Below are 144,179 nucleotides of genomic sequence, written 5' to 3'. Positions count from 1 at the left end.
GGTGATTTCAGCTACACCAAAACCAACAGTTGCAGATGAAGCAAGAGCGCAAAGAGCAATTACGACCAAGCACCTGAGTTTGAATTTCACGATCAGCTCTCTTCTCCTGATAGTTTCATCTTGCAATTATTTTTATACTTCGGTTATCTTTTAGGTCGTTATCACTGAGGATATGTCATAGTCATTCTGTTTACAACGCAGTCAAGTTGTACAAATGCACGCCAAGAAGGCACTTCTAACCAATTAACCTTTTTATTCATGCAACCCTCATACAATCATATGAAATATGTGCCTAAAGAATATATAAATTTGAAAATTGTCTACTTCTGGCGGCCTAGCAGGCATGTTGCTTAGAAATATACTAGCTGCACCAGTGACTGGTGGATTCAAAAATCGTTCTTGTTTTTTACCGAGCAACTGTTACCCTAACAAGTACTTCATTGTTGAATAACAGTTGAAATCTTTTCTGCCAACATTTCTTTTACCAACACCGAACAAAATATGGGTCCTTGTTTTGTTTGAATTTGGTAATTTACCAGCTTGAAATTGAAAAATCGCGGGTACACATGGATCAACATCAAGAACAAACCGACTGGTAAACTCGGTTAAAACCGACCGCACATATTTTTTTATTGCGTTTTTATTTCTTCAAGCTGATTTTCACCAAGATCGACCATTACTTCATGGCATGATATTATTATCCAAAGACGACCACAGGCACTGTTACCCTATCAGGTTTCCACAGGGGCATCAACTAATCTCAATCGACCACCCGCGCACAGTGTAGTTCCAGACTGAATATACGATAACATACGTGATTCTTTCGATAGTGGAGGGCTCAGCACAGATATCCATAATGATAGTGCTGACATATCGAAGATACCAAGATCACATCCTGTTCGCCAAATTGCACTGTTGGCGTTGTTCCTACAAACTAATGTGACCGTGTGTTTAACTCAAAAAACATAATCTTGCGAACATCTATGAAAACCCAGTTATGCAACTGAAGGGAATTTCATAATGTTTTACCATGTACGGAAGTCTTCATGAACTTGAAGAAATCGTTTTGTCAAAGTCGTTAGTGGCAGCTGTGTGTAAATTATTATTCATTTGAATATACTCTGCACTCGGTAGATTTAACCTACACGCATTCCCAAATGCAAGTACTACATGTTGCGTACATGTATGCCATAATTTCCTTTGGTGCCGAGATTTGTGCAACGTTTGTTGAAATCATTAAATTTACGTCCGGATTGATAAACAATTGTACAATGATAAGGTGTGAACTACTCGACAAGCAGTGACCACGCTCATTTTCTTTACAGATAATCGCTATTAGTGAAAGTTTTTGTGGTTGCTATTAATGTTGTGCAAGTGTATGTAATCAAGTATGTCAACATCTGTGGGATGAAACAATTTACGTGTTATTAAGATGCATGATTTAGCGGTAAGGGACAACGAGGCATACCCTTTTATATTCGGATTGTTTCTTCTCATATCGATGACATGCACTGCTATTCCGCTACGCAGTGCGTACTCAATATACATATATTGGTCACTATCAATCAGTCAATTTTACTCGATTTAAGAAAAGCCTTATTCTAATCCTTACCACAATAAATGTATTGGTGGCTTAGTTTACCAGTCATATCTAACAACAGTGTAATACAATTGGCATGGGACAGGACATGTTTAACAAAGTGTCCTATATTTGTTGCATAGTCGATGGAAGCAGAGCTTCCGAATGGAACGCAATAAGCATTCAAATTCCGTATTGATTAAGTAGGGTACTTTCATTTTTAGCTGCATTTCAGTAAACCTCACAATAATTGTACTAGATTTTGGCATAATCGTACGCTCTGGATTTTGGTTGATTCCACTGAGATAAAATTCACGATCGTCAAGCCGATTGTGGATGCTAAATACGTGCATGCAATATATGCAAGGAAATGTATTACCATTGTATTTGCTGCGTCTGTAAAGATACTAGAGTAGTAGTATAGGGGGCCACTATAGCCTCAATGTGAATTAGCATTACAGAACCCCCCTGGGCCACTATAGCCTCAATGGAAATTTAACATGGAGAAAAACCCTGGGCCACTATAGCCTCAAGGGAAATTGAACATGGAGAAAAACTCATGGGCCATTCTAGCCTCAAGGGAAATTGAACATGGAGAAAAAACCCTGGGCCACTCTAGCCTCAAGGGAAATTGAACATGGAGAAAAAACCCTGGGCCACTCTAGCGACAAGGGGAATTGAACATGGGAATAGAGTGTGGGTCTGTCTAGGGACTAGGGGAATTTAACATATGGAAATTGAACATGGTGGGTCTGTATAGCGTCAAGGGGAATTGAACATGGTGGGATTGTCTAGGGACAATGATGGTAGAGGGTCAAACACAACAGAGACAGAGACATACATGCACTAGTACAAGCGTGAGATTTATATATAAAGCATTACCAAGACCTGAAATCTTGCTGGGGTGTTCAAAAATTTGCATAATTGTAATGATGCTATAAATAGCTATAATCAAGGAAATGCTCAACGACAAAATGGATGTGACTAAAAGTAACGCTAAAATGACGAAATTGTCCCAGAATTTAAAGGAAAATAAACATATCCCCGAAAATTAGGTTACAATGGTTTAGAATAAAATGGATAAAACTACTTACAATATCAACATGTGACGATCAAGGATAAACACCAATGTATCTATTTATAGCTATAATCAGCTAAAATTCCTATGAAATCTCACTATCTATTTATACTACAACCTGTGGGTTATTCCTTTGGAAAATCTCACTATCTTTTTATAGCCTCAGCTTGAGTGACGTTCCTGTTTATGAACTCTAGTATATATGTATAGCTACAACCTGTGGAAATCCCCAAGTCCATATTTATAGTTTCGAAATTTCCAGCGTCAGTGAGGTCACTGTACTGAACATTAGGGGATAAATGTCAACAGTGTTGCAAGTGGCTGACCTGAATACACGCTACTGCAGGTAGGTAGGCAGAGTGTATTTGATAGGGATAAAGGGAGTTTTATACGGACAAACAGAGACCGATATACACACACACAAACACACAAACACACACACACACACACACAACGTACGCGCGCAGACACACACACACACACACAAACACACAAACACACACACACACACAACGTACGCGCGCAGACATACTCACACACAAACACACAACGTACGCGCGCAGACATACTCACACACACACACACACACACACACACACACACACACACACAGACACACACACAGAGGGAAGAGGAAAAAACAAAGCCCAAATATACTATCAACACAGAAGGGAGATAATACAAACCCCAAATAAACTATCCACACAAACGTACGCGAACGCATACAAATCCCAAATATACTATCAACACAGAAGGGAGATAATACAAACCCCAAACAAACTATCCACACAAACGTACGCGAACGCATACAAACCCCAAATATACTATCCACACAACGTCGCTAACGCATACAAACCCAAAATATGCTATCCACACTCAGGAGGAAGAAGAAAAAAACAACCAAATATACGATCTACACAACGTACGCGAACACACACACAAACACACAAACACACACACACACACACACAACGTACGCGCGCAGACAAACTCACACACACACACACAAACACACAACGTACGCGCGCAGACATACTCTCTCTCACACAAACACACACACAGAGGGAAGAGGAAAAAACAAACCCCAAATATACTATCAACACAGAAGGGAGATAATACAAACCACAAATAAACTATTCACACAAATGTACGCGAACGCATACAAACCCCAAATATAATATCAACACAGGAGGGAGATAATACCAACCCCAAACAAACTATCCACATAAACGTACGCGAATGCATACAAACCCCAAATATACTATCCACATAACGTCGCTAACGCATACAAACCCCAAATATCCTATCGACACTCGGGAGGAAGAAGAAAAAAACAACCAAATATACGATCTACACAACGTACGCGAACACACACACATACACACACACACACACACACACACACACACAGAGGGAAGAGGAAAAAAACAAACCCCAAATATACTATGAACACAGAAGGGAGATAATACAAGCCCGAAATAAACTATCCACACAAACGTACACGAACGCATACAAACCCCAAATATACTATCAACACAGAAGGGAGATAATACAAACCCAAAAAAAACTATCGACACAAACGTACGCAAACGCATACAAACCCCAAATATACTATCCACACAACGTCGCTAACGCATACAAACCCCAAATATGCTATCCACACTCGGGAGAAAGAAGAAATAAACAACCAAATATACGATCTACACAACGTACGCGAACACACACACACAAACACATACACACACAGAGGGAAGAGGAAAAAACAAGCCCCAAATATACTATCAACACAGAAGGGAGATAATACAAACCCCAAATAAACTATCCACACAAACGTACGCGAAGGCATACAAACCCCAAATATACTATCCACACAACGTAGCTAACGCATACAAACCGCAAATATACTATCCACACTCGGGAGGAAGAAGAAAAGAACAACCAAATATGCGATCTACACAACGTACGCGAACACACACACACACACACACACACACACACACACACACACACACACACACACACGCACACCACAGAGGGAAGAAGAACAAACCTCTGATAATATACATTTTGAAAAGTGTTGTGTGACACGGATCGCCATTGTCGCTTGGTGTCTGCTTTCTTGTTCGAAAAGAGATCGTTTCTTCTTGACTATAAAAATTTATTTTGACTAAGTTTTACGCACTACTTGAACTCACACATTTACGTTGTAGGTGTAAGCCGTCGTTCTCAGTTTTCTGGAAGTTCGTTTTTGCGTTTCTCAGATGTGATACTATTTTTTATGGACCGAACGAAATTTCTTTTGGCGTGAATCAGGACTCGTGGTTTTGTGGCATAATTGGAGAGCATTGATTAAAGCTTAGTTATGTCGTCTTCGAAATCGCTGACACGGATTTGAACTAAAACTTCAGGTTTTGTGTGAGGCGATACGGTACATCATTGCTTTTAACTTCCTCAATGAAATCGTTTCATCTTATTGCAAAATTACATTTGACTAGGTTTCATACGCAGCAGGTCCATGTATATAAGGAGAGTGTCTTAGCGTCAGAGTATTCATTCCGCTCTCAAACGATCAAGAAGATGGAAGAGTCAGCACAGATCGACCTGCTGGTCAAATATTTGCTAAAAGTCATACGAAAGCATAATTCACATGCGAAAGTGGCAACAAAACTTACTCTTTTGGTCGTTGATTTGATGAGAGTCATACAAAAGTGTGTAAGTGCTAATGAAGTTTGCTATATCTGCAAAGGTAAATGGGTATTTGTCTCCAGAATACCTGCTTCGTCTAAGAAAGAGAGACAAAAGTCAAGATACCTAATATCGTTGTCAGGAGAAAGGACACTGGAATTCAGAGTGCCCTACGAAAAAAGAGAAGAAACAAAAACAAGACGAAACAGAGAAGAGGGATTCAGAAGAAGAAGAAATTGAAGATGATGAAGAACTTGTGCCAGTAAAAACATGGAAATGGAAAAATTGACAATGTGAGCCGATGCGTTGGCCCTGATGTGAAATTTCATACTACCTTCTAAAAGAGAATAGACCAGAAAGAAAACGTAAGTGTCTATTGGTCTTGACATTGTATAATAAGGATGGCGTGTTTTGTTTTTACTCACACTTTATGAAATTGTGCTCTTTCACCTCTCTCTATCCCTCTGGATCATGTTTTAGTTAGAATTGAAATGGAAGGATGTTTTCCTTCACGCACGCTCTTTAGGCATGCAAGTCCGTAAACAATAGTCAGTCTGTTCGTCCATCATTTTGTGTCTTGATGTTTCCTAAATCACACACTGATGCCATAAAATAACGGGTTAAATGGGTTTTGTAGTGTTGGGAGTGGGGGTGGGTGGGGTTTAGGTGTTTGGCAGAGTTGGTCATTGCAGGTGAGGGCTTAGGTGCTTTCAAAAAACTTTTTCTTCTTCACTCTGTGTTGACGGAATATACTGGGTTATTTTCTTTACTCTCTGTTGATAGTATATATATAAAGGGTTATTTCTTCACTGCGTGTGGATAGTGTATAATGGTTTTCTTCTTCTTCCCTCTGTGGTGTGCGTGTGTGCGTGTGTGTGTGTGTGTGTGTGTGTTCGCGTACGTTGTGTAGATCGCATATTTGGTTGTTTTTTTCTTCTTCCTCCCGAGTGTGGATAGTATATTTGCGGTTTGTATGCGTTAGCTACGTTGTGTGGATAGTATATTTGGGGTTTGTATGCCTTCGCGTACGTTTGTGTGGATAGTTTATTTGGGGTTTGTATTATCTCCCTTCTGTGTTGATAGTATATTTGGGGTTTGTTTTTTCCTCTTCCCTCTGTGTGTGTGTGTGTTTGTGTGTGTGTTCGCGTACGTTGTGTAGATCGTATATTTGGTTGTTTATTTCTTCTTCCTCCCGAGTGTGGATAGCATATTTGGGGTTTGTATGCGTTAGCGACGTTGTGTGGATAGTATATTTGGGGTTTGTATGCGTTCGCGTACGTTTGTGTCGATAGTTTATTTGGGGTTTGTATTATCTCCCTTCTGTGTTGATAGTATATTTGGGGTTTGTATGCGTTTGTGTACGTTTGTGTGGATAGTTTATTTCGGGCTTGTATTATCTCCCTTCTGTGTTGATAGTATATTTGGGGTTTGTTTTTTCCTCTTCCCTCTGTGTGTGTGTGTGTTTGTGTGTGTGTGTTCGCGTACGTTGTGTAGATCGCATATTTGGTTGTTTATTTCTTCTTTCTCCCGAGTGTGGATAGCATATTTGGGGTTTGTATGCGTTAGCGACGTTGTGTGGATAGTATATTTGGGGTTTGTATGCATTCGCGTAGGTTTATGTGGATAGTTTATTTGGCGTTTGTATTATCTCCCTTCTGTGCTGATAGTATGTTTGGGGTTTGTATGCGTTCGCGGACGTTTGTGTGGATAATTTATTTGGGGATTGTATTATCTTCCTTCTGTGTTGATAGTATATTTGGGGTTTGTTTTTTCCTCTTCCCTCTGTGTGTGTGTGTGTGTATGTGTGTGTGTTCGCGTACGTTGTGTAGATCGTATATTTCGTTGTTTTTTTCTTCTTCCTCCCGAGTGTCGATAGGATATTTGGGGTTTGTATGCGTTAGCGACGTTGTGTGGATAGTATATTTGGGGTTTGTATGCATTCGCGTAGGTTTATGTGGATAGTTTATTTGGCGTTTGTATTATCTCCCTTCTGTGCTGATAGTATGTTTGGGGTTTGTATGCGTTCGCGGACGTTTGTGTGAATAGTTTATTTGGGGTTTGTATTATCTCCCTTCGGTGTTGATAGCATATTTGGGGTTTGTATGCGTTCGCGTACGTTTGTGTGGATAGTTTATTTGGGGTTTGCATTATCTCCCTTCTGTGTTGATAGTATATTTGGGGTTTGTTTTTTCCTCTTCCCTCTGTGTGTGTGTGCGTGTGTGTGTGTGTGTGTGTGTGTGTATGTGTGTGTTCGCGTACGTTGTGTAGATCGTATATTTGGTTGTTTTCTTCTTCTTCCTCCCGAGTGTCGATAGGATATTTGGGGCTTCTATGCGTTAGCGACGTTGTGTGGATAGTATATTTGGGGTTTGTTTTTTCCTCTTCCCTCTGTGTTTGTGTGTGTGTGTGTGTGTGTGTGTGTGTGTGTGTGTGCTGGCGTACGTTGTGTAGATCGTATATTTGGTTGCTTTTTTCTTCTTCCTCCCGAGTGTCGATAGGATATTTGGGGTTTGTATGCGTTAGCGACGTTGTGTGGATAGTATATTTGGGGTTTGTATGCGTTCGCGTACGTTTATGTGGATAGTTTATTTGGGGTTTGTATTATCTCCCTTCTGTGTTGATAGTATATTTGGGGTTTGTTTTTTCCTCTTCCCTCTGTGTGTGTGCGTTTGTGTGTGTGTGTTCGCGTACGTTGTGTAGATCGTATATTTGGTTGTTTATTTCTTCTTTCTCCCGAGTGTGGATAGCATATTTGGGGTTTGTATGCGTTAGCGACGTTGTGTGGATAGTATATTTGGGGTTTGTATGCGTTTGCGTACGTTTGTGTGGATAGTTTATTTGAGGTTTGTATTATCTCCCTTCTGTGTTGATAGTATAATTGGGGTTTGTATGCGTTCGCGTACGTTTGTGTGGATAGTTTATTTGGGGTTTGCATTACCTCCCTTCTGTGTTGATAGTATATTTGGGGTTTGTTTTTTCCTCTTCCCTCTGTGTTTGTGTGTGTGTGTGTGTGTGTGTGTGTATGTGTGTGTGTTCGCGTACGTTGTGTAGATCGTATATTTGGTTGTTTTTTTCTTCTTCCTCCCGAGTGTCGATAGGATATTTGGGGTTTGTATGCGTTAGCGACGTTGTGTGGATAGTATATTTGGGGTTTGTGTGCGTTCGCGTACGTTTGTGTGGATAGTTTGTTTGGCGTTTGTATTATCTCCCTTCTGTGTTGATAGTATATTTTGGGTTTGTATGCGTTCGCGTACGTTTGTGTGGATAATTTATTTGGGGATTGTATTATCTTCCTTCTGTGTTGATAGTATATTTGGGGTTTGTTTTTTCCTCTTCCCTCTGTGTGTGTGTGTGTGTGTATGTGTGTGTGTTCACGTACGTTGTGTAGATCGTATATTTGGTTGTTTTTTTCTTCTTCCTCCCGAGTGTCGATAGGATATTTGGGGTTTGTATGCGTTAGCGACGTTGTGTGGATAGTATATTTGGGGTTTGTATGCATTCGCGTAGGTTTATGTGGATAGTTTATTTGCCGTTTGTATTATCTCCCTTCTGTGCTGATAGTATGTTTGGGGTTTGTATGCGTTCGCGGACGTTTGTGTGAATAGTTTATTTGGGGTTTGTATTATCTCCCTTCGGTGTTGATAGCATATTTAGGGTTTGTATGCGTTCGCGTACGTTTGTGTGGATAGTTTATTTGGGGTTTGCATTATCTCCCTTCTGTATTGATAGTATATTTGGGGTTTGTTTTTTCCTCTTCCCTCTGTGTGTGTGTGTGTGTGTGTGTGTGTTCGCGTACGTTGTGTAGATCGTATATTTGGTTGTTTTCTTCTTCTTCCTCCCGAGTGTCGATAGGATATTTGGGGTTTGTATGCGTTAGCGACGTTGTGTGGATAGTATATTTGGGGTTTGTAAGCGTTCGTGTACGTTTGTGTGGATAGTTTGTTTGGAGTTTGTATTATCTCCCTTCTGTGTTGATAGTATATTTGGGGTTTGTATGCGTTCGCGTACGTTTGTGTGGATAGTTTATTTGGGGATTGTATTATCTCCCTTCTGTGTTGATAGTATATTTGGGGTTTGTTTTTTCATCTTCCCTCTGTGTGTGTGTGTGTGTGTGTGTGTGTGTGTGTGTGTGTGTGTGTGTTCGCGTACGTTGTGTAGATCGTATATTTGGTTGTTTTTTTCTTCTTCCTCCCGAGTGTCGATAGGATATTTGGGGTTTGTATGCATTCGCGTAGGTTTATGTGGATAGTTTGTTTGGCGTTTGTATTATCTCCCTTCTGTGCTGATAGTATATTTGGGGTTTGTATGCGTTCGCGGACGTTTGTGTGAATAGTTTATTTCGGGTTTGTATTATCTCCCTTCTGTGTTGATAGTATATTTGGGGTTTGTTGTTTCCTCTTCCCTCTGTGTGTGTGTGTGTGTGTATGTGTGTGTGTTCGAGTACGTTGTGTAGATCGTATATTTGGTTGTTTTTTTCTTCTTCCTTCCAAGTGTAGATAGGATATTTGGGGTTTGTTTGCGTTAGCGACGTTGTGTGGATAGTATATTTGGGGTTTGTATGCGTTTGCGTACGTTTGTGTGGATAGTTTGTTTGGGGTTTGTATTATCTCCCTTCTGTGTTGATAGTATGTTTGGGGTTTGTTTTTTCCTCTTCCCTCTGTGTGTGTGTGTGTGTGTGTGTGTGTGTGAGTATGTCTGCGCGCGTACGCTGTGTGTGTGTGTGTGTGTGTGTGTGTGTGTGTGTGTGTGTGTGTGTGTTTGTGTGTTTTGTGTGTGTGTTCGCGTACGTTGTGTAGATCGTATATTTGGTTGGTTTTGTCTTCTTCCTCCCGAGTGTCGATAGCATATTTGGGGTTTGTATGCGTTAGCGACGTTGTGTGGATAGTATATTTGGGGTTTGTATGCGTTCGCGTACGTTTGTGTGGATAGTTTGTTTGGGGTTTGTATTATCTCCCTTCTGTGTTGATAGTATGTTTGGGCTTTGTTTTATCCTCTTCCCTCTGTGTGTGTGTGTGTGTGTGTGTGTGTGTGTGTGTGTGTGTGTGTGTGTGTGAGTATGTCTGCGCGCGTGTGTTGTGTGTTCGTGTGTGTGTGTGATTATGTCTGCGCGCGTACGTTGTTTGTGTGTGTGTTTGTGTGTTTGTGTGTGTGTGTGTGTATGTCTGCGCGCGTAATTTGTGTGTATGTGTGTGTGTTTGTGTGTTTGTGTGTGTGTGTCTATTGGTCTCTGTTTGTCCGTATAAAACTCCCTTTATCCCTATCAAATACACTCTACCTACCTAACTGCAGTAGCGTGTATTCAGGTCAGCCACTTGCAACACTGTTGACATTTATCCCCTAATGTTCAGTACAGTGACCTCACTGACGCTGGAAATTTCGAGACTATAAATATGGACTTGGGGATTTCCACAGGTTGTAGCTATACATATATACTAGAGTTCATAAACAGGAACGTCACTCAAGCTGAGGCTATAAAAAGATAGTGGGATTTTCCAAAGGAATAACCCACAAGTTGTAGTATAAATAGATAGTGAGATTTCATAGGAATTTTAGCTGATTATAGCTATAAATAGATACATTGGTGTTTATCCTTGATCGTCACATGTTGATATTGTAAGTAGTTTTATCCATTTTATTCTAAACCATTGTAACCTAATTTTCGGGGATATGTTTATTTTCCTTTAAATTCTGGGACAATTTTGTCATTTTAGCGTTACTTTTAGTCACATCCATTTTGTCGTTGAGCATTTCCTTGATTATAGCTATTTATAGCATCATTACAATTATGCAAATTTTTGAACACCCCAGCAAGATTTCAGGTCTTGGTAATGCTTTATATATAAATCTCACGCTTGTACTAGTGCATGTATGTCTCTGTCTCTGTTGTGTTTGACCCTCTACCATCATTGTCCCTAGATAATCCCACCATGTTCAATTCCCCTTGACGCTATACAGACCCACCATGTTTAATTTCCATATGTTAAATTCCCCTAGTCCCTAGACAGACCCACACTCTATTCCCATGTTCAATTCCCCTTGTCGCTAGAGTGGCCCAGGGTTTTTTCTCCATGTTCAATTTCCCTTGAGGCTAGAGTGGACCAGGATTTTTTCTCCATGTTCAATTTCCCTTGAGGCTATAGTGGCCCAGGGTTTTTCTCCATGTTAAATTTCCATTGTGGCTATAGTGGCCCAGGGGGTTCTGTAATGCTAATTCCCATTGAGGCTATAGTGGCCCCCCTATACTACTTACTAGGCATTATTATGTAACCATACGTCCTGAACTAAACGAAGCAACACTATATCTGCCTGGCTTGCATACTTTGTGGGTAGCACAAGCAGACATAAGCTTTATCCTAACTGAACACATTACCAGCAATACTTTGTTTAAGTGTTTCGAACTTTTTGAGTGTGTCCAATGTAATCTACAACTGAAAAGCTTTACTACCAAACTTGAGTTTACCCAAGTGTACCTGGTATTCACGCGGCAGATCATGGTTATTACTAGTGGGATATGACGCGGATACAATCGCCTACTCAATTCATCTATCTCCATCGCTTTTTACATTTACCACTGACCGTGGCGGAACATAATTTGGTGTTGATTTTGCAACTGCATACTTGAAACGGTTGGTATGGGGAAATATGCACTTCAACCTGTGCACATGTCATATTTTGTAATGTCTAAGCAAATCATTTAAATTCCTTTGCTAGTGATAGCCTTGTATTTGCAGTGTGGCATTGTATGAGCACCGCTCTAAGTCCACGGTGTTGTGACTTTGATTCCATCCCTGCCACGATTAATTGGCACAATTAAATGCTCACTAAAAGCAATATCAGCATAAATGACTAATGTAACAGCGCGCTTTTAGGGTTTAACGCCATCTTCAGCACAATATATGCTATATATGGCGGCCATTATAAATGGTGGAGGAAGAGCCCTGGAAAACCCCAGAAAGAACCACCGACCCATGAGAAGCTACTGGCAAGCTTTCTGACATAGCCACATTGGTCGAACTGAGACTCAAACCCATTGCCGATACGCTATTTACTTAAGACAGCTTTATTCGGTAATCCGAAGTATTCTGATAAAATTAATACTCAAATATTTATGGCTGTGTAAACGTTCATAACATTATCAAGACGATGTCCAAGTTAACACACAGGTCGCAACCGCACAAACGTATTCCTTCTATTTTAATATGAAATAAGTTTGAAACAATTACATATATGCTAGAAATTATCAACTATACTTTTATATTTATATATGATGTATCTACTAAAAATCGGATGACAATTATTGATTGTTAAAACTTGTCTCATAGGCAAAGAGAGTTTTGAAATAGCTTCCGGCTTTTTAATGAATGCCCGTATATAGTTTATCGATAAAATGATACATATAGACGTTTATCGATACAATGATACATATATACGTTTATCGATACAATGATACATATAGACGTTTTCTTCAATAAATATTATTCAGGCAAATCATTGAAACTATATGTAATATTAGTCAAGTGATTAACAACTTAGCCAGCTACTGCAGGAAAGCTATAATATGAATGTGATGTTCATAAAACTAGAAGATCTTTTGTTTGGCTCCTAATTTTGCTTGGTTTTTTTAATGATTGACACACTTTTATATGAACTTTCGTTTTTGAAAGATTTATAATTTAAAACAAACGCATATTTACGATATCATTTATTTCTTTCTCTCGTATTAAATACAGTCTATGCATGTATACAAAGATGACATCATGACCCCATTTAATACTCAGTTGGATCTAATTCCACGTTCTTTGTATGGCAAATGATGATCACTTATATGAAATAAGGACTCATTGAAGGATAACCGTCAATCGTTTATATCATTACAAATCTTAATTGTGTCCCACGGAACTTGCCTGGTGTATGTGTGTGTGTGTGTGTGTGTGTGCATGTGTGTGTGTGTGTGTGTGTGTTTTAAATATTTAACGTAGCTTTAACAATTTTTCAACTTCACTGGAATATTCCGTTTACTGTGTTCGTTTTTAAAAACGAGATATTACTTACTTTTTTGCTTAAGTGTTTCATATTCCCTAAATAATTACACATGGATATCGGTAGTTCATACATGATCAATACTTGTGACCGTGAGCCTTGGCGAGCTTGTTTTGTAACATTTAAAAGATTTTCTCTAAGTCGACTACCTGGTTATAACAGTTATTGATTGTCTTTCATAAACATTGACGCGGGGTAACGCGATAACCCTCGTTATCTTTACTGATCACTGTCATCTCACCTCTGACCCCTAGGGTTCAATTATCGCTCTCTGCTGATGTGGGTATGAGACAAAGATTACTAGTATCTTCCCATGGGTCGGCGGCTCTTACACTTCCTAGACCAGTTATATGCCGCCATGTATAGCCTATCTTGCGCTGAAAAAATGGCGTTCCCCTTTACAATCGATTCACTTTATTAAGGAGTGATATCTAAGCACAGTGGGTTATGAATTGGCCATGCAATTATACATATACACGTATCGTTTGTCGAAAATTGGTATTTTAATTCCGCCACACATTATCAGTTTAATATGAAGAAACAAAATGCTTGTTTGGAAGGCCGTAGTTTCATTTTGTTTTTTAAAATATCGTTCGGGAGAAAAGCAGCACCCGTTCTGAAAGGTATTTATATTGTTGTTTTAAACAAGTGTTTCATATGTGGCTATTTTTGCATAATACGGTTGTCGTGATTTCAAAGCAGTGCTTAAAATTTGAAAAGTGCGAACTTAAATCATTCAGATCGAAAGGAATTGGTTATTATTTCACAGTCAGGCTTTACACTCACGACATGACGACAATATATAGATGTTGTCCTGCACACCTGGTGAAATCTATAACACGTGTGTTTCTATCAACTGCATTTTAATAGAAATTTGATCACACTTACAATATGAAATAAGATGTAATATGTTAATGGAGGACTTTTGTAACAAGAGGAATAAAGCACGAATTATGAGCTATTTGACATTTTGTAAGGAGAAGTCAAGGTCATCGCGCATGCTTATTCAATTTTTCACCAGATTTACAGTAAAGAGGGGCCCCGATTGGCCGATTGGACTAAAGTGCTCTCCGTTACGGATCACTGCCATCTCACCTCTGTCTGCGTGGGTTCGAGTCTAGGATTCGGCGAATATGGGTATGTAAGAAAGCTTGCCAGTAGCTTCTCGTGGGTCGGTGGTTCTTCCCGGGGTTTACCCGGGTTCTTCCTCCACCATCATTACTGGCGCCATGCATAGCATATCGTGGGCAGAAGAATGGCGTTAAACCCTACAACAACAACAACTACAGTAAAGACGTTATATTTGTACCTTTCGTACCGTCGTCCCTTTTTAAAAGTTAAGTGAGCTTGAATAATTAAGATTAAAAGGAATTGGTTATTGTTTCATAATCAGTCTTTGCACTCACGACATGACAACGACATAGAGACGTTGTCATGCACATCTGGTGAAATCTTAGGAAAATTCAAATACTTTTAATGTGTGGTTATAATGTAACTGGGATTACGTCAGCATACGTATTCTTAGAAGCACCATCCTATGCCACGTGTCTTTCTATCAACTGCATTTTAATAGAAATTTGATCACACTTAAAATATGAGATTAGTAGTAATGTGTAAATGCACGATGTTTGTGACAGCGGAATAAAGCATGAATTACGATCTTTTTTACCTTTTTCATGAAAAGTCATGGTCATCACACATGCTTATTCATTTTCCCACCAGATCTAGGGAAAATTATGGTATTGTTGTACCTTTAGTACAGTCTTCTTTTAAAACTCAAGACGAATTGATAGTAACTTTCTTTTCCAGCTTTGGAAAAATGTTCCCTACCTTCTATATTTCACACTTTTGTTTATAAAAGTGATGCTAAATTAACACACACAGATGTTGATGAGCGATTAGAAGATATGACATTTATCCTATATTCTCAAATGTCAACAACGGTTACATCAACAAAGCTGAATGGTAATACTCATGGTTTGTAAAACCTCTCGTGTACCTAGTTCGATGCCTTTGGCTGCTACGTGTATGTCAGGTGATGCTTATCCATGATTGGTGATCCGCGATTTGGTCCGGATATTTCACTTTTCATCGCTACTGATCTACATAGAAGATGAAAACATTAGAGCCTCAACTTTCACGTTAACCCTCTCCTCCGATCTTCTCTACAACACACCATACCATCTCCCTCTATACATCACTTGTATCATCAAACCTTTCTGATTTGTATGGCATTATATATATATATATATATATATATATATATATATATATATATATATATATATATATATATATATATATATTAATGTACTGTAGCGGTGCAAGTTTGTTTTGCTTACCCTACAAACAATGATTCCGCTCAAAATAAATCACCACACACCCGCCCTTTGGTCGAAAAATGCCCATCTCTAGTTGTTTTTTTTTCTTCCTGCGAGCCTTAATTGGACATTTTCCTCTCATCGATATTCCCCATTTCACCCGCAGCACGACACATAACGATTCCTAGCTGGACGAGACATGTATATGGCCATATGTTGCGGCGTGACGGGTGATTACGCTTCTTTACTATTATTTGAACTAATGTTTAATTATGTGACCATTCATTATATTGCTTTTCCAGGGTGATTTAGTATGCATGTTTGCGACTTTAAATCACTTTGGTTTATAGGTCATTAACGTTAAAATAAAGAGACCTCGTGATCCAAATGACTCACACGCATAAAAAAGCATGACAAAAAGCACATAACGTTTCTTTTAGCTTCAAACCATTATTCGGAGATAAGTAGGACAAACAGTTTTCATTCTCTTTTCAGCAAGATGTCTTTTCGCTTTATGAATATAATTTGATTAGTTTGCAGCCCATTTACTAATATTTGTGTTAGTATGTATCCAACATTACACAAACCATAAAAAAGGTTACCTTTCTTCAGTCTGATCTGAAACTAAATAAATGTCAACAAATACGAGCATTGTCAGAAGTTTGACTTAGTGACAGTAATAGTGACATCAGGAAGTCTTTATAAAATAAAATGTTATTTATAATGACGAATACAATATCGAGTTTACTCTCGCCCTGCGATTATAAATGAAAAGAGAATTTTGATAACAAATTTTTTTTTGTGATTTTTAGATATAGCACTTGTCACGTAAAGTTTATGCTACGCGACTGACCACGCATATCCCATTATCGTATATTGATAATTATTAGAAGAAACACAATTCGTATCGATAGGAAATGTTTACAAAAATAAGAAACAATTAAGTTCAGTCCATAATTTTTGTATTCACAAAAAGCTAAAAGATAAAAGGTACATATACATATGCATGGGTACACATTTTCCAGGCGATTAACAGCTATCTATATAGAAAATGACCTAAGCATGATTTTGTTTCTAATGAAGTAAAACAATTATACAAGTTTGGGAATGCGAACCATATTTATGCGTATTCTTTGGAGATATTTATATTCATACAGGTAAGAAGAAGATGTTCTAGGTAACAAATGAAACTATCCTTAAATAGTCCTGTCTTTTACATGCTTATTTACATCGCGTAGAAACATTTAGATTTCATATCAGCTTATTGTTCTGCATTAGGTAAAGTTTTCATTGAAATAAATATATGTATAATTATCAACCTCTTTAAACTGGCTGAAACTCCGACACATGAGAACAATACAAATAAATATGCTGCTAGTAGGGGCATGAAATGTGTTGAAGTACCCAATATAGCACAGCTATATTGATGGAATTGATCATTTTATTACAACATAATAGTAATAATAATAATAATAATAATAATAATAATAATAGTAATAATAATAATCATGATCAAGATAATAATTATAATTGTAATAATAATAATAATAATAATTCCCTACCTGTACACCTAACAGCTAATACACAACAATTATTGATTTTAAAACTGACTGATATATACTGTTATACGATATATGTACAAAAATGGTTAATTCTATTTTATATCAATATATAAATATTAAAATATGTTCATTACAAGTAAATATAATTATAAAATATACCCAACATGTATTATATGACAGATTTCATCTTCAAGAACTATTTTGTATGACGTAAGAATGCATGGCTATCGCAACACTATGGGAGCAAAAGTATGTTTTAAGTAGTGATGGACAGGCTGGAAACTGCTTGACCTGGTCGGGTTCCTCCAGTCCCATTTTGTCCGATTTCCAGACACCTATGTTTTTGTTGAGCATACAGTTTTCTTTATTTTGTTTCTTATTTCTGCCTGGTGGCGCACTGGAACATGGCCCAACAAGATCAACTTTACAGTAGCGCCAAACCAGGGTTTGGATGGTCGGGCCCGGCACCAGTCCATTCCTAGTTTTAAGCATATGCTTATTCACGTGTCACGGATTATTTTTTAGATGTAAAGAGGGGCATACGTGCCCCATCATCAAAATGTCAGTTGGCGCAAAGTCTCGGATAAACTTCTGACGTCATCTTTGATAATTTTGGTATATCTGACATCATTCGGTGGGATACTTACATAGGATATTATTTGGGACTCCTGATTGCGGGCTCATTATTTACAGATTTAGAGATATAAAGCTCCAGGCTTCGGACTTCTTACTACAGGGCTACTTTATATTGTATGAGGTCAGAGGGTCTGAAGCTCCATGTATTAAATTTGAGGTCCTTTAAAGGATTTCAGGCAAGTCTTAGTGTAAGGTCTGAACTAAAAGTATGAAGTAAGATATCCCACTGGGACTTTCGTATCGGTCTGAAGTCAGATATCCCACCGGGACTTTCGTATCGGTCTGAAGTCAAACGTCGACATCAGATATCGGAAGTACGAAGCATAATACCATTCATCAGAAAAACACCAGGGGTTCCTGAAAAACGCCATGACATTTTAAGAATTTCAGAAGAAAATACTTTTAAGTGCTCTGGTTACTCTTTATTATCAAATACCGCCTTTCTCCCTTGTATGTTTTTCCTTTTGAGAAGGCGGTGACATCCTGCAAGGCATGACCTTAAATGGATATAAACACTTGATGCACTTTGTACTCACTAACGCCTTAGAAAACCTCACAATTGCTCATATGCAAGATTAAATTAAAATATGTTTCTAACTATGTAAAAACAGTATTGAGATGTTGGCTAATATAGATTGTTATTAGCGTGTTTCCCGCTAAACGAAGCAATTGATTACGTTGAGACTGTTTGATCAGTCGACGATATTTCGAGCAAAATTGTTTGAACGTTACTTTACCCCAAATATATTCCTGTTTAGGAGTGAAAACAGCTCCGGTTAAACAGAAATTAAGACAAATTGCAAGCATTTTTTTTTAATAGAAACAACTTTTATCTCACTTAAAGTAAATAATATTTTATTAAACCTATTTGCGCACGTAGTGGTTTAATATGTCTCGGAAGGACGCACTATTCTTATGTCTCGTGACTCTAGATATATACCATTTTGACACGCTTTGTAACTGAGGCCCAGTTACGTTTTGGCCGGAACAATGACATTAAAAGATCACAAGGAAGTCAGCAAAATGACCAACCAATTATTAAAGCAAAGTTTATTCAGGGTGAGGGCAGGTCTAAACACCGCCTTAGTGTATTACGACCCAATTATTCTTTGCTGCAAGATTTATTTCATTCTTTTCAGAAAAAGTAGAATCATGTTAGATTTATTGCCAACTAGTGTCTTTCATTGGCTGACAATTGTTTTGAACATACTGTACTCCCGAGACTGTAACCAGGAATCAACTTCCACCATGACTGAAATGATAGGATCTCCATGCTTTATTCACCTGACGATGGGAAATTACAAAACAGTTACTGTAGTTCAGGAATTGGGGGAGAATGTGATTTTTAACGTAGCATTAGCAGTGTTTCAGTCATATCGCAACGATGTTGGCAATGTGGCAGTTTACAGTGATGTCTAGCACTGGGGCATCATGCCGCAGACATGTGGGCATGATGCCCCTCCCAGTTACATTTATCCTGACACCTGGCCGACCAATCCTAACACTAACCTCTTAATGCTGAACGCCAAGCGAGACAGCCGTTAGGACCATTTTTGGTATGACTCGGCTAGGGATCGAACCCACGACCTCCCGCATCCGATGCGGATGTCTAACCACTAGATCACCGGAGCGTAGAATGGGGGGGGGGGTACAAACTAAGTTCTGTTATTTTGCGCACGAGGTCACTGTCTTGGCACTCGGAAGACGGACACTTCCTGTCTGTGATATGCTTGCCAATTTTGGCCGAATACCAGGAGACCGTCTTGTTCCGATATTAGGATAGTCACATTTCAATGTGACATAATGGCAAGCTGAGAATCAATTCAGAAATTCGTGCTATTATAAAGAGGATAAGAAGAGGGGCGTGACATAAACTGATCCTGACGTCGACATTACCGAAGAAAGGCGATGCATCAATTGTGTTGTTTGAAAACCGGGACATTTCACTTTTGAAAACGTATACCTTTCCGCGACTAATTTTATGAGTCTCATTTCTAATACACGGATAGATTAGCCCCAGGCGTAGGGTTGTCTAATGTATACAGTACATGTACACGTACATCATTTAAATGCATTTTACTTAATTTCAACACAAGTACACACATGCAGATAACTCAGGTATCAGCATTTTGGTGAGTTAGTTAGGGAAAAAAGACAAAATTAATTTTAAAAAAATAAACAAACAAGGAATTTAATGCAGATATCGATTTTGCACTTTTTAAGTTATTGCTTCGAGAGGAAAATATTTGTATAGCAATGTCAAAGTGTTAGAAATTTTCTGTATCTGTGTGAACAACCAAGATGCAGCTTTGGCTAATTATGTTCTTGCATCCGTGAATATATAATACCGTGTGGTAATATAAACGTCTGTCTGCATTCTCGTAGAAGTAACATATTCTGTAAAATCCGTGCGGAAGTTGAAGTGAGTCAAATATTAAGAACAGAAATGGTATTACTACTTCTTGAAAAACGCCTTGAAACGACCCAAAGTTAATGTAAAGGACATTCAGAACAACAAGTAATTTAAAGAACAAAGAATACATACAATCCCCTTTGTAAGAAAGCATATTTGGAAGAAATGAATGCGTCTGCCTTTTGTATGACGATAATAGATGTGAAAGCGACTTTAATTGTGAATTTATAAATTTCAAAATTTGAAATGTGTAATGCGAGAAATTAAAACGTATATACACTCTTTGAGGCCTACGTTTTCATGCAAGTATACAACATGAGTACATCATCTGTTTTCATCTTTTTTCTTCTCTGTATGTATGTATGGATGGATGGATGGATGGATGGATGGATGTAGGTATTTATGTATAACGGCTTGTTGGGCATGCCTAATTACAAGAAAGAAAGTAAACTTTTGTGTTGCCTTTATTAGGTATGTTACTTCCTTGGTTTTTAATCACCCTCAATGAATTCAGGTGTATATAACTGGAATGGGGGTAGGGGATAGTTCATCTATAAAAACAAAGTGATTATTCTTACCTTTAAATGCTTATATTCCCATGATTTTGCAAGAATTAACATGAAAAATGGCAGCACACAGTACGTTCAGCTTTTGTAGACTCTCAGCTATCAACTAGTATCAATAGATCATGTGAAGGTATGTGTTTGAGAGCACCTGTATCGATATTTTTCTGCAAGGGACTCTTTTGTTGCGTTGCCTCTTTGTATGAACAAGGCCTTTGTGTTCTAAGCTTGAGTTGTATCCATGAATTTATGTTCCATCGCTATTATGTCACTTTCGCAATGACAAGACTTTCTAGTATTGTATAGCCTGTTTTCTGTTTGCACCTGTATATTTTGACATTGAATGCATATGCAGGAGTGACGACAATTGATATCTCGCTTCAACAAGGACGTGCATAAACATTTGATCAATGCATGTGGAGCGACGTAATAAGTGCAAAGAGCCAACATCCTCTGAATTGTAATAGAAAGTAGAATTATTAGGGAAGGCATTTCGAAAGAACTGAACAGAACAAATGCAACACATCTGTATTTATAAAATTACCCTTAGGGACCTATTGAGGTATGGTAACTACCAGATTATTGATGGATGTACTATAATCTTACGGACCGTATATATATATATATATATATATATATATATATATATATATATATATATATATATATATATATATATATGTGTGTGTGTGTGTGTGTGTGTGTGTGTGTGTGTGTGTGTGTGATTACGTGTGTGTATGTATGTATGTATTTTGTGTGTGTGCGTGCGTGCCTATATCCGTGCGTGCGACATTCGGCAATAATCGTCATGCTCAATATTTAGGTAGTGATTCTTTTCATTGTGACTGATGAGTTTGCTATCGTTTCGTTCTGAAGCGAGCAAGTGGTATTTTTTGAAGATGCATTCTTGATTCAGATATTTTGTATCACGTGCCTTTAAATAACAATCAATTAACAAAATCATTAAAAACGCCAATGAAACAGTAGTAAATTAGACTAAAATGGAGTGGAATGGTCCTTATGATTCGTTATGCAATGTGGAAGCAAACATATTTTATAAATTAAGCTAAAAGGAACAAAGCGGAGTCTTCAGAAGGATATTAAAGAGGCAACGCGTAAAGCAACATTGCACGCAAAGGGTAACACTGGTGAAAGAATCAAGCGATTGCGTGAATATGGCTTATTTCTGCAATAACTAGAGACATCAAGACAAAACATGTTGCCAACTGAAGTGTTCTTAAACAAATAATGCAAAATTATTTCCTCTAATCACCTAATAAACACACTAATTGCACACTTGCGAGGAGTTATCACATTTGTATGACTCATCAGTAAACTTTTTCCAAGCCGGATATTAGTACTTCCTGCAATGCAATATATGCACGACTCAATCACCATAAAAATAAGTTCTGCAAATACTTACAATATATTCATTAAATGTTCAAAGAATTGCAAATGTAAAGAAATTGTTAGGGTTCATTTTACGAACTAAACGATGATATCATAAAGTCTTGTGAATAAAATCCATTATGAGATCGTTCTGCTATTTCTTCGGCTGAGAAACGTCTTCCCCAAGCTAATTCAATCTAATCAACAACTAATCACTCAATTTTAAAAAATTTATAGATGGAGACGTAAATACAAATAACACACACCCTAGGTTTAATACAGGACAAAGAGTCTGTGTTTGAATGAAATCTTTCTCATAACGAACTTTACTTTCTTGCTTTACACGATGTTTCATATTTTGATCCCTAAATAAAGCAAAGCGTTAGGAAATGTATGCAGTTTAATTCACGACCATATCGAGTAGCACCTTTTTCATATTCAGTGACACCTTTCACAAAAGCTTGCGATTCTTAATGAATTGTAAGACAGTGGAAAAGCTGTCTATTTGATACCTCAGATCATCTCCATCTGACTTAGAGCAAATTGGTAGAAAGTAATATATCCTCTATGGTGCCTTCAAGTTTATTAATCTGCATGCATTACTTCATTGAAGCCATAAGTGGAGCAAACTACCAGGGCATTAATATCAAAGTTTTTCACGAGTTCACACAAAGAGACAGGTCCAGGCGTATAGGCGGGATATTGTGATAGACAGAAAACTATGAAAGGAACTAGTAAACAAAAGAAACTACGTCATGTAGTTTCTTGCATACAAGTTTGTGAAAAGACGCATAACATTTTGCGGCAACATCAGCGGGAAGTTATTAACTCGCCTTTTCTGCGTGTTAAATAGGGTCAAAACCTTCTCTAAATTATGTCGGTATAATAGCATCTGGTCACGGGGAGAAACAGTAGTGTCACTTCAAAAATGCAAACACTTGATATAATTGTCTCACTCTTTTAAATCTTTTCAGTCATAATAGCAACTGAAATTATAGGTGTTTTTTTTTTTTCCTTGATGACATCTCCTTGATGGCAGTTGAAATATTTTATGCAGAACTAAAAATTGTAATAATAATGAATCAATGTATTTAATACAGGGATCAAAATAATGTATAGGAAGGTTGGGTAAGTTAATTGAGCTAGAGGATATACATGTAAGAATTTTAACGACAAAGTTTTTGCTGCACCATGCGTAACCTTGTTACGTGAATCAACCGGGTTCACCTTAGTAGAGCGGGAGGTTTATTTTGGTCACAAATAAAAATTCAGTGGCACGAATGAATTTAGTTATGTACGTCAAGCCAGCTTTTAACTGACTAAAAGTCTGTCTTGAAGTATTCAGTTCGACGAGGAGATCTGGGCTATCTGAGACAAAATAGAAATATGTTTTCAACAGTTACACTTTTAAAAATAATATTTCCGTACAAATAAATCGTTTTGTAGCAAGAATATAATACCAGCAATTGGAACTCAAAGCGAAGTGTCATACATGACAGTGATCATGCTAGTAGTCCTTTGGAGTGCTTCTAAAACTTGGCAGATATGCCGTCCTGAGCTTGCTTCTCGCTTCCATGAACGTGATATAACTGAAATGGCGATCTTATTCAAATATCGCGTGTACCGATTGTAGTCTACGTCTGCTGACTGGGAGCTTCGCTATATATTGGACGAGTACAGTTCACCCAAGCTGTTATGTGCAACATCATTGGTATTTTCTGGTATAACTGATCATGGCGGAGAACAACAGAACTGTCACTGAATTACACTTGCTAACACGCTTATGCAATGTATAGAAAGCATGGCGGAGAACAACAGAACTGTCACTGAATTACACTTGCTAACACGCTTATGCAATGTATAGAAAGCAAAACGTAGAAAGGGTTTCGATGCGGCCCTCAGCGTTACCATGAATACTTTAATTGTATCCTTTGATATTTACTCACTAATGGTGGCACAAATCTTCTGCAGCAGGTAACCAATTTAACTTCGAGTTCTCTTTTCGTTGATGCAAAAACAATCATATTATTTATAGCCCCGTTCTCTCCTTATCGGCACGTAACAGGTGAGTCCCGTCAGTAAGCTGTTCATCTTTTTGGGAAGCAATCTTCAGTTGTAGATGTATATGCGCATGTAAAATGTTGGTGATGGATTCATATAAGATAACGGTTTATGAAATAACAACTCTCGTACATTCGTTCCTATCAAAGAATCTAACGTGTAACGAAGTCAGTTGATCATCTCTCTTACGTAATGTATTATCTTGTATTTGTACTTAAACAGGTCTCTTGTTTGACACTATTTGTATATTTTGGTGTAAGGGGGAGTCTTTGAAACCAGTATAATTGTAATATGTTGCAGTCAACGTTGGCACTGGCTTGAGACAGAATACTGGTTTCCCCATTGGAATGGGCCAACGTTTCTGGACCAAACGGTCGGCGGAAAATGATATTCATAGGGACCCTTTGTTAGGTTGAGAGGAACGGATTACACGCGGTCGTTCAGTCACTATTCGTCGGGACCTGTTGAATCGTAGATATAATGTGTCCATCTTATGGATGCAACGAGATAACATCTTCATGTATTCCACTTTGAACCCAACAATCAATGTCACGGTATGCGCAACATGCAACTTCATAATTGTTGATGAACCATGGATTAATCGCAAATCGTTGATAATTTAATTGATCGATTACCGGTATACATGACGAACGACCCATACATTCATCATACTTTATGACGAACATTACACTAATCATATTTGTTAATAATTCCATACAGAGATAACACCTGTCGATATATTCCATACATTGATCGTATCAGGTGACATACGAAATCATTTGTAATTATTTGCTAGAAATTCAGTATTTAAAAAAAATCATGTAGGAAAGATCTAATTTTGTTATTTCGGCTTCTGACCTGTGTATGCATGAATAAGTTTTCATATCTATTCATCATTTATTTGCATCACAAGTAAACATCTCGTCCTCGTAGTTGTGTGAACATTAATGAAGAACAAATGACGACATCAGAGGGTGACATTTTACGTAGAGACCATTTTTTTACCACTTGTATTAGGAATAGTACTTGGTTCCGCGATAACATCCTACACGAACATCTTATTCGTAGCTACACAAGCTGACTATTTCACTGAAACTCTGGGATATGCCCATAATATAGTCTCAAAATACAACAAAACTGTAATCAGTGTTAAGCATTGATAATCTGAGAGCCTGATCTTATTCAATAGATCGACTCTTGTGTTTTCCTTCAGGCGACCGTAACGACAGCTAGTTGCACCGCTAATGGTCACTATGATATGTCTTACGTGAAACGTGGTCTTAAGCGATCGAGTGTTTGTGCTTGACCCTACTAGTTGGACCAAGCCTTTAAATGGACATAACCAAAACGAACGAATGCATTTTCTATTTTATGTTGTTAGAACGAACGATTCCCTGCATTCCCGTAGAGAGAATGTACATCAAACCGCGATTTCCGACCTGCATAGTCAAAGCGCTGTGCATGAAGTATCCCAACTACCAGTCAACAAATGGAAATGTCCAGGGCTCTGACTGACAACTTTGTATAACGGGAAAGCGAAAGTATGTTCGTGGAGCAGGCTGAGAGCGCTGAAGGTGAAAAAGACACTGCAAATCGTTAGGGTTTGGAATCCGTGACCGATTTGGTGCGATACATTTATCCAGAAGCAATGGCATTACGCACACTTAAATTCACCAAATAAGAATATTGTGTCGGGAAACGAAAAGAAGGCATTGTAAATGAGGGTTAATGTCTAAATTTCTATACACGATTGGACTAGCTTAAAAGGAGTTTCCACGTGAGATGGAGGAAAACTATTTAGCTGGCTTTCCTCGAGAAATTCAGGTCGTATGTATGCAGCGAGACAAACAGGTCCCGTATAGCATGACAATTATGCATGAAAAAGAAACAAAAGGACCGAGATGATGTGGGTCGAATTGTATTGGCTTGTAGTTAATACCAAAGAAGCACGATTCTGTCAATCGTGTAACTTTTCCCAGAAGACAGCATGGAAAGGGGAACATTACCATAATACCACTGGGCCGAATGTCCATAAATAGATGCCTCAAGTGAAAAAGTGGCCTTCGATATTGTGGGGTCCAAATTCCTTATCTCAGAACGGAAGCTACGATGCACCACCATCCCTGTGGCCAAGATAACCAGAAGTAGGCTAAGGAGACGAACGTTAGTAGTGAATGGGGACACTACAGGGTCTATGGGACTTACCATTAAAAACACCCGTGGGACACTATAGGGTCTATGTAAATTTAATATGGACAAAACCTTTGGGACACTATAGGGTCTATGGGAATTAACATGGACAAAAACCCCTGGGACTGTATAGGGTCTACGTAAATTTAACATGGACAAAAACCCCTGGGACACTATAGGGTCTATGTAAATTTAACATGGAGAAAAAACCCTGGGCCTGTATAGGGTCTATGAGGAATTAGCATTACAGACCTTCTTGGGCCGGTATAGGGTCTATGTAAATTTAACATTAACCACCCTGGGCCTGTATAGGGTCTATGTAAATTTAACATGGGAATATAGTTTGGGCCTGTTGAACGTCAAGGGGAATTAACATGGGAATATAGCTTGGGCCTGTCTAGGGACAAGGGAAATTTAACATTGGGAATAGATCGTGGGACTGTCTAGGGACAATGGGAAATTTAACATTACGGAAACCCCTGGGGGATATAGCCTCAAGGGAATTTAACATGGGAAAAAGTCTTGGGCAACTCTAGCCTCAAGGGGAATTTAACATATGGAAATTGAACATGGTGGGTCTGTATAGCGTCAAGGGGAATTGAACATGGTGGGACTGTCTAGGGACAATGATGGTCGAGGGTCAGACACAACAGAGACAGAGACATACATACACTAGTACAAGCGTGAGATTTATATATAAAGCATTACCAAGACCTGAAATCTTGCTGCGGTTTTCAAAAAATTGCATAATTGTAATGATGCTATAAATAGCTATAATCACGGAAATGCTCAACGACAAAATGCATGTGACTAAAAGTAACGCTAAAATGACGAAATTGTCCCAGAATTTAAAGGAAAATAAACATATCCCCGAAAATTAAGTTACAATGGTTTAGACTAAAATGGATAAAATTAGTAACTACTTACAATAGCAACTTGTGTGACAATCGTGGATAAATACCTATGTATCTATAATCAGCTGAAATTCATATGAAATCCCACTATCTATTTATAGCTCCAACTTGTGGGTTATTCCTTTGGAAAATCCCACTGTCTTTTTATAGCCTCAGCTTGAGTGACATTCCTGTTTATGAATTCTAGTACATATGTATAGCTATAACCTGTGGAAATCCCCAAGTCCATATTTATAGTCTTAAAATTTCCACCGTCAGTGACGTCACTGTACTGAACACTAGGGATAAATGTCAACAGTGTTTCAAGTGGCTCACCTGAATACACGCTACTGTAGGTAGGTAGGTAGAATGTATTTGATAGGGATAAAGGGAGTTTTATAAGGACAAACAGAGACCAATGCACACACACACACACACACACACACACACACACACAGGGAAGAAGAAAAAACAAACCCAAAATATACTATTCACACAGGGAAGAAGAAAAACCAACAAATATACTATCCAGACGTTCTTACAATGACACACACACAGTTCTAGTTAAAATGCAAAGTCAAAAAACTGCAAATAATTTTAATGTTTTCTCACATCATAAATATTGTCTTAAAATTGCATTCAGAGTTACAGAGAATTCAAGTAACTATTTCAAGAGATTAAAATGAAAGAAAAACTGCTTTTCTGCACATAATTAATATATTAATAGCACGCTGTATTAATGTCATAAACGTTTCATCAAAGACATAATAATATCAGTTTCTTCCCGGTTCCATTTTCTGAGGAAATACTAAAATTGTAGCCCTATATAATTAGTTAAAGTTTAAGCAAATTGTCATATTTATATGGAATCGTGGTTTAAATTAAACCTGCTGCCCCTTGTTTATTTATTTGTCCGACGATATCTCCGTGGTCGGCGAGACCGAGGCAATACTTTTCTTTTCTTTTTCCTTTTATTGAGACCAGCTCTTTTAGTCATGTATTGATCAGCATTGTAAATCTGAATTTATTTAGTGTATGACATAACAAGCATACCTTCCTTCGACTAAACGGTACGGTTTATATGTATGTATGTATGTATGTATGTATGTATGTATGTATGTACGTATGTATGTATGTATCTGTATATATGTATATTCATCTCTCGATCTTTCTTCCTCATTCAAGGTAGAGTCTCGTTTTTTAAATCAGATAACCGGTGAATGACCTTCGAGAGGTCATAGAGTTAGCAGGCTATACTTGGAGTGATAAAATCTGTATCGTGCTTCATTGCTCAACTGCGATGCCAACTTTAATGTCATTAAAAGTTACGCAGATCGAACAATGAACGCTTCATAATGAAAAAACCTGTCGAAATTAGCAAGTCATTTGTATTGCACTGAAATATGAGTGCACCATGACAAATATAAAATCTATTTATCAGTTAATTGATAGTTAATAGATATGAAAGTTCATTCAAAAACCTTTACAGAAGCCATAAACATAACGTCTGCTTTAAAATAATGGGTTGAATCATCTAATCATAGCTGAATAGAAAACTGTTGCAATGATATATAGCGTTGTGACTGATTCGCATTTAATTAACTTATTAATGTGTTATGACATATTTATATGTGATATCAATTGAACCGGAATATAGGTACAAATATTATTTTTTACTATTTGTTGAAAGATACTGATAACCAATATTGATAAAAAATAGATCATATTTTGTTTCTATTCAAATGTAGCATCTTTATATGATGTACGCATTTACTGTATATGAACGGTTCTAAATTGAACCCCTTTCGTCTGCACATGCAACGCATGGAGACAATGTTTTTTATTTAATTATTTTTCACACAGATGACTCCTTCTGAGGTCCAGGTCTTTCACCACCAGTAACGTTATCTTTGAGTTCGCATGCCAACGTCATCACGGACTCGCTAGAATACTATTAAAAATGGCATCATTAAAAAATATCGATGAGATAATATTAAAATTAAGCTGAAATGTCTATTTATTTTTAATTTCGTCGCGTTCCAACAAACGTTTTGGAAAATTAATTAGAAAATATGAAACAGTTACAGGACAGTTAAATGGTAAATGGTACATCATTCCCGGCCCTAGTTCAAGGCGAACGAGGCAACCGCCTTGGGCCCCGCACTAACTCGCAATGAAATATTTTTGTTTAGGGAGTCTCGCTTATCGCTTGCTGCCTTGGGCCCCGCATGCTGCCTTGGGACCCGCACATCATAATGCCAGGCCTGTGGCACATTCATGGTATTTGCTCGGTTAGTGTTAATCGGCAACGTGGTGTATGGAGTGATTTACCCATGGAGTCACCACGGCTGCCAGCCTGGTTTAGTCTGGGAAGGATTCGAACCGGCACTTCTGTGTTGCCAAGTTAGGTTCGCTAACCACTGACATACAACGGTTCCACTGTATCGAGGAATGGATCTGAGAGAACACTACAGAGCAAGTTGGTATTAGTATCAAAATATTCATTCTAGTTTGGACAGGAACTACACGGTATTGCAATTGTCATATCAACACACACACACGCACACACACACACACACACACACACACACACACACACGCGTTTCTTACAGCATCCCCATAGTTGTTTACTTTTTTATGGCGGGGGCTGGGGCAGGGGTAGGAGGAATTGTTTGTTGTGCTTGTTTGTTCGTTATATCTACCTGACATTGTCATAAATGTGATTATCATTGGCATTTTGAATACTGATATATTGTTAAATTTGCAAAATTTAGAAACATAAACAAATATAAAATGCGCCGATTTTGATAGTTGCCATACCTTTTGAAATTACGCACGATGTGGGTGTATAATCTAGTACATATTATCTTCTGAAAAAATATGTGCAACCTTTCCTGTCTTGTTGCCCATGTGTCCTTTTTTCACGTTTTAACGATTTCAACAAAGTTTCTTACACAATAATGAGTTTGGGCGTCGATAATGTAAATATTAACATATGCATGTCACGTTTACCTGCCCGCGATTACGTAAGTCAGGAACAAAGGAATAGGTTAGCGCAATGATTATGTCGATCCTGCACTGTTATGGAGATTTTGTTTGTACAAAAGCCGCGTCGTTAGGTGTTAACACACGCATGTAGATGTTAGAAGCTTTGTTCTAAGAAAAAGGGACCCTCAATGCTATTGTAAATCTCCCTGCTTTGACAGATGGCCTGAGGCTCGTCTGTTAATATGAACCGACTGGGGATAGAATTGATATCCAATCAGAAAGGAGGAAGGGCGGGGCCATCAATTCGAACCAGAACTTAACAGTCAGTCGGACTGATAACGAATTATTGATTTGTAAGCCGTCGTACTGGTAAAGCAGAATATACTCTCTCCGAGGGAGCCACTATTGATTTGGCTGGAAAACTCTTCGTACATTCTAAGGACAGAAAGCTTCGTAAAGGTCAGTGAGTTATTTGCTCGATTGTTGCAGAATGTTACGGCATTGTAATTGTAATTAAGTGCAGTATGTATATTTACTTACTAGAATCGTTAGCACGTATAATTACCCTTGTATTGTTTAATTTGCATGCGTTCTTGAGAAATGAGCTATGATTATGTAGATTGCTCGCTCGTCAGAATTAATATTGTATTTCGCTATTTAGTTACTTCGCAGTAAACTAGTATATTTATTCATGTGATATTCTAGATTTTGCCACTGTGAATTAAATGGTAGCCTATAAAATGCCTGCAGTGTGTAAATTTAAATAATATGAATATTTGAATATTTGTGTATACTTGTGGGAGTGTAATGTACAGAAATGCGTCGGATTATTGTGATATTATTGAGAATAATGAGATTGAGAATATATTTGTACGTATTATCTATATATTGATGTGACGCAATTTAGTGATTTCTGTATGATAAGTAGGATACCGCTCTTATTGCAACGTTGTTTCTATAAGGACGTGTGTGTTGTTCGATGTGCACGAATGCGTGACCAAAGATGTAGATAACCTTGATCTGATGATTGATTGATTGTTGATTTAGTGTGAGCGAGATTACTAACACAAATTCTAACGTCCTTGTGTTTTTCGTAGGAAGCTTTTGGGGACAGAGTAGTCAAGTCCCTAGTCTCAGAGAGACAAGATAGAAGTAGGCGGAGAACAAGCTTCGTTGAAGGAGAAAAAGAGAACAGAAGTAAGCGGGGAACAGGCCTCGTTGAAGGAGAAAGAAAGGAGGAGGAGAAAAAAAGACAAAAGGGGAAGAGGACAGGAAGAATCGGAGAACGCCGGAAGGAAGAAAGCAATTGGCATAGTAAACACAGATGAGTAGAAACCAAGTACAGGGGAAGCCATCTCATACTATAATCACGTGATGAAATAGGTTGTCACACGGTCGAGAGGACGTAGATTGGTTGAGAAATTAATATCGTTTAATTTGTATTAAATTGTTATTCTTTTGGATTTCACCTTTGTGTTCTTAATAATTTAATTGTCGGTATTGCTGACTGGGGACTCGGAGCTTTAGCTCTCTCTATCACTAATTTCACTTCCTACAAAAAAAACGAGCCAGGGTGGGAATTCCACAGTAATTCAAATAAATTTGGGAGCACCCCACCCCAACGCATAACAGTGAGTCACATAGACCTTCACAATGCAAATGATCAAAGCTAAATAATTACAGCTTACATTTGTAACATTTATACGGTTCTAATACATCTGCCCCTCGCTATTCATGCTTTATCTCATATAGCTACACCACATCCTATACAATGCAAACTGTAAATAGATTATGGTAGTGCCACGCATTTTAAATTCGTCAAATTTTCATGAATTAAATCAACTTTACTTCCTCAAGTAAATCAACTTTTTAATTACTTAACTTAAAGTGTTCACTCCCCAACTACTTGTAGAGATTTAGCTGCAAATGTAGACATCACTTGAAGTTTCAAACTGAACTTCCTTAACGGTTTGGTCTCACTAGAGCGCACCCCATTTGAGCGCCGCTCAGTGAGGCGCTGAAGAAAAAGATATTCTCATTAGGGCGCGAAAAATCTCACTAGAACGCATTCCCAATAGGGCGCGGAGAAAAAAAAAAATATATATATATTATAATATGTACAAAAACGGCGGTCTCGTCACTATTAGAATATAATTACTAGACAGAACCAGAGAACCATCAAGACACATAATTTTATACAACTATTATACCTTACACCGGTTTATTCTTTTTTTGTACGCAAATAAACAAGTAGATAAAAAATGTAATGCAAATTAAAATGTATAAAGTGGTCATTACTAGTACAAACACGATATTACATGAATAAAACAATATAGATACATATATAACACAAACACAATACTGTAATAGATTGATCCTTGGTCAAGATCACTATAATTTAGAGACCATGTTATAGAAACCAGTCGCAAGACCTAGTGTCTGAAGAAGGAAGCATATGTCATAAAGAAATATCCCGGGAAGGAAAACAAAGAAACCAGCTCCAGGGACAGTATGAGTACGACACATCGTAAAATAATAAAATGCAAAGATCAATGATCAACCCCCCCCCCCCGAACGAGAATAATAAATACTTTGTTTCTTCAAAATTCTTTTGATTAGTTCGCGCTTTAGTGATACTAGTTCTTCGAGCTCTAATGGGATGTGCCCTAATAAGATTAGCTCTAGTAGGACAAAAATATTTTTTGCGCTCTAGTGGGATAAGCTCTAATGGTTTGCGCTCTAATGAGACGTTACCTGTATGACATTGCCAGACAATACTAATGGAACACCTTGACATAACGATTAAAGGAATTTAACGTATTTGCATTTGGAAATGTTCATGAACGCAGTATTGTAATGAAATTCAAACTGCATTTGTAACGTCCGGGTCAAAAAGGGACGTGTTGCATTCCCAATTATGTTTATATATAGGTGTGTTTTGTTTTGCTATTAATTCACAAAGAAGATACATATATCGTTGGAGCATGATCCGATTATAATTATAAATATGACGTAAGAAGGTTATTAGAAACTGACTAAAAATTGCACATGTATGAATTGCTCAATGAATTTCGCGTCAAACGTACGCATTTAAAAAAACAGATACACAGACGGACGAAATACATTACATTCTGGTTCATATATATATGTGAAACATTTGTGCATCTGTTTATTTTTAATGCGTACGTTTGATGCGAAATTCATTGAGCAATTTATATATATATATATATATATATATATATATATATATATATATATATATATATATATATATATATATATTGATGTGCATATGTGATATATTTGATTTTATTCTATGTATTCAAAGCTGCAATGTCATATTCTGGAATTCATTTAAATGTATATGTGCATACAAACTGGAAGCCAATCGATGTAATACAACTGCATCCTTGTTGCGCATATTTCTTTTCTATAATTGAGATTTCTCCTCACTAGATAATCGCTTTAACTGACTTGGTAATCGCTTTCTCAACTTTAGTATTGCTGACAAAATAAGCATACTCATCCTGTTTGATCGCTCGAACCTTTGAAGCCTGTTATCGTTACAATAATAATATCAAGTCCTTACACGAACTAGTCACTCCCTGCTGCTTTGAGACCTTTGTTGGGGTGTGATCTGTTATCAAATACTTGATTTTACTTGTGGTTAAACAGATACCGTGTACAAACATTGCACACATTCCTCATTGAGGTTGAAACTAATTAGGCGCTAGTTCGAACGTTTCCAAAGAATACTTCCATTAAGTGTGTGTGTGTGTGAGAGAGAGAGAGAGAGAGAGAGAGAGAGAGAGAGAGAGAGAAAGAGTGTAAATGAATTGCAGAACAATGTTGAGGGTGCCAGCGTACAAATTGCTGTTTATTATTAATATTTTTTTTTTCCGTGAGAATCAGAATGACAGAAAAAGGCAATCAAAACTTACGAGTGGAAGAAGCCTGCAGTTTTAATTGGTGTTCTAATTATAATGTTGATGTTCATTTAAAACAAATTAGCGTCTTTTCCTGAAAGATCTTGCATTAGTATAGGACTGAGAAAGATAACGCAACAGGCTGCCAAGAACAACGCCAAAAACAAGTGCTGGACTAGCTGAAGCGTTTTCGACTCTCACTTAGTCTTCGTCAGTTGCTTTAAAAAAAAAAAAAAACACAACAATAACCACCCAACCCCACCCCTATAAGAAGCACATACAAAACCGTAGAAGAAACTAAACAAACAACAAAAAAAAAAAACCAGAAAAAAAACAACTAGATGGATGTATTTGCTTTGAAAATGTTCCAAGTTGAGCTGAATTTGTGTGAAATCTAATGAGAAAGTTGTGCAATTTGTGGGCCACAGTCGATACATAAGCCGAAGTTAACCTATCGTATTTGATAACAACTCCCACATACCTTCCTCATTTCCTCACTATATCTTAAATCAGTGTGTAACAATTATCGCCACTATATCAACCTTTAAATTATTGATCGATCAACCGAGCTGTTTGCTTTTATTATTTCAGCGAGAAGATAATAGACACAAGCTGTTACAGAGTCATTAAATTGACTATGTGAAATAAGAATGTAATCTTATTCGCAATGAGTGTGTGTGTGTGTGTGTGTGTGTGTGTGTGTGATTAGGACTTTTCACGTAGCTTTAACAATTTTTCAGTCGTATCACTACGATGTGTGCAGTATGGCAGTTTTTAGTGATTTCTAGAACGTGGTCATTAAAACGAAGTAAGGTTGCTGAGTTTTCTTTAAATGAACAATTTGTACAACGAGTGGTATATCACTGATACAGATTTGTACAACGAGTGGTATATCACTGATACAGAGTACATGCTGTACATATATATTTTTATATCACATACAAATACACATATTTGCTCTTTGAATGGAGTTACGATTTGATCGTAGTAACTGTGTATTGACCGAGTGAACGAACTCCTCACATAAGTAAGATTTGGTCTGCTACAGAATGTAATTCAACGATTTTTCTTGTTATTCACAATCACATATGCAAATTGATAAGTTGAGTGCTTTCTTTTTTAGTTTTTATATTTATTCCTTTTTTTAATAAATCAATATAAGACACACTCATGATTTAAATATGAAATATGGGTTTTTATGAAGATTGTAGTGCACAACAAACACGACTAGCTTCTTACACGCTGAACACGAACTGTCAGGCATCCAGGAGTAGAAACTAAGGAAAATGACGAACCAGCAAGAGGTAATTAAACTATTTTAATATATTGACAGTTTATCTAAGTCATTATCCTGCTTCAATTAATATCTCTAAAGACTATACAAATCTCTCTCTCTCTCTCTCTCTCTCCTTTTGGACGGTTTGAATAAAGACATCGTCGTATGACATAAACAAAAATCCCCAACGCCCTTATTTTCATAGATTTTCGCCCGTATCTAGCTACGATAATCCAGAGAAAGAGAGAGAGAGAGAGATAACGAGGGGTGGTGGTGCGGTGGCGACCATTTGGACATTTTTATATTAAGAATTAATAATCGTTTTTTTAGAACATTATACTTACGACTTCTGCTGCATTAGACTTTATATCAATATCGGAAAACTTGTTCCGTGCAAGTTTTAGGGTTACCCTTAAATTCGATTGTGTGATTACTTTGCAGTATATAATAGTATCTAACTCAGTTCGGAAAACCAAATAATGATTACTTTCATATATATTACTTCGAATGTATAGGATGTTCTTTCGTAACGCACTATTACATCTTTTTATACAGTATGATGTACGGATATATATATATATATATATATATATATATATATATATATATATATATATATATATATATATCATGGACCACTGGCTTGTATTACACATAAACATTATTATTATTATTTCTCCGTTACGGATCACTGCCATCTCACATTTGTCTGCGTGGGTTGATGATTGTTGTTGTTGTTGTTACTCTTGATATTGTTGTTCATCTTCGTGTTGTTGTTGATGTTGGTTTCATTACGTATTGAAGAGAACAGCCGTATAACAATTGCCTTGCAAATAGATACAGAATTTTGTAGCATTTTTTATTTTATTCTCCAATTAATACTACAGATGGGAACACTGGTAACATCGCTGTTGCGAATGGTATTAACTCTCAAACATATTTACCAAAGCCAAGCAAATAGTTGGCTTTTCATATCCTTTGGGAGAAATAGATAAAACGTTATTTTTGTTATATATATATATATATATATATATATATATATATATATATATATATATATATATATATATATATATATATATGAAAATACATTGCAATGGAGGATCTGGGGTTCTGTGCGAATGTCCATGAACTTTGTTTTCGATATTTCTTCCATAGTTTGGATAAACTTTTTTAATCTTAGAACAGTCTGTTATTTTATATTGTGTTATACCAAACACAGCTTTGATTTCCGTAGTATAGATAGGGCAATGTAAGCAAGATTGAGTTATTTCATTCACTAGGAACTTCGGTGGACGGTATATGTGAACTCATCCGTGAGAGTATAGGAGAAAGAGAGGAACAGTAATATTTAAATGTTGGCCTAGATTTCAGCGCCAGTATTCTATAATAATGTTTCATTGTGTACTGATCAGATGCATATAATTAAGATGCTAAATAACTCCGAATGAAATACGTTTGTGTGTTCTACGTTTGTTTTTTTAACTATCTGACTTGCAATATATTATAACACTGCCAAATTCTTTGGCCAATGCGGCAGTTTTTTAATGTTAGTAGAAATTAAGCAACTAAAGAAAAAAGCTTGCGTACGAACTCGGTCCCTGAAAATTACGATAAATACTTCAAGTAGGAAGTCTGAAGATACTACGTAATACGTTTCTTCAACCACAGCCTTTACAAATGCACTGCAGAATGGGTACATACATAGTAACCTCGCAAGTAATGATAAAGGTGACTCAAGTGTTGAAACGGTTACATTTTTATTGAAATACGAATATCAAAATAAACATAGGAATACATATATTTATGCATGTTTCTCAAAACGTTATATTAGTTACATAATATGTATCCTTATGAGCATCTTGTAAAAGTATATCCTGGCAAACACAACCAGATATCATCATACATATCGAGTCATTAAGATCTTATTCGATCTTAGTGTTATCGTTAAAAAAAAAGGAACATGTATCATATTTTCTGTTCTGATATCCAATTAAAAGAAGAAACGTTCTGATATAGTTTATATCGGGATGTCAAAATCTTTTTGTTGTACAAACATCTCTTTAACGAGAAAAGTAAGTGTCTAATATAAACTGTATAGAGTTATAGATTGTGTAATGACACTTGTAATTTGCAAAATGCCATACTATTGTTTTAATTCAGAAATTCATTAATGCTCTAAATACAGTTGTATCATCTATTGCAACTACTACGAAGAGGTATGGCTCAATATGGTATATAGTAGATTTTATATATAATCAACCTAACAAAATACTATTTTAGAAACAAACAATGGAATTAAATCCTTTTTGGAATCAATCTGACAGCAACAAATTAAGAGAACAAGTCTTCGTGGCACTTTGTCATCATGTTCTATGAATAATGCAATAAGCATGATTAGCTACAGAAATATAAAAAAGGAAAAGCTATAATCGTATAATTCTGATTGTGATATGACGAATCGAGTCTGATGACACAAGAACACTATGCAGCTATCCTATGTATGCTATGTTAGTACAGTCAATGAAGTATCTCGATAATCATCCTTGAATAGACCACTCAATACATTTGATTAGGTTCATTTCTGACATTGGTATTGAAATCAGGGATCCAAAATTGTAGATATGTTACTTCCAGTCTCTATTCTAAACTTGCACAGAGTAGGCTGGAAAAATCACAGTAATTATTAACAATATATGAATCGCGATTCAGTTGTTACCAATATAATTAGAGTAACATAGAAAACCTATATGAAATTTGAATATAGAAAATCCACTGAATTCGTAGTTGAAATCGATTGAAAAGAAACCAATACCTGATTCATTTGTCAATAGATATGCATACAAGGACATTCCTTTGTCATCGTAACGCGTAACTTGATTCACTTCTAAATGTGTGGTTCAGATTTGTTTGCAATCGTAATTTTAACAGAAACGGGTCCACAGTAACGATGCATTGACTCAAAGTCACAAAAACATGTTAATGGCGATATTAGTGAAGCCTGTTTCCTGGCACATGTGGAATATCATTCACAGTCATATGTGCAAACGCCATTGTTGGCATCGAGATGGTAGGAAGAAATATAAAAGGCATGTGCAAGACGATTCCGATTCTCACTTCAATACATTTTGTTTCGTGTCGAACGAAAAAATTGACATAATAAAACCTACTTTTACGACTAAATCCATGAAATATATTGTGCAATGTTAAATGGCTCAAATATTCAGCGATTTATCTTGGAATTCAAAGGCATTGATAAATATATAATATTTCTAAATTATACTGTTTTTTTTTGTAACTGGGGCTACTGTGGTAATATTTATATAATACACATGTATGTAGTAACCAATATAAAATTTGCAATTAAAAAAATATTAATATGTCAAACATAATGAAAAACACAATTTAAAGACAAACATTTGACTTGATTATACATCTGTTGTCTTGTATATGTTGTCTCATCCAGTTAACACATAATTGGATTTCGTCATGTAGTGTGTAAAATGGTGATTTTATAGAACATTTTTTACCCGCAAAGCAGTCACAATTTCATCTAGTACTAACTGCGAATACAACCTGAGAATTTTCGCTATCAAGCATCCGCCTGGAAGGCAAAAAACCCACCGATTTATATTTCATACATTTTGGTAAATGTGGAAGATCTAAATTGCATGAATTTAAGTGCCCCAATTCCAATGTGTTTTTCTCCATTTCATAAATAGAACTTAAATGACATTCAATAGAAAAGCAAATAATCGCTACAATAGTTATCTTTGACTTTTTTTATCTAGTTTATTGATGTAAGACTAGACTTGTTGAAACTTAATAAACGGATTGTGAACTTTCGACATCAAATAAGGCTATTACTGTTTTCACAGTAACGTTTGGAAAGTCAAATGGATAAATGAAAGCATGACAGAGGTCATTAATGTAATATTCTAACCACAAAATGAATGTCAGTCACTAGAAAATTACAAAGTTTTATAAGAACATATTACTAATAAAAACAAATATGTATAATTTTATTGAGAATATGTAGTTGTTACTTTTAAAAACAAACAATATCTAAACATAATCGAAATTGAAAAAGTGACATAAATTGGAGAAAATTTATACTATACTCACTTGATATAAAGGATTTGGTACTGGATCTGTATAGGGACGTCTAATCTCATACTGAAACAAAAGGATAGCCAGTGCATATATATTTATATATTCATCAATATTAGTGGATGACGGCATGGAATTTTAAAAGTATTTACTGTTTACCGATAATGTTGTCCTTGATGAAAGCAAACACAAAATCTGCAAGCTATACGGAATGAAAATGTTTTTCCTTCTTGACTTCCCATTATTAATTCAATATGTGTGCTTGGTTCTTTCTCTGGATTTCATATTGTGATTTATTTTTCCCCATCTAATCAAACAAGTACAGCAAAAGCTGACGTTACGATCACCGTCGATCAGGTCAATGAAAATAGTATATTTTCTTTATACCCATACAAAGTGTATTCACACAAACTTTTGAGAAATGTCTTACGAATATTATGTGGCTGCTACTATACTGTATTTTTCAGACGATAAGTTATTTTCCAATGAAGTGTCACTTACTGACAGACGGAAGTGGAAATAGCTTGATCGTATGTTTTTATATGAACTTGGCATCAAATATCACATGCACACATTAAATCCTTTATCATCTCTTAAAATCGACCAAGATCCCCTCCACTTCTAAAATTACAATCTCACTTGTCTTAAGATTAGTGCCGGATTAAACTAGTGCGGAGCCTGTATCATATGTTATAAGAAGCCCTACATTTAAAAAAAAAAAAACATAAATATTGAAACACATACATTTGTAATTTGCATAGTGAAGTAATTGCATTCTTTCATTTGCTATACAACCAGATAATAGGACACATATGCAAGACATTCAGTAATAGTATTATTTATATTCAGGTAAATTGATAGCTAGATAGCTATAAAGCATTTAACGCGGGCCCCTTGAAAGTGCGGAGCCCGTAGGCTATGCTACCTTTACTGCTAGGATAATCCGGAACTGCTAAACATAGAATTTAGTCTTTTCTTATGAGTGTTTGCCTCTGACAAAGGACATATACGTTCCCAGGGCCGTAAAGGGGTGGGGGTGGGGGTGGGTGGGGGCAACGCTATATAATTTTATTAAAGAATTATTTTGTCTTTACGAGGATATTCATTGTTTGAACAACGTGGTGGTGACTTGGAGATGATTAGATGATCACATTCAGTTTTCAAATGAGCGCCAAGAAACGGTCTGACGTAACCAGAGCGTAGCACACGTAATCGCCACCCAGATCGGTTATAGTTTATCGGATTTCGATATCAGCTTGTGCATCTTTTAGACATTCGGATTGTTTCGATACATCGAAATGGAAAATATGATACAAGTTAGCGTAATCGTTCATCTATATTTGCGTGCCCGTCTCCACGTCCTGGTACTTCTCCATGGCATCTGTACGCGGAAGAATAATTTCTCGTTCCGACGTCGAAGTTGCATTCGAGATATCGCTATGGTTATTGTCTGATGCATTCATGAATGCCAGACAACCCAAGATTGTCAAACACGTGCTTGTTTCTTTCCTAATTTCTGCGTTTTGTCGCCAGCTGAAACGCCACGAGCAATGCCTGGTAAGGTCGCTGCCTGGATTGGAAGATACTCTCCACGACGTGGTCAACTGAACAGCGACAAGTTGTTGAATGTAAAATAATGCCGTTCAAAGTGCAGCTTCTTAATGAATCTGGCCATCGTCGATTCCAGCTCGAGCATGTGAGCTATTTATGGCGTGATTTTGGGTATCAACAACGACAAGCATGCCATGATGAATTGTCCTTTCACTACTCCACCTGATCCGTAAATCTACTACGCGGTTGAATCTCTTCCCAGCATCAGCGTGTGCTTTACGAGTCTGAACACCGCGTGGCTATCCATGCACACTCAGAAGATGTTGCAGAGTTGAAGCATGATATATATCTCTTGACTGGAATCGGTGATAGCGCGACGTGCTGAGAGTCCTTCGTTGTAGGTAGAGGTAGGTTCATGTGCCAACGCAAATGCTTTAGGAGTTCTTACTAGGTCTGATCCTGCAGTGTTTCCTTTCATATAAAGCAAAAGATGCATCTGCTGTTGCTGCTTCTGGTCTGTACATGATAACGTGAGCTGCTTATATATTCGTAAGTGCATCGTACCAGTGTGACAGTGCAGTGAGAAATTCGTTACTCACCGCAGCTCCCGTGTTGGTATCCCCGAACCATAACATGCTGGTTGAGCATGTTTGCATGTATTCCTTGCTGGACATGATCAAATTCAGGATCGTGCTCGCTTTCGTGTACGCAGAAATTTGATTTCGTCCACGGTCTGGTTGTTCAATTGGTATAACGACTTGAATAACGACCATCCGTTGTTTTGAAGCGAGACTTGAAATCCTACGACATAATCTTCGTTCGCCATAGTTTAAATTTTCGCCCCCTAATTTCCGGAAAGGCTTTATGGGGAAGCAGGTACACATATTCGTCACGCGTCTCGACTTTTCGATGCGCGCTCACGTTGGGATTAATGACGTTGATGTCTTGGTATTCGACGAACTCGAACTCTGTAGTCGATGCGAGTATCATCGTTCATTATAAGGTAATCGGGAGTAAATCTCGAAAACGTGACGTTGATTTGTTATAACGATGTTATAAAAAACGCACTGTTAATAAAATACATTATATTTTTGGGGTCCAAAAATGTCTTACATTTTTTACCATAATCTTTTTAATACATAACTGGGGATGATGACACCAATATATGGCTTGACTGGTCCACGGCTCGCCCTATCTCTCAAGATCCTGTAAAATTCGTTTTGTTCTTGTGCTGTGGAAAGATCGGACAGCTGAGTGTCCTGCAAATGTGACAGTCGCTGTCGACAACGGTATCGGTGATAGCTCAAGCATAAATTTGTTGGATATTTTTTTCGTACGGCCGTGCCAGCTGCAGAGAACTCTCCAGTGATTCTATTGTCTGTCGCTTTGAAGGGAATCAGAGCTTCATTCTATGCGATACCTGGAAGAGTTTTTCGCACGGAAGAAAACAACGCAGATAAATATCAACGCACGATTTTACACCTCTTTACGCGTTATCATCTCATGGCCGCTAATTTATCTGTGAACAGTTTTTGTACTAGTTATTTACATGCTTGCATCTCTATGCAGATTTTTGGCGCTACGAGACCTTACGCCTATGCAGTTAATCTTCGCACGTGCAGATAATATGTAATTATTCCGTGGTTAGTATCGACGGTGTTTCCGGAAGTACATTGTGATTTCCGCGATTGTTATGTGTTCAGGATGGGATAATAAATGAAGGAATTAGGACTAATTTGCATGAGCGATTCCGGAAGCACGTTAATCGTAGTGGAGTAAATCACACTTTAGGTTGATTTGATCGAGGATAACGATCTCTGTGCGATCTAGCAGCTGAAGAGGAGGATGTTCAGGTCGATGATGTTGACGGAAAGATTTTCCTTGTACGTTCCATTGGTGTTTAAGACAGTATCTGCGCTAAAACTGAGAACCGATCCTATCGAATTAGAAATGGCAAATCCTACGCAATAATCACTAGAGAGCGTGATTCCGGTTCTCAGCGCGGAATATTAGGTTCGATTTTTATGTTGTCGACGGCGTGCCGGTTGTCGGTGATTAATCTGGAGATTTCCATAGTGATGTTGGTTATGTTGTATCCGTCTGGTGAGATCGTGCTCGTTTTGTCACTGAGCTGAGGACCAGTACAAAAACCGATTATTGCTCGCAGTGGCGTTAAAGAAGTTGTTCCATATTTCGACTCAGATCAGCCCGATCTCGTACGACTACTGTTGTTTTAATTTCAGAGGGGGATTATACATAAGTGCGGAAGTTATATGTCAAACAACAACGTGGTATCGTCGAGAGTCATGTTGAAAAACAAAGCTCTTTGAAAACAAAAATTATCGAAAAAATGATTGTTCTGAAAAGAAGTTTTTTAAGTACATGTTACTAAATCTGGCCATCGTACGGAATCTGATACGAATCCGACGTCACCAGTTTGCAATCATGAACATGACCGAGGATGTCCTTCATCTTGTCATAGATCTCCTCATCGATATTCCCCGATTGTTTGTATGCGATCAGCAATTTTAACCGCGAGACGATTGTTGTAGTAGCGGATACCTTTTCCATTATGGATACCTTGACCAGTCCTCATTCCATCCTTCTGTTAATTTTCCTCTTCCCGAACGACGTTTTGCCATCTCATAAGGACGGTTTGTTCTCCTTTTTATCGGCTGCTGACACATTTTAAAGTCCGGCTTCCTTGCACTCTGCAGTAGTCTCTTCCGGTATGCATTCCATTGCAACAAGTTCTACCTTCTCTGCAGGCTTCTTTACACGGCGTGTTCCTTCAGCTGTTCTCTTCGCCCTGCATTAGATCCGCCGACAACTATTGTCTAACAAGCAGACTATAATCCAGCTGGAATGTCAGCCTGTTTTAATACTGTTACTATAAAAGCTGGATCATGCGACAGCACGGGCAATAAGGCACGTGTTCCTGATCGATAGACTTTTCCCCCGACTTTCAGATCCTCTTTCAGTTCAGCATTGTAATCTATTCATGCAGCTTACTTACGTGTTCTGTGTCACTCTCGTGCTTGATGGGTTGAAGCGTCGAGCCTTACATGTGGTTGATATTACTTAACAAGCGACGTACTACCATTTTATAGTAATTATCCTAGGCGGACGATCCTATCATCCCATGGTCTTGCATCTCTGGCCCTTTTTTTCTTACAAAATCCTTCAGGTACTCTCTTTTTAAAACAGTAGAACCTCTATAACCGATATTAAAAGTCAAATGCACTCCAAATGTTTTCCTTTTCTAGCTTTATCCTTTCTTTCTCATTTTTGTCTGTGATTCAATACTGGCTTCTGTGTTTTCTTCTCTTCTTCCATCTCTTTTAGTGACACTGCTGTTTGTTTTTCTTTCTGTTTCACTTTTTATTCATTTCGGACTTTCTGGCTTCTCACCATTTTGTCTGCTTCAGGGCGCTTCATCATCGCGGTGAAGATGTTTCGAGTGCAGGGACTAATTTTTCCAGTAATCGTTGTTGCTGATGCTGAGTCGATTTGAGTTTTTCTGAACAGATTTGAGTGTGTGCGGAAACTGATCTTGAATTACATCATACATCTGTTTCGCTTCGCCGATTTTAGTAATAAGTGTCTTAAAGTTCCTGAGCGACTTCTCGCTGAAAGGACTGCAGACTATCTTGATGCGTTTAAGGCTGCGAGATAAAAGTTTTCGTCCTCGCGTCAACGACGACTGCTGATCTTTTCAAATGGTATGTTGATAGACAGTCGGCGATACATGAAAACAGACTACGCTTTCAAGCGAAATTCAACATATCCTTTTCGACATCGTTCAGGCAGAGCTTCCATAGCGCGGTGAATCATCATATGTCGAATTTGAATCCTGACACCAACGCGGCGTAGCAGTCTTTGAATTATTTTGCGGTGATGTCATTGGATGGTCTCTCGCAATAGCGTCGATGTCTATGTTGTTGAGTCCTGAAAACAATACGAAAAACCCAGTGTTACGTCGGATGTATTTTGGCACATCGATGAACGACTGAGTGAGATAAATGCTATTTCAGCGGTTGTTTCTCGACAACGAAAAATACTCGCAGATGCGGTTCATGTTCTCTCAGTCGCTGAAAATAACAATCACGTGCTCAGACAGACTACGCTGAGTTTTTCGGAAGTCATAAACAAGTATTATTTCTGCATTTAATTATTGTAACGATAGAGAACCGACAGGGCTGGCAAACAACATCGAAGGAATTTTTCATACGATTATCCAGGAACTGCATCCGAACATCGTTGATACCGTAGTGAAACCCGAACACATTAAACTATGACGATTTGGTTTGAAGGAAGACGATGACGTATCCGAAAAATATTACGACTGCATGGACAAATATTATCCAAAAAGAGATTTCGCGGAAACAGAAAACTGCGCAGTGATATCGACAAAATAATGTTATTCAGCATTCCATATTATAGTAAGAGGACGTCGAGATGATCATGGAAGCGATGGCGCTCGACGATGCAGTTGTTCATGTTAACCGAGCAAATGATTCGCGGAGGAATATTCGTCTTCACCAAAACATATGCTATCGCCAACAACAAACACATGTCATCGTACGATCCCATAAAGCCATCCACGTACATCATCTACCGTGATACGTCCAATCGCTACAGAAACGTTATATTATGACCACGTCCCGTTGGAGATTTGCAATTTACCACCGGACATCAATTCCTAGAGGAAAGACAGGCTGGATAGGATAGCAGTTGGGGATATTTCGTCGAAGTCTATTTCATGTATCCACAACATATCCATAACGATAACAGCGATATTATCCGTTCTGCGCTGAACATCTACTCGTCAACGATGACACGCTTTTTTAACAACAACTTGAACAAAAGCAAATTAGTGCGGAGTTGGAGACACCAAGTGAAAACACTTGCATTTAATGTCGCGAACAATTTCAAATAAAATTTACATCGTCGGCTGCTCGAACAAGCTCTCCAGCACGGACTTGTTCTCATATTGTTCATCGCACTCTCAAGTTTTGTGAGTCAGCGTGGATAAAAGCATACATCGACTTCAACACGACACAAGGAGCTGAAGCCACTACGGATTTTGGTAAAAAAATTGTCAAAACTGATGAACAACAGTGTGTTCGAAAAAACCCCATAGAAAACATGAGACATAGAATAAAAAGTAAACTGTCAATGATATGCGACGATTCGAGAAACTTGCTGTCAATGATGCCTTTTTACGCATGAAAATATTTGAAGAAGAATTTGTTGTTATCGAATCTAGAAGAAAAAAATCTCCAGCTGGACAAGCCCATCTACGTCAGCGCGGCGGTCCTCGATCTTTAACAAATGAGTATGTATAGTTTCACTACGCCTATATCAAAAGGTTAAACGGGGACAAAACCAGTCTGCTCATGACCGATACAGATTAGGTCATGTACGAATTTCATGCCGACGACGTTTACGCAGAGGTGAATCAACACGGATAACTGTTATATCTCAGTGATAATCTGCAAGACAACCCATTCTATTGCGGCGTTAATGAAAAGGAGCTCATCGGACTTAGATCGAAAATGTACTGCATCACATTCGATGATGCTGAAAAAAATCCTATGGTGTCAAAGAAACGTTATCGGTCACATCACAATCATCGATTAATACAGACAATCATTACAAGGACATTTACAATACCGCTGCATGAGAACTTTATATTCACACAATATCCACGGTACTCATCCATAAAGACGGACTGAGACCCGTTAACGATAAAATATACTCATGAGGCGGCATTCACACAATTGCACACGGACATAAAAAACATAGTATCAAAAACAAACAGTAATGAGTCAAAACCCCCATAGCTCACGAAATTGAGCGAGAACACCCAACCCCAAAGTATTATAGATCCTTGGGGATTCACTCAACTAGCTCACGCAGCTAGGTGAGCCCGAATCCTCACTTATCAATGATACTAATATGCAACGTCACATACGTAAATTCATCCACAATCACAAAGATATGAATAGCAGCCATGTAAATCCACCATTTTAACGCGTTATTTTGGCTCAGTTCCAAATATTTTGAAATCTCTCTCAAATTGACACGATTTTGTCATCGATAAATAGTCTAGGGTGGTACACCAAATTTCTCTAATGAAATGATATTGAACAATGCACAAGTATTTTGTAAAACGAAATATCAAGTGTAAAAAAATGTTTCGGCCGACACAAGCACTGATTGTGGCAATGTTTCACTGTCAAGACTTCCAAACAGTTGTTTCAACAGCTGTTTGTAAGGTGGCTCATATTTGTCAACTGTGGCGAAAGACTTATTTCGATACTGACTATGCATCCCTCCTTGCATAATATTCACCTACCCTTTCATTAGGATTCATGTACTCAAACATGAAGTCCCATGAGAAATTAGATAGCTGATGTTGCCTTTCGTCATCTTCAGCTGCTCCTGTAATGGAATAAAATGTATTTTATTCATTCGAAATTTCAAAACAATTACTTTATAAAGATATGGTAACTATAATTATGTGTGTATATATATATATATATATATATATATATATATATATATATATATATATATATATATATGTGTGTGTGTGTGTGTGTGTGCGTGTGTGAGTGTGTGTGTGTGTGTTACATAATTTTAGCTACATTTCCTCTCTCAAATGATCTGCAAACAATTGCACAGTTTCAAACATAACATTAAAAAACGTAACAGATTGCTTTGCGATGCATTTATTTATAATATTTCATAGTTTCTTCTATGAAACTGATATATATATATATATATATATATATATATATATATATATATATATATATATATACACACACACATGTATATATCTTATTATAGTATTAATTTAAATCGCTATACAGCACAATAATGAGAGACTTTACCAGAGTGCTTAATTTTGCTACAAAGTAATCTAGCATAACTGTTATGTCGTTTGGGAAATGTCCTCGTTGATCAGTATTTAATTTCATAGACTGTTAAAGCCATAACGGAAAGATTCTTACATAAAGAGATTGTGTGATTTCTTCTTAATCTAGTAGACAATGTACGTTTGTTGAACATTAAAACATACCATGCATGCGTCCCTGATGTGAGTTTTCAAATGTTGATTGATAACTTTGAGGCTCTGAAGTTCTCCGTTCGCGATGAAAGCTAACAGAGGACATCTCAGAATCGGAATCCCACTGGTATGGAGCAAAGAAGGGTCCACTGCGCACATGACTGGAGATTTTGGTCGGCATCATTCCGGGAGGTACGAACCCATGAGCTGAAGCTCTAGATCTATGTTTAATGAGGAACATAAAATATATGTGTAATAATATGACTCCGTCATTTGAATAATCCTAAAACTTGGATCAGCGGTCAAATGTAACATGGAACGAAGACACTGTTTTGTACCCACATATTGCAATCTCAACAAGTATTATGTTCTTGTAAAACTATAGACCAGGTTGACTTTCCGGTGTACCCAAATAATATACCGGTAGTGAACCAACGTCTGTACAAACTTGCCTCAATACGGAACATGTATAAGAACCAATTATCGTCTTGCAATTAGAAATCTTTTGATGTGTCTGATTTTGATAAGAAACAGAAAGAACACCTTGTATTGTCCAATATTATGCAGCACCTATATGGAGTTTACTCGTACTATACTTGCTTGTTTACAGCTAAATAGTGTTATCTCAAGAGAATGCATGTTGTTTGCCGTATTTGTCTGTCAGTTTATTTTAAAATATAGTATTCTTCCTAGATGATATGTTGGCGGAAATGTTTGCAGTTGGTATGATGATTATGATGCGCGATAGTGTTGAAAATGTTACAAGGTCACTAGAGAAAGAATCGAAAAAACAACAGAATATCAAAAGTATAGCATAGTGGTAATTAAAAAATATACGCCTACCAGAACTGTAGACTCCTCTAAGGTCAGTTGCTAACATGTACACGTTGTTCAAACATTATTCAGAAGATTTTAGGTCACCAGTGTATGATACCGTAGATTTCAAAATAGACTTGGAGCATAGCTTATTTATTATACTACTGGATAAATATATGTTTTAAGGTAGATCCATTTTCGTACAAATTACGTTTTCTTAGTTGCTATGACATCACAACAAGTTGGATAATGTTAATTTATGGATTTTGTTCTAAATTATGCTGTTATTTTGACGGACGCATGTGTTTTCTGTCAAAATAAGCAACATGCATTATATGTATTGCAAACATGAAATGAATATAATATTATAACCTTTCATCGAGCGACGAGCCGTCTGATAAACTTTGACTCTTTGCACCTCTTCTAAAGTAGAAGACTAGAACTATGATTGTCAGCACGAGAAGTATTCCCAGCGGAATGCCAACACCAAGGCCAACTACGAGATTGAAATTGTCTAAAGTGGAATAAAAATATACATATGTATTTTCATATATTAAATAATATCTATCTATCTATCTATCTATCTCTCTCTCTCTCTCTCTCTCTCTCTCTCTCTCTCTCTCTCTATATATATATATATATATATATATATATATATATATATATATATATATATATACTTGTATAAAGCATGAAATTTACTTACATTCTTTTGTATCAATTCAAAATCTTTCCGAACTTTGACTTTGACACATATAAGATAATGTATGTTGTGATATAAGTAATACATGGAATACCTCGATTGAGGGACATTGAGCAAAGGTCAGTCCATTGTTTCTGCCTATACCGCCCTCCTCCTAGTAGAAAAAACAAGCTCACTGAATCTCTTTTTTTGGAGCAGGTTCTGAATCTCTTGGTGTATGGAAATTGGATAGGTGGCAGCCTGATTATTCTTGGAGATTTCAACTTTCACTTCGACTGTCCCGGAAACCCAAACACATCAAAACTCATAGACTCCATTAATGTTTTCAACCTCAAACAGTCAGTTAACCAACCCACCCATAAACATGGTAATATTTTAGACTGGATTCTTCATAGACCTGATCATAACATTCTACGGTCCTCCCTGGTATCCTATGACCTTGCATCAAATCACCTCTGCATTATATGCCATCTTGACGTGTCAGTCCCTAACCCTCCACCTTTATCTGTTATTAAGAGAAACCTCCGTATTATAAATAGAACCAAACTAATGCATGACATCCCAGTAAACCTAACAACTTGCTTACTTCCTACAGCAGAACAACTCGATAACTGCATGCCTTCGTTGCTCGACAAACATGCCCAGCTACCAAGTGCACAGTATCAATTCAAAAGTGTTCTCCATGGTATAGCAGTGTAAGGGACCAGCTTCGCACTGCTAAAAGAGACCGCGGTAAAGCTGAGAGGCTTTGGCTTTCCACCAGACTCACTATTCATAAGCAAATCTATGAAGCCGCTAAGAGGAATGACACAAATATAGTTCATGCAGCGAAATCAGCCCATTACACTACTAAGATAATGGAAAGTTCCAGCTGCAAAGAGCTCTTCGAGATTACTAACAATCTAATGTCAAAGAACAAATCTACACCACTTCCACTACCTTCTCTCCAGTCGACCTTCCGGACATGTTTGCAAATTTCTTCCGTAACAAAGCACAAACCATCATAGATAAACTTGACAATGCAATTTCAATTAACTCGTCGTCACCATACAGTTGGGATACAGAATTTGAGCGGCAACTATTAGCAGCCTTTGAACCTGTCTCTATGGATTTCGTACGTACAATCCTGATGAAGAGTGCACCAAAGTGATGTGAACTTGATACAATTCCAACATCACTGCTGCTAGAGTGCTTAGATCCAGTATTGCCTTCACTAACTGATGTTATTAATACCTCTCTCTCATCCGGGGAATTCCCATCATTTTTCAAAACTGCCATTATAAAGCCTCTGTTGAAGAAACCAACACTAGACCATAACGATTTAAAGAACTTCTGCATAGTTTCTAATCTCCTAGTCATATCAATAATATTAGAAAAGGTTGTTCTATCCCAGCTTGTATGTCATCTGAATTCAAACAGTCTTTTTAGCAATGTAAAATCTGCATATCGCCCTGCCATAGTACTGAAACTACTCTTCTAAAGGTACTTAATGACATTCTCTTTGTGTTGGATAGCGGAAATATTACAGTCCTCACCCTCTTTGATTTGTCTGCAGCATTTGACACAATAGACCGTCTCCAGCATGTATTAGGCATTCATTATACAGCCTTACTGTGGTTAAAGTTCTACTTGGTCAACAGGACACAGACTGTATCTGCAAATGAAATACACTCCAGCCCCGTTGATCTATGTTGTGGTGTTCCACAGGGGTCTGTTCTTGGACCTGTTCTCTTCATTCTATACACTCAGTCGCTCTCAAGTGTCATAGATCATCATCCAGTGTCTCACCAATTGTACGCTGATGACACCCAAATATACAAATCTAGCCACCCAACTGAAGTTGATGCTACCATCCAAGGTGTAGAGAGGTGCATTTCTGATGTGAAATCATGGATGACATGTAACAAGCAGCAGATGAATGATGATAAAACTGAGGCCATTCTGGTCACAGCACAAAGACTTTCTCATTCACATCATTTACCTCATGTAATAAATATCAGCAACACCATCATTAAATTCACACAATCAGTACGAAACCTAGGTGTTACTCTGGACAGTACTCTCACATTGCACCAACATGTCATGTGCATATGCAATGCTGCATATCTTGAGCTGAGACGCATCAGCTCAATTCGCAAATATCTTTCAGTTGATGCCACTAAAACACTTGTGCGTTCATTAATACTTTCAAGACTAGACTATTGTAACTCAATTATGTCCGGTTCATCTCAATATCTGCTCCAGAAACTTCAAAAAGTTCAAAACACAGCTGCTCGGATCATACTTAGAGTACCACGATCAGAGCACACCTCCCCGCTGCTCTGTACCATACACTGGCTATCCATTGGATCCAGAATCAAACACAAAATTTGTTCTCTGTGCTACGTTTCACTGTCGGACTCTAGTCCAACATTCATATCCGACCTCACCCATGTGCACACACCAGCAAGATACCTACGCTCCTCTTCTGACAATCGTATATTCATTATTCCCTCTATGAAAATGAAGTCATATGGACAGCGTTATTTTGCATACCAGAGCCCAGCAACGTGGAATGAATTTCCCACTGAACTTAGACACAAAGACACAGTCATGCCATTCAAGAGTGCTCTCAAAACTCACTTATACCGACTGCAAGAACAAACTTAAAGACCTAATAATGTTTCCTACCTTAAATATTCTCAGCATGTTTTTTTTATGTTTTCCAATTTCATGGTGCTTGTTTTTGTAATCACATTATTTATGTTTTTTATGTTATATGTGTTGTCTAATGTTGTAAAGCGCTTTGAGCTTATAAAGATTAGGCTCTATACAAAGTCCTCAATATTTTTGTTGTTATTATTATTACTATTATCATTATTATTATTATTATTATTATTATTAGTATTATTATTATTATTATTATTATTATTTTAGATGTAATACACCTGAATCATCTATAATTAAACAGACGAAATACCTGCAATAATTTATTCTTGAAATGTAGAGCAAATATTGCATTGAGCATCCTAAAGTAGAACCTGATAATAATAACCTCACTACAGTTGATCAAAGTCCCTACTAAAACGAAGACCTTTAGCTGAACGTACCTTTGGGTTTTGGTCTGGAATATAAGCAAGAGAAATAACGTCAGAGTACATATCTTGTTAAATGACATAATTTAAGACAATAAAATAATTTAATGCAAATGTAATAAATTAAACGAGAAGACACTAGAAACTAGACAGCATTGGAAAAAATCTTTAGCGGAATATCATATGTTTGGAACAAGAAGGCATTTGAAACTAGACTAGAAAAAAATCAATAGCATAATGATCATAGGTTTGGAACGAGAAGGCACTATAAACTAGACAGCATATGAAAAAAATCAAAAGCGGAATGATCATAGGTTTGGTCGATGTATAAACATGTACAATGTATCTTATTACATCTGAAAGAGGTTTATTACATTTAATATGTTCCTCGCCACTTATATCAGAATAAATACCACAAAAAAATACAGAAAATAATAATATGAATGAATAGGAGGAAACGTTTTAAATATATCACATGTTGGAGTAAAACATAGTCACATCCATGATGAGACAGACCAAATATATGGGTACAGTTAACCATTATACAAACCAAATATATGGGTACAGTTAACCATTATACAACGTTATATCGCAGCATTATGCTCCCATGCGAAAATCTAAACATTATTACATATTGATATAACTCGGTATATAACCAAAAAGAAAAACATTTTTTTCTAATTCAACTCATAACGATTGCAACGCAATATTTAATGTTTGACTCCGTTTTTACCACAAATGTTCCCAATTGCTTTTTTTTATCAAAGTCATCACGTTCTCTTTTCTATCTGCCTCATTTGACATTAATGGTTTCATATATTGTTGTCATGTCACTATCTTAGGGATGTGACAACGTTGTCTTAATAACGTGATGATATTGGGTAATCGCATGGCCTTTCATAGACAATATAGTGTATTTAGACCAGACATTTTAGACATTCCTTTCATAAATATACATATTAGATCGATTAATAAAGACGGAAACAATAATATCTCCACTTTCTTCACTAACTGATAAACTACTTTAGATGTACAGACACTATGGGTAAATGAATTATCTTAATTTTTCCTCTCACGCTCAGCGGATGTCGTCTGTGTTAAGTTCTACGTCTGCCTTTTCCCTTTTTCTATTGTTAATGTGACAATGGAAATAAAACCCCAAATAGGACATTTCCTTATAAGCAGTGCCTCTTAATTTGCCTTTTTATGATAAAAGGAATTAGTGCTTACCTGCATTCTGGACCCTTCACCTGAACTATACACTCATAATCCGGTTGACAGGGTTGATTGAGAATCGCATTTGCCTCACACTGGTCCTGGTTTTCGGATACTATAAATATAATATAGAACCAACGTTCGGCTTATTGAATGTACGCTTGAGTTTATGTGCGGGCTTTTATATACTTTTCGTTTATATATGTATTTATATTTGTTAGTATTAATTCTGTACATACTTTCCCTACCTTTGTCGTGCAGATTAAATTATTTCTGTATTAGTAATCCTTTATGCAGTATGTTTACTTCTTTAACATACCGGGTACAACTTGCAAAAGTGATGATTCTGAGTAAATTATTTTAATAATCTATACTGTACAGTACTTTCAACCTTATATATATATATATATATATATATATATATATATATATATATATATATATATATATATATATATATATATATATTATGGTACCAAGCAAGTACATATAGCGAATCTTACATTACATTCTGACTAAATCACCACCACATATTTCAATTTTTAGATCATCACTTCTTTCTGTGCATGCTAAGATCAACTGCTGGCCATTGCAAATTCGATTTGACTCATTCATAAATTAGCAATTTAGATTGCCTTTTATGCGTGTGTGCTGCCAAATAAAAACGTGACTAATACTTACGCCTGTTGGACGTTTACAAATAAGGTATGCTAATCATATGTACTCTCCGCATACTCTTGATAAGCAATTAGTACAAACGGACTAAACTAGCTTTAAGTCGTATTTGTGCAGCCTTTGAAATTCAAGAGTAACAACAATTCACTGATTTAAATTAATGTGTTATATAATGATCAGCTTTATCATTTCTTTCAAAGCAACATCGACTTTTATATTTTCGCGACGAAGTTTTATTTAAGTAACAACGTACGCATGAATATCATAATTAATTTAAAACCTGATTTGTATATATTTATGTTATATAAATGACGATATGAAATATGCTCTAATTAAGCAAGTGCATTTGCTTTGTCTATTTAAAGTAATAATGAAAATTGAAATCGAGATTTTAAAAAAGTATCTAATCTACAAATGATCATAAATTACAAAATAAAATGGCGTAAAAGAGACATGTCAGTGGCATATGCAGTAAAACTTAAACTTACTTGTTTGTCCATTACTTTCAATAGCTAGTACAGGAGCGCTTGTGCCGTTTATGTAAAAATTTTCAGTATAGGCCCCCAGCACATATTTCACAAGAGAAGATTTGGCTGTCACACTGTCCTGAGTCATTAGGAGATATTCCACTTTTAAACTGCCGATGCTGTTTACAAAAATGAATCAACGCAAAATATATTTAAAAAATCCATTGCATGCAGAGGTAATCCAAGCATGTTTACTGTTGACGATAAAACATTCAGAAGACAAAGACGCTTCAAAGGTTGAGTTACTTTCTGCAAGACAATAACGGATATATTTTTTAGAGTTCGTTTCAACCTTTATTAGATATATTTGGTCAAAAAATGTATATACGCACTTTCTGTCCAAGAGTAAATAAGGTGAAAAATTCGAACAAAAGTATACTTATGATCGTATTCCTGAGCTATTTACGACGGAATTCATATGCATTATTTTGTTATTACATGACATCTGATATAATATTGTAGTACATATTTTTCAAAAATGGCTATTCCGTTTTAAAAGAACACAATAGCTAAAAATATCTCAACGTTGTGTGCAAACGTCTTAAATAGATCGAAACGTCGGCACTTATCAATTATGGAAATTAACAGTTTTATAGCAAAACACTTTGTTGAATTTATTGGATAACATTTGACACAACGGAGATTTATATGAACATATTTTGCAGCCAAGAAATTAAATTGAATGCTTAAATGATCAGTAATAAAATATTATAGTTCAGTGTACAGATATTGAATACTTGCGATATTCGTTGTATTTCAACACTGACAAAATCTTCTCCGAAAATTTGTAGGGAATAATTTGACAGCTGGAATAAAAATAGGCAAGCACAAAATAAGTGCATTGTAATGTTTAACTTTAAATTGTCTTTATAATGCCAGTTATAGAACTGTACTAAATGAAATATACTGGATCACTTATGCATAGCTGGAATTTATGTAAAAGCAACCGTAGGTTACAACTTGTATCGGAAAATATATTACGAATCTCTACTGATACTATGATTCTTTTCTAAATTTCCTCCATTTGAATATGCTTAAATCATGGAAATATACAAATTAATACATACAACTTAATCTTTACAGAGATCAAATTTATCTATTTTAACAAACAGCACAATTTGTGTTTGTTTGCTTTTTCTCTCGATCAGTTACTAAAATGTTTAGCTTACTGTGGCATACACGGCAGAGATGTACTTGCTATGCGTATTATAATCACTCAAGTTTTCATTGCTCATGTTAATGTTGAATGTAAAGGTCAATTGGACAGAATATCTTCCTGGTAAGGCTTTGCAAGTGAAGCCATTTCCTTCGTATCCTCCAAAACATGAACAGACGAAGCTTCCATTAGTGTTCCTGCAAGCCTGCGTACAATTGTGTCTTTCCTCAAAGCACTCATTGACATCTGCCAAAGACAAAATAATTATGACAATAATTTATTCCAGCGGTGAAGGGAAGGAGCACAATGATTTATGTGTTGATATGAATAGTAGCTAACTTTCCTGAGACCTTCTAGGTTGAGGATCTATAAAGAAACCTAAACAAAAATCGAAGCTCTTCAGTCACTGGAACGAATGAAGACTAGAGTTCATTATGCAGAATGCGGGTTTACATACGTTATGGTATGCATGTGACACTTTTATGAATCTATACATAAACGAATTAAGCTCTAATCTAAGTAAGGATGAGAAATATTATCTATAGTTACACATAATTCATAATTCTTATGTGTTTCTAAGTAACACTATTATATTCCCGGCATTTAAGCAAAGTTATACTTTAAAAGACGTTTCCATATTAATGTACATTTGCTGTTTACTATTGTGACAAGCTACTCAGGATTGATTACTACTGCCAGCAATTTAAGGACAATACAAGTATTTCCATTTACAAGATTTAACAACACCTACCCCGGATTGCTGAGTGCAATATATACCAATTTGTTTTCTCTCGCTGCATCAGGGTTACCTACCAACGACCAAGATGAGCAGCATACCATACTAGACAATCGAATGGTAGTCTACCGTAAAACTTGTGCGTTCCTCCTGTTAGAGGTTAGACAAAGTATATTCTGTAATTTTATTTAAGAATCGCACTCATACAGATAGTGAATGGTCTTCATGCTTATGGTTGGTCGAGGAAAAAACCAAACAGAAATACAAAATACAACAGATTGTTCTACGAAACCGATGGTGTCTTTGTCGATCAGTACATTCTGCATTAACGTTAATACGGGTGGAGAAATTCACATAAATCACTCCATTTACGATATTTTTGTAATCGTTCCAGTTTGATTATATGCTTGCACAGGTGACCCAAACTGACCTTGTGTCAGACCATAAGACCAACCTAAGTTGTAAAGAAGACTCATGCAGTTCCTCTCTAGTTTGAATAATCGACTATCTTACTAACTCTTAAGGACACACGGTACTAATTCCACTCCAATGATAAACATATGGAAACAATGTCATATTCAAAATTCAATAACTTAAAATTTATGGGTGCTGATAATGACACCTATAATTTTTCGTGCACATCTAACCTTGGTGCAAGCTTATGTGTGGAGAACACCATATGACCCGCGGCAATTTGTTTACATACATGTGCATGAAACACGTGTTATTGATTCTGCACCAAATGAATCAGGTGCTACTTTCAGTATTGAGTACTCCTGAGTCAAGCCTGTAAAAATGCTAAAATTGCATCAGTAGAAATGTGTCAATATTTTTCTTACATTACATATAGGATAAGCTCTCAAAAGATATTTTTCTTAAAATTTTAATTTTTATTATTAACCAATTATGGACCACCAAACCTGTAAATACTCTATTATTTCTTCACCCATTTCTAGACTGGTTCACAGTTCTTCCGTATAATTAGTACCGTGTGTCCTTAACACTCTATCTTTAGGTATACCTTTGATTTGGTATTAACTAAATAATCCTTTTTCATTATGCTACTCTGATATGTTCATATTATTCCTGTCCAATCATGAATGGCGTATATTCAATGTTCGGATAAAAAAGATCGATTTCCCGATTAACACAAGCATAAAGCATCTGTCGATGACCAATAATTTCATATGTATATATGACGTCTACGTGCCAAAATGTAATTTGTTCGAATGGGTTACTCAGTATGTGATACATGGCATTCTAAAACCGCTTTAAATATATGCTAAAAATCCTCAACCAGATTATTTTTCATTGAAGGTTATCGTTACATAGGCATCGTTTTTAATATCGTCATCCAGTGGAGAAGCAGCCAGCAAAGCAACCTCTGCAACTATGCTAGGATGGAGGGGACATGCACATTTGTGGCCAAACTTCCCATCAAACAATTATATGTTTATAAGGATAAGCCTCATAATACATTTCAGCTATACATTGGGGAGTTGTCTCTCGCCACTACTTTCATCAAGTTGATAGAAAATATTTTTATTTGAAGTTTATCATTCATAAATAAATCAGTTTGTTAACATGAACTTTCAAATGCAATTTGGAAAACAAAAACTCACAGTCTAATGTTATTGACCTATTTGGTGACATTACAGAGGTAATACAAGATCTCATGAACCAGTGAACTTCAAACTAAACTAGTAAAGGTGATAATGATGACAATATATTACTTTAATACATTTGGAGAAATCTATCTTCACAGAACTCAACAGTACATTTGAAGCCGTGTTTTGTATATACGGAGTTACAGTCACATGTGTAGTTCCCATATAAGTTTACACGAGTTTGTTCACAGAAGTCGATGTTCTCAATACATTCATCAATATATATGCGATTCGACAAGAAAATGAACATTAAATGTTTTAAATAATTTAGGAAGGACTTAGTATTAAGAGTTGGCAAAAATTTATATATATATATATATATATATATATATATATATATATATATATATATATATATATATATATATATATATATATATATATATTCGGTAGTCTTTATAACACACAATAATAAGCATATTTCTAAACCTTAAGTAATATTTAATAGTAGAATTTCCATCAAATATAATATATTTGTTTATTGCCTATCGTCAAAATTAAATGTCTAATTGCAAAGGATATCATACCTTATTTAATTCAAGCTGACTTGGAAAGTGAGAAGACGAGCTTTTATTTTATGCTAAGGAGTGAATTACTTCACTGTAGTGAAAAAATATTGTTATTTGTTCACTACATGAATTACTATTTTTGGTCACCGACAGTGAATAAAATACACTTGAAATGTCCACTAGATATTGTATATATGTTTTAAAGTTTCTCACATTATTCTGTATTCTTTTTATTTTAGCCAAATTCAGCTTCATTCACTCACCGTTATCACCGATTGGAATGTTAAAAAATGGCGTGTCGTCAATTTCACTTTGGTTTAACTTTTTTAATATTTTCGTGCGCGCTAATAAAAAAAAAGCCAACATACATTAATGCATTACTTGTGGTTGTTTTCTTATTAATAATCGCTGTCTGTTATCCTTGAAAATTGTAGTTTGTATTCTGGAAATGTCAGTTAATTTGTATCAATCTGATATGGAACTAACTTTGTGCGCAGGTACACATTGCACAGCAGAGCATGTACGGTAAACAGCTGACATTACCGTAAGAAATCTGCTAATTCGCTGTGTCACAAAGTTTAAGTAGCCAACGTATGCTAGCATAACATAAAAAGAATATTTGCTTGAAACGAGTGAATAAGGGATACATTTCATCTCGTCGGTGAAAAACTCTAGTATTGTCACTCGTGAAAATGCTGAGTTTGTCATCCACTCGATGAAATATGTCCGTTATTCACTCGTTTCAGGGAAATATCCTCTATTTAGCATGAAATTTGATAGTCATAGTATATTCTTCTACCGTGTGATTCATTATGTTTTCCTAATTATATCGTGGACGCATCTTATTTAATAAGTAATAACCCATCTCAAATTAAAAGCAATGCTTATACTTCAAATTTGTTAAATAAGGTGTGAGGATCATCATTTCACTTTTCAAATTCGTTACAATGACCTTCGACAGATGCAGTGAAAACAGATTGATAAAATGAGGTTTTCATCGAGGCAAGCAACTTATATTCAACTTGATGACACTGTATTGTTTTCTCAAGATTCAGTCAGTTCCTTGTACAAACTCATGTACGAAAAACGTTAAGTGAATCTACACACATACTAAAAGTGTAATGTTTAGTGAATTAATAATCTATAAAGGGAATAATTGTTATGTCTGTACATGGATTAGAGCTATTCAGCATATTATATGGCTACACTGTTTTACAACCTCATGTATCAAATTGTGTTTCTATTTTCAAAGTTTACTTTAAGTATTCGTGTATTTTTCGAATTGTCCATGTCGTGATAATCCATAGTGCATATCTCAATGAACGGTTCGAAGGAACGGAGCAGCAATAACTTATGCACTGGAATAAAGGTCTTGTACTATAAAAGACAAATACAAATGCATATCAACATACCAATGCAGCTATTATTGGCGTTTAGCCTAGTCCCCGGGGAGCATACACATTCTCCGGGTTTGCAAGTGCATAGGCCACTTACGGCATCGCAGGTTTCTTTGTTTGTGCTGTTACACGAACATTGCTTTTCACAGTTGTTTCCATACTTTCCCGCTTGGCAGTCTGTGGAACATAAAATGATGCATATTGTTTTATCACAGTCTCTAGCATTCGATGAGATGGATATTAAGATATACAGAAAAGTCTAGAGATGATGACTTATTCACTTTAGGGCAAGACTGGACATTGACGCATGTTCTGGGTTTGATTTAATATTCCTCTAACTATCAGATTTATAATTGTATTGTGTGTATTGAATGTTTTTAACACTATGGTCACAACCAAACATTTTCAAAAGGAGAGTTTACTCGTTTCGAGCAGAATGTGCTCACCATTTTGCTGAAGGAGCATGGAATATAAGCTGTAACTGTGGGATGTCGAGCATATTTGTATTGGTTTGGGTCAGTGGATAGTTTGCAGTAATTATTTGTTTTTATTACTTCACTGCACATCTTACCTACACACGTTGATCCGTCTGCTCCTAGTTCCTTACCGGCAAGACACGAGCATATGTAACTGCCATTTGTATTAACGCAAAAGTCAGTACATGGCACCTTCGGTTGCGTTCCGTTGCATTCATTGATATCTGGTAAAAGAAAATAATTATAACACAATTATATAATAAAAGAGTAACGTTTTAATTTGGATATATTTTTGTTTCTTATTCAATGCTGACATTTACTTTAGTAGTAAATATTAAATAAGCAATGTGCTCAAATTTATGAAAAATAAAGACATTATTAGCTACATTTAAATATATATATATATATATATATATATATATATAAACACACTAACAGAGTTATCGATGTAATATGGAATTCTTTAGTTTTCTCTAATCAAACTAAAATATGCTACTTAGCGGATCTAGCCTATTTAGAAATCTCACTATTCTCTAGCGTGAGTAGCCATTACCGGTATAATAAACCATACATTTTAAAACAGTCTTACCCTCGCAGATTCCAGTTAAATTTTCAAATCCTTTAGGACAGTAGCACTCTCCAAGTCCATTACGGGAGACACACAACGCTTTCTTTTCCTTACATTCGTCTACCTCTTTTGGGTTACACTGGAATGATGCTGAACAGAAACAAACTTAATAGCATAAACACCGCTTTAGACGACGTGCGAAAAGCACGATCATGTTCCAGCGGAAGCTCAATACATATATGTCACTAATTAAAGCAGAAAATCTAACGTTATTGTGAATGTAATATAATATTTGCAATCAGCCAGTGTTTAATAAAGGGAGATCTTAACAAATAAGATATGAAATATCACAATGGAAGAACTAAATGGCACGCAAGAAGAACGTTGCAAAACAACTACTTTACATACAGGGAATCTTAAACAGTTATGTCATTTCGATCATTTCTTAGATGGTATCAAAATAACCTACAATGCTATTTTACAGACACACCTGCATAATATTGGAGAACACATATAAGATACATTAAATGATATATAATGATATGAAATATATTATTAAATGACTTTTTTTCATCATCTATATTAAGAATAATTTCTCTAATTATCTATCTACACACGCACACACACATATATATGCGTATATATATATATATATATATATATATATATATATATATATATATATATATATATATATCTGTGTGTGTGTGTGTTTATGTGTGTATGTATGTAAGTGTGTTTCTGTCATTCAGCTTCCCCAAAAGGTTTATTCCGTATGTAGTATGATTTAAAGTTAATATTTCCAAGATAAGTAGTACATTCATATAGGTAATGTGTCAAGTTCGTTTTGATCTTGTAAATGCAATCATCTAACATATGAGACAACAACTAAGACTATGGATTTTTTTATAAACGCAAATGGACAAAAACATATACAATAAGTGTAAAGATCAGATATAGAATAAAATCAGCACACCTTTAAATTTGAATTTAGTAAATATAGATTAAACGTGTAAATTGATTTTGCAGGCGTGATGATTCGACAATAATCTTGGTTGACTCCAGTATAAAAGCTATCATCGTCTCCCTGTAAGATAAGACACCTCCGGCTATCAGATTAAAATATAATATATACTATAAAATATACATAATATAAAATATAATTAAGATAGAAAGGTAAAATTACCATAGAAAAATACCATTGACCTGCAACTCAGCAAGTTGAAAACAAAGTTCGACTCGAAAGTTTAACCTCACATTATATTTACACATTAATATGTCAATACCGTGTCTTCGAAAGTTGTTTGAATTGCTGAGTACTGTTGACTGCACTTTGGATACATGCTCCGCTATATTATGCATAGGAATGTTATATACATACATTTTCCTCCAACTTGGTTAGAAAGCAGCCAGCCAAATTTAGGGAGCGCCCGTATCAAAGTCGTAACATTAGGAGTACCAAGATCACCCTCTACTATATAAACTATACCCGTATCAATACTTGACCCTTCTACATGTGTTGCTGACCATTTTCATCAAAATAGCAAACTCATCGATCTTGATACAAGTATAGTGACGCGTATAAGATTAAAATAACATGTTGTAAAGAACATTCTGCCAAACCGTACAAAATCACTCGCAATTTTAATTCTGCGGTTGTTATAAATCAAAACAAAACTTTGATTAAAGTTATCCAGGAAATAGTATTCTCTTCTTGTAACAACAGTCTGAAAATGTATTGAATGTTATGTTTAGATATTATTGGAGAGGAAACAGTTGTTTAGATTATTCACTATTGTATAAAGTGCTCTTTAGACTAAAATGCTATTCTAGGTCTATTGCCAATTTATTAAAATAAGTTCTGAGTAATACCACTTTGATACATTATGATTATATGAAGGCCAGTACATTTGAAGATCGAAACTTCATTCGAAATATTCAATCGATTTGAACTTATGCAATGATTTTTATAGGACAAGAGTTAAGGTAATTCGTAATGCTGTCAGTTCCGCTTATATTGTCAATGTATAACTTTGATAACTAAACTATTCGTTTGTTTAAAAAAAAAAAAAAAAACATGTTGCTTTACCTAATTTACGTTTCTAGGTTTATGACTATAAACAATAAAACTAGAAATAAATTGCATAGATGATATCTTTAACTGAGGTAAGATCTAGGGCAGGTAATATAACATGTTACCACAATATGCAATTGACTGTAATGCATCTATCATTGTGTGTTTTAGATATTGCTAGACACATTATAGGTGCATATAAATTCCTAACCTACAAACATTTTATTTTGCATTACTTACAAATTTGTTCACATACTCTGTTAGTTGTCTTTCTTTTTGCATGGAAATCATTTCCGAACATTTAAAATAATACGAAATACAAACCTATCTCTGGAATAATGTTGTTTGTTGATGCCACTTACTAAACTTTAAATAAATTACTCATCGTATTCATTTTATGTAATTATACCTTAAATCTTGCAACCACATGTAAATATCATATCGATTATGTTTTAACTTCTGAAATGTTTTTTCTCCAAAAGTTAGGTTGAAGAGTTTATCCTTTAACTATTCATTGGTAAGTGATACATATATTTATAGGTTTTGTAACTCTTGATGCAAAATTTTATCTAATTTGTATAACTGATAATGTATGGCTTTATATTGTTGTAATTGCCTATTATCTTTACGTGTGGTGACACTAACTCTAAATAATAATAAGAGTTATTGAGGACTTTGGGTCAATTTCTCATTGGCCGTAGCGGTTTTGAAGGTTTTAGAAGAAGTAAGTCAATTATCATTTGGCATGCTAGTTCACAGGAATAGGAAAATTCGAAAAAGTAACTAGTATGATCTATCAAATGGGTATATCGTGAAATGTAGTTGCAATAGAATGTGTATATCAGGAGAAAATTGATCAATCAGATGAGTTCCCATTTTGGAGTGACTCTTATACTTTGTGGTCCTGTTGTACGTCTGCAGCGGTGTTTTATGATTTATTTATATATTGTTCTAGAATTACACCACCCTTACGAAAAAAGCCTGCCAAAACAAAAACAACAATTACATTTATTTACACTGTTCAGAAGAAATATAAAGGATTCATTAATTGGAGAATACAATTATTCTGCAACTAATGTACATTATTCAAAGGAGTTCTGTAAAACGCCATCTTGGCAAGGTCTTGATTCTTGGCGGACCAGTACACGTCCGGTCTTGAAATTGATACGAAGCTTTTCATTATTTTGGTCTCTCCATATAACTTTATCCGGATTATTTTGGATTCACTTCCTACTACTGTAAGTTCGTCCCCTAATTTCATTCGTAAGGTTGATATTTAAATTATTTGTTGGGCTTCACAAAACCACTATCTAGCTATTAATTAAGACTAGCTCTAAATAAACTATTTTAATCAACTTTAGATAAAACCAAGAAGAAAATCAACATAGCTGCAGCAGATGGAATACACTAGGTGAAAAGTAAAAATGTATTCGGTCAATAAGCGTTCGAAACGATTTATGGGAAAAATAATGAGGAAGTATGCAAAGGCTGCTAAAATTTCCAAACTGCTTTTATGTGTCCTGATATTTGGTGTGACATCAAAACTACAAACATGTGCTCTTATGGCCAACATAGTTTATTAAATAAACTGATATATGGCCCCATAAAGTTATATAGGGTTATATATTTCAATTGATGTTTTGTTATTTTTTGATAACTCTGGTTGAAATAGCATGACTGACTTCTTTGACAATGCTCCCATTGACCAAGTTGAAAAAGACAGTAACATGCAAAGAATACAACTTTGTGGACATTGTAAGCGTACACATCATGGTCGATTCGTATATATATATATATATATATATATATATATATATATATATATATATATATATATATATATATATATATATATATATTTATATATATATATCTATCTGTGTGTGTGATACATTACATAGTAACAATTGAATTACATTGGGCAGAGGTATAGAAGAGGATAGAAGTCAAGGATACAAGTTATTGTCATTATATTTCTTGGAACATGCAAGATAAATACTCAGATGAACTGCGATTATATTGCTAAGTGAATTATCGATCTGACCACGAAGTATTCATGTATGTCAATATCTGAAGTTAAACAAAATCTAAACTTGTTGAGTTTAATTATGTGCTGGTTTCACATCATTTGCACTGGTGAAAAGCTTATTAACTAGATACTGGATGCGAATGTATCAAGTGTACGTATCGTCCATAACATAAATATGTAACCGATAGTTTAAACTTAAAATAATAAACGTTTATTAATATCTTTCCGCATGCCTGCTATTTTACAATGGGTACGTGTTCAAAAAATGAAGTGCATTGAAGTTTCCGTTGTGAGTATTTTCAACTTTTGAATTTTCTATCCCGGTCATTCTATTAATTGTATATGGTATATTTCACATGTGCAATTTCCATACATGCAATTTTCCATATTTACTATTTTCATGACGAGAAATGTACACTTTTATGATTTTCTTGATGTACATTTATAGCTTCCACTTTGAGTTGCTCAGGAGTTTCCTATTACGTTTTATGACTTTCCTGTTTTGTATGGGTATTATTTTTTCTACAATGATTATTTGGTATGTCCGCATAACGCAATACAGTTTCTGTACAACTATAATGACCGAAATTTAACCAAGTACACTATAGATTATGTAACGAACCGATAACTGCCAACAAATTTAATTTATTTTTTCAATCCACATTGATTTTCATTGAATCCTTCTAAACCTATTATCCATGAACGCCTTTCGTAATGTTATGCAGTTGTATTTAGCATATTTGTCATATTTCAACAGGCAAAGAATTAGGAAATAAATGTAATTCGAGTATATAAAATTGCATTATATATGGCCAGGATATGTGATACATTCCAATAAAGGAGTCAAATCGCTAACATACGCAAGACTTTTATTTCATAACAACAGTGTATTTGTCATATTTGTCAATGGAATCGATAGCTTTCACACAATTTGAGTTTTTTGTCTTTTTCTTATTTTACTTACCAAGGTGCAAAGTACAAGTTATGAATCTAAATGCGTGTGTAAGGTGTAGATGCATAAGGTGTATACATAAATATAGTAAGAGACACACTTTGGCACGAATGCATTAACCGAATATTTTATTTCACTGTTCGAAAGTTAGGATTATATTATATCAAACAGTACATGTTTTATAAAGAAATACATTTATTGTAAAATAAGATATATCGACATCGTTACAGGTGAAACTGAGTCTGCGAAATGCATATCTCCAGCGACAAAGACACGTTAAGAGCTTTACAACTGCAGTTATATGATATACTTCTAGATCATTTAATTGAATTTAAGTACACGTATTTATTTTATAATTCGTACGATCTTAGAATAGCAAGCAAAGGAGGAATGTGGTTGCTTGTTTTTAATTATTACGTAGTACAGGTAAGTAATCTAGCAAAGAGTACGGTACCACAAAAGAATGCAGTGGCAATTTCGTAGAGACTGCAACTTACGGTAGCAGGAACGTCTGTCGGTATCATTCAAGCGGAATCCCTCGTTACAAGAGCACCTGTAGTTTCCTACTGTGTTGGTACATATTTGTGAACAATTATGCACACGCATGCACTCATCTATGTCTGAAATTGAAAATAGTGATGACATGGTGACTCTTTGTTTGATTACAATAAAAATAATAACGGAAGCAATACTTTGTGTACATCTAAAATGTACCTCATTTCTACCTTTTGTCATCTTCATTACCATAGTCACTATAAAACAGCGCTAACTCTCTCCAGAACCTGAAGATACAAAAGTCTGACCAATACAGCAAACATCATTACAGATTTCAGGTTTTAATCTGCAAATAAAGAAGCCTAGCTCGATATTTTACCTGTGCATCTATTTGCATCTTGAAGAAATCCTGGCGAACAACTACATACGTAACTTCCATTTGTGTTGAACATATCTGCTCACATGTGTTTAAACTGCTGTCGGAACACTCGTCAACATCTACAAGATCATTTCAATGAAAACATTATAAATAATATTATTTTTAAAAATAGAAAACATTTATAACTGAATATTTATAGAATGTTTCTCAAAACTGTTATGTACATGTAATTTTTGTCACATTTTTCTAATAGTTTTAATTACTTCAGACATGCGCCGTGATTTTCTAAATTTACCAGTAAATTCACATTGACTTTATTTTAAATGTTTGAGTCCTGCACATAATATTCATAACGACAAGCAACATATTGCATTTCCATTGATATTGTCTTTTTTTATTATTGTATAGATATCTGTATGAACAAGGAATGTGATAATGGGACACTACTCAACATAAGCCGACATGAACACAGACTTTCACCATAGGGACGTACAAGGAAGACATACTATAACAAAACCAGATTCATTATGTTGCCATAGACAGCACTGGCACCTATGCGTACTCACCTTTACATATACCTGATTCATCCTTTTTATAACCATAGCTACACACACATTGGTAGGAGCCTGGAATGTTTATGCAATAGCCATTGTCCTCTGTACATACACCGATTATACTGCATTCATTTTGATCCAAATCACACTTGTCACCAGTCCAACCGTTTTTACAGACACACCCTGTTACGCTATCACACCTCTCTGCTCCAGTACCACATCTGCACTCTTGGGTGCAGTTGATTCCATGATGGAAACTGTCGCATTCTGTGAGAAATAAGATAGTACCAATTGTATGAAACAGCAATGAGATTTATTTTACGGAGTAACAAATGATTGACCTAGAGACAGCAGTGAACAACATTTTCTCCACTTTGTTGATTTAACGAAGTGCGAATACAATTATTAAATATATTAATTAGTTATCTTTTATAACAACAATAACAACAAGCGGGAAACAATTGTAGTTGTTACACATTTAGGCTGCATATTTGTTTAATAATATGAAGTGTGTATGACACTACAAACTCAATATGTTTCGATCTGTCAAGGTAGACTGTATACTTCATAGATTCCAGGTTGTCCTGAAATGTCTTAATATATTACCTTATATACAAATAAGTTAAAAGGTTTCATAGTACGCTACAAGATGTGATATCTGGTCCATGGATTACGTCAACCATCTTCCTGCGACTACGTACCAAACTCATTTACTATCTCGACTGCTGTGTAAACATGACCAAAATACGATGCTACAAAGTTGCTGGTATAGGCATGCGTGATTGTCAGACACAACCGCCTATCGACTCAGAAATTCTACAAGATACTTCGGATTCCTATGACATAAATGACGATACAGAGAAGTAATTATAGACAGATGCGAGCGTGTCTGGTACGCAATATTATTTATCACCGAGAATTTGGAGATTCATTTTATAGAGATGTTTGCATGAACAAAATAGTATAGTGGCCGGTTCGTGGAGGGAAGGCGATGTACTACTTATCCGAGTTCGGATCTCTCTCTTTGATGTATATATATATATATATATATATATATATATATATATATATATATATATAGATACATAGAGAAATATTTTGATAGATAGATAGTAACCCTTGCAGGTCCGTCCGTCATTTTCTAACTTGAAGCCGGTGTCGCACAGACATTTATAACTTCCGTAGCTATTCTCACAGCTGTTCTTTACGCTGCACATATTCAAGCTGCCGTTCCTTTCTGTGCATTCGTTGATATCTACAGCATACAAATAAGCACATCTTAAGAACTATAGTCGGCCGTGGAAAAGCAAATGAAGAAAAAGCGAAATATTGGTCTTTAATGCATTCAATGTAGAATATTAGTATTTCCCTTAGATATACAACATATATGATATATCTTGCTGTATTAAATTAAATGTTGGATGTTAACTGGTTGAAATGCAATTTATTGTTATATTCAATATAATTATTGTATATTATATTTTGTTTACATTTTAAAATAAGTTTGATTCATTAATTCCTGTAAGTGGAATCATAATGTATAAAGGTACCAGTAATACACTGATTTTAACAATACCAGATTAAATATAATAACTGAACTTAACCCTTTCTGGTAGTATGTTATTCAGTACCATATTACTCTATGAGGTACTTTGTTTAAATTAAATTTTGTTTGTATCACTGCCTGATCTGTATCAACTTAAGAAAGAAATACAGATACTCACCGTTCAAGCAGACAATGCTCACAAATATAATTTTATAATCCTCGCAAAGTACGCTTAACTAATCTTTTTATTTTTTTTTTTTTTTTTTTTTTTTTGGGGGGGGGCAAAATTTGATACACGTTGAGCACGTTGCTTGATTAAGTATTTACTGGACAACTCTGAGTAATGCATTTGAGACTGATTCTATTGAAGAAACCAAGCGTATTTTCTGGAATCAGTCATTCTCTCTAAGCTTAATCCATGTGAGATATAATTCATGAATAAAACATTTATTCGTGAATCATAAAGGTGCAAGACAGATTCGAAACTCTGTATACTGACCGATGCAACTTTGGTGATCTGCTCCAATTATAAAACCTTGATTACAAGAACAAGCGGCAGTTTCCTTTTCAAGGTCCACAAAACAGATTTGGGTGCATGTTAAATTTCCATATTTCCTGCAAGAATCTTCAACTGAAAATATTTATGTGGCAATTTAATTTCAATGGAGTAGTCTGAATCACATAATACATCTGGTCGTAAGGAAGCATCTCTCACACCGGATCACAAAACTGTGTTTTGCAAAAAAACAATATATATATATATAATTTAGATGCTAAAGAATTTAGGAATGTCAAAATTGAGTAAGGAACAATACAATTATTAGACAGTAAAAAACATTCTACTTTGAAAGAAATTTATTATACTGTAAGATAATATACATTGATGGTTTAGGCAAAAGCCATATTTTTTTTGTTTGGTTTCTACACAAGGTATAATTTTCACAAGTTAGAATCATCATATTGATATCACTTAAATGCATGTCCATGCATGCAGGTCAAACAATCGCATACGGTGATATATATATATATATATATATATATATATATATATATATATATATATATATATATATATATATAACTTACGAAGGTATCGTTCTGGTTGTCGTTCATCGCTTTATATTTGAGAAATAAGTTGAAGGTTTACATTTCTCTCTTAAAATTGCACATGTTCAGAATACATAGGATGTGGCTGAATTTTGTGCAACGTTATTGAAAAAAAGGAACATATTACTCCTTTCTACAAACCTTGTTGGCAAGTCTTTCTGTCCATTGTTAGCTCGTATCCAAAATAACAAGAACAAGCAAATCTTCCTGGCGAATTTTCGCAATTTTGCTCACATCCTGAATATCCCGTTGTACATTCGTCTATATCTGTAACAAGGACATACAACGGTGACTGAGGATTTTGATAAAGTATATCTTACTTAACACACGTCAGTCAAATTGACTCTGCCCGTTGATAATGTTCTGCCTCCATGTGGGATATCTGATCAGCATAATCTTACGAGTAAAAAAAATATGTATGTTCTAGAATCGGTATAGATAATTAGAATATGGTTTATTACCCAACATTGCAGATTATGTTTGTCTAACATACACAATATGGATAGGCGAATATTTAACACGGTAGATGTAATATAAGGAGAAAGTGAACGTATCTCTTTCCTGAGTACCTTCTACACCCTCGTTGTGAAACATAACATGCTGCAATAGCTTAACATTATAAGCACATTTTCATTATAAAGATAAAATATGATGCAATTGATAGCTATTGTGTATAAATACCTTGACATTGTGTGTCGTTACTAGAATCAGTCTTATATCCAGGTTTACAGCTACAGATATATCCACCCATAGTGTTGTTACAGGTTTGCTCACATTTGTTTAATGTTGGGTCTATGCATTCATTGACATCTGGGGAAAGAGAATACAATGGTCACTGTGCATTAACTCATTAATAGATAAATCTTCAAAACACTGGGCCGATGCAACCAAATATATCAGCAATATGTACATTAGCTATATATATATATATATATATATATATATATATATATATATATATATATATATATATATATATATATATATATATCTGTGTGTGTGTGTGTGTGTGTTTGTGTTTGTGTGTGTGTGTGTGTGTGTTCATTACTATCATCATTCGAGTATGTTCTATTCGAATAAATCATATTCTTTTTCTTAATTCCACTACATTATTGTTGGCATGTTACTGACCAGTGACAGATCAAACGTGTTTAAAGTTTACTCTCTAATCGTACTACAATACATAGCTTGAACTGAAGTGCAGTTGATATAAAAACAGATGAAACACAGTCAATAAGAAAATAAATCTGTATTTTATGTTTATTTAAGTAATTGATTTTGTACTCTGCTTTTACAAAATTGGTTACGTTAAATGCATATTTTCGTCTTTCTCAATGCGCATATGTACAAGGAACCTGTGAACAGATTAACCTTGTACTGTGTGCAATTCGTTGTTAACTGAAAAACGAAAATTGACGTTTTAGGTTCATTCTGCTACACATTGTTCGACATGTAAATTTAAATTTGTTTTTGCAATAAAATGTCAGCATTTGATTCAATTGTATTCAAAACATTTGCCTGTATGAACCAATTCGTACCCATTATTTCTACATCAAAATGATTTCATATCAGCTACACATATACTCACCTTTACAGGTATCATTGACTGCCGTATATCCTTGTCTACATTTGCAAGTGAATGATCCTACGCTATTTGTACAGTCCATTAGTAGATGGCCACATATATTGGGGTTATTTTCACATTCGTTTATATCTTGGTCACACCTACTCCCTGTCCATCCAGGATCACAAACGCAACCTTTTATCGGGTCACATTTTACTGCACCCCTGCCGCAGTTACAAGTATTCGAGCAGTTGTCTCCATAAAATGGGTAGGAACACGCTAAAATATACAGTGTAATAATAAGGATAATACATAAAAGGATTAGGTCTTCCAGACTTCCATGTGCAAGTAGCAGATAACAATACGCTTTTCATTCACAGTGTTATAAAATACCAGCAACGATTGCCGATCGGATACGTAGAAATGATTATTAAACATTGCATAATTAATACAAATCTATCATTATATCATAATGTGCACAGAAACGAACAAAATAGAACTGGGTATGCGCAGTCCTCATCTATCTTATATAAAATGTTTACTTACAATTACAAGTTGCCTTGTCACTCCCCAAAGTATAACCACTTAGGCATTTGCATTCAAAGGTGCCTATCATGTTTTCACATCTTTGTGAACAAACGTTCTGGTCACATTCGTTTATATCTGAAATAGAACATTTAATCAGAAGATGTTTTTTAATTGCATATTATAAATTGTATGTAATGTTCTTTTGCTGAGCCGTTGTGCAACCATAGCGTGTCAGCTTTCCAGAGCTATTCTACATGCCGATTGATTGAACACGTGCTTATGGGCCTAAATATTCTGAGCCATAAGCTGCAAGCTCAAATTGCCCTTGGGATACATTTAAATTTGGCTTGATCAATTTCTTCAAATATAGCATCGCCTTTGACAGCATTACTTTCACAAAGAACGATAAACTAAAAACACATACCTATCTCCCTACCTACCTACATACATACATTCATAGAAATATAGTACTGCAAAATGTAAGTAAATGAATTATAGTAGAGAACATCGTATGCGAAAGGTCAGTACCCTTGGAAAACGCCTGCGCTTTCTAGTTTGCAATTTACCATGTTTGCAGTTTGGATCGTGTAGTTATTTATATATTGCACATACTTTGAATACACTTCTAATCGCATAAAATGTTTTAGAAAACATGATACTTTAGTCAAAAAGAAAACTTTAAGCTCAGATATATACAATAATTCACACTTGTTTTGGGATCTCATTGGTCGCAACAGTGGCATAATTTAAATGTGAATTGTTGACATTGCATTTGTTAAGCTCTAGAAAGAAACTCTTTAAACATTCGAAATGCTAGCAGAAAAAATATAAAGTTTCCAATACGCCACGAAGTCATTAAAAAACAACAAATAAAATTACTGGGCTTTTCACACCAGGAATAAAATATCGTATCTTTAAAAAACATTCAGTTACCTTTGCAAGTATTTGTGCCTGTTAATTCATAACCAGCTTGACAAAAGCATGTTGCATTGTTTGCATCGTCTTCTGTACACCCATATGCTTGGCTGCAGTCCTTGTTCTGGCAAACACTAATATTCTTCACTAATAAAATAAATTCGTAAAAATAAAATACACATATCCTTAAATGCTCATTTTATATATCGTATGTGATAGTAAATAATCAATATACCCTTTGGCCAGAGAGGGAATTAAAGACAAAACAATATTTTTAAAATAGACGAAAGCAATGTAGTAAAGAGACTGGCAAACATAATATCTATATGAAATGCTTGTTTAAGAGAGTATAATAGAGTTGAACTGACATTACAGATTGGAGTTTCCAGCATGCTGCACGCCATAAAATCTATATAATGTTTACTTTTGCATCACAAAGCCATCAGTATGTTTCTTAAACCGAAGACTAAATAACGCTTTTCACTTGTGTTACATATAAATGTAGAGGTCCCATTAGATTGAACGACAAACGAGGTACGCAGGGATAACGTTACGAAATATATACTAGGCCCGAAGATCGGAATGAATCCAGTATACTGTAATCTTCAGCAAATACTATCGGACATTAAAGAAAATTTACATGTTGATCTAAACATCAGTGAAACAAACATTTCAATATGCCTCTTACGTTGCTATAATTTCCGCCAAACTAGTTCGCCCGCACGTGCAAATTTGTGAAATGAACACGTTTTGTTTCAAACAAGGGTCATCATAATTCTATGTATTTTTAAATATATCTAAATATATTGAGGTATATTATATAAAAAATATATTGTTACCTAACACTAACTTGTGCCAAACTACGGAAAACAGGTCTTACCTAGTACACATGCGTTCATGGTCATGTTATATATATACCCGTTATGGCAAGTACAGTTGAACCCTCCGTATGTATTGATACATCTCTGATCGCAACCAGAGATGCCTTCTTCGCATTCATTGATATCTGAAAACAGGATATAAGTGTGTTTTAAAAGATATTATATACATATTTATTATTTATCTCCGGATAGAAGGAGGTCGTCTGACAAATTGTCTACGGCTATAAATCAATGTGTACAAAATAATAAAATCTTAAAGAAGTAGTACAATTTTGTGTGGCTACTTTGCTTCGATATAGCTGTTAAAGCTCTCAGCCTGAGGAAAATAAGCATGACTACCTTCACAATCTTTTCCATTCACGTGCAATCTAAACGTCCTCTCGCATGTGCAGTGATAACTTCCTTCTGTGTTAACACATGTCTGATTGCATCGATGGGGGTTTGCAGAACACTCGTTTACATCTGTAAAAGAACAAAAGTTGTCAGACAAGCAATGCGCTGATTATTATTATTATTTATAGTATTTACGTGTATAGTTTGTTTCTTTCAAATTGCAAATATTCACTAATGTTCACCTGTCAAATAATATGAAGTCAGATGATTTTGTATGTATTAATGTCAGATTAGTAACACATTCACTCACTAGTGAAATCAAACGCACATTAAGAGGTACATTACACACACACACACACACACACACACACACACACACACACACACACACAAGCAAGGGGGAGATCATAGGAAGCTCACATAAGCTGTCTCTCCAGTTTATTGGTTATATTAATCCTAAATATTGATGCATGCTTACCTTCACACTTTGTGGGATCCGTCAAACCGTTTGTGTATCCTTTGGGACAGGATGAACAGTTGTAAGCTTGTGACAGCGCCTCATGAACCGAAGCTGGATTGTCTACACACTTCCTTAATGGAGAACACGGTGCAGATGCACATCCGTTAAAATCATTTTCACAATCATTACCTGAGGAAGGCAACAAAGTCACATTAAATGGCAGGTTTAGCGTTCCGCCAAAGCTCTTTATTTTACATGATTCATCTAGCGCTCCTTCACAGGTATCTGTTAGTCTCTCTCTCCTCCATGTATAAAAACGCACACACTCTTATGTATATATATATATATATATATATATATATATATATATATATATATATATATATATATATATATATATAACATTTACAGACGTATGTATATTCATTCATTCAAAAATACATACGCATTTAGACTTACTTGCATACATGCGTCCCATAACAGAGTTGGTTCTCTGATCATTACCTCATATGACAGTTTTCCACATTCGTCATGCAATATATAAAACAACATAACTTTACCGCGAACGACATAGCCTGATATAAGCGAGAGCAGCTTGTCTGCAATTTATCGAAGATTATATACATATAGTGCCGTATAGGTGTCCGTCATGGGTTATGGGATATAGGAATATACCTTAATCTCAGACCGTATACAGTTTGTGTTTTATTTGACAGTGGATATTCAGAGAAACTTTCAAATAGGAAAATACACTATTCATGGTGTATGTCGATTAATTACCGTTTGCTATTGTTCCTTCTTCACCTTGTTTTCTATATCTAAAGTATATTATTGTCGAAAACAAAAAGCCATGTTTATAGAAAAGAAGTGTCCCTGTGGGAAACAGTGTAACGGAATCCAATCAAATGTGCACGTAACATACAATATATGTGCGAACATAAAAAATAAAATAAAATGAATCAAGGCAGTTATTCTAATGTAATGTTTGATTCTTAAATATTTTCGTATGTTGGTTTTAAAGCAATGCTTCGGATATAATTTTGGTGCTTGCTAACTGGAGAGCTGACAGGCGGGAAATATATTATCAGTAGAAAAAATTCAAATTTTGTTAATACCTTTTACAACCTATACGCATGCTAACAACATCTTTCATAGACTGATTGGTACAACCTTCCTCACATATTGGTTTTAAGTTGAAATAACTGTAAATATGTACAAATATAAAATCTAAAACATTTTAAAATTTAGGATATTTACAGAAATATATGTTTTTAGTCTTTTTGATACGCAATATTGAGAACGATAATCGTATATTTATTTATGGACATAACAAATTAAATAATTTCCATTATTCTCACAGTTTTCTATCTTGTTTCACGTCATTCATACGATCTCACTCTGCAATAACATGTTGTATGCAGATTACCTTCCCAAAAAGACGTGCAGTTGCATATGGCAATTTTGAAATTGCTGCTAGTCGTTGATGCTCGAAAGCCTGTCAATTCTTGAGTGAAATCGCATGTACCATGTCCTGAACAGCCGGTACACAGCCAAATGTCCAGATCTAGACTAGGTGACTTGATGCCGTAGTCATCTTGTGCAACTACACTGTTATTGTAAAGAAGTTTGAAACGCATTGTACAAAAATGACAACTAAACTGGTAACAAAGTTGAATCACAAATATGCCTTTCAAAATGCGTCTGCGTTCTACAATATATCAATTGTGGCAATATAAATTATTTATAATGAACATGATGGGTTTTCCTTAAACATATAATGAGGTAAATAACTGGCAAATAAGTATCATTGTATAACATGAAACTGAAAATTTACGATAAATGGGTACTTCCGTACTTTCCTGAATCATTTGATAAGAGCTTACTAAACCTAGACATAAACTGAATCTGATATTATGAGGAAAGTATATATATATATATATATATATATATATATATATATATATATATATATATATATATATATATATATATTTACCTGAGTGACACGGGCGAGGTGCTATTTAGCAAAAATGATATGACCCCAGTACTGTCGTTTTGTTGTTTTATAGTAGCATTAGCAATATTGGTAGCTAGGCTATAATTGAAGTTACCGTCGTCGGACCCATTGACTCTGACAGTTACCATTCTACCCATCTCAGCATATATTGTGGCGTTTCCAGTAATCGTTGGGACATGATTTTCTAAATAAAAACAGAACTGCAATATGAGTGCAATTTTTAAATTGTACGTGTCTAATCACAGAAAACATCATGATCATTATTTTTATCTTTATCATTGCAATTTAGGATGACAAAGAATAAATAAAAGAACACACTATTTTTGTCTTACAATATCGTCAGAAAGCATGTATTATAAATCAATAATATGAACAGTGGAACAAATTTAGCATATTATTTTAAATGCATGTCTTCATATTTATTTGATTATGTCATTTCCTTGACACGATCCTCAATAGTTTCGCCCTCTCAGCATAGGTAAATAATATTATCTCCCTGCTTTCATACGAAAAGGGTGCGTGTAGTAGTAGTGCTTGTCCTTGTATACTTGAATTATTTGTTATGGCATATATTCTCTCGCACCATCTAAGAAACAATGTTCACATTCCGGAATATTATTTCACACCTCCTTGTACCCGGACTTGTGTCGGTGTTGGTTGAATCCCTATGAAGTATTGTTAACGGTTGAATATGGTATTTGTGTCATATTTTGTCTATTTTCATCTTCCGATGAACAATTGAGTTACAACTTTGGGTTGGGTGAGTTCCGTGGGATAATCCAGGAAAGCCATAATATATTTGTTTTACATATACATGCTAGTATTACACGCTGTATAATCCTTAGAAATATGATCGTCGGGTTAAAACAACACGGAGATTCTCCGGATGCACTATTTGTAAATGTTATCAAGCGTATTATTTTCAGCTGCATGCTGATAATCTTACTGAGTTTTTAAACTCAGCAAAAATGCTAATATTTATTGCAGTCAGCCAGAATATCATTGCATACAGTTGCTTGAGTTTTACACGGAATGTGCTATCTATGGATTCTACCAGAGAATGATTGATAAAACTTTGCATAATTAATATTTAATACAATAATACTATTATACAGGTTAGAGAATATTTACTTCGTACTCTAAAGAGATTCGAACCCAGGCACGTGGGTAAAATGCATTCACTTCATACTGGTCCATACACCATCTCAACAGTTTGGTGAATATTTGTACTAAAAAAATAGTTAATTATATATACCTTTATTTTTGTTTCATTTATCTGTTAAGAATGTGCATTCAAATGAGTATTAGTTAGCAAGTCAACAAACGTGTGTGTCTGCTACACAAAAGTGCATATACTACTTATTTTATAACACCATTTGTTGGTGACCTGTGCTTGGTAGGGATGGTATATGGACCTGAGCAGGAAGGCAAGGTCAAGGTTGCCGTTTATCATCGGATTTAGTATCAAATCTCCGTGTATTACAAATTAAAATTATCTAAACTAGATGATAACTACCAGGCTTCAGATGCTTGCAAATAAATTTCTAAATATATTATGCTAAGATCTATCACCTAGCAGTTAATGTTACAACATACTTGAATAAATACTTTCTAATCATATGAGACTAGGACATTTATTCCAAGCCATTTGCACATGAGAGGAGAAACTCTGGCTCGAGTTTAAGCTAATCGAAATAAATATTATATCGGTTATCGCAATAGAAGAAAAGTGACATAGTTACTTTATATGACAGACTTACTATTTATTATGTCTCGTTAGTATTGGTGGTTTACTGCACAACACATCAGATAGGCCTTTTAGTGCCTAGGCAATTGGATATTCCTTCCGTTGGCTGAATAATCGGCGGCGTAATCATTTTTGTTAAATAGATTACTTACCAAGTACCTTTTGACTCGACGACGCTCGTTGCTCTACAGTTTTGGTGTTATTAGCAACAGCCTCATTCTCGGTGAAGACTAAATCAAATATGCATTCCTGGTTTTCATTTCCACACTTTTCCTTTGCTGCTTCAACTTTACTTGAATTCACCTCATCCAAAAATTTGGGAATAAAATCTCTGTGGTGAAAGTCAGAGTGGTTCTTTCCAAGAGGATAGCGAAAAACGGCCTTCCGACCATCTATTTCCCCTGTAATTATTAAAGTGAAAATAATATTACTGTTGACATATTATGAATAATGATCCTATACCCTTTCCTCCAGACACCTGACACTATATATATATAAATCTGTATAGTCTATTCGAGTTTTAACGTGTTGTGTCTATATCAGAAAGCAAATATTTCTAAATTGCCGGTGATGATGATTATAATGATGATGACGATTATTATTATTATTATATTTGGGGAATTCTGGCAATTGCGCCAAATTGTAAGGTAACAAAAATATTAATTTAGCGCTATGATCTTTCTAAAGTTTCTAAAGTGCAGTCATTAAAAACCACTTACCATAAAATTAACATTCAAATAAATAAATATATATTGATATATATGCTTAGATCAACTACAATGAACTGTAACAATATTTCAACACTCATCTTCGAGACGACTTCAAACTTTTTTAAATCATAAACTTGTTTAGTTGTAGCTGTAATAAGCACATAATTTGAATGATATATAACACGTGTTCTGGTGTATGATGGATGAAGACAAACCTGTGGTTCTCTAACTTATGTACATATGTTGTGTACGCAACGCTTAAGCATTATAATAGGATCTGCCATTGTGACATAATTTATATACTGAACGTACGTACTTACATGACTGTCCATATTTGAAAATGTCCCGATCAGAGGTCATAGCGGTGAGAATGGTGCCATTAGGAAACATAAAGTCATTATCTGGGTCACCATCAAAGTTTCCCAGCAGACCTTTCGTTTTTCTGCTAAATTCAGTCGGAAGCACAACACTGACAGAAAGCATCTTCACACCCAGTGATACGTTAAAAGATATACCTTAAATGCAAATCGACGCTTATCATTCAGAAAACTTGATATATTAATGTTGTAATATATGTGCAAAATATTAATATAAATATATTTTATGGTTTAATATAGCTTTTTTAATAAGAACGTTGACGCATATCTTGAACTGGGTGATACAAAGGACACTATTAATTTCTTCGACTTTCTGCTAAATATGTTTTTATTTTTGGTATAAATATCTCGTTAAAATATAAGAATCATTCCATATATAACTTAAAATAAATAAATTATGTAATTTACAAAACGGGTTCTTTTAATGAGCAAATTACAATTGATGAACGAAGGAGTATTATCAAACTAATGATTCTTTACCATGTTTGTAAGAAAACAGTTATAGGTGGTAGTGTAAGAATGATTTAAAATTTAAATTCACAGATTATATATATATATATATATATATATATATATATATATATATATATATATATATATATATATATATATATATATATATATATATATATATAAAGATGTGCTTAGAAATTGAATTACAGAGAGGGAGCAATCGACAAAATGTGTGTTCCTACCTGAAGAAAACACAACAGTGAGTGTCATTATAGAATTGTCCCGCGAGAGAGAAACGTATTCGTCCTGAATGTTAAATTTTTTGGAGAGATCAGCAAAGTCACTTGTATAGTCATCGAAAGTAGATGCATTTTTGTTCGATTTGGCGTATATGATTAAACCTGTAAGATATATCACAAAATTGGATGTATTTGCCCTCCTGAGTAAAATAAACAACAACTAAAAACAAAAAACGGAATGGAAATTTGAAATTTGACTCGCATCTCTCTATACATTTTGAAGCATATTTTATTGTAAGCAGAATGCCCATGTATTATATTACACAATTTTTTAAACACCCCCATACGTGTGTGTGCTTATATACTGATATGTGTTGTAATGCCAGTAAGGATAAAGGCACTCTTTACAACGTACTCAAAATTATCTTTTATACTTTACGTTTAAAGTGCATTAAGTATTTTTTAATAATTGAATTTTAATATTCAAATGATCTAAAAAGAGAGATATATTTAACCTTTGAAATAATCTTATTTCATTTGAATGTTTTTTTTTCTTATCTAACTATTGCATTAACGAATGCATATATATTCAAGTGGAAATGCATGTCGGAAATAACCAAAGAAACTATTAATAGCACTTTGCGTGGAAGTGGATAATTGTTTTGCACATCATTAATAGAAGATGTCGCTAAATTCAGTTTACAAGAGTGTTAATTTTGTTATGTGATGGGAATGCAGATTTGGATACCTAGCATGCTTAAGTGTTTGTGTTCAATATTATTGAATGTTAAGAAGAAATTATTAAAATTACCTTACAAATTTATGTGAAAATGGAGAACTGTTTAGCAAAAACATTACTAGACAACTTCGTTAAATCGTTAAATTTGATTCTTCAACAGTATCACGTCTGTTCTAAGAGAACTGAGTGGAATGATTAGACCTTCAATGTACGATATTTCTTCAGCGGCAAAGACTGCAGACGAGTTTTAGAACTTATTGTAGAAAATATATAATAAAATTTACGATGAATGTATATATATATATATATATATATATATATATATATATATATATATATATATATATATATATATATATATATATATAATTATATGGAAAATGAAGCTATAAAAAACAGGAAATGAGTATTATACTATGAAATACCTATACTAAGCTTCTACACCACGATCACATTTTACAAAGATGAAAGATTTAGGACTAGCTCACCATCTTTGTTTCTATTGAGCTCTACGTGGACATTAGCCCCAAGATTATCCATTGCCGCAAAAGCAGAGAAAATTGTAGCGTCTGTCAGGTTCCCATCCGTTTTTACCGCTCGAGATGTACGCGATTGCAGGATAAAAGTAACGTTGTCTGTCTCCAATGATACAAGAGTGTACTCTCCCCAGCCGTTAAATGTAAACTTTTTTTTGTCCAGGGTTTCGATATGGGGGTCACCCCAAAATACAGCTGAAACAAGCATTTTTTGTAACAGTTTGTTTTTCTTTTCTTGCATATTTATTTTCAGTATCATTTTTATATTTATCACGATATGACTGCCTTTATTTTAAGACAAAAATGTATAACAGTGGTTAATAAAAAATTCAGTTGGTTGACATTGGCGTTTGGCTAGGGTAAATTGATTAATATGTGTATAATTCTATTTACAATAACCAACATTCTTCAATAAGTCTAATACATAATTATTCATTTTAATTTATTTAAAATATTATTTACTGAACCAGATAGAACCATACGGGTTTATTTTATTTTATGATGTGTTTTACATCAAAATGGACCAACAATGTAAATCAAATGGTTTATTGGAAACATGCCTTTTTAATTCGGTAGTAGTTTTCTAGATACCTTTTATCAACAGATATTACCGATGAATGGTGATATGATTTGATTATATTTTTTTTAGCCTTTCCACGCCAGATTTGAGTTTTACAAGATGTATCCATACAAATTTGACAGTTGTATATAGCAATACCATATTCTTAACAATCATTACATTTTTTTAGCATTGTCTGTACAGACAAAATGTTTTGTCTTCGTTCCTTTTGCATTCTAATGTAACTATACACCTTCAAAGGTATGATATACATCAGCAACTCCTTATATACATTATGTTCCAAAAATATTTTTGTTTAGAAACGTAACAAATAAAAGAAAGGAACAACAACTCACCAAAGAAGAATGGGAATATGCTGTAACACTGACTAACTGGTCTAAGCTCATAGTACAGGTAGCATAGGTTTGTTCTGTAGCAGCAGAAGTCCTTCATTCTCTCGTCTTCAGTCTTATACTGTTTTGTGTACGTTATCTTGTGGTATTCTTGAAAACCACCAGCTCTTGGGGAGCTTGTTAAATACTGACGAGTCCCCCAGTCATAGCAACATGTCTATGTAATAATAATAATAATAATAATAATAATAATAATGATCTTTAGGCTGACATTAATATTGCGATCAATAATATAATGCATAACAGCGACAAATAGGACAAGCATTGTCATATTACCGTTGTCGAAACAGACCATGCACAATGGTTTACCAAGCGAACCATTCGAAAAATACAATCTGGAATTGGAAAGCCCGTGAGTAATCCAGTTTCTGTGAAATTCACAGTAGGGCAAACACAACAAATAAATTTACCACAGTCGTTTGAACGTATAAAATTATGCAAACGTCTCCCACAGTCTAAAGTTTTGAGAATGTAATAAGAACAGTTACTGACCTAGTTCAAAGTTTCCAGAAAATCAATAAATCTATGATACTGTGCTTCGAGAACCTTACCTTGCCATGAGGGCTGTAGGACCAACGAGGTCGTATTACAGAGCAGTAGGTATTGGAATCCTGGAAGTAATCATTACCGAAAGAGCTGTCGTACCAGAGCCAGTTCAGGGAGCAAGGACATGACGGCATTTCTTCATTCACCTTTTCATAGTAATTCTTTTTGCCGCGGTTTTCTGACCACCACGAAAGACAAATACGCTCGTCGTTACTGAATTGGTATCCAGATGGTGTCAGTCGGTAGTACAAGAGACCAGTCTGACCTGTGAAATAGTCATTGCATACCGTATATCTATTATTAACATTTATATCTTGCCTGTTAACTCTTCAATTGTTGTCCTCACTGTCGAATCGTAAACATTGAAAATAACGACCGTCATCACAAACTACTAAACCGGCAGTCTTACATGGGGTATTGTTGACAATGATTAAGATATTGAGCTAAGTATTGGACGAACCATTTTCGTTCTTTAAATCTGGTAATCATATCATATAAGGGACCAAATAAGCTTTAGTCTTACACTAATTACATACTTAAACTTTCCTGGAGTTATTTGATAAAAGGGCTATACCTGTAATAAGCTACAACGATTGCTCTCTCTCTCTCTCTCTCTCTCTCTCTCGTTATATATATATATATATATATATATATGAAATTTCCCGACTGATCTTCGTAACCGGTTTTGATACACTGCTATATAATAAGCTACAACGATTGCTCTCTCTCTCTCTCTCTGTATATATATATATATATATATATATATATATATATATATATATATATATATATATATATATATATATATATATATATACTCATTACAATATGATGAAATTGCCCGACTAGTCTTTGCAACCGTTCTGTCACTTCTTTGAAAAATGCTGCGCTTATGCTTTTTAATTTTCATGAATGTACTACAGGAAAGATTAATATTGGATCCAGAGGGTAATCATTGATTGAAAATGTGCATCATAGTTATCTGTGAAACATGACTTCTGTTTGTAGAATGCTGTAGAATATTATGATCATGGTTTCTGTTATTAAACTATAAACATTTCATATCGGTTTGCCTTTATTGCAATGTATGATGTAGATATATTTGTTTATTTTGATATTGTGCTTCTATTTTATGATTATTTACATATATATTATATGTTTCTATACCAAAAACTATGTATAAAGAGAGAATGAGTTACGATTTATTTAGACAAACATACATTAATTTTATATTACACTCAATGCTTGAGTCTTACAAAGCATAAACAACGGTAAGTTAATTCTAATCACAAGCAATACACAATACGATCTCCTGAAATGTGTAACAGTTAATAAGTTACTGATTATGTCACTCTTGGACATAATGGTTTTTGAACTAACTAAACATATAAACAATACATTAGATCAGATAATTACAAAGCATTTGCTTTTTACTAAACATGTTACCATGAGATAAACAAGAATAAACACAATATAGTTTACGGCTCACCATTGGTTTCAACATGTCTATCAATAGTTAAAGCTCTACTTTTAAATGAATTTAAATCTTTCTCCACAATTCCTGGTATGTGGAAGGCATATCCAATAAATACATCATTAGTCCTCAATTGCATTTGATCCTTGAAATAGATGTAGAAGGCAAAGGTGTTTAATCCATCTGTCACTAAAGCAAGTTGAAAACTAGCAGCCTGAAAACAAGAAAACACTACTATGATTTGAATTAATATATTGGTAAACACAATTTAACATTAATTTATTTCAACATTTTTCAAGCTATTTTTTGATTTTCACCTAGGTAGCCGTCGTGGCTCATTGTTTAGCGTGCCGGACCTACCACCGAAAGTATGCGAATTTGAATCGTACCATTGGACAGCCTGGTTAGCTACCGTGGTGTGTCCATTGGCAAATCACTTTACTCCAATTGCATCGGCACAAAAAACCTATTAGTTCTGTTGCGCCGTTTAACAAAAAATAAAATAAAAACTACATTACCTAATATATTACCTACTTATATGTCGTCAGTAAGTATCCTTTACAATGGAAATATAATTAACATGTGAGCAAGTTCCGCGTGTAATAGTTTATTTGATGCAAGCGATGTCGATATTTGTTTCAATTACTTTTTCAATAAAGTCACTCGACCAGGTCATATCTAATTTAAAATGAAGCTCCCGAATTTTTTATATCTCTATAGGAGTAGATAAGAAAGAAAGGAGTTTCATTCATAACTTTAATAATTTCTTAATTTTGCCTCTTCAATAAAGGGCATTTTGCATGCGCCAGAGAAAAAATAAGTATCTTAGATCGGTTAAGCTGAGTCATAACATATCATCTGAAAAAAAAAACTTCTTAACCAGATGTTACAATTAAATTGTTTTCTGCACAATTTTGGCTATACCAAGAACAAAATATAATGATGTATAATTTAATCGAAAAAAAACATTGTAGCACCTCTTCATTATTATTTGCATGTTTCAATAGTTTGATTACGTAAATTTGTTACACATTCTTTGAGTTATTGGTTTTGTAATATTTGTTATCAACTCACTTCTTTACGCCACGTATTAAAATTAAAAGTAGTATATTTTTTATACAAAATTTCGTCTTAATTTTTATTTGCAAAAGAAGTTTATATTACTTTGTATATAATTATGTCATGATTGAAAAGCCAGCTTACCTCAGATTGACGAGAGTTGGCGGGATATGGTAACACTTTCTCCCACGTGACTACCAGAAGAAATGTCGGAAAAAAATATTCTTGGTCACTCTCTGTTTTACGCACAAAATCCCTTGCCAATGCGACGTTATTGTCTGTTATTAAGCTATGATTGCTGATAACGTCATACGCATGGTAGTATATAGTAGCTTCTACAGATGATCCTGTTTGTCGAAGGTCAAGGTCAGTAAAGTATGGGGCTAGAAATGAATATTCGCGAAGTTCATTGTCACTTTCTGGTGGATTTGGTGTGGTCACGATCTCTGAGAACGACACAATTCCATTGCTGCATATCTGAGAAGTAAACCAAATAAAAAGTTAAAATATAGCAAAATTAAACTGAATGCAGGACATTACTTATGAACTATGTAAACAGCGGAACCATTTCTTACAATGCCAACAGTTAGTTCGTCTCATACATATTATATTTATATATGGAACTGCAAAATTGTAGTCGACTTCTTTTATGTATATTAAACAATTATTTAACGGGTATTACTTACATATGATTTTCATTTCTTCCATCATGTTTGGAAATTAAATTACTTTTATAACCATAAATGTCTTCATTTCATTTTTTATATTTGATCAGACCATTCTGAATGAATTCACAAACGATTTGTACCATAATATGTCTACTTACATAAATTTGAGTGTAAAGTATTCCAAACATTGGAAATTGTAACGATGATGTCACATCAGGACTACAGGCGTCATCCACGTTCTTGAGTGTCAAATCTTGCGTTCGGTTACCATAGCTAAATATAAGATCTAAAGGAAAACAATTAATAAGTTAATTAGGTTTGACGAAACATGGGTTATGAAAGTGGACCATTGCTATTTAAAACTTTTTATAACTGGTATTGGCAATAGATGATAAAATGAATACATTTCAAGAATGGGAGTAATTAGACGAACGAAAGAAGATGACATTATATGAGGTGAGCAAAATATGTGATAATGCTAACAATTATGACCGTCCTATATGTTAAATCGTCACTACATTTACTGATTTTATTGATTTAAAAAAAGTATTTCTCATTCCATACGTCATCACAAAATTTGTAACGGACCTTCTTACATGATCCGAATATATATACCATTTGTAGAACAAAGAACAAATGTGAACATCAATGAAAATAAAAAGCGCATATCCACGAGATACAGTATTCACTAGAGCTGGGTTTTGCAATGATCGGGCGAGCTCACATAAGTCGATTATTTATAAATACTGGATTAGTTATTGGCCCGCTTTAGGATTCATTTGTGATATCACACGGAATAAAATACTGATACAGGGCAATTGTTTTCTATATATGTTTAGCTTAAAGACCAATAAAGCAATACAAATACAGTCATACCTGATTAAAGGGTCCTCAAACGATTCAAATTAGCAGGATTTATATTAGGTTTTGATTTTTGTTGCAATCTTAATCGGTTTGCCAACTATTAAATGTCAATGCGGGGTTTGTCTTATGATCAAACTAATTATCTAAACATGTATTTCATCATTTTTGGTGAACAAGTATATCTTTGTACATATGGATTACGCGAAGATTTCAAGGTACACTATCCACACATAGATTTATACAGTCCTACAAAGTGAAAACGTCGTCAATCACATGCCAATATTATGAAACAAAGACATTTATCTTTCTCGAATTAATTCACATCATGAGTGCATTTCTTCACTTTATTCAGGACATGGCTTAATTGACAAAACAGATCCAACTACCTGCTTTCTTCCTGTCTAATTCGTTTCAGGAATTAGACATTTATATACTTAATTGCTAATCACAATATATTGGAATGAATAATATAATCAGGAAAGCGACAAGGAAGTATATGATAAAATTGATAAATGTTTTGGTTGCTTATGATTATTATAGGAGGAGACAGAATTTTGAAGTAACTATTTTAATTTCCTCAGATATATCTAACACATAGGCGCTTGTATATGAATTTATTATAAAAGGATACTATTTGAATTCTGAGCTTTTCCAGGGGCTCAATATCTTATATCATCATATTCAGATAGGGTTATTTTTCCGAATATGACTCCATTTTCTGAGCAGATACAAGTTACATATTAATGCCCTTATTTTGTTTATTTAATTATATTTTACACATTTTTCTCAGCTACCTTTAAATTAGTTTCAAATGCTTATACTTTATTGCCTCAAGGTTCTCGATTTATCAAATGCGGATGAAAGAAACAGGAGACAAAAAACAAAGACACAACGAATCCTAACACGTCAATTGAAACTAGACATCAAGCTATTAAACATGAACATATGTCGCAAGTAGGGCCATTTTATTGTCTGTTGAGGCAAACTAATTAATGCGTAGCGATAACGAGATCTAGAAAAAATAACATAAGAGTGGCCCAGGGTCAAGTATGACCACTCTCTAATCTACATGTTTATGGGCGACAACAAGGTCCTGTACACGCGACACGATTTTCTTTATTTTGGTGTAGAAGAGGTTTCTTATTTAATACTTTCGATATAACCTTTAACTCAGCGAGGCTCCAACTGCTATCGAGTAATGATTTTCAGATCTGGAGGCCGGGCGGACGAGAGGACAAAAAAGTTCATGTTGACCGATCACCTCTTTCCCCATGGGTTCGAGTGTCGGGCTGCCCAATGTGGCTGCGTGAGAAAGCTTGCATATAGCATTTAGAGGCTCGGTGGTTATTTTCGGGTTTTGCATGGGGTTACTTTTCCACTAGTTATATTACATGTCACATGTCGCCTATTGTGTGTTAAAAGGGGCGTTAAACGCAAAAAATAACATTTCCAGATATATAACAAATCTGAGCTGAAATAGCGATAAGACAACAACACAGTTTCATATCTAATACATATCTCTGCATTTTGTTAAGTTCCGTCTAAGATCAGAGGTTTAAGGATTTTGATTCGCTTGAATGAAAGCTTGCCGCGATACATATATTATTGTGTGCTTAAAACGTCCTTAAGACAACATATCTTTTACACTGTTTATTATTATTTTGATTGTAGTAAAGAATTGTACAGGGCCGTAAATCGCTATAGACTTGATGTTCTACAAGTAAACCTGTAGAACCAGAGGAACTTGCAGTTCACTGTGTGGTAATGACGGTAGCTAAGATCTTCGCTGACGTTTCTTTTTAGGCATTGCTAGTGGTCACATTGACACTGGCAGAATTTGTCGGTTCTGTGGAAGGTGTGTTAATTACTGTACTGGTGCTAGTCACTGGAGGCTGTGTGGATGTTAAAGTTGTAGACAAGGTAGAACTAGACGTTGTTGGCGCCATTGATGATGTACTTGTGATAATCATCTGCTTAGTATATGTCTTTGTCATAATGGTGCCAGAGCTTGGGAACATACTTGTGCTGTTGCTTGTTACTTACTCTTTAGGTTCAACGCCAAGAATTAAGAATTAACGAATATCTAACACTGAGTGGAGCAGTGAGTATGCGAAAATTACCAAATACATATCTTTTGTTGGAGATATTAGTGTAATAAATCTGCAATATATGTTGCATTTGCATTTAAGGTTATGACTGTACGTCGTTTGCATTTTAGAGTGTTTTTCTTTGACATAATCAGTCGCTGTTGGGAAGATATTTCGCAGAGCGAGAATTGACCCGGTTGATTCTAATAGACGTCGTAATTTACTAATATCAAGATCATAAGCTGCATCGAAATAAGTTCGTAATATGGAACTCACGAATATCTAACAAAATCAATTTTCATGATATTTTCAAGTGCATGTGTTTTGTACTTTGAGATAGGAACAATTATATGTTTACTGTGTTTGTGCTATATGTCTGTGTACATTGAGTTAAGTACCAGTCTACTGGTTGGAAAGGTTTACTGTAGCGTCATTCAAACAAGCAACACTCAAATCATGCAAGTATGACAGTAACGTCTTGTAGTTTTTTTTTTACTGTAGATGATTGAGTCTAAATTATTGTCGTCTTTTCGCATCTCAGCCACACCTGAAGATAAAGTTCTATATGCAGGGCTGGCTCTCTTTATCAAAATAGTGATTTCTGAAGTTTCCGGGGTCATGTCGTCTCCAGTGTGATACATTATCTGAGGGACAACATATACATTTTATAATGTCTTATCTTGGATGTAATTAAGACTGGTGCATGTGCAGTGATTGATGTGGATATGAAATCAATCTAGGCCCATTGCGTGACACAAATGAGAAGCAAGCAGATCATTCAAGTATGAAGATAGTGTCTCGTTAGTTTTCTTTTTCACCCTTGAGGAGCAAATTGCCAAATACATATATTTTGCTGGTGATATCAATTTAAAAACCTACGATACATGTTTGTATTATCAATACAAATTAAGGATTGTGCACCATTTACATTTTAGTGTATATTTCTTGGATATATACAGTCGCTGTTAGGAAGATCCCTTTCAAAGCAAGTATTGATCCTGTTGCTCCAAACAGACGTCATAATCTAATGTGTACAAGAACATATGCTGAATCACGATTAGTCGGGTAATATGGAGGTTTTGTGTATCTCAATATAAAGAAATTTCTTCATATTTTAATCGTATGAGTTTCACTATTTGAGAAAGAAACAAACCAATTAATACTGTGTTTGGGTCATATTTATAGGTTCATTGCTTTAAGTACAAATCTACAGGTTGGAATGCTTGCCCGATGCGTGATACAAACGAGAAGCAAGCAGAACATTCAGGAATGAAGATATTGTCGTGTCAGTTTTCATTTTTAATATTGATGTTTGGGCATAAATGATCGTCATATCTTCGCATTAAACTCCGACCAAAAGACAATGGCTTCTGGCATGAAGTGAGTGCCGGGATCAGATTGATTATCAAAAAGTTGCCAGGCTTTGCATCTCTTCCACTTGCTAAATTATCGAAAACACCGAAATATGCCTTAGCTCGAGGCAGGCTCCCTTTATCTAGGTAGATATTTCCTTGGATTTTCCCGGTTATACCTCAATCAGGCCACTTGGCCAAGATACAAGGTCAAGAGTGTAACGAAATGTTCAAGAGACAATAAATACATTTTATGATGTGCTTGATTGAATGAATGTAATTAAGAGTCGGATGGTGCAGAGATTAATAATGATTTCAAATATCTCGAGACTGTTGCTACAAAAGCATACCTGATTCATTGGTAGAACTAGTAGTTCTATGAGTGGTACTGGCAGTAGATGTGCTCTTCGCTGACGTTTCTGTTGATGCACTGCTTGTGGTCACAGTGGGGCTCGCAGAAGTTGTCGGCGATGTGGTAGACGTGTTAATTACCGTACTGGTGCTAGTCGCTGGAGGCTGTGTGGATGAGCTAGTTGTGGTCATTGTGGAACTATCTGTTGTCGGCGCTTTTGACGATGCACTTGTAGATGTCATGGGTGCAGTTAATGTCGTTGTCGTAAAGGTGCTAGGGCTTGTGGACATCGTTGAACTGCTAGTTGTTGCTGGTTCTGTAAGTTCAACGGAAAGGCATGAGCAATATACAAATATCTAACACTTAGTACATCAGTGAATATGTACAAATTGGCAAATACGTATATTTTTTTAGTGATAATAATCTCATATCCTGAATCACAATTAGGCGGGTAATATAAAACAACTTATCATCACAATATAAAGAAATCTCTTGACATTTTAATCGTATGAGTTTCGCTATTTGAGAAAGAAACAATCCTATCAATACTGTGTTTGGGTCATATTTATAGGTTCATTGCTTTAAGTACAAATCTACAGTTTGGAATGCTTGCTCGATGCGTGATACAAATGAGAAGCAAGGAGAATATTCAAGTATGAAGATAGTGTTTTGCTAGTTTTCTTTTTCACTATTGATGTTTAGGCCCAAATGATCGTCATATTTTGGCATTAAATCCACCCATAAGACAATGGCTTCTGGCATGAAGTGAGTCCCGGAATCAGATTGATTATCAAGAACTCGCCAGGCTTTTGAATCTCTTCCACTCGCTAAATTATATCGAACACCGAAAGATGCCTTCGCTCGATGCAGGCTTTCTTTATCTAGGTAGATATTTCTTTGGATTTTCCCGCTTATACTTCAAGCAGCTAAACTAACCGCGATACAAGGACTAGAGTGTGATGAAATGTTCTCTGGACAATAAATAAATTTTACGAATGTAACTCAGAGTCGGATGGTGTATAGATTAATAATGAGTTCAATTCGCTAGAGACCGTTGCTACAAAAGCATACCTGTTGTACTGGTAGAACTCGTAGTTCCCTGAGTGGTACTGACAGTTGATATGCTCTTCGCTGACGTTTCTGTTGATGTACTGCTTGTGGTCAATGTGGGGCTGGCAGAAGTTGTCGGCGATGTGGTAGACGTGTTAATTACCGTACTGGTGCTAGTCGCTACAGGCTGTGTGGATGAGCTAGTTGTGGTCATTGTGGAACTATCTGTTCTCGGCGCTTTTGACGATGCACTTGAAGATGTCATGGGTGTAGTTAATGTCGTTGTCGTAAAGGTGCTAGGGCTTGTGGACATCGTTGAGATGCTAGTTGTTGCTGGTTCTGTAAGTTCAACGGAAAGGCATGAGCAATCTACAAATATCTAACACTTAGTACATCAGTGAATATGTTCAGATTGGCAAATGCGTATATTTTGTTGGTGATAATATTGTAATAATCCTAGGATATATGTTGTTTTTGCATTTTTATGGATATTCTTATTCGCTGCTGGGAAGATTCTTCCCAAAATGAGTACTGATCCAGTTCCTAGGAACAGATCTCATTATATTCTATGCTCAAGTTTATATGCAGCTGCAGGATTTGCTTGCCTATAATGAACTCCCGAATATCAGGACATAACTTATGATCTTCGCATTTTCAAATGAAATGTGTAGCACTTTGAGATAGGAACAACTCTGTACAAGCTGTGCTTAAGTCACGTTTATAGGTGCATGGAGTTAAATAACATCAACATCTTGGAAATGTTTACTAAAGTGTAATACAAGGTATAAACATTCAAATGATGCAAATAAGAATCTAGGGTCTCGATAGATTTTTGATTGGAGGTGATTGGTTCCAAATTATTTTATATAGTTTGTTTTAACACCCCATCAGTCGACAATATATATTGCCCTGAAGTGTCCGGACGTCGAGGCAATATAACAAAGGAAGCTAGGTTGACAAAGATCTTTTACTAGCTGAAATATTGCCATACTTCAGATTGGTGTTTGCCTCAAACTGAAACTTGTTTTAGCTAGTTATTTACGAGGTTTTCCTTTTTCTTACTCCACAGTCTATCCTCCCTACCATACAGGCATTAGCGTGTGCTAAAACTGTAATTCAGACAAAAACTACATTTCCGGATAACTTATTTTTTTTAAACGTAACTAAGTGCCATGAATGAACACATAATGGTATGAATTTAAATTCGCTGGAGATATGATACAATGCAATTATACCTGTTGTACTGATGGAACTCGTAGTTTCCCGTGTGGTACTGAGAGTTGATGTGCTCCTCGCTAACGTTTCTGTTGAGGTAATGTTTGAGGTCACAGTGGGGCTGGCAGAATTTGCGGCCTGTGTGGTAGATGTGTTAATTACCGTACTGGTGCTAGTGACAGGAGGCTGTGTGGATGCATTAGTTGTGTACATGGTGGAACTGGATGTTGTCGGCGCCGGTGAAGATGTGCTTGTGGTAATCATCGGTGTAGTTGATGTCGTTGTCGTAATGGTGCTAGGACTTGTGGATATCGTTGTATTGCTAGTTGTTGAGGGTTCTATAATACCAGCGGCAAGAATGAAGAATTAATGAATATTTAACATTGATTGGAGAATAGGGTATGTGCAAATTAGCAATCACATACATGTCGCTGGTGATATAAATATTGAAACCTACGATATATGTTTGCATGTGTGTTCAAGTTAACGATTGTGCGCCATTTACATTTTAGTATGTATTTCGTAGATATAGACAGTAGCTGTTTGGAAGATATTTTTGAAAGCGATGGTGATCCTATTGCTCCAAACATACGTAATAATTTAGTACGCTTAAGATCATATCCGGAATAACAATTAGTCGGGTAATATAAAATTGCTTTGAATCTCAATATAAAGAAATCTCTTGACATTTTAGTCGTATGAGTTTCGCTATTTGAGAAAGAAACAATCCTATCAATATTGTGTTTGGGTCATATTTATAGCTTCGTTGCTTTAAATTCAAATCTACAGTTTGGAATGTTTGCTCGATGCGTGATACAAATGAGAAGCAAGGAGAATATTCAAATATGAAGATAGTGTTTGGCTAGTTTTCTTTTTCACTATTGATGTTTGGGCCCAAATAATCGTCGTATTTTCGCATTGAATCCACCCATAAGACAATGGCTTCTGGCATGAAGTGAGTGCCGGAATCAGATTGATTATCAAGAACTCGCCAGGCTTTTGCATCTCTTCCACTCGCAAAATTATATCGAACACCAAAATATGCTTTAGCACGAGGCAGGCTCTCTTTATCTAGGTAGATATTTGTTTGGTTTTTCCCGCTTATACTTCAAGCACCTAAACTGACCGCGATACAAGTACTAGAGTGTGATGAAATGTTCTCTGGACAATAAATAAATTTTACGAATGTAATTAAGATTCGGATGGTGTATAGATTAATAATGAGTTCAATTCGTTAGAGACTGTTGCTACAAAAGCATACCTGTTGTACTGGTAGAACTCGTAGTTCCCTGAGTGGTACTGGCAGTAGATGTGCTCTTCGCTGACGTTTCTGTTGATGTACTGCTTGTGGTCACAGTGGGGCTGGCTGAAGTTGTCGGCGATGTGGTAGACGTGTTAATTACCGTACTGGTGCTAGTCGCTGGAGGCTGTGTGGATGACCTAGTTGTGGTCATTGTGGAACTATCTGTTGTCGGCGCTTTTGACGATGCACTTGTAGATTTCATAGATGTAGTTAATATTGTCGTAATGGCGCTAGGGCTTGTGGACATCGTTGAGCTGCTAGTTGTTGCTGGTTCTGTAAGTTCAACGGAAAGGCATGAGGAATCTACACATATATAACACTTAGTACATCAGTGAATATGTTCAAATTGGCAAATGCGTATATTTTGTTGGTGATAATATTGTAATAATCCTAGGATATATGTTGTGTTTGCATTTAAGTTGACGATTTTACGTCCGTTAGATTTGGGTGTGTATTATATGGATAGTCATAGTCGCTGCTGGGAAGATTCTTCCCAAAAAGATTACTGATCCAGTTCCTAGGAACAGATCTCATTATATTCTACGCTCAAGATTATATGCAGCTGCAGGATTTGCTTTCCTATAATGAACTCCCGAATATCATGACATAACTTATGATCTTCGCATTTTCAAATCAAATGTTTAGCACTTTGAGATAGGAACAACTCTGTACATGCTGTGCTTAAGTCATGTTTCTAGGTGCATGGAGTTAAATACCATCAACATCTTGGAAATGTTTACTAAAGTGTAATACAAGGTATAGACATTCAAATGATGCAAATAAGAATTTAGGGTCTCGATAGAATTTTGATTGGAGGTGATTCGTTCCAAATTATTTTATATAGCTTGCCTTAAAACCCCATCAGTCGACAATATATATTGCCCTGAAGTGTCCGGACGTCGAGGGAATATAACAAAGTAAGCTAGGTTGACGAAGAGCCTATACTCGCTGAAATATTGCCATACTTCAGACTGGCGTTTGTCTCAAACTGAAACTTATTTTAGCTAGTTATTTACGAGGTTTTCCTTTTTCTTACTCCACAATCTATCCTCCCTACTATACAGGGATTAGCGTGTGCTAAGACTGTAATTCAGACAAAAACTACATTTCCGGATAACTTATTTTTTTTTAAACGTAACTAAGTGCCATGAATGTACACATAATGGTATGGATTTAAATTCGCTGGAGATGTGATACAATGCAATTATACCTGTTGTACTGATGGAACTCGTAGTTTCCCGTGTGGTACTGAGAATTGATGTGCTCCTCGCTAACGTGTCTGTTGAGGTAATGTTTGAGGTCACAGTGGGGCTGGCAGAATTTGCGGGCTGTGTGGTAGATGTGTTAATTACCGTACTGGTGCTAGTGCCTGGAGGCTGTGTGGATGCATTAGTTGTGGACATGGTGGAACTAAACGTTGTCGGCGCCGGTGAAGATGTGCTTGTGGTAATCATCGGTGTAGCTGATGTCGTTGTCGTAATGGTGCTAGGACTTGTGGATATCGTTGTATTGCTAGTTGTTGAGAGTTCTATAAAACAAGCGGCAATAATGAAGAATTAGTGAATATTTAACATTGATTGGAGAATAGGGTATGTGCAAATTAGCAAGCACATATATTTCGCTGGTGATATAAATTAAAAAAAATACGATATATGTTTGTATGTGTATTCAAGTTATGCGCCTTTTACATTTTACTGTGTATTTCGTGGATATATACAGTAGCTGTTGGGAAGATATTCTTGAAAGCGATCGTTGATCCTATTGCTCCAAACATACGTAAAAATTTAGTACGCTTAAGATCATATCCTGAATCACAATTAGTCGGGTAATATAAAATTGCTTAGAATCTCAATATAAAGAAATCTCTTGACATTTTAATCGTATGAGTTTCGCTATTTGAGAAAGAAACAATCCTATAAATACTGTGTTTGGGTCATATTTACAGGTTCGTTGCTTTAAGTTCGAATCTACAGTTTGGAATGCTTGCTCGATGCGTGATACAAATGAGAAGCAAGGAGAATATTCAAGTATGAAGATAGTGTTTTGCTAGTTTTCTTTTTCACTATTGATATTTGGGCCCAAATAATCGTCGTATTTTGGCATTAAATCCACCCATAAGACAATGGCTTCTGGCATGAAGTGAGTCCCGGAATCAGAATGATTATCAAGAACTCGCCAGGCTTTTGAATCTCTTCCACTCGCTAAATTATATCGAACACCGAAATATGCTTTAGCTCGAGGCAGGCTCTCTTTATCTAGGTAGATATTTCTTTGGAATTTCCCGCTTCTACTTCAAGCTCCTAAACTGACCGCGATAGAAGGACTAGAGTGTGATGAAATGTTCTCTGGGCAATAAATAAATTTTACGAATGTAATTAAGAGTCGGATGGTGTATAGATTAATAATGAGTTCAATTCGCTAGAGACTGTTGCTACAAAAGCATACCTGTTGTACTGGTAGAACTCGTAGTTCCCTGAGTGGTACTGGCAGTAGATGTGCTCTTCGCTGACGTTTCTGTTGATGTACTGCTTGTGGTCACAGTGGGGCTGGCAGAAGTTGTCGGCGATGTGGTAGACGTGTTAATTACCGTACTGGTGCTAGTCGCTGGGGGCTGTGTGGATGAGCTAGTTGTGGTCATTGTGGAACTATCTGTTGTCGGCGATTTTGACGATGCAATTGTAGATTTCATAGATGTAGTTAATATCGTCGTAACGGTGCTAGGGCTTGTAGACATCGTTGAGCTGCTAGTTGTTGCTGGTTCTGTAAGTTCAACGGAAAGGCATGAGCAATCTACAGATATCTAACACTTGGTACATAAGTGAATATGTTCAAACTGGCAAATGCGTATATTTTGTTGGTGATAATATTGTAATAATCCTAGGATATATGTTGTGTTTGCATTTAAGTTGACGATTGTACGTCCGTTAGATTTGGGTGTGTATTATATGGATATTCATAGTCGCTGCTGGGAAGATTCTTCCCAAAATTAGTATTGATCCAGTTCCGAGGAACAGATCTCATTTTATTCCATGCTCAAGTTTATATGCAGCTGCAGGATTTGCTTGCCTATAATGAACTCCCGAATATCAGGACATAACTTATGATCTTCGCATTTTCAAATGAAATGTTTGGCACTTTGAGATAGGAACAACTTTGTACAAGCTGTGCTTAAGTCATGTTTATAGGTGCATGGAGTTAAATACCATCAACATCTTGGAAATGTTTACTAAAGTGTAATACAAGGTATAGACATTCAAATGATGCAAATAAGAATTTAGGGTCTCGATAGATTTTTGATTGGAGGTGATTGGTTCCAAATTATTTTATATAGTTTGCTTTAAAACCCCACCAGTCGACAATATATATTGCCCTGAAGTGTCCGGACGTCGAGGCAATATAACAAAGGAAGCTAGGTTGACAAAGATCTTTTACTCGTTGAAATATTGCCATACTTCAGATTGGTGTTTGTCTCAAACTGAAACTTGTTTTAGCTAATTATTTACGAGGTTTTCCTTTTTCTTACTCCACAATCTGTCCTCCCTACCATACAGGGATTAGCGTGTGCTAAAACTGTAATTCAGACAAAAACTACATTTCCGGATAACTTATTTTTTTTTAAACGTAACTAAGTGCCATGAATGTGCAGATAATGGTATGGATTTAAATTCGCTGGAGATGTGATACAATGCAATTATACCTGTTGTACTGATGGAACTCGTAGTTTCCCGTGTGGTACTCAGAGTTGATGTGCTCCACGCTAACGTTTCTTTTGAGGTAATGTTTGAGGTCACAGTGGGGCTGGCAGAATTTGCGGGCTGTGTGGTAGATGTGTTAATTACCGTACTGGTGCTAGTGACAGGAGGCTGTGTGGATGCATTAGTTGTGCACATGGTGGAACTGGACGTTGTCGGCGCCGGTGAAGATGTGCTTGTGGTAATCATCGGTGTAGTTGATGTCGTTGTCGTAATGGTGCTAGGACTTGTGGATATCGTTGTATTCCTAGTTGCTGAGCGTTCTATAATACCAGCGGCAAGAATGAAGAATTAGTGATATTTAACATTGATTGGAGAATAGGGTATGTGCAAATTAGCAAATACATATATTTCGCTGGTAATATAAATTTAAACCCTACGATGTATGTTTGTATGTGTATTCAAGTTAATGATTGTGCGCAATTTACATTTTAGTGTGTATTTCTTGGATATATACAGTAGCTGTTTGGAAGATATTTTTGAAAGCGATCGTTGATCCTATTGCTCCAAACAGACGTCATAATTTAGTACGCTGAAGATCATATCCTGAATTAGAATTAGTCGGGTAACATGAAACTCCTTAGCAACTCAATATAAAGAAATCTCTTGACATTTTAATCGTATGAGTTTCGCTATTTGAGAAAGAAACAATCCTATCAATACGGTGTTTGGGCCATACTTATAGTTTCATTGCTTTAAGTACAAATCTACAGTTTGGAATTCTTGGTCGATGCGTGATACAAATGAGAAGCAAGGAGAATATTCAAGTATGAAGGTAGTGTTTTGCTAGTTTTCTTTTTCACTATTGATGTTTGGGCCCAAATAATCGTCGTATTTTGGCATTAAATACCCATATAAGACAATGGCTTCTGGCATGAAGTGAGTGCCGGAATCAGATTGATTATCAAAAACTTGCCAGGCTTTTGCATCTTTTCCACTCGCTAAATTATCGCCAACACCGAAATATGCCTTAGCTCGAGGCAGGCTCTCTTTATCTAGGTAGATATTTCTTTGGATTTTCCCGTTATACTTCAACCAGCTAAACTGACCGCGATACAAGGACTAGAGTGTGATGAAATGTTCTCTGGACAATAAATACATTTTACGCATGTAATTAAGAGTCGGATGGTGTATAGATTAATAATGAGTTCAATTCGCTAGAGACTGTTGCTACAAAAGCATACCTGTTGTACTGGTAGAACTCGTAGTTCCCTGAGTGGCACTGAAAGTAGATGTACTCTTCGCTGACGTTTCTGTTGATGCACTGCTTGTGGTCACAGTGGGGCTGGCAGAAGTTGTCGGCGATGTGGTAGACGTGTTAATTACCGTACTGGTGCTAGTCGCTGGAGGCTGTGTGGATGAGCTAGTTGTGGTCATTGTGGAACTATCTGTTGTCGGCGCTTTTGACGATGCACTTGTAGATGTCATGGGTGTAGTTAATGTCGTCGTAACGGTGCTAGGGCTTGTAGACATCGTTAAGCTGCTAGTTGTTGCTGGTTCTGTAAGTTCAACGGAAAGGCATGAGCAATCTACAGATATCTAACACTTAGTACATCAGAGAATATGTTCAAACTGGCAAATACGTATATTTTGTTGGTGATAATATTGTAATAATCCTAGGATATATGTTGTGTTTGCATTTAAGTTGACGATTGTACGTCCGTTAGATTTGGGTTTGTATTTTATGGATATTCTTAGTCGCTGCTGGGAAGATTCTTCCCAAACTGTGTATTGATCCATTTCCTAGGAACAGATCTCATTATATTCTACGCTCAAGATTATATGCAGCTGCAGGATTTGCTTGCCTATAATGAACTCCCGAATATCAGGACATAACTTATAATCTTCGCATTTTCAAATGAAATGTGTAGCACTTTGAGATAGGAACAACTCTGTACATGCTGTGCTTAAGTCATGTTTATAGGTACATGGAGTTAAATACCATCAACATCTTGGAAATGTTTACTAAAGTGTAATACAAGGTATAGGCATTCAAAATGATGCAAATAAGAATTTAGGGTCTCATTAGATTTTTGATTGGAGGTGATTGGATCCAAATTATTTTATATAGTTTGCTTTAAAACCCCATCAGTAGACAATATATATCTTGGCTTGAAGTGTCCGGTCGTCGAGGCAATATATGAAAGTAAGCTAGGTTGACGAAGAGATTTTACTCGCTGAAATCTTGCCATACTTCAGACTGGCGTTTGTCTCGAACTGAAACTTATTTTAGCTAGTTATTTACGAGGTTTTCCTGGTTCTTACTCCACAATCTATCCTCCCTACCATACGGTAATGAGCGTGTGCTAAGACTTTAATTGAGACAAAAACTACATTTCCGGATAACTTATTTTTTTTTACATGTAACTAAGTGCCATGAATGAACACATAATGGTATGGATTTAAATTCGCTGGAGATGTGATATTATGCAATTATACCTGTTGTACTGGTGGAACTCGTAGTTTCCCGTGTGGTACTGAGAGTTGATGTGCTCCTCGCTGACGTTTCTGTTGAGGTAATGCTTGAGATCACAGTGGGGTTGGTAGAGGTTGCGGGCTGTGTGGTAGATGTGTTAATTACCGTACTGGTGCTAGTGACAGGAGGCTGTGTGGATGCACTAGTTGTGTACATGGTGGAACTGGACGTTGTCGGCGCCGGTGAAGATGTGCTTGTGGTAGTCATCGGTGTAGTAGACGTCGTTGTCGTAATGGTGCTAGGACTTGGGAACATCGTTGTATTGCTAGTTGTTGAGGGTTCTATAACACAAGCGGCAATAATGAAGAATTAGTGAATATTTAACACTGATTGGGGAATAGGGTATGTGGAAATTAGCAAATACATATATTTCGTTGGTGATATCAATTTAAAAATCAACGATATATGTTTGTAAGTGTATTCAAGTTAACGATTGTGCGCCATTTACATTTTAGTTTGTATTTCTTGGATATATACAGTAGCTGTTGGGAAGATATTTTCCAAAGCGATCATTGACCCTATTGCTCCAAACAGACTTCATAATTTAGTACGCTGAAGATCATATCCTGAATTAGAATTAGTCGGGTAACATGAAACTCCTTAGCAACTCAATATAAAGAAATCTCTTGACATTTTAATCGTATGAGTTTCGCTATTTGAGAAAGAAACAATCCTATCAATACGGTGTTTGGGTCAAACTTATAGTTTCATTGCTTTAAGTACAAATCTACAGTTTGGAATTCTTGATCGATGCGTGATTCAAATGAGAAGCAAGGAGAATATTCAAGTATGAAGATAGTGTTTTGCTAGTTTTCTTTTTCACTATTGATGTTTGGGCCCAAACGATCGTCGTATTTTGGCATTAAATATCCATATAAGACAATGGCTTCTGGCATGAAGTGAGTGCCGGAATCAGATTGATTATCAAAAACTTGCCAGGCTTTTGCATCTTTTCCACTCGCTAAATTATCGCCAACACCGAAATATGCCTTAGCTCGAGGCAGACTCTCTTTATCTAGGTAGATATTTCTTTGGATTTTCCCGTTATACTTCAACCAGCTAAACTGACCGCGATACAAGGACTAGAGTGTGATGAAATGTTCTCTGGACAATAAATACATTTTACGGATGTAATTAAGAGTCGGATGGTGTATAGATTAATAATGAGTTCAATTCGCTAGAGACTGTTGCTACAAAAGCATACCTGTTGTACTGGTAGAACTCGTAGTTCCCTGAGTGGCACTGAAAGTAGATGTACTCTTCGCTGACGTTTCTGTTGATGCACTGCTTGTGGTCACAGTGGGGCTGGCAGAAGTTGTCGGCGATGTGGTAGACGTGTTAATTACCGTACTGGTGCTAGTCGCTGGAGGCTGTGTGGATGAGCTAGTTGTGGTCATTGTGGAACTATCTGTTGTTGGCGCTTTTGACGATGCACTTGTAGATGTCACGGGTGTAGTTAATGTCGTCGTAACGGTGCTAGGGCTTGTAGACATCGTTAAGCTGCTAGTTGTTGCTGGTTCTGTAAGTTCAACGGAAAGGCATGAGCAATCTACAGATATCTAACACTTAGTACATCAGAGAATATGTTCAAACTGGCAAATACGTATATTTTGTTGGTGATAATATTGTAATAATCCTAGGATATATGTTGTGTTTGCATTTAAGTTGACGATTTTACGTCCGTTAGATTTGGGTTTGTATTTTATGGATATTCTTAGTCGCTGCTGGGAAGATTCTTCCCAAACTGTGTATTGATCCATTTCCTAGGAACAGATCTCATTATATTCTACGCTCAAGATTATATGCAGCTGCAGGATTTGCTTGCCTATAATGAACTCCCGAATATCAGGACATAACTTATAATCTTCGCATTTTCAAATGAAATGTGTAGCACTTTGAGATAGGAACAACTCTGTACATGCTGTGCTTAAGTCATGTTTATAGGTACATGGAGTTAAATACCATCAACATCTTGGAAATGTTTACTAAAGTGTAATACAAGGTATAGGCATTCAAAATGATGCAAATAAGAATTTAGGGTCTCATTAGATTTTTGATTGGAGGTGATTGGATCCAAATTATTTTATATAGTTTGCTTTAAAACCCCATCAGTAGACAATATATATCTTGGCTTGAAGTGTCCGGTCGTCGAGGCAATATATGAAAGTAAGCTAGGTTGACGAAGAGATTTTACTCGCTGAAATCTTGCCATACTTCAGACTGGCGTTTGTCTCGAACTGAAACTTATTTTAGCTAGTTATTTACGAGGTTTTCCTGGTTCTTACTCCACAATCTATCCTCCCTACCATACGGTAATGAGCGTGTGCTAAGACTTTAATTGAGACAAAAACTACATTTCCGGATAACTTATTTTTTTTTACATGTAACTAAGTGCCATGAATGAACACATAATGGTATGGATTTAAATTCGCTGGAGATGTGATACTATGCAATTATACCTGTTGTACTGGTGGAACTCGTAGTTTCCCGTGTGGTACTGAGAGTTGATGTGCTCCTCGCTGACGTTTCTGTTGAGGTAATGCTTGAGATCACAGTGGGGTTGGTAGAGGTTGCGGGCTGTGTGGTAGATGTGTTAATTACCGTACTGGTGCTAGTGACAGGAGGTTGTGTGGATGCACTAGTTGTGTACATGGTGGAACTGGACGTTGTCGGCGCCGGTGAAGATGTGCTTGTGGTAGTCATCGGTGTAGTAGACGTCGTTGTCGTAATGGTGCTAGGACTTGGGAACATCGTTGTATTGCTAGTTGTTGAGGGTTCTATAACACAAGCGGCAATAATGAAGAATTAGTGAATATTTAACACTGATTGGGGAATAGGGTATGTGGAAATTAGCAAATACATATATTTCGTTGGTGATATCAATTTAAAAATCAACGATATATGTTTGTAAGTGTATTCAAGTTAACGATTGTGCGCCATTTACATTTTAGTTTGTATTTCTTGGATATATACAGTAGCTGTTGGGAAGATATTTTCCAAAGCGATCATTGACCCTATTGCTCCAAACAGACGTCATAATTTAGTACGCTGAAGATCATATCCTGAATTAGAATTAGTCGGGTAACATGAAACTCCTTAGCAACTCAATATAAAGAAATCTCTTGACATTTTAATCGTATGAGTTTCGCTATTTGAGAAAGAAACAATCCTATCAATACGGTGTTTGGGTCAAACTTATAGTTTCATTGCTTTAAGTACAAATCTACAGTTTGGAATTCTTGATCGATGCGTGATACAAATGAGAAGCAAGGAGAATATTCAAGTATGAAGATAGTGTTTTGCTAGTTTTCTTTTTCACTATTGATGTTTGGGCCCAAACGATCGTCATATTTTGGCATTAAATATCCATATAAGACAATGGCTTCTGGCATGAAGTGAGTGCCGGAATCAGATTGATTATCAAAAACTTGCCAGGCTTTTGCATCTTTTCCACTCGCTAAATTATCGCCAACACCGAAATATGCCTTAGCTCGAGGCAGGCTCTCTTTATCTAGGTAGATATTTCTTTGGATTTTCCCGTTATACTTCAACCAGCTAAACTGACCGCGATACAAGGACTAGAGTGTGATGAAATGTTCTCTGGACAATAAATACATTTTACGGATGTAATTAAGAGTCGGATGGTGTATAGATTAATAATGAGTTCAATTCGCTAGAGACTGTTGCTACAAAAGCATACCTGTTGTACTGGTAGAACTCGTAGTTCCCTGAGTGGCACTGAAAGTAGATGTACTCTTCGCTGACGTTTCTGTTGATGCACTGCTTGTGGTCACAGTGGGGCTGGCAGAAGTTGTCGGCGATGTGGTAGACGTGTTAATTACCGTACTGGTGCTAGTCGCTGGAGGCTGTGTGGATGAGCTAGTTGTGGTCATTGTGGAACTATCTGTTGTCGGCGCTTTTGACGATGCACTTGTAGATGTCATGGGTGTAGTTAATGTCGTCGTAACGGTGCTAGGGCTTGTAGACATCGTTAAGCTGCTAGTTGTTGCTGGTTCTGTAAGTTCAACGGAAAGGCATGAGCAATCTACAGATATCTAACACTTAGTACATCAGAGAATATGTTCAAACTGGCAAATACGTATATTTTGTTGGTGATAATATTGTAATAATCCTAGGATATATGTTGTGTTTGCATTTAAGTTGACGATTGTACGTCCGTTAGATTTGGGTTTGTATTTTATGGATATTCTTAGTCGCTGCTGGGAAGATTCTTCCCAAACTGTGTATTGATCCATTTCCTAGGAACAGATCTCATTATATTCTACGCTCAAGATTATATGCAGCTGCAGGATTTGCTTGCCTATAATGAACTCCCGAATATCAGGACATAACTTATAATCTTCGCATTTTCAAATGAAATGTGTAGCACTTTGAGATAGGAACAACTCTGTACATGCTGTGCTTAAGTCATGTTTATAGGTACATGGAGTTAAATACCATCAACATCTTGGAAATGTTTACTAAAGTGTAATACAAGGTATAGGCATTCAAAATGATGCAAATAAGAATTTAGGGTCTCATTAGATTTTTGATTGGAGGTGATTGGATCCAAATTATTTTATATAGTTTGCTTTAAAACCCCATCAGTAGACAATATATATCTTGGCTTGAAGTGTCCGGTCGTCGAGGCAATATATGAAAGTAAGCTAGGTTGACGAAGAGATTTTACTCGCTGAAATCTTGCCATACTTCAGACTGGCGTTTGTCTCGAACTGAAACTTATTTTAGCTAGTTATTTACGAGGTTTTCCTGGTTCTTACTCCACAATCTATCCTCCCTACCATACGGTAATGAGCGTGTGCTAAGACTTTAATTGAGACAAAAACTACATTTCCGGATAACTTATTTTTTTTTACATGTAACTAAGTGCCATGAATGAACACATAATGGTATGGATTTAAATTCGCTGGAGATGTGATACTATGCAATTATACCTGTTGTACTGGTGGAACTCGTAGTTTCCCGTGTGGTACTGAGAGTTGATGTGCTCCTCGCTGACGTTTCTGTTGAGGTAATGCTTGAGATCACAGTGGGGTTGGTAGAGGTTGCGGGCTGTGTGGTAGATGTGTTAATTACCGTACTGGTGCTAGTGACAGGAGGCTGTGTGGATGCACTAGTTGTGTACATGGTGGAACTGGACGTTGTCGGCGCCGGTGAAGATGTGCTTGTGGTAGTCATCGGTGTAGTAGACGTCGTTGTCGTAATGGTGCTAGGACTTGGGAACATCGTTGTATTGCTAGTTGTTGAGGGTTCTATAACACAAGCGGCAATAATGAAGAATTAGTGAATATTTAACACTGATTGGGGAATAGGGTATGTGGAAATTAGCAAATACATATATTTCGTTGGTGATATCAATTTAAAAATCAACGATATATGTTTGTAAGTGTATTCAAGTTAACGATTGTGCGCCATTTACATTTTAGTTTGTATTTCTTGGATATATACAGTAGCTGTTGGGAAGATATTTTCCAAAGCGATCATTGACCCTATTGCTCCAAACAGACTTCATAATTTAGTACGCTGAAGATCATATCCTGAATTAGAATTAGTCGGGTAACATGAAACTCCTTAGCAACTCAATATAAAGAAATCTCTTGACATTTTAATCGTATGAGTTTCGCTATTTGAGAAAGAAACAATCCTATCAATACGGTGTTTGGGTCAAACTTATAGTTTCATTGCTTTAAGTACAAATCTACAGTTTGGAATTCTTGATCGATGCGTGATTCAAATGAGAAGCAAGGAGAATATTCAAGTATGAAGATAGTGTTTTGCTAGTTTTCTTTTTCACTATTGATGTTTGGGCCCAAACGATCGTCGTATTTTGGCATTAAATATCCATATAAGACAATGGCTTCTGGCATGAAGTGAGTGCCGGAATCAGATTGATTATCAAAAACTTGCCAGGCTTTTGCATCTTTTCCACTCGCTAAATTATCGCCAACACCGAAATATGCCTTAGCTCGAGGCAGACTCTCTTTATCTAGGTAGATATTTCTTTGGATTTTCCCGTTATACTTCAACCAGCTAAACTGACCGCGATACAAGGACTAGAGTGTGATGAAATGTTCTCTGGACAATAAATACATTTTACGGATGTAATTAAGAGTCGGATGGTGTATAGATTAATAATGAGTTCAATTCGCTAGAGACTGTTGCTACAAAAGCATACCTGTTGTACTGGTAGAACTCGTAGTTCCCTGAGTGGCACTGAAAGTAGATGTACTCTTCGCTGACGTTTCTGTTGATGCACTGCTTGTGGTCACAGTGGGGCTGGCAGAAGTTGTCGGCGATGTGGTAGACGTGTTAATTACCGTACTGGTGCTAGTCGCTGGAGGCTGTGTGGATGAGCTAGTTGTGGTCATTGTGGAACTATCTGTTGTTGGCGCTTTTGACGATGCACTTGTAGATGTCACGGGTGTAGTTAATGTCGTCGTAACGGTGCTAGGGCTTGTAGACATCGTTAAGCTGCTAGTTGTTGCTGGTTCTGTAAGTTCAACGGAAAGGCATGAGCAATCTACAGATATCTAACACTTAGTACATCAGAGAATATGTTCAAACTGGCAAATACGTATATTTTGTTGGTGATAATATTGTAATAATCCTAGGATATATGTTGTGTTTGCATTTAAGTTGACGATTTTACGTCCGTTAGATTTGGGTTTGTATTTTATGGATATTCTTAGTCGCTGCTGGGAAGATTCTTCCCAAACTGTGTATTGATCCATTTCCTAGGAACAGATCTCATTATATTCTACGCTCAAGATTATATGCAGCTGCAGGATTTGCTTGCCTATAATGAACTCCCGAATATCAGGACATAACTTATAATCTTCGCATTTTCAAATGAAATGTGTAGCACTTTGAGATAGGAACAACTCTGTACATGCTGTGCTTAAGTCATGTTTATAGGTACATGGAGTTAAATACCATCAACATCTTGGAAATGTTTACTAAAGTGTAATACAAGGTATAGGCATTCAAAATGATGCAAATAAGAATTTAGGGTCTCATTAGATTTTTGATTGGAGGTGATTGGATCCAAATTATTTTATATAGTTTGCTTTAAAACCCCATCAGTAGACAATATATATCTTGGCTTGAAGTGTCCGGTCGTCGAGGCAATATATGAAAGTAAGCTAGGTTGACGAAGAGATTTTACTCGCTGAAATCTTGCCATACTTCAGACTGGCGTTTGTCTCGAACTGAAACTTATTTTAGCTAGTTATTTACGAGGTTTTCCTGGTTCTTACTCCACAATCTATCCTCCCTACCATACGGTAATGAGCGTGTGCTAAGACTTTAATTGAGACAAAAACTACATTTCCGGATAACTTATTTTTTTTTACATGTAACTAAGTGCCATGAATGAACACATAATGGTATGGATTTAAATTCGCTGGAGATGTGATACTATGCAATTATACCTGTTGTACTGGTGGAACTCGTAGTTTCCCGTGTGGTACTGAGAGTTGATGTGCTCCTCGCTGACGTTTCTGTTGAGGTAATGCTTGAGATCACAGTGGGGTTGGTAGAGGTTGCGGGCTGTGTGGTAGATGTGTTAATTACCGTACTGGTGCTAGTGACAGGAGGTTGTGTGGATGCACTAGTTGTGTACATGGTGGAACTGGACGTTGTCGGCGCCGGTGAAGATGTGCTTGTGGTAGTCATCGGTGTAGTAGACGTCGTTGTCGTAATGGTGCTAGGACTTGGGAACATCGTTGTATTGCTAGTTGTTGAGGGTTCTATAACACAAGCGGCAATAATGAAGAATTAGTGAATATTTAACACTGATTGGGGAATAGGGTATGTGGAAATTAGCAAATACATATATTTCGTTGCTGATATCAATTTAAAAATCTACGATATATGTTTGTAAGTGTATTCAAGTTAACGATTGTGCGCCATTTACATTTTTGTTTGTATTTCTTGGATATATACAGTAGCTGTTGGGAAGATATTTTCCAAAGCGATCATTGACCCTATTGCTCCAAACAGACGTCATAATTTAGTACGCTGAAGATCATATCCTGAATTAGAATTAGTCGGGTAACATGAAACTCCTTAGCAACTCAATATAAAGAAATCTCTTGACATTTTAATCGTGTGAGTTTCGCTATTTGAGAAAGAAACAATCCTATCAATACGGTGTTTGGGTCATACTTATAGTTTCATTGCTTTAAGTACAAATCTACAGTTTGGAATTCTTGATCGATGCGTGATACAAATGAGAAGCAAGGAGAATATTCAAATATGAAGATAGTGTTTTGCTAGTTTTCTTTTTCACTATTGATGTTTGGGCCCAAATGATCGTCGTATTTTGGCATTAAATACCCATATAAGACAATGGCTTCTGGTATGAAGTGAGTGCCGGAATCAGATTGATTATCAAAAACTTGCCAGGCTTTTGCATCTTTTCCACTCGCTAAATTATCGCCAACACCAAAATATGCCTTAGCTCGAGGCAGGCTCTCTTTATCTAGGTAGATATTTCTTTGGATTTTCCCGTTATACTTCAACCAGCTAAACTGACCGCGATACAAGGACTAGAGTGTGATGAAATGTTCTCTGGACAATAAATACATTTTACGCATGTAATTAAGAGTCGGATGGTGTATAGATTAATAATGAGTTCAATTCGCTAGAGACTGTTGCTACAAAAGCATACCTGTTGTACTGGTAGAACTCGTAGTTCCCTGAGTGGCACTGAAAGTAGATGTACTCTTCGCTGACGTTTCTGTTGATGCACTGCTTGTGGTCACAGTGGGGCTGGCAGAAGTTGTCGGCGATGTGGTAGACGTGTTAATTACCGTACTGGTGCTAGTCGCTGCAGGCTGCGTGGATGAGCTAGTTGTGGTCATTGTGGAACTATCTGTTGTCGGCGCTTTTGACGATGCACTTGTAGATGTCATGGGTGTAGTTAATGTCGTCGTAACGGTGCTAGGGCTTGTAGATATCGTTAAGCTGCTAGTTGTTGCTGGTTCTGTAAGTTCAACGGAAAGGCATGAGCAATCTACAGATATCTAACACTTAGTACATCAGAGAATATGTTCAAACTGGCAAATACGTATATTTTGTTGGTGATAATATTGTAATAATCCTAGGATATATGTTGTGTTTGCATTTAAGTTGACGATTTTACGTCCGTTAGATTTGGGTTTGTATTTTATGGATATTCTTAGTCGCTGCTGGGAAGATTCTTCCCAAACTGTGTATTGATCCATCTCCTAGGAACAGATCTCATTATATTCTACGCTCAAGATTATATGCAGCTGCAGGATTTGCTTGCCTATAATGAACTCCCGAATATCAGGATATAACTTATAATCTTCGCATTTTCAAATGAAATGTTTAGCACTTTGAGATAGGAACAACTCTGTACATGCTGTGCTTAAGTCATGTTTATAGGTGCATGGAGTTAAATACCATCAACATCTTGGAAATGTTAACAAAGTGTCATACAAGGTATAGTCATTCAAAATGATGCAAATAAGAATTTAGGGTCTGATTAGGTTTTTGATTGGAGGTGATTGGATCCAAATTATTTTATATAGTTTGCTTTAAAACCCCATCAGTATACAATTTATATATCTTGGCATGAAGTGTCCGGACGTCGAGGCAATATATCAAAGTAAGCTAGGTTGACGAAGAGCTTTAACTCGCTGAAATATTGCCATACTTCAGACTGGAATTTGTCTCAAACTGAAACTTATTTTAGCTAGTTATTTACGAGGTTTTCCTGGTTCTTACTCCACAATCTATCCTCCCTACCATACGGTAATGAGCGTGTGCTAAGACTTTAATTGAGACAAAAACTACATTTCCGGATAACTTATTTTTTTTAAATGTAACTAAGTGCCATGAATAAACACATAATGGTATGGATTTAAATTCGCTGGAGATGTGATACTATGCAATTAAACCTGTTGTACTGGTGGAACTCGTAGTTTCCCGTGTGGTACTGAGAGTTGATGTGCTCCTCGCTGACGTTTCTGTTGAGGTAATGCTTGAGATCACAGCGGGGTTGGTAGAAGTTGCGGGCTGTGTGGTAGATGTGTTAATTACCGTACTGGTACAAGTGACAGGAGGCTGTGTGGATGCACTAGTTGTGTACATGGTGGAACTGGACGTTGTCGGCGCCGGTGAAGATGTGCTTGTGGTAGTCATCGGTGTAGTAGACGTCGTTGTCGTAATGGTGCTAGGACTTGGGAACATCCTTGTACTGCTAGTTGTTGAGGGTTCTATAACACAAGCGGCAATAATGAAGAATTAGTGAATATTTAACACTGATTGGGGAATAGGGTATGTGGAAATTAGCAAATACATATATTTCGTTGGTGATATCAATTTAAAAACCTAAGATATATGTTTAAGGATTGTGCGCCATTTACATTTTAGTTTGTATTTCTTGGATATATACAGTACCTGTTTGGAAGATATTTTTCAAAGCGATCATTGACCCTATTGCTCCAAACAGACGTCATAATTTAGTACGCTGAAGATCATATCCTGAATAAGAATTAGTCGGGTAACATGAAACTCCTTAGCAACTCAATATAAAGAAATCTCTTGACATTTTAATCGTATGAGTTTCGCTATTTGAGAAAGAAACAATCCTATCAATACGGTGTTTGGGTCATACTTATAGTTTCATTGCTTTAAGTACAAATCTACAGTTTGGAATTCTTGATCGATGCGTGATACAAATGAGAAGCAAGCAGAATATTCAAGTATGAAGATAGTGTTTTGCTAGTTTTCTCTTTCACTATTGATGTTTGGGCCCAAATGATCGTCGTATTTTGGCATTAAATACCCCCATAAGACAATGGCTTCTGGCATGAAGTGAGTACCGGAATCAGATTGATTATCAAAAACTTGCCAGGCTTTTGCGTCTTTTCCACTCGCTAAATTATCGCCAACACCGAAATATGCCTTAGCTCGAGGCAGGCTCTCTTTATCTAGGTAGATATTTCTTTGGATTTTCCCGTTATACTTCAACCAGCTAAACTGACCGCGATACAAGGACTAGAGTGTGATGAAATGTTCTCTGGACAATAAATAAATTTTACGGATGTAATTAAGAGTCGGATGGTGTATAGATTAATAATGAGTTCAATTCGCTAGAGACTGTTGCTACAAAAGCATACCTGTTGTACTGGTAGAACTCGTAGTTCCCTGAGTGGCACTGAAAGTAGATGTACTCTTCGCTGACGTTTCTGTTGATGCACTGCTTGTGGTCACAGTGGGGCTGGCAGAAGTTGTCGGCGATGTGGTAGACGTGTTAATTACCGTACTGGTGCTAGTCGCTGGAGGCTGTGTGGATGAGCTAGTTGTGGTCATTGTGGAACTATCTGTTGTCGGCGCTTTTGACGATGCACTTGTAGATGTCATGGGTGTAGTTAATGTCGTCGTAACGGTGCTAGGGCTTGTAGACATCGTTAAGCTGCTAGTTGTTGCTGGTTCTGTAAGTTCAACGGAAAGGCATGAGCAATCTACAGATATCTAACACTTAGTACATCAGTGAATATGTTCAAATTGGCAAATACGTATATTTTGTTGGTGATAATATTGTAATAATCCTAGGATATATGTTGTGTTTACATTTAAGTTGACGATTTTACGTCCGTTACATTTGGGTTTTTTTTATGGATATTCTTAGTCGCTGCTGGGAAGATTCTTCCCAAACTGAGTATTGATCCATTTCCTAGGAACAGATCTCATTATATTATACGCTCAAGATTATATGCAGCTGCAGGATTTGCTTGCCTATAATGAACTCCCGAATATCAGGACATAACTTATAATCTTCGCATTTTCAAATGAAATGTTTAGCACTTTGAGATAGGAACAACTCTGTACATGCTGTGCTTAAGTCATGTTTATAGGTGCATGGAGTTAAATACCATCAACATCTTGGAAATGTTTACTAAAGTGTAATACAAGGTATAGGCATTCAAAATGATGCAAATAAGAATTTAGGGTCTCATTAGATTTTTGATTGGAGGTGATTGGATAAAAATTATTTTATATAGTTTGCTTTAAAACCCCATCAGTAGACAATATATATCTTGGCTTGAAGTGTCCGGACGAAGAGGCAATATATCAAAGTAAGCTAGGTTGACGAAGAGCCTATACTCGCTGAAAAATTGCCATACTTCAGACTGGCGTTTGTCTCAAACTGAAACTTATCTTAGCTAGTTATTTACGAGGTTTTCCTGGTTCTTACTCCACAATCTATCCTCCCTACCATACGGTAATGAGCGTGTGCTAAGACTTTAATTGAGACAAAAACTACATTTCCGGATAACTTATTTTTTTTTTAAATGTAACTAAGTGCCATGAATGAACACATAATGGTATGGATTTAAAGTCGCTGGAGATGTGATACAATGCAATTATACCTGTTGTACTGGTGGAACTCGTAGTTTCCCGTGTGGTACTGAGAGTTGATGTGCTCCTCGCTGACGTTTCTGTTGAGGTAATGCTTGAGGTCACAGTGGGGCTGGCAGAAGTTGCGGGCTGTGTGGTAGATGTGTTAATTACCGTACTGGTGCTAGTGACAGGAGGCTGTGTGGATGCACTAGTTGTGTACATGGTGGAACTGGATGTTGTCGGCGCCGGTGAAGATGTGCTTGTGGTAGTCATCGGTGTAGTAGACGTCGTTGTCGTAATGGTGCTAGGACTTGGGGACATCGTTGTACTGCTAGTTGTTGAGGGTTCTATAAAACAAGCGGCAAGAATGAAGAATTAGTGAATATTTAACACTGATTGGAGAATAGGGCATGTGGAAATTGGCAAATACATATATTTCGTTGGTGATATCAATTTAAAAATCTACGATATATGTTTGTAAGTGTATTCAAGTTAACGATTGTGCGCCATTCCCATTTTAGTTTGTATTTCTTGGATATATACAGTACCTGTTTGGAAGATATTTTTCAAAGCGATCATTGACCCTATTGCTCCAAACAGACGTCATAATTTAGTACGCTGAAGATCATATCCTGAATAAGAATTAGTCGGGTAACATGAAACTCCTTAGCAACTCAATATAAAGAAATCTCTTGACATTTTAATCGTATGAGTTTCGCTATTTGAGAAAGAAACAATCCTATCAATACGGTGTTTGGGTCATACTTATAGTTTCATTGCTTTAAGTACAAATCTACAGTTTGGAATTCTTGATCGATGCGTGATACAAATGAGAAGCAAGGAGAATATTCAAGTATGAAGATAGTGTTTTGCTGGTTTTCTCTTTCACTATTGATGTTTGGGCCCAAATGATCGTCGTATTTTGGCATTAAATACCCCATAAGACAATGGCTTCTGGCATGAAGTGAGTACCGGAATCAGATTGATTATCAAAAACTTGCCAGGCTTTTGCATCTTTTCCACTCGCTAAATTATCGCCAACACCGAAATATGCCTTAGCTCGAGGCAGGCTCTCTTTATCTAGGTAGATATTTCTTTGGATTTTCCCGTTATACTTCAACCAGCTAAACTGACCGCGATACAAGGACTAGAGTGTGATGAAATGTTCTATGGACAATAAATAAATTTTACGGATGTAATTAAGAGTCGGATGGTGTATAGATTAATAATGAGTTCAATTCGCTAGAGACTGTTGCTACAAAAGCATACCTGTTGTACTGGTAGAACTCGTAGTTCCCTGAGTAGCACTGAAAGTAGATGTACTCTTCGCTGACGTTTCTGTTGATGCACTGCTTGTGGTCACAGTGGGGCTGGCAGAAGTTGTCGGCGATGTGGTAGACGTGTTAATTACCGTACTGGTGCTAGTCGCTGGAGGCTGTGTGGATGAGCTAGTTGTGGTCATTGTGGAACTATCTGTTGTCGGCGCTTTTGACGATGCACTTGTAGATGTCATGGGTGTAGTTAATGTCGTCGTAACGGTGCTAGGGCTTGTAGACATCGTTAAGCTGCTAGTTGTTGCTGGTTCTGTAAGTTCAACGGAAAGGCATGAGCAATCTACAGATATCTAACACTTAGTACATCAGTGAATATGTTCAAATTGGCAAATACGTATATTTTGTTGGTGATAATATTGTAATAATCCTAGGATATATGTTGTGTTTGCATTTAAGTTGACGATTTTACGTCCGTTAGATTTGGGTTTTTTTTATGGATATTCTTAGTCGCTGCTGGGAAGATTCTTCCCAAACTGAGTATTGATCCATTTCCTAGGATCTGATCTCATTATATTCTACGCTCAAGATTATATGCAGCTGCAGGATTTGCTTGCCTATAATGAACTCCCGAATATCGGGACATAACTTATAATCTTCGCATTTTCAAATGAAATGTTTAGCACTTTGAGATAGGAACAACTCTGTACATGCTGTGCTTAAGTCATGTTTATAGGTGCATGGAGTTAAATACCATCAACATCTTGGAAATGTTTACTAAAGTGTAATACAAGGTATAGGCATTCAAAATGATGCAAATAAGAATTTAGGGTCTCATTAGATTTTTGATTGGAGGTGACTGGATCCAAATTATTTTATATAGTTTGCTTTAAAACCCCATCAGTAGACAATATATATCTTGGCTTGAAGTGTCCGGACGAAGAGGCAATATATCAAAGTAAGCTAGGTTGACGAAGAGCCTATACTCGCTGAAATATTGCCATACTTCAGACTGGCGCTTGTCTCAAACTGAAACTTGTCTTAGCTAGGTATTTACGAGGTTTTCCTGGTTCTTACTCCACAATCTATCCTCCCTACCATACGGTAATGAGCGTGTGCTAAGACTTTAATTGAGACAAAAACTACATTTCCGGATAACTTATTTTTTTTTTAAATGTAACTAAGTGCCATGAATGAACACATAATGGTATGGATTTAAATTCGCTGGAGATGTGATACTATGCAATTATACCTGTTGTACTGGTGGAACTCGTAGTTTCCCGTGTGGTACTGAGAGTTGATGTGCTCCTCGCTGACGTTTCTGTTGAGGTAATGCTTGAGGTCACAGTGGGGCTGGCAGAAGTTGCGGGCTGTGTGGTAGATGTGTTAATTACCGTACTGGTGCTAGTGACAGGAGGCTGTGTGGATGCACTAGTTGTGTACATGGTGGAACTGGATGTTGTCGGCGCCGGTGAAGATGTGCTTGTGGTAGTCATCGGTGTAGTAGACGTCGTTGTCGTAATGGTGCTAGGACTTGGAGACATCGTTGTACTGCTAGTTGTTGAGGGTTCTATAAAACAAGCGGCAAGAATGAAGAATTAGTGAATATTTAACACTGATTGGAGAATAGGGCATGTGGAAATTGGCAAATACATATATTTCGTTGGTGATATCAATTTAAAAATCTACGATATATGTTTGTAAGTGTATTCAAGTTAACGATTGTGCGCCATTTACATTTTAGTTTGTATTTCTTGGATATATACAGTACCTGTTTGGAAGATATTTTTCAAAGCGATCATTGACCCTATTGCTCCAAACAGACGTCATAATTTAGTACGCTGAAGATCATATCCTGAATAAGAATTAGTCGGGTAACATGAAACTCCTTAGCAACTCAATATAAAGAAATCTCTTGACATTTTAATCGTATGAGTTTCGCTATTTGAGAAAGAAACAATCCTATCAATACGGTGTTTGGGTCATACTTATAGTTTCATTGCTTTAAGTACAAATCTACAGTTTGGAATTCTTGATCGATGCGTGATACAAATGAGAAGCAATGAGAATATTCAAGTATGAAGATAGTGTTTTGCTAGTTTTCTCTTTCACTATTGATCTTTGGGCCCAAATGATCGTCGTATTTTGGCATTAAATACCCCCATAAGACAATGGCTTCTGGCATGAAGTGAGTACCGGAATCAGATTGATTATCAAAAACTTGCCAGGCTTTTGCGTCTTTTCCACTCGCTAAATTATCGCCAACACCGAAATATGCCTTAGCTCGAGGCAGGCTCTCTTTATCTAGGTAGATATTTCTTTGGATTTTCCCGTTATACTTCAACCAGCTAAACTGACCGCGATACAAGGACTAGAGTGTGATGAAATGTTCTCTGGACAATAAATAAATTTTACGGATGTAATTAAGAGTCGGATGGTGTATAGATTAATAATGAGTTCAATTCGCTAGAGACTGTTGCTACAAAAGCATACCTGTTGCACTGGTAGAACTCGTAGTTCCCTGAGTAGCACTGAAAGTAGATGTACTCTTCGCTGACGTTTCTGTTGATGCACTGCTTGTGGTCACAGTGGGGCTGGCAGAAGTTGTCGGCGATGTGGTAGACGTGTTAATTACCGTACTGGTGCTAGTCGCTGGAGGCTGTGTGGATGAGCTAGTTGTGGTCATTGTGGAACTATCTGTTGTCGGCGCTTTTGACGATGCACTTGTAGATGTCATGGGTGTAGTTAATGTCGTCGTAACGGTGCTAGGGCTTGTAGACATCGTTAAGCTGCTAGTTGTTGCTGGTTCTGTAAGTTCAACGGAAAGGCATGAGCAATCTACAGATATCTAACACTTAGTACATCAGTGAATATGTTCAAATTGGCAAATACGTATATTTTGTTGGTGATAATATTGTAATAATCCTAGGATATATGTTGTGTTTGCATTTAAGTTGACGATTTTACGTCCGTTAGATTTGGGTTTTTTTTTATGGATATTCTTAGTCGCTGCTGGGAAGATTCTTCCCAAACTGAGTATTGATCCATTTCCTAGGAACAGATCTCATTATATTCTACGCTCAAGATTATATGCAGCTGCAGGATTTGCTTGCCTATAATGAACTCCCGAATATCAGGACATAACTTATAATCTTCGCATTTTCAAATGAAATGTTAAGCACTTTGAGATAGGAACAACTCTGTACATGCTGTGCTTAAGTCATGTTTATAGGTGCATGGAGTTAAATACCATCAACATCTTGGAAATGTTTACTAAAGTGTAATACAAGGTATAGGCATTCAAAATGATGCAAATAAGAATTTAGGGTCTCATTAGATTTTTGATTGGAGGTGATTGGATCCAAATTATTTTATATAGTTTGCTTTAAAACCCCATCAGTAGACAATATATATCTTGGCTTGAAGTGTCCGGACGAAGAGGCAATATATCAAAGTAAGCTAGGTTGACGAAGAGCCTATACTCGCTGAAATATTGCCATACTTCAGACTGGCGTTTGTCTCAAACTGAAACTTATCTTAGCTAGTTATTTACGAGGTTTTCCTGGTTCTTACTCCACAATCTATCCTCCCTACCATACGGTAATGAGCGTGTGCTAAGACTTTAATTGAGACAAAAACTACATTTCCGGATAACTTATTTTTTTTTAAAATGTAACTAAGTGCCATGAATGAACACATAATGGTATGGATTTAAATTCGCTGGAGATGTGATACTATGCAATTATACCTGTTGTACTGGTGGAACTCGTAGTTTCCCGTGTGGTACTGAGAGTTGATGTGCTCCTCGCTGACGTTTCTGTTGAGGTAATGCTTGAGGTCACAGTGGGGCTGGCAGAAGTTGCGGGCTGTGTGGTAGATGTGTTAATTACCGTACTGGTGCTAGTGACAGGAGGCTGTGTGGATGCACTAGTTGTGTACATGGTGGAACTGGATGTTGTCGGCGCCGGTGAAGATGTGCTTGTGGTAGTCATCGGTGTAGTAGACGTCGTTGTCGTAATGGTGCTAGGACTTGGGGACATCGTTGTACTGCTAGTTGTTGAGGGTTCTATAAAACAAGCGGCAAGAATGAAGAATTAGTGAATATTTAACACTGATTGGAGAATAGGGCATGTGGAAATTGGCAAATACATATATTTCGTTGGTGATATCAATTTAAAAATCTACGATATATGTTTGTAAGTGTATTCAAGCTAACGATTGTGCGCCATTTACATTTTAGTTTGTATTTCTTGGATATATACAGTACCTGTTTGGAAGATATTTTTCAAAGCGATCATTGACCCTATTGCTCCAAACAGACGCCATAATTTAGTACGCTGAAGATCATATCCTGAATAAGAATTAGTCGGGTAACATGAAACTCCTTAGCAACTCAATATAAAGAAATCTCTTGACATTTTAATCGTATGAGTTTCGCTATTTGAGAAAGAAACAATCCTATCAATACGGTGTTTGGGTCATACTTATAGTTTCATTGCTTTAAGTACAAATCTACAGTTTGGAATTCTTGATCGATGCGTGATACAAATGAGAAGCAAGGAGAATATTCAAGTATGAAGATAGTGTTTTGCTAGTTTTCTCTTTCACTATTGATGTTTGGGCCCAAATGATCGTCGTATTTTGGCATTAAATACCCCAATAAGACAATGGCTTCTGGCATGAAGTGAGTACCGGAATCAGATTGATTATCAAAAACTTGCCAGGCTTTTGCGTCTTTTCCACTCGCTAAATTATCGCCAACACCGAAATATGCCTTAGCTCGAGGCAGGCTCTCTTTATCTAGGTAGATATTTCTTTGGATTTTCCCGTTATACTTCAACCAGCTAAACTGACCGCGATACAAGGACTAGAGTGTGATGAAATGTTCTCTGGACAATAAATAAATTTTACGGATGTAATTAAGAGTCGGATGGTGTATAGATTAATAATGAGTTCAATTCGCTAGAGACTGTTGCTACAAAAGCATACCTGTTGCACTGGTAGAACTCGTAGTTCCCTGAGTAGCACTGAAAGTAGATGTACTCTTCGCTGACGTTTCTGTTGATGCACTGCTTGTGGTCACAGTGGGGCTGGCAGAAGTTGTCGGCGATGTGGTAGACGTGTTAATTACCGTACTGGTGCTAGTCGCTGGAGGCTGTGTGGATGAGCTAGTTGTGGTCATTGTGGAACTATCTGTTGTCGGCGCTTTTGACGATGCACTTGTAGATGTCATGGGTGTAGTTAATGTCGTCGTAACGGTGCTAGGGCTTGTAGACATCGTTAAGCTGCTAGTTGTTGCTGGTTCTGTAAGTTCAACGGAAAGGCATGAGCAATCTACAGATATCTAACACTTAGTACATCAGTGAATATGTTCAAATTGGCAAATACGTATATTTTGTTGGTGATAATATTGTAATAATCCTGGGATATATGTTGTGTTTGCATTTAAGTTGACGATTTTACGTCCGTTAGATTTGGGTTTTTTTTATGGATATTCTTAGTCGCTGCTGGGAAGATTCTTCCCAAACTGAGTATTGATCCATTTCCTAGGAGCAGATCTCATTATATTCTACGCTCAAGATTATATGCAGCTGCAGGATTTGCTTGCCTATAATGAACTCCCGAATATCAGGACATAACTTATAATCTTCGCATTTTCAAATGAAATGTTAAGCACTTTGAGATAGGAACAACTCTGTACATGCTGTGCTTAAGTCATGTTTATAGGTGCATGGAGTTAAATACCATCAACATCTTGGAAATGTTTACTAAAGTGTAATACAAGGTATAGGCATTCAAAATGATGCAAATAAGAATTTAGGGTCTCATTAGATTTTTGATTGGAGGTGATTGGATCCAAATTATTTTATATAGTTTGCTTTAAAACCCCATCAGTAGACAATATATATCTTGGCTTGAAGTGTCCGGACGAAGAGGCAATATATCAAAGTAAGCTAGGTTGACGAAGAGCCTATACTCGCTGAAATATTGCCATACTTCAGACTGGCGTTTGTCTCAAACTGAAACTTATCTTAGCTAGTTATTTACGAGGTTTTCCTGGTTCTTACTCCACAATCTATCCTCCCTACCATACGGTAATGAGCGTGTGCTAAGACTTTAAATGAGACAAAAACTACATTTCCGGATAACTTATTTTTTTTTTAAATGTAACTAAGTGCCATGAATGAACACATAATGGTATGGATTTAAATTCGCTGGAGATGTGATACTATGCAATTATACCTGTTGTACTGGTGGAACTCGTAGTTTCCCGTGTGGTACTGAGAGTTGATGTGCTCCTCGCTGACGTTTCTGTTGAGGTAATGCTTGAGGTCACAGTGGGGCTGGCAGAAGTTGCGGGCTGTGTGGTAGATGTGTTAATTACCGTACTGGTGCTAGTGACAGGAGGCTGTGTGGATGCACTAGTTGTGTACATGGTGGAACTGGATGTTGTCGGCGCCGGTGAAGATGTGCTTGTGGTAGTCATCGGTGTAGTAGACGTCGTTGTCGTAATGGTGCTAGGACTTGGGGACATCGTTGTACTGCTAGTTGTTGAGGGTTCTATAAAACAAGCGGCAAGAATGAAGAATTAGTGAATATTTAACACTGATTGGAGAATAGGGCATGTGGAAATTGGCAAATACATATATTTCGTTGGTGATATCAATTTAAAAATCTACGATATATGTTTGTAAGTGTATTCAAGCTAACGATTGTGCGCCATTTACATTTTAGTTTGTATTTCTTGGATATATACAGTACCTGTTTGGAAGATATTTTTCAAAGCGATCATTGACCCTATTGCTCCAAACAGACGTCATAATTTAGTACGCTGAAGATCATATCCTGAATAAGAATTAGTCGGGTAACATGAAACTCCTTAGCAACTCAATATAAAGAAATCTCTTGACATTTTAATCGTATGAGTTTCGCTATTTGAGAAAGAAACAATCCTATCAATACGGTGTTTGGGTCATACTTATAGTTTCATTGCTTTAAGTACAAATCTACAGTTTGGAATTCTTGATCGATGCGTGATACAAATGAGAAGCAAGGAGAATATTCAAGTATGAAGATAGTGTTTTGCTAGTTTTCTCTTTCACTATTGATGTTTGGGCCCAAATGATCGTCGTATTTTGGCATTAAATACCCCCATAAGACAATGGCTTCTGGCATGAAGTGAGTACTGGAATCAGATTGATTATCAAAAACTTGCCAGGCTTTTTGCGTCTTTTCCACTCGCTAAATTATCGCCAACACCGAAATATGCCTTAGCTCGAGGCAGGCTCTCTTTATCTAGGTAGATATTTCTTTGGATTTTCCCGTTATACTTCAACCAGCTAAACTGACCGCGATACAAGGACTAGAGTGTGATGAAATGTTCTCTGGACAATAAATAAATTTTACGGATGTAATTAAGAGTCGGATGGTGTATAGATTAATAATGAGTTCAATTCGCTAGAGACTGTTGCTACAAAAGCATACCTGTTGCACTGGTAGAACTCGTAGTTCCCTGAGTAGCACTGAAAGTAGATGTACTCTTCGCTGACGTTTCTGTTGATGCACTGCTTGTGGTCACAGTGGGGCTGGCAGAAGTTGTCGGCGATGTGGTAGACGTGTTAATTACCGTACTGGTGCTAGTCGCTGGAGGCTGTGTGGATGAGCTAGTTGTGGTCATTGTGGAACTATCTGTTGTCGGCGCTTTTGACGATGCACTTGTAGATGTCATGGGTGTAGTTAATGTCGTCGTAACGGTGCTAGGGCTTGTAGACATCGTTAAGCTGCTAGTTGTTGCTGGTTCTGTAAGTTCAACGGAAAGGCATGAGCAATCTACAGATATCTAACACTTAGTACATCAGTGAATATGTTCAAATTGGCAAATACGTATATTTTGTTGGTGATAATATTGTAATAATCCTGGGATATATGTTGTGTTTGCATTTAAGTTGACGATTTTACGTCCGTTAGATTTGGGTTTTTTTTATGGATATTCTTAGTCGCTGCTGGGAAGATTCTTCCCAAACTGAGTATTGATCCATTTCCTAGGAGCAGATCTCATTATATTCTACGCTCAAGATTATATGCAGCTGCAGGATTTGCTTGCCTATAATGAACTCCCGAATATCAGGACATAACTTATAATCTTCGCATTTTCAAATGAAATGTTAAGCACTTTGAGATAGGAACAACTCTGTACATGCTGTGCTTAAGTCATGTTTATAGGTGCATGGAGTTAAATACCATCAACATCTTGGAAATGTTTACTAAAGTGTAATACAAGGTATAGGCATTCAAAATGATGCAAATAAGAATTTAGGGTCTCATTAGATTTTTGATTGGAGGTGATTGGATCCAAATTATTTTATATAGTTTGCTTTAAAACCCCATCAGTAGACAATATATATCTTGGCTTGAAGTGTCCGGACGAAGAGGCAATATATCAAAGTAAGCTAGGTTGACGAAGAGCCTATACTCGCTGAAATATTGCCATACTTCAGACTGGCGTTTGTCTCAAACTGAAACTTATCTTAGCTAGTTATTTACGAGGTTTTCCTGGTTCTTACTCCACAATCTATCCTCCCTACCATACGGTAATGAGCGTGTGCTAAGACTTTAAATGAGACAAAAACTACATTTCCGGATAACTTATTTTTTTTTTAAATGTAACTAAGTGCCATGAATGAACACATAATGGTATGGATTTAAATTCGCTGGAGATGTGATACTATGCAATTATACCTGTTGTACTGGTGGAACTCGTAGTTTCCCGTGTGGTACTGAGAGTTGATGTGCTCCTCGCTGACGTTTCTGTTGAGGTAATGCTTGAGGTCACAGTGGGGCTGGCAGAAGTTGCGGGCTGTGTGGTAGATGTGTTAATTACCGTACTGGTGCTAGTGACAGGAGGCTGTGTGGATGCACTAGTTGTGTACATGGTGGAACTGGATGTTGTCGGCGCCGGTGAAGATGTGCTTGTGGTAGTCATCGGTGTAGTAGACGTCGTTGTCGTAATGGTGCTAGGACTTGGGGACATCGTTGTACTGCTAGTTGTTGAGGGTTCTATAAAACAAGCGGCAAGAATGAAGAATTAGTGAATATTTAACACTGATTGGAGAATAGGGCATGTGGAAATTGGCAAATACATATATTTCGTTGGTGATATCAATTTAAAAATCTACGATATATGTTTGTAAGTGTATTCAAGCTAACGATTGTGCGCCATTTACATTTTAGTTTGTATTTCTTGGATATATACAGTACCTGTTTGGAAGATATTTTTCAAAGCGATCATTGACCCTATTGCTCCAAACAGACGTCATAATTTAGTACGCTGAAGATCATATCCTGAATAAGAATTAGTCGGGTAACATGAAACTCCTTAGCAACTCAATATAAAGAAATCTCTTGACATTTTAATCGTATGAGTTTCGCTATTTGAGAAAGAAACAATCCTATCAATACGGTGTTTGGGGCATACTTATAGTTTCATTGCTTTAAGTACAAAATCTACAGTTTGGAATTCTTGATCGATGCGTGATACAAATGAGAAGCAAGGAGAATATTCAAGTATGAAGATAGTGTTTTGCTAGTTTTCTCTTTCACTATTGATGTTTGGGCCCAAATGATCGTCGTATTTTGGCATTAAATACCCCCATAAGACAATGGCTTCTGGCATGAAGTGAGTACCGGAATCAGATTGATTATCAAAAACTTGCCAGGCTTTTGCGTCTTTTCCACTCGCTAAATTATCGCCAACACCGAAATATGCCTTAGCTCGAGGCAGGCTCTCTTTATCTAGGTAGATATTTCTTTGGATTTTCCCGTTATACTTCAACCAGCTAAACTGACCGCGATACAAGGACTAGAGTGTGATGAAATGTTCTCTGGACAATAAATAAATTTTACGGATGTAATTAAGAGTCGGATGGTGTATAGATTAATAATGAAATCAATTCGCTAGAGACTGTTGCTACAAAAGCATACCTGTTGCACTGGTAGAACTCGTAGTTCCCTGAGTAGCACTGAAAGTAGATGTACTCTTCGCTGACGTTTCTGTTGATGCACTGCTTGTGGTCACAGTGGGGCTGGCAGAAGTTGTCGGCGATGTGGTAGACGTGTTAATTACCGTACTGGTGCTAGTCGCTGGAGGCTGTGTGGATGAGCTAGTTGTGGTCATTGTGGAACTATATGTTGTCGGCGCTTTTGACGATGCACTTGTAGATGTCATGGGTGTAGTTAATGTCGTCGTAACGGTGCTAGGGCTTGTAGACATCGTTAAGCTGCTAGTTGTTGCTGGTTCTGTAAGTTCAACGGAAAGGCATGAGCAATCTACAGATATCTAACACTTAGTACATCAGTGAATATGTTCAAATTGGCAAATACGTATATTTTGTTGGTGATAATATTGTAATAATCCTAGGATATATGTTGTGTTTGCATTTAAGTTGACGATTTTACGTCCGTTAGATTTGGGGTTTTTTTATGGATATTCTTAGTCGCTGCTGGGAAGATTCTTCCCAAACTGTGTATTGATCCATTTCCTAGGAACAGATCTCATTATATTCTACGCTCAAGATTATATGCAGCTGCAGGATTTGCTTGCCTATAATGAACTCCCGAATATCAGGACATAACTTATAATCTTCGCATTTTCAAATGAAATGTTAAGCACTTTGAGATAGGAACAACTCTGTACATGCTGTGCTTAAGTCATGTTTATAGGTGCATGGAGTTAAATACCATCAACATCTTGGAAATGTTTACTAAAGTGTAATACAAGGTATAGGCATTCAAAATGATGCAAATAAGAATTTAGGGTCTCATTAGATTTTGATTGGAGGTGATTGGATCCAAATTATTTTATATAGTTTACTTTAAAACCCCATCAGTAGACAATATATATCTTGGCTTGAAGTGTCCGGACGAAGAGGCAATATATCAAAGTAAGCTAGGTTGACGAAGAGCCTATACTCGCTGAAATATTGCCATACTTCAGACTGGCGTTTGTCTCAAACTGAAACTTATCTTACCTAGTTATTTACGAGGTTTTCCTGGTTCTTACTCCACAATCTATCCTCCCTACCATACGGTAATGAGCGTGTGCTAAGACTTTAATTGAGACAAAAACTACATTTCCGGATAACTTATTTTTTTTTTAAATGTAACTAAGTGCCATGAATGAACACATAATGGTATGGATTTAAATTCGCTGGAGATGTGATACTATGCAATTATACCTGTTGTACTGGTGGAACTCGTAGTTTCCCGTGTGGTACTGAGAGTTGATGTGCTCCTCGCTGACGTTTCTGTTGAGGTAATGCTTGAGGTCACAGTGGGGCTGGCAGAAGTTGCGGGCTGTGTGGTAGATGTGTTAATTACCGTACTGGTGCTAGTGACAGGAGGCTGTGTGGATGCACTAGTTGTGTACATGGTGGAACTGGATGTTGTCGGCGCCGGTGAAGATGTGCTTGTGGTAGTCATCGGTGTAGTAGACGTCGTTGTCGTAATGGTGCTAGGACTTGGGGACATCGTTGTACTGCTAGTTGTTGAGGGTTCTATAAAACAAGCGGCAAGAATGAAGAATTAGTGAATATTTAACACTGATTGGAGAATAGGGCATGTGGAAATTGGCAAATACATATATTTCGTTGGTGATATCAATTTAAAAATCTACGATATATGTTTGTAAGTGTATTCAAGCTAACGATTGTGCGCCATTTACATTTTAGTTTGTATTTCTTGGATATATACAGTACCTGTTTGGAAGATATTTTTCAAAGCGATCATTGACCCTATTGCTCCAAACAGACGTCATAATTTAGTACGCTGAAGATCATATCCTGAATAAGAATTAGTCGGGTAACATGAAACTCCTTAGCAACTCAATATAAAGAAATCTCTTGACATTTTAATCGTATGAGTTTCGCTATTTCAGAAAGAAACAATCCTATCAATACGGTGTTTGGGGCATACTTATAGTTTCATTGCTTTAAGTACAAAATCTACAGTTTGGAATTCTTGATCGATGCGTGATACAAATGAGAAGCAAGGAGAATATTCAAGTATGAAGATAGTGTTTTGCTAGTTTTCTCTTTCACTATTGATGTTTGGGCCCAAATGATCGTCGTATTTTGGCATTAAATACCCCCATAAGACAATGGCTTCTGGCATGAAGTGAGTACCGGAATCAGATTGATTATCAAAAACTTGCCAGGCTTTTGCGTCTTTTCCACTCGCTAAATTATCGCCAACACCGAAATATGCCTTAGCTCGAGGCAGGCTCTCTTTATCTAGGTAGATATTTCTTTGGATTTTCCCGTTATACTTCAACCAGCTAAACTGACCGCGATACAAGGACTAGAGTGTGATGAAATGTTCTCTGGACAATAAATAAATTTTACGGATGTAATTAAGAGTCGGATGGTGTATAGATTAATAATGAGTTCAATTCGCTAGAGACTGTTGCTACAAAAGCATACCTGTTGCACTGGTAGAACTCGTAGTTCCCTGAGTAGCACTGAAAGTAGATGTACTCTTCGCTGACGTTTCTGTTGATGCACTGCTTGTGGTCACAGTGGGGCTGGCAGAAGTTGTCGGCGATGTGGTAGACGCGTTAATTACCGTACTGGTGCTAGTCGCTGGAGGCTGTGTGGATGAGCTAGTTGTGGTCATTGTGGAACTATCTGTTGTCGGCGCTTTTGACGATGCACTTGTAGATGTCATGGGTGTAGTTAATGTCGTCGTAACGGTGCTAGGGCTTGTAGACATCGTTAAGCTGCTAGTTGTTGCTGGTTCTGTAAGTTCAACGGAAAGGCATGAGCAATCTACAGATATCTAACACTTAGTACATCAGTGAATATGTTCAAATTGGCAAATACGTATATTTTGTTGGTGATAATATTGTAATAATCCTAGGATATATGTTGTGTTTGCATTTAAGTTGACGATTTTACGTCCGTTAGATTTGGGTTTTTTTTATGGATATTCTTAGTCGCTGCTGGGAAGATTCTTCCCAAACTGAGTATTGATCCATTTCCTAGGAACAGATCTCATTATATTCTACGCTCAAGATTATATGCAGCTGCAGGATTTGCTTGCCTATAATGAACTCCCGAATATCAGGACATAACTTATAATCTTCGCATTTTCAAATGAAATGTTAAGCACTTTGAGATAGGAACAACTCTGTACATGCTGTGCTTAAGTCATGTTTATAGGTGCATGGAGTTAAATACCATCAACATCTTGGAAATGTTTACTAAAGTGTAATACAAGGTATAGGCATTCAAAATGATGCAAATAAGAATTTAGGGTCTCATTAGATTTTTGATTGGAGGTGATTGGATCCAAATTATTTTATATAGTTTGCTTTAAAACCCCATCAGTAGACAATATATATCTTGGCTTGAAGTGTCCGGACGAAGAGGCAATATATCAAAGTAAGCTAGGTTGACGAAGAGCCTATACTCGCTGAAATATTGCCATACTTCAGACTGGCGTTTGTCTCAAACTGAAACTTATCTTAGCTAGTTATTTACGAGGTTTTCCTGGTTCTTACTCCACAATCTATCCTCCCTACCATACGGTAATGAGCGTGTGCTAAGACTTTAAATGAGACAAAAACTACATTTCCGGATAACTTATTTTTTTTTTAAATGTAACTAAGTGCCATGAATGAACACATAATGGTATGGATTTAAATTCGCTGGAGATGTGATACTATGCAATTATACCTGTTGTACTGGTGGAACTCGTAGTTTCCCGTGTGGTACTGAGAGTTGATGTGCTCCTCGCTGACGTTTCTGTTGAGGTAATGCTTGAGGTCACAGTGGGGCTGGCAGAAGTTGCGGGCTGTGTGGTAGATGTGTTAATTACCGTACTGGTGCTAGTGACAGGAGGCTGTGTGGATGCACTAGTTGTGTACATGGTGGAACTGGATGTTGTCGGCGCCGGTGAAGATGTGCTTGTGGTAGTCATCGGTGTAGTAGACGTCGTTGTCGTAATGGTGCTAGGACTTGGGGACATCGTTGTACTGCTAGTTGTTGAGGGTTCTATAAAACAAGCGGCAAGAATGAAGAATTAGTGAATATTTAACACTGATTGGAGAATAGGGCATGTGGAAATTGGCAAATACATATATTTCGTTGGTGATATCAATTTAAAAATCTACGATATATGTTTGTAAGTGTATTCAAGTTAACGATTGTGCGCCATTTCCATTTTAGTTTGTATTTCTTGGATATATACAGTACCTGTTTGGAAGATATTTTTCAAAGCGATCATTGACCCTATTGCTCCAAACAGACGTCATAATTTAGTACGCTGAAGATCATATCCTGAATAAGAATTAGTCGGGTAACATGAAACTCCTTAGCAACTCAATATAAAGAAATCTCTTGACATTTTAATCGTATGAATTTCGCTATTTGAGAAAGAAACAATCCTATCAATACGGTGTTTGGGTCATACTTATAGTTTCATTGCTTTAAGTACAAATCTACAGTTTGGAATTCTTGATCGATGCGTGATACAAATGAGAAGCAAGGAGAATATTCAAGTATGAAGATAGTGTTTTGCTAGTTTTCTCTTTCACTATTGATGTTTGGGCCCAAATGATCGTCGTATTTTGGCATTAAATACCCCCATAAGACAATGGCTTCTGGCATGAAGTGAGTACCGGAATCAGATTGATTATCAAAAACTTGCCAGGCTTTTGCGTCTTTTCCACTCGCTAAATTATCGCCAACACCGAAATATGCCTTAGCTCGAGGCAGGCTCTCTTTATCTAGGTAGATATTTCTTTGGATTTTCCCGTTATACTTCAACCAGCTAAACTGACCGCGATACAAGGACTAGAGTGTGATGAAATGTTCTCTGGACAATAAATAAATTTTACGGATGTAATTAAGAGTCGGATGGTGTATAGATTAATAATGAGTTCAATTCGCTAGAGACTGTTGCTACAAAAGCATACCTGTTGTACTGGTAGAACTCGTAGTTCCCTGAGTAGCACTGAAAGTAGATGTACTCTTCGCTGACGTTTCTGTTGATGCACTGCTTGTGGTCACAGTGGGGCTGGCAGAAGTTGTCGGCGATGTGGTAGACGCGTTAATTACCGTACTGGTGCTAGTCGCTGGAGGCTGTGTGGATGAGCTAGTTGTGGTCATTGTGGAACTATCTGTTGTCGGCGCTTTTGACGATGCACTTGTAGATGTCATGGGTGTAGTTAATGTCGTCGTAACGGTGCTAGGGCTTGTAGACATCGTTAAGCTGCTAGTTGTTGCTGGTTCTGTAAGTTCAACGGAAAGGCATGAGCAATCTACAGATATCTAACACTTAGTACATCAGTGAATATGTTCAAATTGGCAAATACGTATATTTTGTTGGTGATAATATTGTAATAATCCTAGGATATATGTTGTGTTTGCATTTAAGTTGACGATTTTACGTCCGTTAGATTTGGGTTTTTTTTATGGATATTCTTAGTCGCTGCTGGGAAGATCCTTCCCAAACTGAGTATTGATCCATTTCCTAGGAACAGATCTCATTATATTCTACGCTCAAGATTATATGCAGCTGCAGGATTTGCTTGCCTATAATGAACTCCCGAATATCAGGACATAACTTATAATCTTCGCATTTTCAAATGAAATGTTAAGCACTTTGAGATAGGAACAACTCTGTACATGCTGTGCTTAAGTCATGTTTATAGGTGCATGGAGTTAAATACCATCAACATCTTGGAAATGTTTACTAAAGTGTAATACAAGGTATAGGCATTCAAAATGATGCAAATAAGAATTTAGGGTCTCATTAGATTTTTGATTGGAGGTGATTGGATCCAAATTATTTTATATAGTTTGCTTTAAAACCCCATCAGTAGACAATATATATCTTGGCTTGAAGTGTCCGGACGAAGAGGCAATATATCAAAGTAAGCTAGGTTGACGAAGAGCCTATACTCGCTGAAATATTGCCATACTTCAGACTGGCGTTTGTCTCAAACTGAAACTTATCTTAGCTAGTTATTTACGAGGTTTTCCTGGTTCTTACTCCACAATATATCCTCCCTACCATACGGTAATGAGCGTGTGCTAAGACTTTAAATGAGACAAAAACTACATTTCCGGATAACTTATTTTTTTTTTAAATGTAACTAAGTGCCATGAATGAACACATAATGGTATGGATTTAAATTCGCTGGAGATGTGATACTATGCAATTATACCTGTTGTACTGGTGGAACTCGTAGTTTCCCGTGTGGTACTGAGAGTTGATGTGCTCCTCGCTGACGTTTCTGTTGAGGTAATGCTTGAGGTCACAGTGGGGCTGGCAGAAGTTGCGGGCTGTGTGGTAGATGTGTTAATTACCGTACTGGTGCTAGTGACAGGAGGCTGTGTGGATGCACTAGTTGTGTACATGGTGGAACTGGATGTTGTCGGCGCCGGTGAAGATGTGCTTGTGGTAGTCATCGGTGTAGTAGACGTCGTTGTCGTAATGGTGCTAGGACTTGGGGACATCGTTGTACTGCTAGTTGTTGAGGGTTCTATAAAACAAGCGGCAAGAATGAAGAATTAGTGAATATTTAACACTGATTGGAGAATAGGGCATGTGGAAATTGGCAAATACATATATTTCGTTGGTGATATCAATTTAAAAATCTACGATATATGTTTGTAAGTGTATTCAAGCTAACGATTGTGCGCCATTTACATTTTAGTTTGTATTTCTTGGATATATACAGTACCTGTTTGGAAGATATTTTTCAAAGCGATCATTGACCCTATTGCTCCAAACAGACGTCATAATTTAGTACGCTGAAGATCATATCCTGAATAAGAATTAGTCGGGTAACATGAAACTCCTTAGCAACTCAATATAAAGAAATCTCTTGACATTTTAATCGTATGAGTTTCGCTATTTGAGAAAGAAACAATCCTATCAATACGGTGTTTGGGTCATACTTATAGTTTCATTGATTTAAGTACAAATCTACAGTTTGGAATTCTTGATCGATGCGTGATACAAATGAGAAGCAAGGAGAATATTCAAGTATGAAGATAGTGTTTTGCTAGTTTTCTCTTTCACTATTGATGTTTGGGCCCAAATGATCGTCGTATTTTGGCATTAAATACCCCCATAAGACAATGGCTTCTGGCATGAAGTGAGTACCGGAATCAGATTGATTATCAAAAACTTGCCAGGCTTTTGCGTCTTTTCCACTCGCTAAATTATCGCCAACACCGAAATATGCCTTAGCTCGAGGCAGGCTCTCTTTATCTAGGTAGATATTTCTTTGGATTTTCCCGTTATACTTCAACCAGCTAAACTGACCGCGATACAAGGACTAGAGTGTGATGAAATGTTCTCTGGACAATAAATAAATTTTACGGATGTAATTAAGAGTCGGATGGTGTATAGATTAATAATGAGTTCAATTCGCTAGAGACTGTTGCTACAAAAGCATACCTGTTGCACTGGTAGAACTCGTAGTTCCCTGAGTAGCACTGAAAGTAGATGTACTCTTCGCTGACGTTTCTGTTGATGCACTGCTTGTGGTCACAGTGGGGCTGGCAGAAGTTGTCGGCGATGTGGTAGACGCGTTAATTACCGTACTGGTGCTAGTCGCTGGAGGCTGTGTGGATGAGCTAGTTGTGGTCATTGTGGAACTATCTGTTGTCGGCGCTTTTGACGATGCACTTGTAGATGTCATGGGTGTAGTTAATGTCGTCGTAACGGTGCTAGGGCTTGTAGACATCGTTAAGCTGCTAGTTGTTGCTGGTTCTGTAAGTTCAACGGAAAGGCATGAGCAATCTACAGATATCTAACACTTAGTACATCAGTGAATATGTTCAAATTGGCAAATACGTATATTTTGTTGGTGATAATATTGTAATAATCCTAGGATATATGTTGTGTTTGCATTTAAGTTGACGATTTTACGTCCGTTAGATTTGGGTTTTTTTTATGGATATTCTTAGTCGCTGCTGGGAAGATCCTTCCCAAACTGAGTATTGATCCATTTCCTAGGAACAGATCTCATTATATTCTACGCTCAAGATTATATGCAGCTGCAGGATTTGCTTGCCTATAATGAACTCCCGAATATCAGGACATAACTTATAATCTTCGCATTTTCAAATGAAATGTTAAGCACTTTGAGATAGGAACAACTCTGTACATGCTGTGCTTAAGTCATGTTTATAGGTGCATGGAGTTAAATACCATCAACATCTTGGAAATGTTTACTAAAGTGTAATACAAGGTATAGGCATTCAAAATGATGCAAATAAGAATTTAGGGTCTCATTAGATTTTTGATTGGAGGTGATTGGATCCAAATTATTTTATATAGTTTGCTTTAAAACCCCATCAGTAGACAATATATATCTTGGCTTGAAGTGTCCGGACGAAGAGGCAATATATCAAAGTAAGCTAGGTTGACGAAGAGCCTATACTCGCTGAAATATTGCCATACTTCAGACTGGCGTTTGTCTCAAACTGAAACTTATCTTAGCTAGTTATTTACGAGGTTTTCCTGGTTCTTACTCCACAATCTATCCTCCCTACCATACGGTAATGAGCGTGTGCTAAGACTTTAAATGAGACAAAAACTACATTTCCGGATAACTTATTTTTTTTTTAAATGTAACTAAGTGCCATGAATGAACACATAATGGTATGGATTTAAATTCGCTGGAGATGTGATACTATGCAATTATACCTGTTGTACTGGTGGAACTCGTAGTTTCCCGTGTGGTACTGAGAGTTGATGTGCTCCTCGCTGACGTTTCTGTTGAGGTAATGCTTGAGGTCACAGTGGGGCTGGCAGAAGTTGCGGGCTGTGTGGTAGATGTGTTAATTACCGTACTGGTGCTAGTGACAGGAGGCTGTGTGGATGCACTAGTTGTGTACATGGTGGAACTGGATGTTGTCGGCGCCGGTGAAGATGTGCTTGTGGTAGTCATCGGTGTAGTAGACGTCGTTGTCGTAATGGTGCTAGGACTTGGGGACATCGTTGTACTGCTAGTTGTTGAGGGTTCTATAAAACAAGCGGCAAGAATGAAGAATTAGTGAATATTTAACACTGATTGGAGAATAGGGCATGTGGAAATTGGCAAATACATATATTTCGTTGGTGATATCAATTTAAAAATCTACGATATATGTTTGTAAGTGTATTCAAGTTAACGATTGTGCGCCATTTCCATTTTAGTTTGTATTTCTTGGATATATACAGTACCTGTTTGGAAGATATTTTTCAAAGCGATCATTGACCCTATTGCTCCAAACAGACGTCATAATTTAGTACGCTGAAGATCATATCCTGAATAAGAATTAGTCGGGTAACATGAAACTCCTTAGCAACTCAATATAAAGAAATCTCTTGACATTTTAATCGTATGAATTTCGCTATTTGAGAAAGAAACAATCCTATCAATACGGTGTTTGGGTCATACTTATAGTTTCATTGCTTTAAGTACAAATCTACAGTTTGGAATTCTTGATCGATGCGTGATACAAATGAGAAGCAAGGAGAATATTCAAGTATGAAGATAGTGTTTTGCTAGTTTTCTCTTTCACTATTGATGTTTGGGCCCAAATGATCGTCGTATTTTGGCATTAAATACCCCCATAAGACAATGGCTTCTGGCATGAAGTGAGTACCGGAATCAGATTGATTATCAAAAACTTGCCAGGCTTTTGCGTCTTTTCCACTCGCTAAATTATCGCCAACACCGAAATATGCCTTAGCTCGAGGCAGGCTCTCTTTATCTAGGTAGATATTTCTTTGGATTTTCCCGTTATACTTCAACCAGCTAAACTGACCGCGATACAAGGACTAGAGTGTGATGAAATGTTCTCTGGACAATAAATAAATTTTACGGATGTAATTAAGAGTCGGATGGTGTATAGATTAATAATGAGTTCAATTCGCTAGAGACTGTTGCTACAAAAGCATACCTGTTGTACTGGTAGAACTCGTAGTTCCCTGAGTAGCACTGAAAGTAGATGTACTCTTCGCTGACGTTTCTGTTGATGCACTGCTTGTGGTCACAGTGGGGCTGGCAGAAGTTGTCGGCGATGTGGTAGACGCGTTAATTACCGTACTGGTGCTAGTCGCTGGAGGCTGTGTGGATGAGCTAGTTGTGGTCATTGTGGAACTATCTGTTGTCGGCGCTTTTGACGATGCACTTGTAGATGTCATGGGTGTAGTTAATGTCGTCGTAACGGTGCTAGGGCTTGTAGACATCGTTAAGCTGCTAGTTGTTGCTGGTTCTGTAAGTTCAACGGAAAGGCATGAGCAATCTACAGATATCTAACACTTAGTACATCAGTGAATATGTTCAAATTGGCAAATACGTATATTTTGTTGGTGATAATATTGTAATAATCCTAGGATATATGTTGTGTTTGCATTTAAGTTGACGATTTTACGTCCGTTAGATTTGGGTTTTTTTTATGGATATTCTTAGTCGCTGCTGGGAAGATCCTTCCCAAACTGAGTATTGATCCATTTCCTAGGAACAGATCTCATTATATTCTACGCTCAAGATTATATGCAGCTGCAGGATTTGCTTGCCTATAATGAACTCCCGAATATCAGGACATAACTTATAATCTTCGCATTTTCAAATGAAATGTTAAGCACTTTGAGATAGGAACAACTCTGTACATGCTGTGCTTAAGTCATGTTTATAGGTGCATGGAGTTAAATACCATCAACATCTTGGAAATGTTTACTAAAGTGTAATACAAGGTATAGGCATTCAAAATGATGCAAATAAGAATTTAGGGTCTCATTAGATTTTTGATTGGAGGTGATTGGATCCAAATTATTTTATATAGTTTGCTTTAAAACCCCATCAGTAGACAATATATATCTTGGCTTGAAGTGTCCGGACGAAGAGGCAATATATCAAAGTAAGCTAGGTTGACGAAGAGCCTATACTCGCTGAAATATTGCCATACTTCAGACTGGCGTTTGTCTCAAACTGAAACTTATCTTAGCTAGTTATTTACGAGGTTTTCCTGGTTCTTACTCCACAATCTATCCTCCCTACCATACGGTAATGAGCGTGTGCTAAGACTTTAAATGAGACAAAAACTACATTTCCGGATAACTTATTTTTTTTTTAAATGTAACTAAGTGCCATGAATGAACACATAATGGTATGGATTTAAATTCGCTGGAGATGTGATACTATGCAATTATACCTGTTGTACTGGTGGAACTCGTAGTTTCCCGTGTGGTACTGAGAGTTGATGTGCTCCTCGCTGACGTTTCTGTTGAGGTAATGCTTGAGGTCACAGTGGGGCTGGCAGAAGTTGCGGGCTGTGTGGTAGATGTGTTAATTACCGTACTGGTGCTAGTGACAGGAGGCTGTGTGGATGCACTAGTTGTGTACATGGTGGAACTGGATGTTGTCGGCGCCGGTGAAGATGTGCTTGTGGTAGTCATCGGTGTAGTAGACGTCGTTGTCGTAATGGTGCTAGGACTTGGGGACATCGTTGTACTGCTAGTTGTTGAGGGTTCTATAAAACAAGCGGCAAGAATGAAGAATTAGTGAATATTTAACACTGATTGGAGAATAGGGCATGTGGAAATTGGCAAATACATATATTTCGTTGGTGATATCAATTTAAAAATCTACGATATATGTTTGTAAGTGTATTCAAGCTAACGATTGTGCGCCATTTACATTTTAGTTTGTATTTCTTGGATATATACAGTACCTGTTTGGAAGATATTTTTCAAAGCGATCATTGACCCTATTGCTCCAAACAGACGTCATAATTTAGTACGCTGAAGATCATATCCTGAATAAGAATTAGTCGGGTAACATGAAACTCCTTAGCAACTCAATATAAAGAAATCTCTTGACATTTTAATCGTATGAGTTTCGCTATTTGAGAAAGAAACAATCCTATCAATACGGTGTTTGGGTCATACTTATAGTTTCATTGATTTAAGTACAAATCTACAGTTTGGAATTCTTGATCGATGCGTGATACAAATGAGAAGCAAGGAGAATATTCAAGTATGAAGATAGTGTTTTGCTAGTTTTCTCTTTCACTATTGATGTTTGGGCCCAAATGATCGTCGTATTTTGGCATTAAATACCCCCATAAGACAATGGCTTCTGGCATGAAGTGAGTACCGGAATCAGATTGATTATCAAAAACTTGCCAGGCTTTTGCGTCTTTTCCACTCGCTAAATTATCGCCAACACCGAAATATGCCTTAGCTCGAGGCAGGCTCTCTTTATCTAGGTAGATATTTCTTTGGATTTTCCCGTTATACTTCAACCAGCTAAACTGACCGCGATACAAGGACTAGAGTGTGATGAAATGTTCTCTGGACAATAAATAAATTTTACGGATGTAATTAAGAGTCGGATGGTGTATAGATTAATAATGAGTTCAATTCGCTAGAGACTGTTGCTACAAAAGCATACCTGTTGCACTGGTAGAACTCGTAGTTCCCTGAGTAGCACTGAAAGTAGATGTACTCTTCGCTGACGTTTCTGTTGATGCACTGCTTGTGGTCACAGTGGGGCTGGCAGAAGTTGTCGGCGATGTGGTAGACGCGTTAATTACCGTACTGGTGCTAGTCGCTGGAGGCTGTGTGGATGAGCTAGTTGTGGTCATTGTGGAACTATCTGTTGTCGGCGCTTTTGACGATGCACTTGTAGATGTCATGGGTGTAGTTAATGTCGTCGTAACGGTGCTAGGGCTTGTAGACATCGTTAAGCTGCTAGTTGTTGCTGGTTCTGTAAGTTCAACGGAAAGGCATGAGCAATCTACAGATATCTAACACTTAGTACATCAGTGAATATGTTCAAATTGGCAAATACGTATATTTTGTTGGTGATAATATTGTAATAATCCTAGGATATATGTTGTGTTTGCATTTAAGTTGACGATTTTACGTCCGTTAGATTTGGGTTTTTTTTATGGATATTCTTAGTCGCTGCTGGGAAGATCCTTCCCAAACTGAGTATTGATCCATTTCCTAGGAACAGATCTCATTATATTCTACGCTCAAGATTATATGCAGCTGCAGGATTTGCTTGCCTATAATGAACTCCCGAATATCAGGACATAACTTATAATCTTCGCATTTTCAAATGAAATGTTAAGCACTTTGAGATAGGAACAACTCTGTACATGCTGTGCTTAAGTCATGTTTATAGGTGCATGGAGTTAAATACCATCAACATCTTGGAAATGTTTACTAAAGTGTAATACAAGGTATAGGCATTCAAAATGATGCAAATAAGAATTTAGGGTCTCATTAGATTTTTGATTGGAGGTGATTGGATCCAAATTATTTTATATAGTTTGCTTTAAAACCCCATCAGTAGACAATATATATCTTGGCTTGAAGTGTCCGGACGAAGAGGCAATATATCAAAGTAAGCTAGGTTGACGAAGAGCCTATACTCGCTGAAATATTGCCATACTTCAGACTGGCGTTTGTCTCAAACTGAAACTTATCTTAGCTAGTTATTTACGAGGTTTTCCTGGTTCTTACTCCACAATCTATCCTCCCTACCATACGGTAATGAGCGTGTGCTAAGACTTTAAATGAGACAAAAACTACATTTCCGGATAACTTATTTTTTTTTTAAATGTAACTAAGTGCCATGAATGAACACATAATGGTATGGATTTAAATTCGCTGGAGATGTGATACTATGCAATTATACCTGTTGTACTGGTGGAACTCGTAGTTTCCCGTGTGGTACTGAGAGTTGATGTGCTCCTCGCTGACGTTTCTGTTGAGGTAATGCTTGAGGTCACAGTGGGGCTGGCAGAAGTTGCGGGCTGTGTGGTAGATGTGTTAATTACCGTACTGGTGCTAGTGACAGGAGGCTGTGTGGATGCACTAGTTGTGTACATGGTGGAACTGGATGTTGTCGGCGCCGGTGAAGATGTGCTTGTGGTAGTCATCGGTGTAGTAGACGTCGTTGTCGTAATGGTGCTAGGACTTGGGGACATCGTTGTACTGCTAGTTGTTGAGGGTTCTATAAAACAAGCGGCAAGAATGAAGAATTAGTGAATATTTAACACTGATTGGAGAATAGGGCATGTGGAAATTGGCAAATACATATATTTCGTTGGTGATATCAATTTAAAAATCTACGATATATGTTTGTAAGTGTATTCAAGCTAACGATTGTGCGCCATTTACATTTTAGTTTGTATTTCTTGGATATATACAGTACCTGTTTGGAAGATATTTTTCAAAGCGATCATTGACCCTATTGCTCCAAACAGACGTCATAATTTAGTACGCTGAAGATCATATCCTGAATAAGAATTAGTCGGGTAACATGAAACTCCTTAGCAACTCAATATAAAGAAATCTCTTGACATTTTAATCGTATGAGTTTCGCTATTTGAGAAAGAAACAATCCTATCAATACGGTGTTTGGGTCATACTTATAGTTTCATTGATTTAAGTACAAATCTACAGTTTGGAATTCTTGATCGATGCGTGATACAAATGAGAAGCAAGGAGAATATTCAAGTATGAAGATAGTGTTTTGCTAGTTTTCTCTTTCACTATTGATGTTTGGGCCCAAATGATCGTCGTATTTTGGCATTAAATACCCCCATAAGACAATGGCTTCTGGCATGAAGTGAGTACCGGAATCAGATTGATTATCAAAAACTTGCCAGGCTTTTGCGTCTTTTCCACTCGCTAAATTATCGCCAACACCGAAATATGCCTTAGCTCGAGGCAGGCTCTCTTTATCTAGGTAGATATTTCTTTGGATTTTCCCGTTATACTTCAACCAGCTAAACTGACCGCGATACAAGGACTAGAGTGTGATGAAATGTTCTCTGGACAATAAATAAATTTTACGGATGTAATTAAGAGTCGGATGGTGTATAGATTAATAATGAGTTCAATTCGCTAGAGACTGTTGCTACAAAAGCATACCTGTTGCACTGGTAGAACTCGTAGTTCCCTGAGTAGCACTGAAAGTAGATGTACTCTTCGCTGACGTTTCTGTTGATGCACTGCTTGTGGTCACAGTGGGGCTGGCAGAAGTTGTCGGCGATGTGGTAGACGTGTTAATTACCGTACTGGTGCTAGTCGCTGGAGGCTGTGTGGATGAGCTAGTTGTCGTCATTGTGGAACTATCTGTTGTCGGCGCTTTTGACGATGCACTTGTAGATGTCATGGGTGTAGTTAATGTCGTCGTAACGGTGCTAGGGCTTGTAGACATCGTTAAGCTGCTAGTTGTTGCTGGTTCTGTAAGTTCAACGGAAAGGCATGAGCAATCTACAGATATCTAACACTTAGTACATCAGTGAATATGTTCAAATTGGCAAATACGTATATTTTGTTGGTGATAATATTGTAATAATCCTAGGATAAATGTTGTGTTTGCTTTTAAGTTGACGATTTTACGTCCGTTAGATTTGGGTTTTTTTTTATGGATATTCTTAGTCGCTGCTGGGAAGATTCTTCCCAAACTGAGTATTGATCCATTTCCTAGGAACAGATCTCATTATATTCTACGCTCAAGATTATATGCAGCTGCAGGATTTGCTTGCCTATAATGAACTCCCGAATATCAGGACATAACTTATAATCTTCGCATTTTCAAATGAAATGTTTAGCACTTTGAGATAGGAACAACTCTGTACATGCTGTGCTTAAGTCATGTTTATAGGTGCATGGAGTTAAATACCATCAACATCTTGGAAATGTTTACTAAAGTGTAATACAAGGTATAGGCATTCAAAATGATGCAAATAAGAATTTAGGGTCTCATTAGATTTTTGATTGGAGGTGATTGGATCCAAATTATTTTATATAGTTTGCTTTAAAACCCCATCAGTAGACAATATATATCTTGGCTTGAAGTGTCCGGACGAAGAGGCAATATATCAAAGTAAGCTAGGTTGACGAAGAGCCTATACTCGCTGAAATATTGCCATACTTCAGACTGGCGTTTGTCTCAAACTGAAACTTATCTTAGCTAGTTATTTACGAGGTTTTCCTGGTTCTTACTCCACAATCTATCCTCCCTACCATACGGTAATGAGCGTGTGCTAAGACTTTAAATGAGACAAAAACTACATTTCCGGATAACTTATTTTTTTTTTAAATGTAACTAAGTGCCATGAATGAACACATAATGGTATGGATTTAAATTCGCTGGAGATGTGATACTATGCAATTATACCTGTTGTACTGGTGGAACTCGTAGTTTCCCGTGTGGTACTGAGAGTTTATGTGCTCCTCGCTGACGTTTCTGTTGAGGTAATGCTTGAGGTCACAGTGGGGCTGGCAGAAGTTGCGGGCTGTGTGGTAGATGTGTTAATTACCGTACTGGTGCTGGTGACAGGAGGCTGTGTGGATGCACTAGTTGTGTACATGGTGGAACTGGATGTTGTCGGCGCCGGTGAAGATGTGCTTGTGAGAGTCATCGGTGTAGTAGACGTCGTTGTCGTAATGGTGCTAGGACTTGGGGACATCGTTGTACTGCTAGTTGTTGAGGGTTCTATAAAACAAGCGGCAAGAATGAAGAATTAGTGAATATTTAACACTGATTGGAGAATAGGGCATGTGGAAATTGGCAAATACATATATTTCGTTGGTGATATCAATTTAAAAATCTACGATATATGTTTGTAAGTGTATTCAAGTTAACGATTGTGCGCCATTTCCATTTTAGTTTGTATTTCTTGGATATATACAGTACCTGTTTGGAAGATATTTTTCAAAGCGATCATTGACCCTATTGCTCCAAACAGACGTCATAATTTAGTACGCTGAAGATCATATCCTGAATAAGAATTAGTCGGGTAACATGAAACTCCTTAGCAACTCAATATAAAGAAATCTCTTGACATTTTAATCGTATGAATTTCGCTATTTGAGAAAGAAACAATCCTATCAATACGGTGTTTGGGTCATACTTATAGTTTCATTGCTTTAAGTACAAATCTACAGTTTGGAATTCTTGATCGATGCGTGATACAAATGAGAAGCAAGGAGAATATTCAAGTATGAAGATAGTGTTTTGCTAGTTTTCTCTTTCACTATTGATGTTTGGGCCCAAATGATCGTCGTATTTTGGCATTAAATACCCCCATAAGACAATGGCTTCTGGCATGAAGTGAGTACCGGAATCAGATTGATTATCAAAAACTTGCCAGGCTTTTGCGTCTTTTCCACTCGCTAAATTATCGCCAACACCGAAATATGCCTTAGCTCGAGGCAGGCTCTCTTTATCTAGGTAGATATTTCTTTGGATTTTCCCGTTATACTTCAACCAGCTAAACTGACCGCGATACAAGGACTAGAGTGTGATGAAATGTTCTCTGGACAATAAATAAATTTTACGGATGTAATTAAGAGTCGGATGGTGTATAGATTAATAATGAGTTCAATTCGCTAGAGACTGTTGCTACAAAAGCATACCTGTTGTACTGGTAGAACTCGTAGTTCCCTGAGTAGCACTGAAAGTAGATGTACTCTTCGCTGACGTTTCTGTTGATGCACTGCTTGTGGTCACAGTGGGGCTGGCAGAAGTTGTCGGCGATGTGGTAGACGTGTTAATTACCGTACTGGTGCTAGTCGCTGGAGGCTGTGTGGATGAGCTAGTTGTGGTCATTGTGGAACTATCTGTTGTCGGCGCTTTTGACGATGCACTTGTAGATGTCATGGGTGTAGTTAATGTCGTCGTAACGGTGCTAGGGCTTGTAGACATCGTTAAGCTGCTAGTTGTTGCTGGTTCTGTAAGTTCAACGGAAAGGCATGAGCAATCTACAGATATCTAACACTTAGTACATCAGTGAATATGTTCAAATTGGCAAATACGTATATTTTGTTGGTGATAATATTGTAATAATCCTAGGATATAAGTTGTGTTTGCATTTAAGTTGACGATTTTACGTCCGTTAGATTTGGTTTTTTTTTAATGGATATTCTTAGTCGCTGCTCGGAAGATTCTTCCCAAACTGAGTATTGATCCATTTCCTAGGAACAGATCTCATTATATTCTACGCTCAAGATTATATGCAGCTGCAGGATTTGCTTGCCTATAATGAACTCCCGAATATCAGGACATAACTTATAATCTTCGCATTTTCAAATGAAATGTTTAGCACTTTGAGATAGGAACAACTCTGTACATGCTGTGCTTAAGTCATGTTTATAGGTGCATGGAGTTAAATACCATCAACATCTTGGAAATGTTTACTAAAGTGTAATACAAGGTATAGGCATTCAAAATGATGCAAATAAGAATTTAGGGTCTCATTAGATTTTTGATTGGAGGTGATTGGATCCAAATTATTTTATATAGTTTGCTTTAAAACCCCATCAGTAGACAATATATATCTTGGCTTGAAGTGTCCGGACGAAGAGGCAATATATCAAAGTAAGCTAGGTTGACGAAGAGCCTATACTCGCTGAAATATTGCCATACTTCAGACTGGCGTTTGTCTCAAACTGAAACTTATCTTAGCTAGTTATTTACGAGGTTTTCCTGGTTCTTACTCCACAATCTATCCTCCCTACCATACGGTAATGAGCGTGTGCTAAGACTTTAATTGAGACAAAAACTACATTTCCGGATAACTTATTTTTTTTTTAAATGTAACTAAGTGCCATGAATGAACACATAATGGTATGGATTTAAATTCGCTGGAGATGTGATACAATGCAATTATACCTGTTGTACTGGTGGAACTCGTAGTTTCCCGTGTGGTACTGAGAGTTGATGTGCTCCTCGCTGACGTTTCTGTTGAGGTAATGCTTGAGGTCACAGTGGGGCTGGCAGAAGTTGCGGGCTGTGTGGTAGATGTGTTAATTACCGTAC

At 36.6% G+C, this 144,179-nt stretch overlaps 1 protein-coding gene and 1 pseudogene across 2 annotated transcripts; both read right to left on the bottom strand.

Moving 5' to 3' along the window:
* Window positions 1-37,343: 37,343 nt before the first annotated feature.
* Window positions 37,344-53,033, bottom strand: LOC149791507 (uncharacterized). The gene is made up of 6 exons (XM_089970036.1): window positions 52,948-53,033; window positions 49,528-49,669; window positions 48,352-48,560; window positions 47,623-47,708; window positions 39,726-39,776; window positions 37,344-39,204 (listed from the first exon to the last, which is right to left on the bottom strand). The coding sequence occupies exons 3-6, from the start codon at window positions 48,521-48,523 to the stop codon at window positions 39,193-39,195; spliced, it is 321 nt and encodes a 106-aa protein (XP_089826162.1). The 5' UTR covers window positions 48,524-48,560; window positions 49,528-49,669; window positions 52,948-53,033; the 3' UTR covers window positions 37,344-39,192.
* Window positions 49,521-92,181, bottom strand: LOC149791506 (uncharacterized; annotated as a pseudogene). Its single transcript, XR_016423304.1, has 34 exons — window positions 91,866-92,181; window positions 87,371-87,498; window positions 86,689-87,021; window positions 85,501-85,699; window positions 84,017-84,276; window positions 83,409-83,622; window positions 82,446-82,688; window positions 81,222-81,380; window positions 80,470-80,664; window positions 79,592-79,840; window positions 77,672-77,876; window positions 77,102-77,283; window positions 75,694-75,864; window positions 75,222-75,344; window positions 74,882-75,007; window positions 74,020-74,148; window positions 73,105-73,221; window positions 72,583-72,837; window positions 71,676-71,804; window positions 71,136-71,261; window positions 70,387-70,518; window positions 69,459-69,596; window positions 68,354-68,608; window positions 67,788-67,906; window positions 67,411-67,533; window positions 61,880-62,008; window positions 61,386-61,514; window positions 60,830-60,991; window positions 56,519-56,751; window positions 56,091-56,155; window positions 55,311-55,468; window positions 54,163-54,262; window positions 52,948-52,961; window positions 49,521-49,669 (listed from the first exon to the last, which is right to left on the bottom strand). The product of XR_016423304.1 is annotated as an uncharacterized LOC149791506 (transcript).
* Between the last annotated feature and the right edge of the window lie 51,998 nt (window positions 92,182-144,179).

This window comes from Sinohyriopsis cumingii, chromosome 9 (genome assembly GCF_028554795.1).
Source record: "Sinohyriopsis cumingii isolate HCF-2022 chromosome 9, ASM2855479v2, whole genome shotgun sequence".
Lineage (NCBI taxonomy): Eukaryota > Metazoa > Mollusca > Bivalvia > Unionida > Unionidae > Sinohyriopsis > Sinohyriopsis cumingii.
Note: the sequence above shows the minus strand (reverse complement) of the source record. Positions and strands in the feature narration are given on the sequence as shown.

Coding starts and splice junctions, on each gene's coding strand:
- LOC149791507 (XM_089970036.1), bottom strand. CDS start 48,523: ATGATGCCGACCAAAATCTCCAGTCATGTGCGCAGTGGACCCTTCTTT. Junction 47,709..48,351: donor ACATCAGGGACGCATGCATG/GTATGTTTTAAT, acceptor ATTCCATTACAG/GAGCAGCTGAAGATGACGAA. Junction 39,777..47,622: donor ACATGAATCCTAATGAAAGG/GTAGGTGAATAT, acceptor CTTTTGTTTCAG/TATGAGATTAGACGTCCCTA.